Consider the following 144,179-nt stretch of genomic DNA (forward strand, 5'->3'; position numbering starts at 1 on the left):
TAGAGCTCGTTTATAGCTGACACCACATGTAGAGTTTAAGTTCACACAGAGACGATGACATTTTTCTACAACCAGCAAACAATAAACAAGAAATGTAACAAGAGTTTCAGAAGAAGCTGTTTTACAGAGAAATGATTCCCTGAAGACAAAATTATTATTATCATCTTTATTTCTCCAGGTGAAAATTTAATTGAGATTAAAAATGTTGTTTTCAAGAGAGACCTGGCATCATGGCAGCAAGAGTCAGAAATACATCATAATTCAAACAAATACAAAATAGGAAAAACATCCTACATAAACTTCATAAAGTTTCATTAACAGACTTTGAACAATGGACTTCAAACTTCCCCCCAAAACAACAGAAACACATTTGAAGACAATGAATGACATTTATCCCTCTAAAGAAGGACTTAGACTACGATTTAATATGAATGAGAACATGTTCATAAATGGATGCAACCAAAGATTTCATCAATCCCTGATTCAGAGACAACAGAACATTTGGTTTGATTTCACAAGATAAGAATGACGACTGAGTTGGAAGATTGTTTTATGTTTAGTCAAATCTTTCATACATAAAGTCGGATTACAAAATCATCCCCTAAGTTTGTTGTTTTATTCAAGGAATTGAAATTATAGAGAAAATCTGTGAAATGACTTAAAGAAAACAAACCACAAAAACTCTATGATGCTCTAAACCTCCTGGTTTAGGTCGGACACCTTTCTGATGATGAGTGCATCTAACATTTCCTCAGAAGTCAATGTGCCATATGATTGCATTAGCAATAAATTACACACTATATAGAACCACTTCATAGGATTATATTTGTGCGCAGATGTTTGCAGCTATCAACGAATATTTATCAGCTATTTTGAAACAAAGAAAGACTTTTTATCCATAACAGCAAATGAACTGTACAACAGAAAATACAAATGCTATTTATGGTCTCCTCACAACAATGATAAGAAAAATAAACTGGGCCAATATGTCATGTTTCTTAATACAGAGACACACATGTTAATGTGATCTCTGGTCTCCTCTGAGTGGGAGTTATTATAACTGACTGTAAAAAGTCAGCACAAGGAAAATAAACTGCACCTAAACTTGGTTTATATCTGACCCAGACAGACTGCAGGTCATAACTTCTTACCTGAAGTTCAGTTCACCTGACACTCGGACCGGCGGCCGCCTCGGGTCTCTGCTCCTCCTGCCTCCCCTTTCCCTCATCCACCTGCTGCCTCTGTGGAAGCTCCGCCAAAGCCACCACCAAACAACTGACTTATTTCTACACATCGACCAGCATCCAGCCAATCCACCATCTTTCATTGTTTATACCGTTACAAAAAAATAAAAAAACATCATCAGCCCATAAAAATGAAAAATCATCATCGGTATGCCCGATGGCCAGTCCAGCTATGGTCGTGCCATCAGTTAACCCTTCACGTGGCAGCTGTGACACGCGTGCCCAGGGTTGCCGACCCCTGCTCTAAAGCATCTGATTTGGATTCCTGAGATCAAATATATTTTCCTTTGTGTTTGTTTTCTTCTCATTTGTGGCTTTAATGTAGTGTTACATCCTGTTTGTTTGCTTCCATCTGTATACATGTCCAGATTCACTGTTATGTTTCTATTCTTACATTGCTGTGTGATCACAGGTCACATCTGCTGACTGATGTGACCTTTTGTATCTCACACTGATACTTGTCATATTTGTATCTGCGCCTAAAAGATAAAAAGTTTTCCATGCTGAAACACAGCTCCACCTCCTGCAGTTCTCCCTCTGAACCACTAGATGTCTCTTGAAGGAAACGGTTTCCAGGGCCTAATCCATGGATCGACTTCCTTCGAGGCGTGGACGTCTATCAGCAGAGAATGTACCTTCACCTATCAGCAGAGAATGTCCCTTAGTCTGTAACACAGTCAAATATATTCTCAAGCAACATTCAAGCATGCCATTCAGCATGTTAGTACGAGCTCGGGAGCAGCTTGGGAGAACAAGAAAACAGAGACTGCTTCAGGTTGTCTTCCCAAATTGACTCAACTTTATTCACAAGTACAACAGTTTATATAGAGGGTAAAATTCATGAGACAGCAGATTATCAGTTTAAACCAGTACAGACCAAGATAAGGGAGCGTCTTCCTGCCCTTGGGTGAAGAAGCATCCTTTGTGTAGTTTATCAGTTCAGCTACAATTGTGATTATCTCAGCGACATATTTTCAAGGCACAAAATAAAGAGTTCTTTCATTAGTGAATTCTGAAACAAACCATCTGGCCTTCAACAGGCGTCTCCTAAGAGATTTAGAAACGAATGTAGCTGAGGGAGTGATCTCTGTGGTATTTCAACCTTGTACCAGCCTGTGATTCTCACACATCAATTCTTGGGTCAAAGAGAAAAACACTGAAACAAAGGGGCCTTATTGAATGACAGAGTTTTCCTGCATAATGTCACTATAAAACAATATCCAGTAAATGCTCCCATGGTACTAAAATACCTAACATCTCTGTTATCTAAATGAAGACGTGCAGCACAGCAACCACAGCAGCGCTCAGATCACACGTGTCCTGTTATTATGTATAAAAGCATGAAACAGGTGAGACAGGTGGGATCAATATTAATGTTGTGGAAATATATGAAAAAGCAACAGAAGAGTGAAAACATTTCCTGTTTCTAGAAAGATCTTTCAGCTCACAGCTGCTCACAGACTGTATTTACAAGTGACAAACTGCAACTCTACAGTACATCTACAGTATATATCAAATATATTCTGTATTCAAATCTATTGAGTGATGTTTGAAAGTCTTTCCAGGTGAGTTTGATCCAGGAGGGTCTGAAGCCAGAGTCAGACAGAGACTGTGCAGAGACTGTAGAAGGACAGAGCAGCAGCAGAGCAGTCCAGATACACTGATGATCCTCTGTCAGATCCAGAGGGACACACAGGGATGATGCTGGACTCTACATTGTGTCTGACAGTGGAGCTGTTCTCAGAGCAGTTCACTCTGCAGCACTGACAGTCATCTGCACTTCTTCTCATTCCTCTGTCAGTCACTGCTGGATGAAGCTCTCCTCTCCACCTCCCAGTAACATGGCCCAGTCAGAGCGTCTCTACACACAAGCTGCTGCTGCTTCAACCTCTCTGGATCATCAGGACACAGCTCCTCCTCTCTCAGCACACACACCGTCCTGTTTACCATCATAGCCTCCACCTGCAGAGAGAAGAAGGAAGAGCAGAGGAGATAAACGAGTGTTTCCAGAGACTCTTCATCAGCTGTCAGTCAGTGATGCAGCACATCCAGTATAAAGAGCAGCAGGGACTTCAGTGCTGGGACTGTACTAGGACTCATTGTTGCTTCACTTTTTCTAATCTTTGGATTTTTATTGAAGTTGATGAAAATGTTTTTCCCTCCTAGTTTGAGTTTGGACTTTCATTCATTAGAAGAACCTTGGTGTGTCCACTCTGAGCTCTGTAGGAACCCCAACAACAAGCCCAACAATCCAGATGGACGGTTCCAGCTGTTAACTGGAGGAATTCCATCCAAACATCTGCTCTCACTAAATTCTTCCTCACCTACAGACTGTGTTCTTCACTGCTTTAAACTTGGAAATGAATGCAGTCATTGGTCTGCGTGCTGCTTTGTTCAGAGAGCTGATTGGCTGTTGACAGTGTTTGATCAGAGCGTGTCAGCCGTTACCATGGTGACCATAAAGGTCAGAAACAGGAAGTGTTTGTGTCCAATCCTGAAGCCTGTCACCATTCTCCTCTCACAGCTTCACTGAGAAGCTGCAGCTTTACAGGAAACACTGGATCTTTGTTTCATACTGACTGTGTTTAGTACAATACTGCTGACAGCACCACCCACTCACTCCATCACTCTACTGACCCCAGAGTCTCCAGTCTGTAGTCTGGACTCTGCTGAAGATCAGACAGCTGCTTCACATCTGGATCCTTCAGGTTGTTTCTCCACAGGTCCAGCTGTCTCAGATGGGAGGGGTTGGACTTCAGTGCTGCTGCCAGATAATCACAGCTGATCTTTGACAAACCACAGCTCATCAATCTGTATAAAGAATGAAAGATGTAAGTTTATTAGACAAAGTGTGAGCTTGAAATCATTCAGTGTTTCATCATCTGTTCAGAGCTGAAGAAGGTTCAGAATGTAGAAGTTTAGAAAATGGAAACTCCAAACAGCTGAAGCCAACAGGAAGCAGCTTCAAACAGGAAACTGTGCAGAGTTTCAGACTATATGTCCTGATGCAGCCAGTTGGATTTTGGAGATTTGAATCTCTGTTCTGTGACTAAGTCCTTGAATCATTTCTTCCAGTTGGTCCAACAAGACAGACTAAGTGTTGGACATGTGTTGTGGCTCCATTAGGGGAGCTTCTAAATGTGATGTGATGGCCCCTCTGGGTCTGTCAGGTCACAGGACTGAAGAGAGCTCAAACTGGGCACACAGTTGTTCCAGTCTGGACCAAAGACTCTATACTGGGACTGAGGGACTGCTTTGACTGCACCCACTGGGACTTTTTAAAGGCTCATGTTCTCACTTAGATCATCGATTTCTACTTACATTTCTTTCTGGGAAAAATGGGGATTACTTTGAAAACAGGAAGTATTTTCCCCAATAAGCAGCCCTGGATTAGTAAATCACTCCAACATGTTCTCAGGCAGAAGAAGCTGTCTTGTTATGAGGGAGAGAAGAAAAAGATGGAGGCACAGAAACTTGTTGAAAGAGAGATAAAGCAGCTAAAATCAGGTGTAAAAGTAAAGCAGAGGATGAGCTGAATAAAGGACACTCAAGGCTAGCTTGGACAGGAATGAAGTCCATGGTGGGGATGCAGAACAAGGAGCAAAGATGAATGTGATGCTGAATCAGCAGAAGACTTGGACTCATTTGATTCCAGCTTTGATATCATTGATTTCAATGAAGAGCTTTGTGATTGTAGCAAAGGGCTGGTAGCTCTGAGAGTCCCACTGATGAGGTGTTTGTGTGGAAATCTCTTAGTGGGACCAAAGAGAGAAAAAGCCCTGGTTCTGATGCTGTGGGAGGGAAATGATTGAAGTGTGCTGTGAGGAACTGACTGGGAGATTTTCACACATTTTCCAGTCCTCCTTGGAACAACAGGAAGTTCCCAGCATATGGAAACAAAGGTTAAGTGTCCTATGGCACTCAGTGATGATGGTGCTGTGGCCCCACCACCTCCACCTCTTTGTAAAGGAACTAACTGTCATCTGAAGCTTCAAATGGGACTAAGACTTCCTCCACTAGGTGGCAGTGTCTGATGAGAAAGTGTTAGTGGAGCTGGCCTGGAGTCAGAAACAGGAAGATGCAGGATTTGGGCTGAAATGGGGAAAAGTGGTTCGCACTAGTGCCTTAAAGCAAGAAGGTTGTAGGTTGAAGCTTGTTGGCCTTTCTGTGGAGGTTGGATGTTCTCCCACAGTCCAATGAAATGCTGCTTAGGTTCATTGGTGCTTCTAAATTGGCTGTAGGTGTGGATGTGAGAGAGTGCTTCTCTGTCTCTCTCTGTTGGCCCTGTGATGGACTGCTCACCTGTGCAGGTGGACCACGCCTCTTGCCCTATGACAGCTAGGGCACAGGCTGCAGCCCTGTGAGCCTAAGCTGAATAAACAGTTAGCAAAAATGATCCATAGATGGCCTGAAATCCCCCAGTTAGCAGTTTGGTAGATAGCTATGACATGCTAATCCCATCCAGCAGCTGTATTCTACCTGTAAGCTGATCCCTGCTGAGCCAAAGCACTTTTTCATATACAAATTACAACCTTTAATAGAAACCTATTGGTCAGCATCTTATTAGCCTGCTGTTAGCTTCATTCCACAGAAAACTGAGAGAAACTAACAGAGTTGATAAAGAATAAAGAGAAATGTGCTGATTTAAAGCCTTTGAAGTGCTTCAGATGATCTCTGTCCACTTCTGTCCACTCATTCATTCATGTAAGCTTTCTAATGCAGCTTTGATCTTCACAGTCTGCTTCATGAAACTCATTCTAACCCTGAATGTCAGAGTGTTCCTCCTTCTCTTTCCCATCATTCATGCTGGCAGTGGAGGAGATTTGGATGTTGGACTGTGTTTTGGATGATGTGTGTATGTTTGTGTTGGACTGCTGTCTGTAAAGCAAACGCACATTTTGCTTTGGATTTCAGTGTCAGACAGACTTTAAGGTGGAATGAAGAGTTGGAGAGTTTCACAGTGAATTATCCAGTGGAGGATTTTTCTTCTTCTTTGAAGGTTTGAAATGTGAACATTGTTCTGCTGCAGTCAATGGACTAAACCAGAGAAGAAGAAAACAGACTTTACCATGAAGATCCTCAGTGTGGATCAGTATAATATCAGCCTGATGTCTGCAGTTTAGTGTCAGCACAACTTTCACATCATATTCATCTCAGCACAACTAAAACATGCTGACTGACCTCAGAGTTTCAAGTCCACATCCTGGACTCTCCAGGAAACCACACAGATGCTTCACTCCTGAATCCTGCAGGTTGTAGTTGTCACTCAGCTCCAGCTGTCTCAGATGGGAGGGGTTGGACTTCAGTGCTGCTGCCAGATAATCACAGCTGATCTCTGACAAACCACAGTCCATCAATCTGTATAAAGAATGAAAGATGTAAGTTTATTAGACAAAGTGTGAGCTTGAAATCATTCAGTGTTTCATCATCTGTTCAGAGCTGAAGAAGGTTCAGAATGTAGAAGTTTAGAAAATGGAAACTCCAAACAGCTGACAGAGTTCATACGCCTTTGTCACGGTCAAATTCAAGCAAGACCATGTGAAAATTAAAACACATCATCCTAGGTGAACTTAAACACCTTTGTTCCCCTTTTGTTAAGACATAGAAAAGTACACCACACAAAAATACTGCAAAAGGAAACGGTCGCCTTATATACATAGTGTATAAACTCAAAATGCACATTTCACTTCAAATTAAGATTAAGGCTTTGAACAGATCACATAGTTCAGTTCAACATATAAGACTTTAAGAATGCACAAGCATCTACTTAAAATCTATTTAATTTATCATCCATGATATTATTTTGTACAATTCCAATGTATTTTGTTCATCTCCCTTAAATAAACAGGCAGTCTTAAAGTATGAAATATTCATATACAAACACATATAAATGTGTGTACTGTCTCAGTGGCTGATAGTACCCCACAGGCCTCAGTGTGAGCTTGAAGACATTTATAATGTTTAAGTAGTTTAATGTGCAGGTGCTGACGATAAACACATTTTGAATGAAAGCCGGGGAACTTTGGTAGCACAGAAACAAGTGGCTATTCTTTGTGACTATATGGATCACTCACAATACCATTATTTCACACAAAGGCACCAAATTAATACTCAAAAAAGCTGCAGCAATACACACAAATATAAACAGTACTTGGTGACAACTTTGCTTTTAGCCTTTAACCCTTCTTGACTACTTTTGATGTGGCCTCTATATTTTACCTTTAAAAACAGTTTATCTGTTATTTTCTCATTTTGACCAACTGTATCAGCACAATTTATCTAAATTCAGACAAAATTTAAAATACAAGTAGAAAGTGATATTTTGACTGTAAAAACCACACACATGTTTAACGAATCATCTTCATAACTTGAAATGCAAATAGAGATTGTACACTTTTAAAAATACGCACACGTTTTGCAAACAACAAAGTTATATGGTACTATTTACCAAAAAATGCAGCCAAGGCTCAGACGTTTTTCATATAATCATTTCAAACTATTTACAGAACAATCAGGTGTCAAACAATAGTTTGTGTCACTCTAACACATATGAGAACAGCACAGGGATAAACCTGCAGGTCTGACAGCAGGTGTGTCACTCAGCGTTTACACTGCAATCTGCCTTTGTTGGCTTTAAGGCAGCAACTGTGACGATCACTAGTAGAACTGACACACAAAACAAAACAACAGCAACACACTAAATACACAAGACAACAAACTAACTTGAGACCAAACACGGTAAACGTCACAAATCTCTCACGTATCAAAACTCTCTCTCTCTTTCGCTCACTCGCTCTCTCTTGCCGGTCACTCCTAAAACTTCCCCCTTTTGCTAAACATCCAAATGTCATGTTTCCATATCATTTTTGATTGGTCGACATGGTACATTTTCCCACCTATAGGGCTTTGGAGCGTGATGTCACGGGAGATGGGTCATGCCCCCTTCCGCCATGACAGTAGGCCAGCCAAAGGATACCATTTCAGCTATGGATCGTACGTGTTGTGTTGTCGGTTGCAACGTTAGATCACACGATCGTGAAGGCAAGAAGCTGGATAACGGGCTCTCTTTTCATCGTTTTCCATCCTGGAGGCAACGTGAGGGATCCCATGTATCCGATATTACTAAACAAAGACGTCAGGCTTGGATTGCAGCGGTGAGACGAGCGGATATCGAGTTCTCTGCAATCCCCAGCTTTTTGTTGGTTTGCTCACGGCATTTTCTTTCCGGTGAGTTCTAAATGAATTCATATCACTCTTGAAAGGCTTTTAGTGTTATTTTCAACGTGCTGAGGTCATAGATAATGAGATAAAACATGCTAATGTGTGATGCTGCAGAACCACATCATGTCGACTGAGTAGCTTATGATTTGGCATTATTGCAGGCAAACCAGCATATGAAATGGATGTAACAAATCCAGACTGGGCACCAACACTGCACATGGGGCATGACGACATACCTGTATCAGACTCGGACCGGCACTCAAGGCGTACGCAACGGAAGCGAAAAAGAGCACCCATCGGAGGTAAACAACCCCCCCCCCCCCCCTCTAAAAACATACTAAATTGCTATCACTGTACACTAATCCGCACATAACTTCCAGATGAATCACACACCTGTCATTGGAATATTGGTGTACATTTACCTTATGTCTAATTTTATCTTACAGGCTTTCGTTATGCAGCTGCAGAGTCTGAAGGTGTGCCCCGTGCAGAAGTGATTGATGAAGATCTGACAGAAGACCAACAGCAAAATCACAATGTCATGGAGGCAGTGGACAGCAGTTGTGTTGGACAAGTGGAGGTTGAGGTACCAGCTGCAAATGTGGATATACTGAAGAAATGTAAACCTTTTAAAATGATGACAGATTACAAACTCTCAGCTGTGTCTGTAATCAAACCTCTGTAACTTTGCTTCACTTCAGCAGCATCAGCTCATGTTCACATGTTGATTCATGGTTTGCTTCAGTTTTTGATGGACTGCAGAATATTTTGAAGGTTATCTGCTATAAAAAGCCATAACAGGAAAATCTGCTTCATGTGTTTCTGTTTGATCCTCAGTGACTTTGACACAAAGGCCTCTGCTGTGATGATCACACCTCTGATCAAGTCTCACAGTGTCAGCTTTGTTTTTATACATATGGATATGTGCTGATAAATGATCAGAGTTATAATATTTCCCACTGTCTGCTGTGTGCCGTGACCTTTGACCTGCTAAAGACAGTCAGCTGTGGATTATTCATTGTTGTGTCTGATACTTAGAACTGTGAGGAAGAACACTACACAGTAAATCACGGTCCCCTCTCTCTGAATCAGGAAAGGTGGGCAGGCCGCGTGTGGGCCGCGGGCCATACGTTGAGTCTCACTGTTTGAAATGTGAACATTGTTCTGCTGCAGTCAATGGACTAAACCAGAGAAGAAGAAAACAGACTTTACCATGAAGATCCTCAGTGTGGATCAGTATAATATCAGCCTGATGTCTGCAGTTTAGTGTCAGCACAACTTTCACATCATATTCATCTCAGCACAACTAAAACATGCTGACTGACCTCAGAGTTTCAAGTCCACATCCTGGACTCTCCAGGAAACCACACAGATGCTTCACTCCTGAATCCTGCAGCTTGGTGTTGTCACTCAGGTCCAGCTGTCTCAGATGGGAGGGGTTGGACTTCAGTGCTGCTGCCAGATAATCACAGCTGATCTCTGACAAACCACAGCCCCACAATCTGTATAAAGAATGAAAGATGTAAGTTTATTAGACAAAGTGTGAGCTTGAAATCATTCAGTGTTTCATCATCTGTTCAGAGCTGAAGAAGGTTCAGAATGTAGAAGTTTAGAAAATGGAAACTCCAAACAGCTGACAGAGTTCATACGCCTTTGTCAGGGTCAAATTCAAGCAAGACCATGTGAAAATTAAAACACATCATCCTAGGTGAACTTAAACACCTTTGTTCCCCTTTTGTTAAGACATAGAAAAGTACACCACACAAAAATACTGCAAAAGGAAACGGTCGCCTTATATACATAGTGTATAAACTCAAAATGCACATTTCACTTCAAATTAAGATTAAGGCTTTGAACAGATCACATAGTTCAGTTCAACATATAAGACTTTAAGAATGCACAAGCATCTACTTAAAATCTATTTAATTTATCATCCATGATATTATTTTGTACAATTCCAATGTATTTTGTTCATCTCCCTTAAATAAACAGGCAGTCTTAAAGTATGAAATATTCATATACAAACACATATAAATGTGTGTACTGTCTCAGTGGCTGATAGTACCCCACAGGCCTCAGTGTGAGCTTGAAGACATTTATAATGTTTAAGTAGTTTAATGTGCAGGTGCTGACGATAAACACATTTTGAATGAAAGCCGGGGAACTTTGGTAGCACAGAAACAAGTGGCTATTCTTTGTGACTATATGGATCACTCACAATACCATTATTTCACACAAAGGCACCAAATTAATACTCAAAAAAGCTGCAGCAATACACACAAATATAAACAGTACTTGGTGACAACTTTGCTTTTAGCCTTTAACTCTTCTTGACTACTTTTGATGTGGCCTCTATATTTTACCTTTAAAAACAGTTTATCTTGCCAATCTGTTATTTTCTCATTTTGACCAACTGTATCAGCACAATTTATCTAAATTCAGACAAAATTTAAAATACAAGTAGAAAGTGATATTTTGACTGTAAAAACCACACACATGTTTAACGAATCATCTTCATAACTTGAAATGCAAATAGAGATTGTACATTTTTAAAAATACGCACACGTTTTGCAAACAACAAAGTTATATGGTACTATTTACCAAAAAATGCAGCCAAGGCTCAGACGTTTTTCATATAATCATTTCAAACTATTTACAGAACAATCAGGTGTCAAACAATAGTTTGTGTCACTCTAACACATATGAGAACAGCACAGGGATAAACCTGCAGGTCTGACAGCAGGTGTGTCACTCAGCGTTTACACTGCAATCTGCCTTTGTTGGCTTTAAGGCAGCAACTGTGACGATCACTAGTAGAACTGACACACAAAACAAAACAACAGCTACACACTAAATACACAAGACAACAAACTAACTTGAGACCAAACACGGTAAACGTCACAAATCTCTCACGTATCAAAACTCTCTCTCTCTTTCGCTCACTCGCTCTCTCTTGCCGGTCACTCCTAAAACTTCCCCCTTTTGCTAAACAACCAAATGTCATGTTTCCATATCATTTTTGATTGGTCGACATGGTACATTTTCCCACCTATAGGGCTTTGGAGCGTGATGTCACGGGAGATGGGCCATGCCCCCTTCCGCCATGACAGTAGGCCAGCCAAAGGATACCATTTCAGCTATGGATCGTACGTGTTGTGTTGTCGGTTGCAACGTTAGATCACACGATCGTGAAGGCAAGAAGCTGGATAACGGGCTCTCTTTTCATCGTTTTCCATCCTGGAGGCAACGTGAGGGATCCCATGTATCCGATATTACTAAACAAAGACGTCAGGCTTGGATTGCAGCGGTGAGACGAGCGGATATCGAGTTCTCTGCAATCCCCAGCTTTTTGTTGGTTTGCTCACGGCATTTTCTTTCCGGTGAGTTCTAAATTAATTCATATCACTCTTGAAAGGCTTTTAGTGTGATTTTCAACGTGCTGAGGTCATAGATAATGAGATAAAACATGCTAATGTGTGATGCTGCAGAACCACATCATGTCGACTGAGTAGCTTATGATTTGGCATTATTGCAGGCAAACCAGCATATGAAATGGATGTAACAAATCCAGACTGGGAACCAACACTGCACATGGGGCATGACGACATACAGTGGGGCAAAAAAGTATTTAGTCAGCCACCGATTGTGCAAGTTCCCCCACTTAAAATAATGACAGAGGTCAGTAATTTGCACCAGAGGTACACTTCAACTGTGAGAGACAGAATGTGAAAAAAAAATCCATGAATCCACATGGTAGGATTTGTAAAGAATTTATTCGTAAATCAGGGTGGAAAATAAGTATTTGGTCAGCTCAAACAAGGAAAATCTCTGGCTCTCACAGACCTGTAACGTCTTCTGTAAGAAGCTTTTCTGTCCCCCACTCGTTACCTGTATGAATGGCACCTGTTTGAACTCATCATCTGTATAAAAGACACCTGTCCACAGCCTCAAACAGTCAGACTCCAAACTCCGCCATGGCCAAGGCCAAAGAGCTTTCGAAGGACACCAGGAAAAGTATTGTAGACCTGCACCAGACTGGGAAGAGTGAATCTACAATAGGCAAGCAGCTTGGTGTGAAAAAATCAACTGTGGGAGCAATCATCAGAAAATGGAAGACATACAAGACCACTGATAATCTCCCTCGATCTGGGGCTCCACGCAAGATCTCATCCCGTGGGGTCAAAATGATCATGAGAACGGTGAGCAAAGATCCCAGAACCACACGGGGGGACCTGGTGAATGACCTGCAGAGAGCTGGGACCAAAGTAACAAAGGTCACCATCAGTAACACACTACAACGGCAGGGAATCAAATCCCGCAGTGCCAGACGTGTTCCGCTGCTGAAGCCAGTGCATGTCCAGGCCCGTCTGAAGTTTGCCAGAGAGCACATGGATGATACAGCAGAGGATTGGGAGAATGTCATGTGGTCAGATGAAACCAAAGTAGAACTTTTTGGTATAAACTCAACTCGTCGTGTTTGGAGGAAGAAGAATACTGAGTTGCATCCCAAGAACACCATACCTACTGTGAAGCATGGGGGTGGAAACATCATGCTATGGGGCTGTTTTTCTGCCAAGGGGACAGGACGACTGATCCGTGTTAAGGACAGAATGAATGGGGCCATGTATCGTGAGATTTTGAGCCAAAACCTCCTTCCATCAGTGAGAACTTTGAAGATGAAACGAGGCTGGGTCTTCCAACATGACAATGATCCAAAACACACCGCCCGGGCAACAAAGGAGTGGCTCCGTAAGAAGCATTTGAAAGTCCTGGAGTGGCCTAGCCAGTCTCCAGACCTCAACCCCATAGAAAATCTGTGGCGGGAGTTGAAAGTCCGTGTTGCTCGGCGACAGCCCCAAAACATCACTGCTCTCGAGAAGATCTGCATGGAGGAATGGGCCAAAATACCAGCTACTGTGTGTGCAAACCTGGTAAAGACCTATAGTAAACGTTTGACCTCTGTTATTGCCAACAAAGGTTATGTTACAAAGTATTGAGTTGTATTTTTGTTATTGACCAAATACTTATTTTCCACCCTGATTTACGAATAAATTCTTTACAAATCCTACCATGTGGATTCATGGATTTATTTTTCACATTCTGTCTCTCACAGTTGAAGTGTACCTCTGGTGCAAATTACTGACCTCTGTCATCATTTTAGGTGGGGGAACTTGCACAATCGGTGGCTGACTAAATACTTTTTTGCCCCACTGTACCTGTATCAGACTCGGACCGGCACTCAAGGCGTACGCAACGGAAGCAAAAAAGAGCACCCATCGGAGGTAAACAACCCCCCCCCCCCTCTAAAAACATACTAAATTGCTATCACTGTACACTAATCCGCACATAACTTCCAGATGAATCACACACCTGTCATTGGAATATTGGTGTACATTTACCTTATGTCTAATTTTATCTTACAGGCTTTCGTTATGCAGCTGCAGAGTCTGAAGGTGTGCCCCGTGCAGAAGTGATTGATGAAGATCTGACAGAAGACCAACAGCAAAATCACAATGTCATGGAGGCAGTGGACAGCAGTTGTGTTGGACAAGTGGAGGTTGAGGTAGCAGCTGCAAATGTGGATATACTGAAGAAATGTAAACCTTTTAAAATGATGACAGATTACAAACTCTCAGCTGTGTCTGTAATCAAACCTCTGTAACTTTGCTTCACTTCAGCAGCATCAGCTCATGTTCACATGTTGATTCATGGTTTGCTTCAGTTTTTGATGGACTGCAGAATATTTTGAAGGTTATCTGCTATAAAAAGCCAGAACAGGAAAATCTGCTTCATGTGTTTCTGTTTGATCCTCAGTGACTTTGACACAAAGGCTTCTGCTGTGATGATCACACCTCTGATCAAGTCTCACAGTGTCAGCTTTGTTTTTATACAGATGGATATGTGCTGATAAATGATCAGAGTTATAATATTTCCCACTGTCTGCTGTGTGCCGTGACCTTTGACCTGCTAAAGACAGTCAGCTGTGGATTATTCATTGTTGTGTCTGATACTTAGAACTGTGAGGAAGAACACTACACAGTTAATCAGGGTCCCCTCTCTCTGAATCAGGAAAGGTGGGCAGGCCGCGTGTGGGCCGCGGGCCATACGTTGAGTCTCACTGTTTGAAATGTGAACATTGTTCTGCTGCAGTCAATGGACTAAACCAGAGAAGAAGAAAACAGACTTTACCATGAAGATCCTCAGTGTGGATCAGTATAATATCAGCCTGATGTCTGCAGTTTAGTGTCAGCACAACTTTCACATCATATTCATCTCAGCACAACTAAAACATGCTGACTGACCTCAGAGTTTCAAGTCCACATCCTGGACTCTCCAGGAAACCACACAGATGCTTCACTCCTGAATCCTGCAGCTTGGTGTTGGAGCTCAGGTTCAGCTCTCTCAGATGGGAGGGGTTGGACTTCAGTGCTGCTGCCAGATAATCACAGCTGATCTCTGACAAACCACAGCCCCACAATCTGTATAAAGAATGAAAGATGTAAGTTTATTAGACAAAGTGTGAGCTTGAAATCATTCAGTGTTTCATCATCTGTTCAGAGCTGAAGAAGGTTCAGAATGTAGAAGTTTAGAAAATGGAAACTCCAAACAGCTGACAGAGTTCATACGCCTTTGTCAGGGTCAAATTCAAGCAAGACCATGTGAAAATTAAAACACATCATCCTAGGTGAACTTAAACACCTTTGTTCCCCTTTTGTTAAGACATAGAAAAGTACACCACACAAAAATACTGCAAAAGGAAACGGTCGCCTTATATACATAGTGTATAAACTCAAAATGCACATTTCACTTCAAATTAAGATTAAGGCTTTGAACAGATCACATAGTTCAGTTCAACATATAAGACTTTAAGAATGCACAAGCATCTACTTAAAATCTATTTAATTTATCATCCATGATATTATTTTGTACAATTCCAATGTATTTTGTTCATCTCCCTTAAATAAACAGGCAGTCTTAAAGTATGAAATATTCATATACAAACACATATAAATGTGTGTACTGTCTCAGTGGCTGATAGTACCCCACAGGCCTCAGTGTGAGCTTGAAGACATTTATAATGTTTAAGTAGTTTAATGTGCAGGTGCTGACGATAAACACATTTTGAATGAAAGCCGGGGAACTTTGGTAGCACAGAAACAAGTGGCTATTCTTTGTGACTATATGGATCACTCACAATACCATTATTTCACACAAAGGCACCAAATTAATACTCAAAAAAGCTGCAGCAATACACACAAATATAAACAGTACTTGGTGACTGTTAAGTCTAATTGTTGAATGTTGCCATTGTGTTTCTTAAATTTGTACAGTCTTAGTTTAAGCAGTAGGATCAAAGCCATTCCTTTGATCCTGGCCACCTCTCCAACCACTCTGTGCTGGGGGAGGTTTTATTGTAGATACATCCTATCTGGAAGATCTGTTTCTTTTGATGTAAACTTCCTGGGTTTACTACCCTTTGGTCAGCAGGAGGTCTGACACACACACACACACACACACACACACACACACACACACACACACACACACACACACACACACTCTTACAGAAGTTCACACATATACATAAAATGCTTTGTCTTAGAACAAAGGGGGCGTGGCTTTGTTCTGACGTGTTTTGTGTGAACTGTCTCCCAATAAAAGGTAGCAGGAGGAGGTCAGATCTGTGGTCATTTTCGTGGTGGACACAGACGAGGCCTCCCTTTCGCAAATAATCGATCGATCGACTGTCTTGTTTTCTTCATGATGAATAAGTCTCTAGAATTAGCGGGGCTTGTGGAAACACAGACCCAACAGTGACAACTTTGCTTTTAGCCTTTAACCCTTCTTGACTACTTTTGATGTGGCCTCTATATTTTACCTTTAAAAACAGTTTATCTTGCCAATCTGTTATTTTCTCATTTTGACCAACTGTATCAGCACAATTTATCTAAATTCAGACAAAATTTAAAATACAAGTAGAAAGTGATATTTTGACTGTAAAAACCACACACATGTTTAACGAATCATCTTCATAACTTGAAATGCAAATAGAGATTGTACACTTTTAAAAATACGCACACGTTTTGCAAACAACAAAGTTATATGGTACTATTTACCAAAAAATGCAGCCAAGGCTCAGACGTTTTTCATATAATCATTTCAAACTATTTACAGAACAATCAGGTGTCAAACAATAGTTTGTGTCACTCTAACACATATGAGAACAGCACAGGGATAAACCTGCAGGTCTGACAGCAGGTGTGTCACTCAGCGTTTACACTGCAATCTGCCTTTGTTGGCTTTAAGGCAGCAACTGTGACGATCACTAGTAGAACTGACACACAAAACAAAACAACAGCTACACACTAAATACACAAGACAACAAACTAACTTGAGACCAAACACGGTAAACGTCACAAATCTCTCACGTATCAAAACTCTCTCTCTCTTTCGCTCACTCGCTCTCTCTTGCCGGTCACTCCTAAAACTTCCCCCTTTTGCTAAACAACCAAATGTCATGTTTCCATATCATTTTTGATTGGTCGACATGGTACATTTTCCCACCTATAGGGCTTTGGAGCGTGATGTCACGGGAGATGGGCCACGCCCCCTTCTGCCATGACAGTAGGCCAGCCAAAGGATACCATTTCAGCTATGGATCGTACGTGTTGTGTTGTCGGTTGCAACGTTAGATCACACGATCGTGAAGGCAAGAAGCTGGATAACGGGCTCTCTTTTCATCGTTTTCCATCCTGGAGGCAACGTGAGGGATCCCATGTATCCGATATTACTAAACAAAGACGTCAGGCTTGGATTGCAGCGGTGAGACGAGCGGATATCGAGTTCTCTGCAATCCCCAGCTTTTTGTTGGTTTGCTCACGGCATTTTCTTTCCGGTGAGTTCTAAATTAATTCATATCACTCTTGAAAGGCTTTTAGTGTTATTTTCAACGTGCTGAGGTCATAGATAATGAGATAAAACATGCTAATGTGTGATGCTGCAGAACCACATCATGTCGACTGAGTAGCTTATGATTTGGCATTATTGCAGGCAAACCAGCATATGAAATGGATGTAACAAATCCAGACTGGGCACCAACACTGCACATGGGGCATGTCGACATACCTGTATCAGACTCGGACCGGCACTCAAGGCGTACGCAACGGAAGCGAAAAAGAGCACCCATCGGAGGTAAACAACCCCCCCCCCCCTCTAAAAACATACTAAATTGCTATCACTGTACACTAATCCGCACATAACTTCCAGATGAATCACACACCTGTCATTGGAATATTGGTGTACATTTACCTTATGTCTAATTTTATCTTACAGGCTTTCGTTATGCAGCTGCAGAGTCTGAAGGTGTGCCCTGTGCAGAAGTGATTGATGAAGATCTGACAGAAGACCAACAGCAAAATCACAATGTCATGGAGACAGTGGACAGCAGTTGTGTTGGACAAGTGGAGGTTGAGGTAGCAGCTGCAAATGTGGATATACTGAAGAAATGTAAACCTTTTAAAATGATGACAGATTACAAACTCTCAGCTGTGTCTGTAATCAAACCTCTGTAACTTTGCTTCACTTCAGCAGCATCAGCTCATGTTCACATGTTGATTCATGGTTTGCTTCAGTTTTTGATGGACTGCAGAATATTTTGAAGGTTATCTGCTATAAAAAGCCAGAACAGGAAAATCTGCTTCATGTGTTTCTGTTTGATCCTCAGTGACTTTGACACAAAGGCCTCTGCTGTGATGATCACACCTCTGATCAAGTCTCACAGTGTCAGCTTTGTTTTTATACATATGGATATGTGCTGATAAATGATCAGAGTTATAATATTTCCCACTGTCTGCTGTGTGCCGTGACCTTTGACCTGCTAAAGACAGTCAGCTGTGGATTATTCATTGTTGTGTCTGATACTTAGAACTGTGAGGAAGAACACTACACAGTTAATCAGGGTCCCCTCTCTCTGAATCAGGAAAGGTGGGCAGGCCGCGTGTGGGCCACGGGCCATACGTTGAGTCTCACTGTTTGAAATGTGAACATTGTTCTGCTGCAGTCAATGGACTAAACCAGAGAAGAAGAAAACAGACTTTACCATGAAGATCCTCAGTGTGGATCAGTATAATATCAGCCTGATGTCTGCAGTTTAGTGTCAGCACAACTTTCACATCATATTCATCTCAGCACAACTAAAACATGCTGACTGACCTCAGAGTTTCAAGTCCACATCCTGGACTCTCCAGGAAACCACACAGATGCTTCACTCCTGAATCCTGCAGCTTGTTGTTCCTGCTCAGGTCCAGCTGTCTCAGATGGGAGGGGTTGGACTTCAGTGCTGCTGCCAGATAATCACAGCTGATCTCTGACAAACCACAGTTGATCAATCTGTATAAAGAATGAAAGATGTAAGTTTATTAGACAAAGTGTGAGCTTGAAATCATTCAGTGTTTCATCATCTGTTCAGAGCTGAAGAAGGTTCAGAATGTAGAAGTTTAGAAAATGGAAACTCCAAACAGCTGACAGAGTTCATACGCCTTTGTCAGGGTCAAATTCAAGCAAGACCATGTGAAAATTAAAACACATCATCCTAGGTGAACTTAAACACCTTTGTTCCCCTTTTGTTAAGACATAGAAAAGTACACCACACAAAAATACTGCAAAAGGAAACGGTCGCCTTATATACATAGTGTATAAACTCAAAATGCACATTTCACTTCAAATTAAGATTAAGGCTTTGAACAGATCACATAGTTCAGTTCAACATATAAGACTTTAAGAATGCACAAGCATCTACTTAAAATCTATTTAATTTATCATCCATGATATTATTTTGTACAATTCCAATGTATTTTGTTCATCTCCCTTAAATAAACAGGCAGTCTTAAAGTATGAAATATTCATATACAAACACATATAAATGTGTGTACTGTCTCAGTGGCTGATAGTACCCCACAGGCCTCAGTGTGAGCTTGAAGACATTTATAATGTTTAAGTAGTTTAATGTGCAGGTGCTGACGATAAACACATTTTGAATGAAAGCCGGGGAACTTTGGTAGCACAGAAACAAGTGGCTATTCTTTGTGACTATATGGATCACTCACAATACCATTATTTCACACAAAGGCACCAAATTAATACTCAAAAAAGCTGCAGCAATACACACAAATATAAACAGTACTTGGTGACAACTTTGCTTTTAGCCTTTAACCCTTCTTGACTACTTTTGATGTGGCCTCTATATTTTACCTTTAAAAACAGTTTATCTTGCCAATCTGTTATTTTCTCATTTTGACCAACTGTATCAGCACAATTTATCTAAATTCAGACAAAATTTAAAATACAAGTAGAAAGTGATATTTTGACTGTAAAAACCACACACATGTTTAACGAATCATCTTCATAACTTGAAATGCAAATAGAGATTGTACATTTTTAAAAATACGCACACGTTTTGCAAACAACAAAGTTATATGGTACTATTTACCAAAAAATGCAGCCAAGGCTCAGACGTTTTTCATATAATCATTTCAAACTATTTACAGAACAATCAGGTGTCAAACAATAGTTTGTGTCACTCTAACACATATGAGAACAGCACAGGGATAAACCTGCAGGTCTGACAGCAGGTGTGTCACTCAGCGTTTACACTGCAATCTGCCTTTGTTGGCTTTAAGGCAGCAACTGTGACGATCACTAGTAGAACTGACACACAAAACAAAACAACAGCTACACACTAAATACACAAGACAACAAACTAACTTGAGACCAAACACGGTAAACGTCACAAATCTCTCACGTATCAAAACTCTCTCTCTCTTTCGCTCACTCGCTCTCTCTTGCCGGTCACTCCTAAAACTTCCCCCTTTTGCTAAACAACCAAATGTCATGTTTCCATATCATTTTTGATTGGTCGACATGGTACATTTTCCCACCTATAGGGCTTTGGAGCGTGATGTCACGGGAGATGGGCCATGCCCCCTTCCGCCATGACAGTAGGCCAGCCAAAGGATACCATTTCAGCTATGGATCGTACGTGTTGTGTTGTCGGTTGCAACGTTAGATCACACGATCGTGAAGGCAAGAAGCTGGATAACGGGCTCTCTTTTCATCGTTTTCCATCCTGGAGGCAACGTGAGGGATCCCATGTATCCGATATTACTAAACAAAGACGTCAGGCTTGGATTGCAGCGGTGAGACGAGCGGATATCGAGTTCTCTGCAATCCCCAGCTTTTTGTTGGTTTGCTCACGGCATTTTCTTTCCGGTGAGTTCTAAATTAATTCATATCACTCTTGAAAGGCTTTTAGTGTGATTTTCAATGTGCTGAGGTCATAGATAATGAGATAAAACATGCTAATGTGTGATGCTGCAGAACCACATCATGTCGACTGAGTAGCTTATGATTTGGCATTATTGCAGGCAAACCAGCATATGAAATGGATGTAACAAATCCAGACTGGGCACCAACACTGCACATGGGGCATGACGACATACCTGTATCAGACTCGGACCGGCACTCAAGGCGTACGCAACGGAAGCGAAAAAGAGCACCCATCGGAGGTAAACAACCCCCCCCCCCCTCTAAAAACATACTAAATTGCTATCACTGTACACTAATCCGCACATAACTTCCAGATGAATCACACACCTGTCATTGGAATATTGGTGTACATTTACCTTATGTCTAATTTTATCTTACAGGCTTTCGTTATGCAGCTGCAGAGTCTGAAGGTGTGCCCCGTGCAGAAGTGATTGATGAAGATCTGACAGAAGACCAACAGCAAAATCACAATGTCATGGAGGCAGTGGACAGCAGTTGTGTTGGACAGGTGGAGGTTGAGGTACCAGCTGCAAATGTGGATATACTGAAGAAATGTAAACCTTTTAAAATGATGACAGATTACAAACTCTCAGCTGTGTCTGTAATCAAACCTCTGTAACTTTGCTTCACTTCAGCAGCATCAGCTCATGTTCACATGTTGATTCATGGTTTGCTTCAGTTTTTGATGGACTGCAGAATATTTTGAAGGTTATCTGCTATAAAAAGCCAGAACAGGAAAATCTGCTTCATGTGTTTCTGTTTGATCCTCAGTGACTTTGACACAAAGGCCTCTGCTGTGATGATCATACCTCTGATCAAGTCTCACAGTGTCAGCTTTGTTTTTATACATATGGATATGTGCTGATAAATGATCAGAGTTATAATATTTCCCACTGTCTGCTGTGTGCCGTGACCTTTGACCTGCTAAAGACAGTCAGCTGTGGATTATTCATTGTTGTGTCTGATACTTAGAACTGTGAGGAAGAACACTACACAGTTAATCAGGGTCCCCTCTCTCTGAATCAGGGAAGGTGGGCAGGCCGCGTGTGGGCCGCGGGCCATACGTTGAGTCTCACTGTTTGAAATGTGGTTTTTTTGGATCTTTTAGTAGAATAGGCGCTTATAATGATTTTCTTGTGAAAGGAGATTCTAGGTCAGAGTGGAGGCCTTGCAGCAGCGAGAGTTCTGTGTACAGGATGTTGATGATTAGATAAGGCAAGCGACAGGAAACGCATGCAGGGACGTGAAAGCAGCGTTTTAAGAGTTTTAAAATGATGAGTAACGTTGAAGAATATATATAAATACAAGACAATAAGTCAAGAAGATAATTAGGATCAGGCTTTTGATTAAAGAGTCCCAAAGATTATAAGTTAGGGAGGTGCAGGAAAAGGTGTTTTGTTTGCTTTACAGAAGATCTCGGCGACCACAGGGGGGTGAGGATCCTGGAGGCCCGAGGCATGATGGACCACAAGAGAGGGACGCAGAAAAAACCTAATCTTACGCATGGAGTGTTCTCGAGGGGGAGCTGGTGTTTATTACTGGACCACTTAGATGACATGAGGTTGTCTGATTTGCTGAGCCAGAGGACAGCTAGAGAGGGTCAGAGCGGGAGTGGTGACCCCGATGTCCATGATGCCATGGATGGACATGGAAGCAGCTGAGTGGGCCGAGGATTGACCCAACACAATGTATTGCGACCTCTGGTGTTCCAGAGGTCGAGAGAGGGAGTATTGAGATTGGAGAGATATTTTGCTGCTATTGTTAATAATCATCATCATTACCATTGCATTAATAATATAATCTACAGAATTGATATTGCATTCAGATGTTTAAACAGTGTGTGTCTTTCAGAAAGACTAAGTTGCAGGCTGACAGGAAGTTGCAGGTTTGAAGAGTGTGTCTTTTGCAGAACTGAAACCGAAAGCAGAGTCTAAGTACAGGTTATTTTGAGGAGCCTTTAAGGATGAGGCACACACTTAGTTAAAGAGAATCATTTATAGGTGGAAGTTTAATCATGTTTTGCTCGGGGTTGCAAAAGAGCAGTTTGTCGCAGAACTGCTGCTGATGTGTCAAGATGATAAGCGAGCATCCGGCAGTGACAGGAAGTACCTGCCATGAAGATAGGAGATAATGTTCTTTTAAACTGTGTTAAAAGTCATTGTGGTTTTGATTTGACGTATGCATATATTCTGTTTGTGACGTATGAGGGGGCGTCATTAAATTCAAGCCCTGATGGTATAAAATATCTGTTTATGCTTTGATTAAGTCGGAGATCAGCCCGGTCTGCGAACGGAGCTGGTCTTCCCACGCGTGTATTTCATTAAAATCAATTGTTTGACCAAGTTCTGGACCATGGTTGTTTGTACTCTCCTTCCCCAATATTTGAACCTTAACATTAGTTTACTCAAAATAATTTTAAGACATTAATATTAAAGGTTAAATTATGATAATGAATACATGCAACTATAACTGATGACATAAGAATTTGGATATTTTAAGCTAAAGCGAAGGTGCTGACTCACTTGGCATGTTACTCTCAAATCCTCCCTAATAACAAGAACATAATTACACTTTAGCCACAAGAGGGCAGCAGCATTAATACAAGTCACGTGTATATAAAGGTACAGTGATTATATTACAGTGATTTTGACAAAAACAAAACAGAAGTTCATGGCAGTGTGTTTTTCATAACATACCAACCAAATTAAATAATAAAAACTTTATAACTTACAGAGCTTTTTTAGAGGCTTTGACCACTGGCAGCAGCCTCAGAAGAGCCTCCTCTGAAGCAAAGTATTTCTTCAGGTCAAACACATCCAGATCTTTTTCTGATGACAGTAAGATGAAGACCAGAGCTGACCACTGAGCAGGAGACAGTTTATCTGTGGAGAGACTTCCTGATCTCAGGGACTGTTGGATCTCCTCCACTAGAGAACGATCATTCAGTTCATTCAGACAGTGAAACAGATTGATGCTTTTCTCTGCAGACAGATTCTCACTGAGCTTCTCCTTGATGTACTGAACTGCTTCTTGATTGGTCTGTGAGCTACTTCCTGTCTGTGTCATGAGGCCTTGCAAACGAGTTTGATTAGTCTTCAGACCCAAGAGAAAACGAAGGAACAAGTCCAGGTGTCCATTGGGGCTCTGTAAGGCCTTGTCCACAGCACACTGGTAGAAGTATTTCTCTGTCTGAGAGCTTGTTTGTTGTTCTTCCAGCAGATTGAGTCCAGAGTTGATGAAGGTCAGGTGGACATGAAGAGCAGCCAGAAACTCCTGAACACTGAGATGAACAAAGCAGAACACCTTGTTCTGGTACAGTTGTTTCTCCTCTTTAAAGATCTGTGTGAACACTCCTGAGCACACTGAGGCTGCTCTGATATCGATGCCACACTCTGTCAGGTCTGGTTCATAGAAGATCAGGTTTCCTTTCTGCAGCTGATCAAAAGCCAGTTTTCCCAGTGACTCAATCATCTTCCTGCTCTCTGGACTCCAGTGTGGATCTGTCTCAGCTCCTCCATCATATTTGATCCTCTTGACTTTGGCCTGAACCACCAGGAAGTGGATGTACATCTCAGTCAGGGTGTTGGGCAGCTCTCCTCCCTCTCTGGTTTCCAGCACATCCTCCAGAACTGTAGCAGTGATCCAGCAGAAGACTGGGATGTGACACATGATGTGGAGGCTTCGAGCTTTCTTGATGTGGGAGATGATCCTGCTGGCCTGCTCCTCATCTCTGAATCTCTTCCTGAAGTACTCCTCCTTCTGTGGGTCAGTGAACCCTCTGACCTCTGTCACCATGTCGACACACCAAGGAGGGATCTGATTGGCTGCTGCAGGTCGTGTTGTTATCCAAAGGCGAGCAGAAGGGAGCAGGTTCCCTCTGATGAGGTTTGTCAGCAGCTCATCCAATGAGGTGGACTTTCTGGTTTCTGTCAGGATTTTAGTTTTGTTGAAGTCCAAATTAAGTCGACACTCATCCAGACCATCAAGTATGAACACAACCTGGAAGTCTTCAAGCCTGCAGATTCCTGATTCGTTAGTTTGATTAAAGAAGTGATGAACAAGCTCCACCAAGCTGAACTTTTCCTCTTTCAGCACATTCAGCTCTCTGAAAGTGAATGGAAATATGAACTGGATGTCCTGGTTGGCTTTGTCTTCAGCCCAGTCCAGGCTGTATTTCTGTGTTAAGACTGTTTTCCCAATGCCAGCCACTCCCTTTGTCAGCACTGTTCTGATTGGTTCGACTCTTCCTGGTGAGGCTTTAAAGATGTCTTCTTGTCTGATTGTTGTTTCTGGTCTGTCTGGTTTCCTGGATGCTGTTTCAATCTGTCTGACCTCATGTTCCTCATTGACCTCTGCAGTCCCTCCCTCTGTGATGTAGAGCTCTGTGTAGATCTGATTCAGGAGGGTTGGGCTTCCTGCTTTAGCGATGCCCTCAAACACACACTGGAACTTCTTCTTCAGTTGGGCTTTAAGTTCACGTTTACAGAGTGGAGCAAATATTTCTGAAGGTAAGAATTTCAGAAAAAAATATTATATAATAAATATCATAGCCTTTCAGTACCCTGAAAGGATGAATGTCTATTGGTCCATTTCTTGAGCTATTAGGAAAGATCAATATTCAGTCTTTAGAGAAATTCTCTTACTGCTCTGCAGATGGTCAGCCATCTCATGCTGCTTAAGTCTCCTCAAGAAGTGGAGTGTGATCTTCAGAAATGCTTCTCTGCAGCTCTTTCTTTCATCTTCATCCTCTCCTTCAAACATCTCCTCATCCTCCATCTGGCTCTTTAAAGTTTCTGGGTGATCTGGACTCAGAAGCTTCTGGATCTTCTTCAGCTCGTTCTTCACAAACATGGTGATGTTGTCCTCCAGCCGCTGGAAAAGAAGACTATATGAATTACCCAGTGGTAAATGGACTGGTTCTTATATAGCTCTCTTTGATACTCTGTGCACACAAAGCATTTATACAACATGCCTCATTCAACCAAGCACATTGTTCTATGCTTAAATACTTTCTTTCACACTCTGATGGATGCATCAGAGGGCAGCTTGGGTTTAGTACGTTACCCAGTACATTTGCCAGCCAGGGTTTGATTCACAAACCTAACTAGTAGCTGACCTGCTCCCCTCCTGAGCTACAGTCACCCCAATCTGACTGAAATCATGGAGCCCAAACTCTGATTTATGTTGGACACACTGACAATCCTCTGGTCCACAAAGTGCAGCATAGAGGTGACTGAAAAGAACAAATGTAAACGTAGTACTACAAACCATAACCACAGAGTCCAGGTGTGTTTGATGTTGCTGTGCAGACTGACCAGTGGAAACCTCTGCTCTCTGCTGGTCCACTCTGTGGAGGAGTAATGTATAATTAGCTCATGTTATGTCTGTCCACACACAGACACAAGCTAAAGGTCCATGAAGTGATGTTTGGATGGGTTCAGTCAATCAGATGACTGTCATGGTGAAGCTTTGCTAGTCCTGCTGATCCCACTGAGAATTAACAACTCAGTTTCCAGGTGTCTGTAGTTTTCTGCTCAGTTTCTTTAGTCCCAACAGCTCTTACCATCTCCTGCATAAAGCTTTCCCTCCATGCTCAGATGCCCTGGAACAAGGTGCTCTCTTTATATCAGTGACTGGTTTAAAGGGACAACTTGCAGTGCTCGCCAAACTTTGTGTCAGCAAAAGTAGTTCTAATGTTTCTTACATTTATTACATTTTTACATTTTTACACACACAAATCAATGAACGCAAAAACATAAACTTTCCAGATATTTTGTTTCACAATGTTACAAAACTCAGTTCACAACTACACAGTCTGATTTACAAGTACAAAATATTTATGACCACAGTTTGAGCCGATGTATGTCCCGAGTCTGTGGACTCAGTAGTTTTGTTTTGATTGTTATTGTCTTTTGTTACAATTTCATTCTGATTAAGATTTTCTAGTTCTGAGGTTTTGGTTTCTGTGTTCCCTCTGTACTGTGTTAGTATTGTGTCTCTGTGTTCACTTCCTGTTTTATTTTGACAGTGCCATGTCCTACGTTAGTGTGTCTACTTTTGCTTCCCCTTGTCTGGTTATGTCCAATGAATCCTGCTGTGTCTCCCTTTTCTCATTCCCTGATGGCTCTTTTGTGTATATGAGCCCTTTGTTTTCTCCTGCTTGTTGCTGGTTCGTCTGTGTTGTCTCCCCGTGTCTCCGTTTAAGGTTTCAGGTTAGTTTTGTAGTTTTTTCAGTAGAGGTTATCTTAGCTTCTGCACAGGCCATCTCCACTGCACTTCACCGTTTCAATAAAGCTCACTCACTTCACAGCAGTGTTGGCATCTTGGGTCCTTTATTAAATTCAACATGGCTCGCCCCGCTAGCCGTGACATAAGATGTGAAAACAATATCCAAAAAACATGAGGGACAAACAGGGAATAGTTTTAAGGTGCAGGGCCAACAAACTGAGTCTAGCCATGAACTCAGAGTTGATTGAATTAGCATTTTGAATTGGCTGACCTGAGCAATCAAGTCTATGTTCACTTTGAGTTAAGATTATACGTGATTGATGGAAAAGAAAAAAGCCGTCATCAGCAACTGATTCTGATTTAGCAGGTTTTCAAATCTAAACGGTACCCATCCCTAGCTGGCTGTAGTTAAACCTTTACTTAAAAAGCATCCCTAGACCCAGCTGTCTTAGCTAATTATAGGCCGATCTCCAACCTGACAATCCTTGAAAGAGTAGTTGGGGGGCGACAATCAGAGGGGCAGTGTGATGATCTTAGGTTACAAACTACCGCAGTCAAGTCATTAAGGGAGACGGGATCAAACTGCTCTAAGACAGCTGAGCACACAGGAGAAAGACTCGGATCTGAGGCAGCAGTCGGCGAGACAAGAGCCCTAATAGATAGAAGCTTGTTGTTAAAAAATGCTAAAAAGAGTGACGCTGAAAAACTAGTTCATGCATTTATTACTTCCAGGCTGGACGACTGTAATTCATTATTATCAGGATGTCCTAAAAACTCAGTGAAAAGCCTTCAGCTAATCCAAAATGCTGCAGCAAGAGTCCTGACAGGGACTAGAAAGAGAGCAGATTTCTCCTGTTTTGGCTTCCCTTCATTGGCTGCTCCTCACATACAAGGTCTTAAATAATCAGGCCCCATCTTATCTTAATGCTGCACCACAACACCTGATCTCTGGTTTCCTCACCTCTTCAATCCCACTTTAATACTTGACTAAACTCATTTTCCTGTTTAGGTGTTGAGGCAAAGCCGCCCATCTACAATGCAGGCAACAGCAAACGGAGCTATTTTTGATTCCCTTTGAGTTTTTTCTACTTTTGTGCTACAAAATGTTCAAGCTGATTAAATTCATTAGAATAAAAGTTCAGATAATTTTCTCATATTAATGTTGGAGGTAGAAATTCAGGTAACTTTGCACAAAAACTGGCAGAAATTTCCTTCAAAAATGGAGTTTTTACTTTAATACTGTGAGTACATTTCAGAGCCTGGACTCTTTTACCTTTACTTGAGTAAAGAAGTTGAATCAGTATTTCAGCTTTAAGAGGGTATTTTAACACAAACATCAGTCCTTCTACTTAAGTATGTTTGACACTTTGTTTACGCCTAAATTAACTTTACTGTTAACGAGTTTTCATGTTTCTGTAATCCACCAGTGTGCTCATGCTTTTTTAAGTGAAAACATATTTTTAATGATCAAATATAATTATGTTTGTTATTTGTGGATTTTAAATGTCCTTGACAGAGACAGATGATGATCATTATCCTGCACTGTGCTCTCAGGTTTGGTCGAGCTAGCACAAAGAATGGCTATGTTGAACTTCCTCCTGGGATCTACACTAAGAAGTGAGTCCAACATTAGCAGGGTCTCTTTCCTTTATCTGATTCACTTTAGCATTCACAGTCACGTGAAGCTTGTTATTAACTCGATAAGTCAACCCAGGGTTTCAGCTGAGCGCTCACATGAAACACATGGTGTTGGCAGCATCTGATCAATCATATTCATGGAGACGTGTATCAGCAACAGAGCAGCTGAGTTTGCAGAAGGAAGTCAAACTAAACCACAGGAACAATATGAGGAGATTACACACATAATAAAATACTAGCAGTAACACAGCTGCTGCAGACAAATCAGTCGTGTGATCGTGTGTGAGAGGAGAAGGACTGTAAAGGAGTTTGGTGTTAAAAGCTCTGTATGAATGTGGGAGACTTTGAAGGGCTTTAAAAAGGCCAATATAAAATAAAAGGCAGCAAAATTGCTGAGTGTGAAAGTCACCAGACTTATCAGACCTCTGTGATTAAGACCTGTAAGAACACCTGTTTGTACTTGTTGGCATTATATCAAACACACACGTATATTAAGCCTTTGTTTGAACTCTGGTTGAATTTGTTACTTTCAGACTGTGAAACATCACAGAGGCTGCAGCTGCAGATCTTTTATTCACCTGGAAATTTACTTTAAATGTTAGATGGAAAATGTATTGCTCAGTTTAACCAAAGTAAGAACAAGAATCCATAAACCTTCATAAAGACAAACATCTCCCAGAACATTGAGCTGCTGAAGTGTCACTGAAGGGAAAAACTATTTGTCCTCCTCCATCCAGCAACACCTGAAACACCTGAGTGGAAGCTCCTCCCTACACTGTGTTTGAAGCAAAGCACAAAGGAGACACCTGCTGGAGCAGCTGGAGTCCTACAGACACTCAGCCTCTTCACTACACAAACACCTCCTACAACATCCACTCTTTCCACTCTGACTGCTGTGTTTGTGGAAACACTCCAACACACACCGCTTCACACACCAACATAGAAATGTGTGAAAAAGAGCTGAGCTGATATTAAACATGAGGATTTATTCAGAAACACAGAGTCAGGAACAACATCTAGACACACATTACCTCTCAGCAGCAGAAGAACAGCCTTTAAAGTTTATATCAGCACCCATCGACACGTTGCTCTTTAAGGAAACACAGCTGGGTTCAGGTCCAGGAGATTCTGGCCTCTTATTGATCCTAAAAGAAAAACAATAAATGTCACAGCTTCATGAGACAGGAAGGAAAAACTGGAAATATTAAATTAAAGACATGATGAACAATCTCATAAAAATAATGTACTTACTCTTTGTCACATAACAGTCTTTTGTTAAAGTCTACACCAACACCCTTCGACCTGTTGCTCTTTAAGGAAACACAGCTGGGTTCAGGTCCAGGCTCTGGATTAGTTTCAGGGTTATGTCCAGCTGAGCCTGGTACGCCCCACAGCTCTGGGCTTTAAAACAACACACACAGAGGTATGAGTGTGAATAATGATGGAGCAGTGATGTGAGTGCTGAGCTGTGACATGGAGAAGAGTCATGGACAGTTAGAGATGGTCATCTCACCTCTGAGCTTTGGTCTGGCTCTCATGTTCCCCACACAGAGTGCTTTTAGAGGGAGGGACTCCCTCCTCTCTGTCCTCACACTGATCCATGCTGCTCAATTCACATCAGCTCACACACACTTTCTACCTTCACCTGCAGAGGAAACACAAATCATTCATGTGCACATCAACTGAGAGCTGCAGAGGTCGTGTCTGATGTGTTGGACTAACATCCATCTGAGACGCAGCTTTCATCAGTTCACTACAAAAAGTGTCACAGAGCCCAGTTCAGCCTCCAAATCCTCCATTACTGTAGTCCTACAAAGCAGCAGGTCAAACATGGCTGCAGAGAGCAGCTTTATGTCAGTAACCATGTCCAGGACCGAGCTGACTGCTTACAGAGTTCATACTCTAACTGCTAGCTGCCCTGCTAGCTAAGCTAACTCAGTAACAGTGACTCTGACAGCAGTTACTGTGGAACAGCGGCCGAGCTCAGGACACATTCAGTGTGTTTAGTCTGAGTCCTGGACTCTGATTCAATGGATTCAATCCAGCTCAGAGTTTCATGTCTTCATCAGAATAAAATACATGTACTAATATAACAGAAGTAATGCTCTGAATGCAGGACTGTAATGGAGGATAAATAAGGTTTTTACAGCCTGAAAGAAACATTCAGTTCATATATTTGTAGACAGTGAAGCAGTTTTTAATACTGCAGCTGTTTCCTTCACCTGTGTGTGTGTGAGCCACACCTTCATGTGCTGCTTTAGAAATATGTGGTCTGACTGCTCAGACTGAGTCTAGGAGGAAAGTTCACACGCTGGAGAAAGTTTTGTTCCTAACTTTGTCAGAGTTCGGCTCCAAAGACAAAGAAGACGGAGCTCACAGTCTGTAGATGGTCCTCAGTGTGTGTGTGAAGCCAAGAGAGCACACAGGAGTGTGTTTATGTCAGCAAATCAGTGTGTGAAGAGTCTGAGGGAGTGTGTGAATGAGACTAAACACTGAAACCAACAGTCCAAGAAAAGCGTCTGGATTTCTTTAAGTTTAACTTAAAGAAGTCCAGACGCTTTTCTTTTTGTCTCCATAATGTCTCCATAATGCTGCAATGTTATCTGCCCCAGAAACACTGTGCAGAAGCTCTGATGGTGACACAGAAAAGTCACAGTGGAGATACTTCTGTCCACCTTTGATTAGACTCATTATAAAAAGGAAACAAAGTTTGAACACAGTCATGTTTCCAGTTCATTGACTTACATTTATTCCATGGACACTCACTCTAACCTGAAGCACAGCTACAACCCAACATTGTTGAGGCCTCATCTCCTCCTTTCCTGACTGTAGAGGTTAAATATGCAACAACCAACAATTAAAAGAATTTGGTTCATTTCCAAGAAATTCACATGGTGACCAAGTAAAGTAACCGTAGTAAAGGAGACAACATCCCGTTGATGGTGGGATTATTTGAAAGATTTGCTTTGGTCACGTCACCAAATGCAGTTGAACCACCCGTGGATCCATGTTTGACCATTCTACCACTCTGAGCTCTGCTTTTGAATCATTTTATTATTATCATCATTCATTTATTCATTCTTTGGAGGGGGGCTATTTCCTAATGCCGCCCTAATAAGCTGATGTTCAAGGGGAAATATAACAGAAACTCTTTCAGTGTTATTCATTAATAAATTAACAGATAAACTGTGAAGAAGAAAAAACTGAGATTTAAAGGAGAGAGTGAGAAACTTGATCATCCATCCTCATAATACATGTTCATCAGTATCTGCTGTGACCATACTGCAGTAATAACTACAAGTCTACATTTCTGTGACTGTTGATCAATCACAGCAGGAATCTGAGCTCATCTCTGCACACAGAGCAGCTTCAGCTCTGGGATAAACTGCTCGCTTCACGTCCTTCTCAGCTCACAGACACTCATCCTGATATTTTCCTTTAACATTTGATGGTATAATTCATCTGAGTTTACACTTTATCTGCATAAATACAGAAAAACAGACCCAAACACCAGAAACCATCAGTTTCACGTTCAACGGGAAGTGGCTCAAACGTCACAGTTTCATAACGTCACCCTGAACTCCACTCACGGAGTTTCTGTCGCCATTGTAGTTTTTAAAGTCCCGTGATAAAGGCGGGTCTTTCTGTGAATCCGCACGCTCATTGGCTAATAGCTCGAGATTGACACATCGTTATCCAATGAGCGTGCGGGAACTTCCGACATAAAGTTGTTTCCTTTGAAAAACCAAAGTCTGATTATTTTTGCCTCCACTGACGGAGCCTGTTGTTCCCGCCACAGAGACACAGTAATGTCAGAGCGGTGTTAACACTCACCCTGCCTCAGCACAGCTCTCACTCTCCTCCTGCTCTCTCACACTAAACGGAGGCTCAGCTAAACTCACTTCCTCTCTACTTACAGGAAACCAGCGCTCAGAGGAGCCGACCGGCCTCACATTTCACCCACAGACACGAACAGCGTGGAATTATTTTATGTCATAAGAAGAAACATATTCATGTTAACACTCACCTGCCTCAGCTCCACCTTCCTCCTCCTGCTTTCACTTTCACTGCTGCTCCCTAAACACAGAGGATGCTGGGACTTGTAGTTGTTTCCTTCCGGTGCGGTCTTCCTCTTTGTTTGTTTGTGTTTGTGTTCAAGTTATTTCGATCATGTAAACATCAACAGAACACGTGAAGCCACACAGAGTTTGTATGTCGAGGTGGGTAGGAGGGTTTGAGGGTTTGAGGGTTTGGGGAGGGGTCAGAGGGAAGAGGTCTCTCAGTCTTGACAATCCACATTGATGGCATTGCATCTTTCAGCGTGTTTGTGGGTCGATTTGGATGCTCCAGGTGTGAGAGCAGCCACTCAGCCTCTACTGCAGATGTGTGTCAGAAGTTCATCTAGTAGTGAGACGGTGGCGCAAGATGGCGAGTTGAGCAGTCGCACGAATTAGGAGCTCGTTGAACTTGTCCCAGAATTTACTTTGTGTTCGTTATTGTTTCCACTCGAAAGTAGTAAAATGACTGCCCCAAGTATAGTTAAACCTGCTAAATTCAAACTCGACCTCAAAAAACAAGAAACAACATCGCCATGTGATGGAAAGGAAGACAGCAGAGAAGGAACGGATCATGACTACGTAGAAAAAACCTTGAAAAAAGAGTGGACGAGCAGCTAGCTGACCTGAGTGTGCAATGCAAGCAAGCTAGTACGATGCTAGCCAGCCTAGCCAAAGCGGTTCAGTTCAACTCGGAGGAGGTGAAAGAATGTAAACAAAAGGTTAAAGAGTTGGAGAGACGAAACGAGCAGTTGACCAAAGATAACTACGATCTCAAGGAGAGAGTGTGAGAGCAAGAAAGGTACAAAATGAGGTGGTGCCTCCGGATTAAAGGATTAGAAGAGAAAAGAGATGAAGGTGTCAGATCGCTGGTTATTGGAATTCTTGGCAAGATCGCACCTGATATGATATCAAAGCTTGAAGAATCTGTGGATGTGGTGCATAGAGTTGGGAAGAAGATTGAGAACAAGGTCCGACATATCATCATTCTGTTTGCTCTGAGACACGTGAAAGAGGAGATTTGGCGTCGCACCAAAGATTCGGCTGTCTGTAAGAACGGGGGTTTCCACTTCGCTGAGGTACTGCCGCGGGAGGACTGGGAAGAGAGGAGGCGGCTGTGGCCGCAAATTGAACAAGCCAGACGGGCTGGGAAACGGGCCTTTTTCCGGGGTCCTCATGGATACATCGAAGGACGGAGGATCATCGACGTTGAATGAAAGACTTGATGTAAGACTGTATACAGTGGAATATTATTAATGGGACAAAAGAGTTCTACTTAAAGTTAAAGGTTATTAGTCACTGAGTTGGTGACAAGTGTTACAATTTAAACTCATGTTTATATATTTTTCTTTTCTTTTTTTTTAAAAAAAGTTATTTTCTTAGCATACTCTTATTATGGTTCACTCAAAAATTTCTTTTGGTTCATTAAACGTTCGGGGTTTGAAGGAAATTGTTAAGAGAAAGGCACTTTTTTTATTTTGCAAGGGGCAAAAATGTCACTGTCTGTTTTTACAAGAGACTCACTCTGTGGATGCCGATGTTACCTTTTGGGCTAATCAGTGGGGAGACAAGATTCTTTTCAGTCGTGGATCTAACAGATCTGGAGGTGTGGCGATTTGTTTTAATAAGTTCCCAGGGGAGATTATAACATATAAAGCTGATAGTGAGGGTCATTGGTCAACTGCAGCTTGAAGAGCGAAGGTATATTTCTAATTGTTACAAATCTTTATGGACATAATAACGAAGGTCAAAATAAACGTCTATTGGAAAATCTAACAAATGTTATTTCAGAGTTTAAAGTTATGTACCCCACAGATTACATCCTAATAGGAGGAGACTGGAACATGACCTCAGATGAATGGATGGACAGATGGCCTCCTCGCTTAGGAAGGAGGCAACAGAATAACATTATTGAGAACTTTTCTAGTGATAATAATTTTACAGACATTTGGAGAAGTTTGAATCCTGGAGTTAAGAATTATTCATGGTTTAAACCTAATGGAGAAAGCAGGTCAAGAATTGATTATTGGTTAGTGAGCGATGACATTTTGAGGTGTACTTCACCATCTAAAATCTCCAAAGCACCCCTATCTGATCACTGTTTCATTGATCTTGTCTTAGAACCAACAAGGATGAAACGTAGTAGCAGGGGATATTGGAAATTTAATGCCAGCCTTTTAAATAAGGACAAGTATTGTGATAAAATTAGACATAAAATTACAGATATAAAAAATGATGACTCAGTAGTGGGTAATATACAGAAATGGGAACTTATTAAATTCAAAATCAGAGAATTCACTATAAAATTCTGCAAAGAACTGAACAGGGAAAAACGGGAATATGAAAGTAATTTACTTCGTGAAATAACTCAGTGCTGTAGTAAAGAAAAACTAAACGTGCAAGAGAAGAATAAATTGATGGAGTTACAAACTAAATTAGACGATCTTTACCTAGAGAAAGCCCAGGGTGCCTTTATAAGATCGAGAGCCAAGTGGATTGAGGCAGGTGAAAAGAACTCATCATATTTTAGTAAGCTGGAAAAGTGCAGACAGCAGAGAAATCTAATCTCAAGCTTGTTGATAAATGGGACTGAATGTAAAGATTTCAGAAAGATTGAAAAGGAAGTCTTCACTTTTTATTCCAAATTGTACTCCTCAGAATATTCAGCAGCTGATTCTGATAGTTTCTTTGATAAGATTCATAATCTCATCCCATGTATTGACAAGCCGTTCAAAGATCTGTGTGATTCAGAGCTTAAAATTGAGGAACTGGATTTGGTGGTCATGAAAATGGCATTAAACAAGTCCCCAGGGACAGATGGACTCACTACAAATTTTTATCAATTCTTCTGGAAGGACCTAAGAGCTTTATTGTTTGATGCATTAAAGGAATCGATAGAGAAAAAAGAAGTGATGCCGAGCATGAAACAAGGGCTGATAACCCTGATCCCTAAATCGGGTAAGGATAAAAGAATTTTAGACAATTTAAGACCCATCACCTTACTAAACACTGACTATAAGATCCTGTCTGGAGCTGTAGCTGAGAGGCTAAAGAAAGGCATCTCAAACATTATCAGTGAAACACAATCAGGTTTTTTGAAAGGAAGACTAATTCATAACAATATTAGGCTGGTTTTGGATCTCCTTGAATACAGTGAATTAATCCAAGAGAGAGGGTACATCCTGTTCTTGGATTTTTACAAAGCATTTGACTCAGTTGAACATACGTTCATATTAAAAACTCTGCAGTCTTTTGGTTTTGGAGAGGAATTTATCAATGTTATAGAGATGCTATATAATGACATTAACAGCTCTGTTTTGCTAGAACATGGTACATGTTCAAGGTTTGAGGTTAATAGAGGGATAAGGCAGGGATGTAGCAGCTCACCACTTCTGTTCATCATGGTTGCTGAGCTGTTGTCTATTTTCATCATCATCATCATCAACTTTATTTATAAAGCACTTTAAAACAACCACAGCTGACACAAAGTGCTGTACATTGGAACTGTAAAATAAAATTACATGAGATATAAATAAAAAACAAATAAAAGAAGAGTGAAATCATTAATTAAATAACTACTGCATTAAAAAAGAAACTAAGTCTCACTGAGGTTAAAAGCCAAGGAATAAAAGTGGGTTTTAAGACGTGATTTAAAAGTGGACAGTGAAGGGGCCTCTCTAACATGCATGGGCAAATTATTCCATAATTTTGGAGCCACAATAGAGAAGGCCCTGTCCCCTCTGAGCTTCCTCCTGGATCTCGGTACCTCCAGGAGCAGCTGGTCAGCTGACCTGAGAGACCGACAGGGTATGTGGGGATGAAGAAGCTCAGAGAGGTAAGGCGGGGCAAGACTGTGTAGACATTTAAAAACAAACATAAGAATTTTAAAATTAACTCTAAAAGACACAGGCAGCCAGTGCAGAGAGGCCAGCACGGGGGTTATATGCTCTCTTTTTCGAGTTCCTGTTAGGAGTCGTGCAGCCGCATTTTGAACCAGCTGCAGACGTGAGAGCAATGACTGACTGACCCCCACATAAAGTGAGTTACAGTAGTCCAGGCGGGAAGAAATAAAAGCATGGATCACTGTTTCAAGGTGCTGCCTCGAAAGAAAAGATTTTAGTCTTGCCAGTCGCCTTAAATGATAAAAACTGGACTTCACCACTGCTCTGATTTGGTTGTCCAATTTAAAATCACTGTCCATCCAACTTAAAACCAAGGTCAGTAACAACAGATTTAAAATAGACTTCCAGGGATCCTAAAACAACAGAGGAGGACTCACAGGGACCACTGGGTCCAAACACCAACACTTCTGTTTTCTTTTTATTAAAATTTAAAAAGTTTCGAGCCAACCAAGCTTTAATGTCATCTAGACATGTCAAGAGAGGTTTTATGGAGATGGCATCCTTGCGTTTTAGTGTCAAATAAATTTGGCAGTCATCGGCATAACAGTGAAATGAGATCCCATGCCTTCTAAGGATAGAACCCAGAGGCAGTAGATACAGAGAAAAGAGCAGTGGCCCTAAAATTGAGCCCTGTGGGACACCACATGACAGAGGAGCAGAAGACGATTCGTAACCGAGAAGGCTGACAGAGAAAGTTCTATCTGACAAATAAGACCTAAACCAATTGAGTGCAGTGCCACCAATACCCACTACATCATGTAATCGAGAAATTAAAATATTGTGGTCTACTGTGTCAAAGGCAGCAGTTAGGTCAAGCAAGACAAGAACAACATGGTTACCAGAATCACATGCCAGAAGGATGTCATTAAAAACCCTTAGTAATGCAGATTCTGTGCTGTGAAGGGTTTTAAAACCTGACTGAAAAACCTCAAAGATTCCATTTTCATCTAGAAAATCTTTCAGTTGACTAAAAACAATTTTCTCTAAAACCTTGGAGACTAAAGGCAGCTTGGAAATAGGCCTATAGTTCGCTAAAACTGTGTGATCAAGGCCAGGTTTCTTAAGCAGTGGCTGTACTACTGCATGTTTGAAATTTGCAGGAACCACACCAGAAGACAGACTGCTGTTAATAATGTCAAGGACATACTGTTGTATACTAGGAAAAATTTCTTGAAAGAATTGTGGAGGGACAGGATCCCGTGGGGAACCTGTGGGCTTAATATGGCGAACCACATCCTCTAAAGAGGAGAGCGTCACAAGCTCAAACTGAGTGAAAACAGCAGCGCAAGGGACAGAGACAGAGGGGTCAGAGTCAGGAGCTGTGATAAGAGCCCTGATGGTGACAACCTTTTCAATAAAAAAGTTCAGAAAATCATTGCAAATCTCAGGAGAAACTTCCAAACAGACATTCAAAGGAGTATTAAGAACAGTGTCAATGGTCCTAAATGACACACGTGGGTTATGACAGTTGGAAGAAATAATATTTGCAAAATATTCCCTTTTTGCCTCTTTAACAGTGTTCTGGTAGCGATGCCAGCAGTCTTTGAGAATTTGAAATGATACATGCAGTTTATCCTTTTTCCACCTCCGTTCTGCTCGACGACATTCCCTCTTAACAGCACGACTGCTCTCATTAAACCAAGGCTCAGGTTTAGCCTTAAGCTGCCTGGTTTTTAAAGGAGCCACAGAGTCCATGATTTTTTGACAGCAAGAATTAAACCAGGAATGTAGGTCTTCTGTGTCAGAGGAATTATTTTGATTAAAAACAGTCACATTAAGGGGTTAACTGTGATGGGTGAACAGATAATAATCAGTCAGCTGGCAGATGATACCACCCTGTTTCTAAAAAATGAGGACCAGATTCCTTTAGCCTTGCAGGTGATCAACCATTTCTCCAAAGCTTCTGGCCTACAGCTGAATATTAATAAATGCAAAATTCTAGCTCTGCATGAGTGTCCCCTGCAAGCAATAAATAATATGCAGATCAAAAAAGAGGTGAAGTATCTGGGCATTGTAATTTGCAAGGATAAGACATCAACAGAAAATAAGAATATCTGTACCAATATAGAAAAGTGTAAGTCAATTTTAAACATGTGGCTGCAAAGGGACATAACTCTGTTTGGGAGAATCTTGCTAACCAACATGGACAGTCTGTCCAGACTCATCTATCCAGCCTTTTCTCTGCCCATACCTCCAAAACTAATTAAATCTATAAATACTCTTAATTTTAGGTTCATATGGAGGAACAAATGTCATTATATAAAGAAAAATGATGTGATTAAGAATTATGAAGAGGGTGGGGCTAATGCCACTGACTTTGATGTTATGAATGGTGTACTAAAATTGAAATGGTTAAGATCTTTCATTAGGAACAAAAATTCCTTTTGGAACATTATTCCCAATGTGATTTTTGGCAAAATGGGTGGAATAGACTTTTTGTTACGTTGTGACTTTGATTGCAGTTCGTTACCTGTTAAACTCTCAGCTTTCCATCAGCAGGTCCGTCTCTACTGGAAATTAATCTATAAACATAGCTTTACTCCTCACAACACCCCTATATGGAACAACAGGTATATCCGTTTGTGTAGGAAATCTGTGTACGTGGATGAATGGAGATCTAAAGGGATTTGGGCTGTAGCTCATTTTATGGATGATAATGGGGTCTTACTAAAACATGAGACGTTTTGTGAGAAATTTGATGTAAGATGTACTGCTAAGAGATATAAATCCCCAGTGAAAGCCATCCCAGTCCCTTTGAGATCAATGATAAAAGAAGATATTGTGCACTCTAAAATTTCTCCTGGACTGAGGCAGCTCTGCATAGCTGGAGTTGAATTTGGTGACAGCAGGTTTACAAACAAAGTGATCAGGAATATTTTGATAAATGAAATTTGCCGTAATCCGGTTAAAAGAAATTATATCCTTAAAGAATTTGAGACCATGGAGGTTAAGGCGATAAGACAAAAGTCTACAGGGAGAGCAGAATTATTAGGCAAATGAGTATTTTGTCCACATCATCCTCTTCATGCATGTTGTCTTACTCCAAGCTGTATAGGCTGGAAAGCCTACTACCAATTAAGCATATTAGGTGATGTGCATCTCTGTAATGAGAAGGGGTGTGGTCTAATGACATCAACACCCTATATCAGGTGTGCATAATTATTAGGCAACGTCCTTTCCTTTGGCAAAATGGGTCAAAAGAAGGACTTGACAGGCTCAGAAAAGTCAAAAATAGTGAGATATCTTGCAGAGGGATGCAGCAGTCTCAAAATTGCAAAGCTTCTGAAGCGTGATCATCGAACAATCAAGCGTTTCATTCAAAATAGTCAACAGGGTCGCAAGAAGCGTGTGGAAAAACCAAGGCGCAAAATAACTGCCCATGAACTGAGAAAAGTCAAGCGTGCAGCTGCCAGGATGCCAGCATAGGAAAATTGGGTTGAACAGTGAGACTGCATTTGTGGGGTTTAGAAACATCCAGAGCATCGCAACAGAAAGGTAAATAAAAAAAGTAAGAGAGAGAGAGAGATAAAGAAATAAATGAACTAATAATACATAAATGAATAGAAAAATAGAAAACACACATGTAGAAATTGTCACATGTGAAATTGTTTTTGGAGAGAATCAGAAGTGAGACAGTTTGAATCCACAGTTCAGCGCAAAGATGCAGGAATTAAATCTGATTATAAAAACACATCGAGGCAACGAAGACCAGCTTACACTCAATATTAATATGAACACACAACATACACGCAATGAAGACATGCTTACACTCATGAATGTGAATACATGACATAAATGCTGAATGGTGTAGATTTAACACACTTAAAGGCTGAAGCTGAGGAATAACTCAGGAAGTTGCAGGACAATAGAGCGACTTTTGTGACAAGGAAAAAGAGACTGGGAGGACCAACCAGGGATTAGAAGCTTAAAGCAGGTTTAAAATAGTGAATTAGAAGTGGTTTCCAGCTGATTGAGCAAAAGAAGTGACGACTGTAGAAATAAAAATAAAATAATAATAATTGAATTATGCAGCAATGTTTTGAATATGCATTTCTGTTGTCAGGGCAACTTCTCGAGATGTGACTCAATATGCAAATTAGTTGAATGAGTGGGGACAGAAAAAAAAGAAAAACTCAAGTTTCCTGTCTGAGACATGAGTGAAGTTTGCATTGAGAGAAATATATCTGTGACTGTGTGAGAAGAACTGTTTGGTAAAATATATGATAGCAGCCGCAGGACAATTAAATAAAGTCTGTGACTAAGTGCAGTCGTGCAGATCTGGAGAAGAAGTTTATAATTTAGTGATGACACATTGTTATAAAGTGTTTAGAAAGGGCTTAATGGGAATATTACTGTTGGGCAAACTGTGCGGCTTTAACAAGATTTTCTGTGTATTTAGCAGGTGAAACTCTGTCAGCTGACTTCAGACTGTCAGGAAGCTGAAGAACCTGAGGCCAACCACTGAAACATGATGTGGGCAAAATGAACAGAGGGAGGGATTTTAAAGGTGAACATTTAGGACTTACTGCAAATGTTACTATGTCAAAGTTACTGTGACTCAAACAGAGGAAACTTTGATTTTTTTATTTCCACACCCAGCATGTTTTGGGTGTTATATGCTATTAAATACTTTTAAATAAATTAAAAAGTATTTAATAGCATATAACACCCAAAATATGCTTCGGTTCACATTTAACTCCAGAAAATCATCAATCAAAACATGGATATTACCTGACCACAGATTCGTGGTGACGTCACTGCTCTTTTAACTGTTCGGTGTCTTTGTTTGTTTGCTGGTTGTAGAAATGGTTTATATGAGCTTTGAGCTGAGAGTCAGAGGTTTCTGTGGACACTGCTCATGTCGGCACTTATATTTCTGACCTTTTCTTATAACCGATTAAACATGATCTCCTCCCTTTTGCCCCCATTTTTGGTGGTGTAGGTACAAATGATCAGGCATGACATTCTCATAATAAATAAGATACTGCAAATAATTATTTCTGCATTTGTGCGATTGAAGTGAATTGAAAATGTGTATGAAATGACACTGTTTTAAAGATTTGGCCTAAATAATTTTGGAGTGAATGAGTCTAAACATGATGACCTAACTAGTGATACCCTGTCACACACACACACACACACACACACACACACACACACACACACACACACACACACACACACACACACACACACACACACACACAGCATGTTATGCCAGTTTCAGCTGAAACTATGTTTCAAACCATGTTCCGGGTTTTTAGTTCACCATTTATGAGGCTTCAAGAAGAAAATAAAAGACAGATCTGAATGTTTGAAAATGTTTTGGAAAGATTCTGTAAAGATGAGATGAAAAATACTCAAAGGATAAATTTAATTGGCTTATTATTTAGATAAGTTGAAAAAAGTTAAACAAGCAAGTAAATGAAGAAACAAGGCAGAGGAGAGAAAAGCCCAACAATCCCTTCTGAGCAAGCAGTTGGCGACAGTGGGGAGGAAAAACTGCCTTTAAACGGGCAGGAACCTCCGGCAGAACCAGGCTCAGGAGGGGACAGTCAACGGCCGGGACTGGTTTGGGGGGTTAACAGAGGTGGAGCAAGACGAGGCTACATCAGGTGAGGAAGCAGTAGCGTCTCTCCTCCGGAACAAGTGGAACCATTTTTTCTTTTTTTTCATGCACTTTTCCACGAGCGCTTTTTTCTCCAGGATGAGATTTCTCAGCTCATCGATGGTTTCTGCGTTTTGTTCTTCAAGTTTCTCACATCTTTGTTCCACCTCTTCCAATGTTGCTTGTTGTTCTTCAAGCTTGTCTTTGAGTTGTTTGGATGTTGCCTCCTGTATCAGCTTGTCCTTGTGCATGTCTGCATTTCTCTGTTGGACCTCTTTGTGCTTGTCTTCTAACTGCTCGTTTCTTTTCTGGATTTCTTGGAGCGTGAGCTGCAGGTCTTCATGTATTTTGTCTTCTTGTTGTTTTTGCGCCTGCATTTGAGTGTTTTCACGCTTCAAGTTATTGAATTCCACCAAAATCCCCTTAACGAGCTCGGAGTTGTTTCTCGCTATCTGATCGATCCTTCTCTGCATCTGTGAGCAGCGTTTCTCCAGTTTGTCCTTTTCTTCTTCCACTTTAGTTGCTTTGTCCTCCAGCTGATTACAAAACTCTTGCAGTTTTAGATTTTTAGACTCAAAGTCCTGGACGATACGTTTTCCTTCTTTCAGTCTTTCTTGCTGTTGCTCTTTCTGTTGAAGAAGGTCTTTATTTTGGCGCAGTGTTTCATCCAGGCTTTCTTTCAGCATGCGGTATTTTTCCTGCATGCTCTTCAGTTCGTGCTGCATGTCTCGTTGCTTTTTGTCCTGCTCTTCCTTCTGTTGGAGGAATTCTTTCTTTTCTTCCACAGCTTCATGGAGCTGTCTTTGGAGGAGCCGATTTTTTCGGTCCATGTATTGGAGATCCCGTTGTATCTTATCAGTCATCGTTTTCTTGTCTTGGAGCTGGTTGGTCATTTCTTTTAGTTCTGCACTCTTTTGCCTGTTTTCTTTAATGAGGTGCACAATCTGCTCTCGGCTCTGAGCAAACTTGATTCCCCAGCCCTCATTAATAATGTTTATGTCCGGCTGGCGCTGTTGGCTTTCTTCCAGCTCTTTATTTTGGGCTTCCATTCGTCTACATTTGTCCTCCAGTTGAAGTTTCTCTTCTTCAATTTGTTGCATTTTTTTCTGGAGAAGGTAGTTTTCCTTCCTACTCTCCTCTAACGCCCTTTGGAAGGATGAGGAGCCATTTGGGGAAATTGGCCGGCCACGCCAGGAAGGAGAGGCGGCGTAATCTTTTTGAATTGGTTGTTTTTTTCTTGGAAACATGTTGGAGTTTCTATACGATGACTTTGAAGAGCTTGTGGTGAACGTTTTGTAGGCTGCAAACACAGATGCTGCTGAAACGAACTAAAACTTGCTGTTTCTCACCCCTACTTAAGGAAAAACATCAAAGGACTTAAGATTCTTAAGATCTATGACATCATCACTCCCTAAGCCAATGAGATTGTCACAAGACATTTTGGAATGGGGTATTTTTTTTTAAACTGTTTTCAAACTTAACTTAAAATTTCAGTGTTTCCTGGTTGTGGACTATTGGTTAGTCCAGCCGATTAAGAAATTAATTGTCACAAACATCACTAATATTATATAACACACGACAGAAAACACGAGTTTTTTTTCTACTCAATAGAGGTATAATAAAAGTTTTTTTTAATTATCCTACTTTTTATAAAAGAGAACATTTATTAAAGATTATGTATTTAATTAAAAAACTCTGTTCATCTAAAGCAGGGGTCAGCAACCTTTAAGACCCAAAGAGCCAAAGAGCCATAATTGGCCTATCTGGGGTTGAAAGGCTCGATAAATGCACGGCGTTTCGCCGGGTACACCGGCTTCCGCGAGTGTGACGCTTATTTTGAGCGATGAAAAAATAAGAAAATATAATTTTATTTGTATATTGCAAAATCACAATAATCTTCCAATTTAGAACTACAAGTTAAAAAAAGAACTAACATAAATAAAATACACTTCAGCTAATTTATTTTCACAAACCACGCGGAGCCGCACTATAAGGACTAAAGAGCCGCAGGTTGCCGACCCCTGATCTAAAGGGTTTAACAAAAAGGGGGAGCTTCCTGCTGGAAATTGAAATGTCCCCATGTCCCCACTGGGCGATCGTGGCTCAAGAGTTAGGAGTTCGCCTTGTAATCGAGCCCCGGCTTGGACAGTCTCGGTCGTTGTGTCCTTGGGCAAGACACTTCACCCGGCAAGACACTTCACCCGTTGCCTACTGGTGGTGGTCAGAGGGCCTGGTGGCGCCCCAGGGTGGCTGTAGCTACATCACCAGTGTGTGAATGTGTGCGTGAATGGGTGGATGACTGAACGTGGGTGCTTAACTAGTTAAAAAAACAAACAAACATCTGTCTCTTATTTTTTATGTCACACAGGAAAGAAGCTTCAATGTCTGATGAGAAGACATTAATTTGTTGGTGTTTGTGGTGTTTGGTGCAGTTTTCTTGTTCTCTGGCTTGTTGTTTATTTACAGTGGAGATGAAGATCTCTAACAAGTTGATTTGTTCACATTTGCACATCTTAATTTTTAAGAGGAATGTGTTTTTTTGAGTTTGTACACTATATGCATGTAAGGCAACCGTTTCCTTTTTCTGTATTTTTGTGTGCTGCTCTTTTAACAAAAGGGAAACAAAAGACATTTAAATCGACCTCAGATGATTTGTTTAAATTTTTACAAGGTCTTACTGAGGTGATGCAAAGTGAAACATGCTTCTTTTTTGGTAATGTGCTGGAAAAGCTTGAAAATTGACCTTGAATGTGCTTAAAAAGTGCTTGAATTTGACCCTAAAAATGTGTATGAACCCTGCATATATTGCAGTATTTACATTTTATAGTAGGAATTTCATGGCAACAGCTAATCTTTATTTTGTTTACTGGGAAATGAAATGCTGCCAATTCACAAAGCTGTGCTTCAGCTGCACTTCCTGTTGTAGACTTGTGATGCACACAGGCTCTGTTCCAGCACTCAGCATGTTCTTCCTTATTTGCTCCACCAGGGGGAGCTCCTAAACTATGACATCTTGATAGGAGTGAACCAGGGAGAGGGGCTGAAGTTTGTGGACGACAGTGAGGACAACGACGGCATCTCAGCTGCGGCGTTCGACTACACCATCTCCAACTTTGTTGACAACCTCTACGGCTACCCAGAGGGTGAGGACGCCACCTCTGTACACTGCCACTTTTTCAGTTATTCCATTTTACAGCCTCCTCTCACTTAACTGCATTTTGCAGCATCATCAGGTTTTGTCTCATTAGGAGCCGCGTTTGTTGATTTATTCGTTTTTTTCTGTTTGCTGTATTCATTAAAATAAACGGATAATCGTCAAAATGACAAATGTGGACAATTATCAAAGCTTACATTACAATTCTGACAGCTTGAGTTCACATGAATTTTCAAAAGAATATAAAAAGCTGTGAAAGTGCTTTAAGCGTTTAAAACATGCGAGTAAAGAATGGAATCAGTAACATGTGAGCCCAGTGAAGTGCATCAAACAAGACAAGCGTGCTAAAGAGAGCCACTCATCCACATCACGGCGTGTCTGCGCCTTAACCTTTGAGGCTCTGTGGGCAGTAATGCTATCATCCCCCAGGTAGTGGGCTCCCAATCTCAGTGTCGGTGTTTCTGACAGATCGGCCTGCGAACCCCTCACAGCCGGACCACAGTCACAGTACAGACATGTTTGGATAATGCAGTCATGCTTCCTCTCTGCTGCCTGTCACTCCTTCTGTTATCAGAAAGAGTTTTTTTTCCTCTCTAGATTTCTCACATACTTCCTGTTTACGGACCACCAGTGGGTGGCACCAGCTGTGGCCACTGCCAAACTCCATGCTGAGTTTCAGTCCCCAGTTTACTTTTACACGTTCTACCACCACTGCCAAACCGAGACGCGGCCCGAGTGGGCCGACGCCGCGCACGGAGACGAGATACCTTACGTGTTCGGCGTACCGATGATCGGTGCCACGGACCTGTTCCCGTGCAACTTCTCCAAGAACGATGTGATGCTGAGCGCTGTGGTCATGACTTACTGGACTAACTTCGCAAAGACTGGGTAGGCCTCATGTCACAGTAGTGTAAACTGTACACGTTACTGTATGTTCTCTGACAGCCTTCTAGTCATCTTGAATACTTGAATCTGGGTTGCTAGTTTAATTCCCGTGTGGCTTTGAAGAATTGAACATACTGGTTCACCAAAAGCATCCAGATCCCAGAGCAGCCGGTTGGTCTTAGATAGTTTAAAGGTTGCACAGAGAATGGGCCTCCTGTCTGTATTCAGTGTATTGATGCCACATGTTACTTATAATGGAGACTGAATATAACTTTGAACTGAAACGTTTAACCTTTATGCTCCACCAGGGACCCCAACCTGCCCGTCCCTCAGGACACCAAGTTCATTCATACCAAGCCCAACCGCTTCGAGGAGGTCATCTGGACCAAGTTCAACTGGAAGGACAAGCAGTACCTTCACATCGGTTTGAAACCTCGTGTCAGAGACAACTACAGAGCTAACAAAGTGGCCTTTTGGCTGGAATTAGTCCCTCATCTTCACAGCCTGCACGACGTGCTCTTTCCCACCACTACGCGCTCCCCCGCAGGCCGTGACCCCGGCACCACGAGGCCCAGAAACAACGTTCCTCGAACCACTCGTCATCCTTACCCTACCTTCCCATCAGATCCTGAGCCCGAGGGCTCAGAGCGCCCGCCCCAGGACCTCTTTCCCAGACACACCTGCGACTACTCCACCGAACTGAGCGTGACAGTTGCAGTTGGAGCGTTGCTCTTCTTCCTCAACATCCTGGCCTTCGCCGCCCTTTACTACAAGCGTGACAAGCGGCACGAGATGCGCCGGCACCGGCTGTCCCCTCAGCGGGGCGGCCCCGCCAACGACCTGGCTCACAGCCAGGAGGAGGAGATCATGTCCCTGCAGATGAAGGACTGGGAGCACGACGCTCACCACGACATGGAGCCCCTGCGACCCCACGACATCCTGCGGCCCGCCTGCCCTCCCGACTACACCCTGGCGCTGCGCCGCGCCCCCGACAACGTGCCGCTGATGACGCCATACACCATCACCGTGATCCCCAGCACCATCACCAGCATGCAGCCTCTTCACGCCTTCAACACATTCCCCTCCACCGGCCACAACAACACCCTGCCCCACCCCCACTCCACCACCAGGGTATAGTAGGGACAGGCCCGACACAGCGCCACCTAGGGACCAGGAACACTGGCTCTGCTTCCGCTCTGGAAGGGAGGCCTCTAGACGTGGGCCTTCGTTCTGTCCTCTTATTCTCTTCTTTCTCCAAAAGCAACTACACCTGCTGCGTCATGTGCTGTGAAACTTGGCAGCTCCCTCCACTGGTGGCATGTGGAGGTGCAACTGAAGTGTCCAGCAGCAGATGAGCAGTTTGGGGTGGGTGACTCAGATCTTTCAAAGATACTGTTTTCAAAGACGGTCTGCTGTTTCCAGGCTCAAGACCTCCAACATTTGTCAAAGGGACGAATGCTCTCTCGCTCCTCGCTGTTTTCTCTTTTTTACGTTGGCGTCATCTCTTTTTCCATCTCCTGTGTGTTATGTGCACATTATGCTTCTCTTTTCTACATCCGTGTTTTATTACTGCTCTCTTCCTCTCATTTGACACGCCTCCCTCCTGCTCTTCTCTAAAAATTCCCGATCTGCTGAGCAGTCTGGAGGCGGGAGGCGTACACTAAACATATAACTATGAAAACACTGATATCTTTCATTCGACCAGCATTTTTAGGTGCCAAGTAAGTACTGCTGTGTTTCATTTCTCATCGAGGGAGAAGAAAAACCAAAGAAAAATAGAGTTTCGCTATTTACCGTCAACTAACAGAGTTCTGTCATGTTCTCATGACAAAGTGCCAAACTGGCCTCAGTCGTGATTTTCTTTCTTCCATCTTCTCTCTTTTTGTTGTTTTGTTTGAAGCATTTGTTAAATTGTTGTTTTTTATTGTGTGGAAAGAATTTTTCTGAAAATATAGATATAGAGAAATGATATTATATATAGTTCTATATAAAATGTGTACAAAGGAGAAAGTATATAAAAGGGTTTTCTCAGTGGGGGATCTATGCATGAATTATTTTTAAAGACGCGGGGAAAAGGACACTGTACCTGTCGATGCACGTTTCCCAAAATCTAAACGAGTCATATCGCTCCATGTTTGCTACTTTTGGTTTTTGGTTTTCTCCCGCAGAGTAAGAGCATCGCAGGAGCATCGCAGGAGCATCGCAGGAGCATCGCAGGAGCATCGCAGGAGCATCGCAGGAGCTCCTGAAGTCAAACGACGCCTCCCAGCACTCATTTATTAAAACGGAGTCGATGCCAAAAGTCTTAAACGTTAGAATCAAAGCAACAGCTGTGAACTCAGTCATGGTGTCATGTGCAGCCTCCATCTTACTGTCACTACTTTTTCATTTTAGGGTACGTGAGGTAAAGCGTCCGTCGATGTAGCTTGATTGTACAAAATTATTTTTCTACGTTATTAACAAAACAGAGCAGAGACTGATGCTGCTCCTGTCTGACCCCCTTATGTCTGCCACATGTGTATTCTGACTTCATATCATCACTGCTCCCTCCCTCCTCCTCTCTCCATCCTACACCGCCTTTGTTATTTAACACCGACCCCCCCCAAACTGATAATCAGACAAATTCCCAAACAGCTGACTTCACTGTGTCGACACCGTTCCTGACTATTTCTGACCTCAGCTCAGCTCTGCTATTATCCTCACATTAAGGGTTCGTTCACCTGCCTGCAGATGATCTGTGAGCTCGTCGGTTGTAAATTAAACTCTAAGCACACTGAGGGTAACCGGGAGGCGTTCAGGGCCTGCAGTGCAGAGCTGCAACATGAAAAAAAGGGATGGGGGCTCAGATCTCCTGAACAGGGTGGAAACAACACGGTGGGTTTGTGCTGTTTGTGATTCCTGCTCCGTCACTCTGGTGGAGACCACTGCAGCTCAGCAGCGCTCCCTGCTGATCCTCTGATGAAGATGTCAACAGTATGTAAACTGAGCTGATGTGCTGCTGTTTGAGCCCACGTGGTAGCGTACGTCCAGTATGGGAGAACTTAGTCACCGGTGCTGTCTTTGCTTGTGCTCTAGCTTTAGCCTGTTTGATTGTTTGTTTTCTATTTTATTACTGCCTAAAAGGGGAGGTGGGGGAAACACATGCCTGACTTCTCCTGTCAGAGGTTTTGTAAGCTCAGTGGAAGGGAAACGTGCACAAAGTAAATCATAAAACAACTGAGTGGGGCTGTGCTGCAGGTGGATCAGTGCTGTGGACAGTAGCTGTGGAAAAGAGACTGGACAAAGACTCTCAGCCTTAAATACAGGACAGAGGATGATCCGATCATCTTTCAGCTAACAGTGTCGAGCAGAAGGACGGCCGGCTGATGCGTCCGTACGAACCCTTTTGTACTCACTCCTGTGTATAAGGAGGTGGCGAGGGGTTGTGTAGTTAACCTCAGCACCACACAGCTACAGCAGAGGAGAGAACACAAACGAGTCCTTTCATTCGGCTCTGTTCTTTCTCCTTGTCTGTTTTATAAGCTAACACTAGAGGGCGCCATTGTGGCACATTCAGCGCTCACTCTGAGGTCACTGGACAGAGAAGAAAATACCAAACTGGGAGACGGATGGAGTCGAAACATCTGGAAGAAGATCAGAGCTGTACATTTTTAAGTGTAAGAAAAAAAACAGACAAAATATTTGTAAATATTAAGTTTCTTGTTTATTTTGTTTTGTTTTGGGTTTTTTTTGGAGTGAATGAATGATATGCTTATTTTGTGATGACAAAAGACAACAGGTGCAGTTTGTAATGAGAAGAAAAAATGGCCGTTAGCTTGAGGTTTCAAATGAGTTCATCCTTACCACCGATCAGTTTTGTCTTTGTTTTTTCGACATTTATTTGATTTTTGTCATAACGTTGATCGTTATCATGTGACCATCAGGTAGCAGGAAGGTCGCTGTAGCAGAAGTCATCTCCACTGAAGCCCCCTCACAGCAGAGGGCCAGTCATGCTGTTTATTAGGATTTGCTAGTTTTCAGTGAGAGAAAACATTTTCATCAAGTTTTAAATCGTTTCGTTGCTCTTTTCTCTGCGATTGTCATAAAGTCGTCGTCCTCTTTTCAAGCCTTAGCTCGCTTTTATTTTGAAACATGAGTCTTGTGATCAGAGATGAATCTGTGCTGCATGATGTGCGTAACATCAGAGCGATAAAAGCCAGCTTTGCCTTTCAGTGATTCGCAGTAAGGACATAAATGACCTAAACTGAGACTGAAAAAAAGTGCAGTCAGTTAAATGTTAGCTCACCTAACATGTAGCAGTGTTTACATGTAGCCATGTTTGACAGACTCCAGGGCTTTGATACCATAAGATGCCTCATATCCTCACAGACTCATGAGATCACACAGGTGGTCTGACCTGCTCATGTCACACTGTGCTGTCTGTCTGTCCGTTGTTTTTCTCCTGCAGTGATGTTATGTAGCAGAAAAACAGTTGGATGCTCGAAAAGTGCAGAGCGATGGGTGACGTGTGGAGAACATCACAGTCTGTGTGCGTTCAACAGCTGTTAGAGCCACACTTTGTCCTTTCTGTTGTATAATAGGATCCAGTCCGTCGCAGTACGCCAGCATTTACTGCTGTATCGCACCAGAAGCTCAGGAGGGATTAATCCAACAAAACATCGGCTTAGCTTTATACGGGCTAGCGCCGCCCTGCAATCAATGTGCAGGTGGGTTCCCAATTAACCCAATCACCTGATACAAGGAGCGAGTGCAGCGGAAAGAGAGCGAGGGTGGTAGAGCGAGCGAGAGAGAATGAGAGAAGAAAAAACGGAAGGCGAGTAGCCCATCTGGCTACATCGGCATGTTGGGTTCTTGTTCCGTCTCCTTTTCAGATTCTTCTGAGGAGGTATCAGTGGCCTGCTGGACAAATGAAACCTCTCCTCCATCAGAATCTGCTTCGTCCATTTTCTGAAGCAAAGCCAAAGCCTGTTGCGCGGAGAGGTTCTTCCTGCGTGGCAGTGATACGGAGGCCATCCTGATGTGCGTTCTCAGAAATGCGAACAAGAAATGATTCTCCCGTCTGGGTCGGTCTGCTTTTATGCACAGCACTGTGCTGTAGTCAAGCAATGCCACTCCCTCACATACACAGTGACAATGGAACAATGGAAGATCTGTGCTGAGACTCAAGGAAGGTGTGAATGTGTGTCTTTTATATTTGCAGGTCAGTCAATGTGTGGGATATTTTGTATAGATACGGCAGGCATTTCTGAAAGTCGTAACACAGAGGTTTGGCCTGACTTGGATCTGAGCAACTCTGAGTGAGCAAATGCAAATGTGCCAGGCCTCAAGGATAATGGGTGGTTTGCACAACAAAAGCTGGAGGAGAAATGAGCTGACGACCTGTGGAAATCTCAGCAGGGGTGATTAACACCTCGGGACTTGCACCAGAAAATAAAAAAGCCAGTAATTCTAGGGGGTGTTGGGTTTAGGGAAGTTACGCAAATTTGTGCAGGTTTAGTAAATCTAGTGATAAATACGTGGTAGAAATCCCAAAAGGGTGATTCTGTTCACCTGGACGTAGCATTTTCAACGGGAGAAACGCCTCCTGAACTGAATTGTCTCAGTTGATGGCCATGCGGTTGGCCTCCTGAACTGTTTCTTTGGACTGTTTTTCCTCCTCTTCTGAGTTTTCCTTCCTGGAGCTCCAGCACCCACCCAGGTTTGGTGGAAATGTTCTAATTTTAAGAGTTTGATTGCAAAAGAATAAACTGCTGATGTCCGCAGAAGTTTTTAACTTTGGTTGAAAGGACAAACTATGAAAAATAATAGACCTTTGAGGATTTGAGCATATGGCAAACATTATGCAAAGTTCCTCTTAATTGTAAAACACAAATCTGAGGATGTTGGAAGACATGTGTGGTTCTCATCAGCTTTGTGGCATGTAGATGCTCCTTTTATTAATATTCCTAAGTCTGGAAGAATACTCATAAACACTGAGGTCCTGCTATGTGCCAATGTGTATCTGGGCCATTACTAAACAAAGATGTGAAGCAATGTTAATAATTGTTGGTAACTTTTTTTTCATTTCCAGGTTTCAGTTACTGCTGTTGATATGTTAAGAGTAAGAATAAGTTCAGATTCTCTTAAAGATAACAACACTAATATGTTAACAATTGTTGGACTTGTGGAGGTATTTTGAGAACCCTTATAAACATCTGAAGGAAAAATATTCTTTAATCATAGATGCAGACTCATGGAAAAAATATTGATTAATCATTTTATTTGATTTTGTAGAGTTAGAACAAACAGATTGGATTCTCAAAATCAGTCAGTTTCTTGGGGTCTGAAGCAACAACAGAACAGGGCTCTGAATTTTTGGCAGAAGCCCTTTTTTTTCTTCTTTTTCTCCTTTTTCTCCTTGATTTTAATGTTGTCAGACTTCTCTGAATTATTAGTAAAAGAGACAACTGGCTCAGACATGGATAGACATACAGAAGGGAGTTCCTCACTAGGAAGATCATCAGACGTTGCCAGACTTTCAGAAGCAGGCTCTTTAGTAGGAAGAACATCAGCCTTTGATGAACTTTCAATGAGAGGTTCTTTAGTAGGATGAACATCTGGAACATCTGACTTTGGCAGACTTCCACGAGCGGGTTCTCCAGTGGGAAGAATATCAGCCATTGATGAACTTTCAAAAAGAGGTTCGGAAGTAGGAAGAACATCTGACTTCAGAACACTTTCCCAAGCAGGTTCTTGAGGTTCTTTAGGAGGAACAACATCTGGCTTCAGCAGATTTTTACAAGCAGGCTCTTTAGTCGGAAGAACATCAGCCTTTGTTGAACTTTCAAAAGGAGGTTCGGAAGTAAGAAGAACATCTGACTTTAGAACACGTTCAGGAGCAGGTTCGTGTGGTTCTTTAGTAGGGAGAACACCTGACTTCAGAACACTTTCACAAGCAGGTTCTTGTGGTTCTTTAGTAGGGAGAATATCTGACTTCAGAACACGTTCACGATCAGATCCTTTTGGTTCTTTAGTAGGAACAACATCTGACTTCAGCAGATTTTCATGAGCAGGTTCTTTAGCTGGAAGAACATTGGCCTTTGTGGAACTTTCAAAAAAAGGTTCGGAAGTAGGAAGAACATCTGACTTCAGAACACGTTCACGATCAGGTCCTTTTGGTTCTTTAGTAGGAACAACATCTGACTTCAGCAGATTTTCATGAGCAGGTTCTTTAGCTGGAAGAACATTGGCCTTTGTGGAACTTTCAAAAAGAGGTTCGGAAGTAGGAAGAACATCTGACTTCAGAACACGTTCACGATCAGGTCCTTTTGGTTCTTTAGTAGGAACAACATCTGACTTCAGCAGATTTTCATGAGCAGATTCTTTAGCTGGAAGAACATCAGCCTTTGTTGAACTTTTGGAAGGAGGTTCGTGAGTGGAAAAAATATCAGCAATTCGTGAACTTTCAACTGGAAGTTGGGAAGTGGGAAGAACATCTGACTTCAGCAGACCTTCAGGATGAGGTTCTTTAGTTGGAAGAACATCAGACACTACTGGACTTTCACAAGGGGGCTGGAAGATCTGGCATATGCTCGTCTTTGCTACATCAGAAATTGCCCTGAGTAGTCCTGGTGCAAAGTTTGCAATGTGGCTCAGCAGAATCTTTTCTGAATATTTCTCTCTGACTTCAGACAGGATACTTTGCACCATGTCATCTCTGATGGACCTTGAGAAGATGGCCTGGTTTTCCGTTGTTAGGAGAGATTTGGACACTCGATCCAAAGTGGCCTTTGTCACACTGGTGGAGAGGATGCTCAATTTTTGGGAGGACATGTTCAGTAGGGGGTAAGAAGGAAGCTTCCAGAAGCCATGCAGGACACGGGGAACCACCTCTATCACCACGTCTGTTGCAGTGAACAGTTTGGAGGTTTGTGCGTCCTGCTGCCTCTCTTTAAGGAGGTCAATGTACTTCCTGACATTGCTGAGGAGCTTAGGTGTTCTGCAGAATAAAGTTATAAGAATGATCTTTTACACCTATTTAAAAAAATAACAGAAATTTTGAAATACTGTAGCTGGACTGTTAATGATTTTATGTCAGAGGTGACTCACTGAAATTTAGGAGGTATGGCCTCTGGAAATTCCAGCAGCATCCGGGCTTGAAACTCGATGTCCCTCATTTTATTTATTGTGTTCACTGCCCACACCTGAAACAGAAAGCATGTTTACATTGCAGTTTTGTTGAGAGGTTATGTGATTGTAGTAAAAAAAAAAAAAAGATCTCCAAATGACTAAAACTCTTGTGAGTTTTCTAGTCTTACCAGTTTCAGAAGAGGTTTGGCTTCTGTTTCTTCCAAACCCTCCAATTCAAACTCCCAAAGTCTTCAAAAGAAAACAAAAGAGAGGTTTTCTCTCAGCATTTACACTTCAGCACAAACAGTTTCAGGTGTGAGGTGGATGGTCTGTAGGTGTCACAGTAACTCACTGCTCTCTGACTGTCTCTTTGCTCCTCTCCACCAAAAGATCTCCCATATCTTCTGCAGTGAGGCTTGATGGTATTTGGTTTTCCTTCTGAAGTCTGAGGAATTCCATCATCATTGCAATCTAAAAATAAAAGGAGACATTTAATCAGCATCAGTCCCAGGTCTTCAGAAATCACCTGACATTTTATCTCAGTTTTGGTTTGGATGGATCTGGGTCTTACCTGAGCCCTGTAACCTGGTAGATACCAGCAGATCTCCACAGCTGTGTTATATATGGGTGTGTTGAACAGCACCTGTCAAAGAAATAAGAAATTACTCATTGTAACTTAAATTGATTCTCAGTTTGTCAGCTTATTAAAACTACATCAAATTCTTCAAAAATGCAGTAAAAACAAAAAGTGTCACATACCCTGATGGGTTTGTAGATCCCTTTACTGGCTTCCATTAAAACGCTGCTGTTCTATCACAGTTGGGGAAGAGAAACTTTCCAAAACTCTTCAAAACTTGTGTAAGATCAAATGTAGATATGAAAATACTCCTGACTTGATGGTTTTTCTTGCACAGATGAGCTCTTTTTCAAGTCTGATGCAGATTTAAAAATACACAATTCTAAAACAGTCACCATGGAAACATTTGATCCCTGCTTTATGTCATTAAATTAAAAGAAAACACTCTATTTTACACCACATTACACTATATGTTGTTCATTATATAAGTAAATAAGGGTAGGCTACAGCCGTCCTTAGGTCACTCCTGTGAAAAGATGCATACAAACTGGTGAATCAGAAAAGAAAGAAAGCCAACCTGCAGCATTATGTCCTTTTATGTTATTTCAATTCACTTCAGTTTTATTGATACAGCACCAAATCACAACAACAGTCGGCTCAAGGTGCTTTACTTTGTAAGGTAGACTCTAAAATAATATACACAAGGAGAAAAACCCAACAATCATATGACCCCCTATGAGCAAGCACATTGGCGACAGTGGAAAAAAACTCCCTTTTAACAGGGAGGAAGCGCCGGCAGTAACAGGCTCAGTGAGGGGCGGCCATCTGCCAGGAGTGGTTGGGGTGAGAGAACGAAGATGGGACAAGAGGCATGCTGTGGAAGAGAGACAGAGATTAATAACAAGTGTGATTCAATGCAGAGAGGTCTATTAACACATAGTGAGGGAGAAAGGTGACTGAAGAAGAAATACTCAATGCATCATGGGAATCCCCAGCAGCCTACACCCATTGCAGCATAACTAAGGGAGGATTCAGGGTCACCTGGTCCAGCCCTAACTATATGCTTTAGCAAAAATTAAAGTTTGAACCCTTATCTTAAAAGTAGAGATAGTGTATGTAAATATCTGGTTTCAACTGTGAATATACTGCTGTGTGTTGAAGTTCCTCTTGTTTTGCATAGAAATATACTGAACAACATCCAAGGCATAATATATAAAATAACATCTACCAGAGTTTTTTCTTTGAAAGAAGCTCCTTATGTCCATTCTTGTATATCAGTGCATTACTGAAACCGATTTATTTAGCCGTGGAGGGAAACAACTGAAATATGAAATAAACACACATGTAAGCTAAGACTCTCTAAAGAAACAGCATTGTTGTTGTTCGGCTTTTCATTTCGCCATTTGTTGATTCACTCTAAGAAAGAGAAACGTAATATGGGCCAAGTGATCAGTTTGATATCAATCTTTTGTGATAAACCGTCGTATTTACATTATTTGTACAGTACCAATGATTTGCTTTGGTACCTCCAGTTCTCCTCTGTCTGCCTGGATGCGCTTCTCCGACAGCGCACTCACAGGCAGCAGCTGCCCCGCCCCCTCGCTCAGTCGCTTAGTGCCTGAGCTCGGATCATACCAATATTAGGGGGGATTTATGCACAGTCGTAAATTCCCACAGTGTGCACTATGTGCTTCGAATATTGTGTGTAGTTTTTGTTTTATAAAGTTGTCAGCCAGGCATCTAACTATGAAAAAATTACACTCCAAAAGACCCCGGGCTTCTGACAAAACAACCCGGGCTTAAGCCCAGTAAGTCACCCCCCCGCTCCGCCACTGATCTACACACAGGGTAGACTCTTGATGGAGTGATGAAGATCGGATATCTGCAGACATACCTAGGGGGTCAGAGGTAGTGATGTGCGATACCACTGATTTTCTTTCCGATCCGATACCAAGTAATATTCAGGGTGGTATCGACGATACTGATCTGATACCAATACTTTGTACAAAAACTTATTTTATTTATTGTATCTCAAATTATAGCGTCATAATGATTACAGGACATCAGATTTCTTGTTCTTATCACTTAATAATGCAGAGTTCATCATATAGAAATAAAAAAACTGAAGTTGTGCGCTGTTTGAACACCTTGCCTGCCTGCAGCACTAAAGGACTCCGTGAGAGACGTCTGTCTCGCCCTAGCAGCGTCGTCCCTGTCCCTGTCCTCCTCTTCAGTTCGCCTCAACATACGCTCGTTATATTCTGTGATATGATTTACTCTGAGGTGTTTGCAAGGTTAGTGATGTTGCCACAACCATACATGCCAACCCTCCCGATTTTTCCGGGAGAATCCCGAATTCCAGTGCCCCTCCCGAAAATCTCCCGGAGCCACCATTCTCCCGAATTTCTCCCACCCAGACAACAAAATTGAAAAACCATATCGCAGAATTTATAGCGTGGCCCAGCCAATTCCAGTTTCCAACAATGGCGGCAGTTTTAATATTACTCATATTTCTCTTTCTGGGTCGCAAAAAACTTTTAGCATGTTTTCAGGTGAGAATGTAGCTGTGTAAACGTCAAATATCTGAGCCGACCGACACATCATTTTCAAACCCCCGCGGTCTTTCGCTACTCGGGTTAAACATCATATATAAGTCACTTTGATAACTTAAAAATGTTATTGTTTGGCTTTTTCAGTGTTTTATTTGTTCGTGAGTAAATCGGTTTGGCTGAGATTAAAGTTATTAGATTAGATTAAATTAAATTTTATTAATCCCTCGGGACGGTTCCTCCGGGGTTTTCACACAGCTGAATAAACGTCAAACAGAAAACTGATTAACTCATTCACTGCCAGCCATTTTCAAATCAGGTAACTCCCCACTGCCGGGGTTTTTGAGCATTTTTACTCATTTTTGAAGAGCCACAGAAAACTGTGTGTTATGATCGCTGAACGCTGAACCTACCAAAATGAAGAACAGACTCTCTTCTTTCATCCAAAAAAAAAGCTTGTTTCTACCATTTTCCATTCTTTAGTAATCAGCTGTAGAAGAGAGGTGGGTTCCACCAAAAATGCCTGTTTTGACCAAATAAAAGGGAGAAAACGAGCTTTTTGTCAAAAATACATTTCAAGCAGAAATGTATTTTTGACACTAATATTTCTTGCTTTGTGACACCTCTAACATATAAAATAGTTTTTCACTTCTATAAAACAGAAATAACACTGAGAAAGGTTATGTTTTATCAAAACAATTTATTTACAAATATATGAAAAAATAAAATTCACTGACAAGCTGCCCGAGGTTGTATTCTGGCCCCTCCCATTGAAAAACGTAATTGACGTCTATAGACGTCAATGGCAGTGAATGAGTTAAACAGAAGAGTTTCAGTCAGCGCCCGGTTATATTTTAGATAGCAAGGAGCAGACGGCAGTTTCACTCCACCGAGGGAGCTCGTGACGTACTACCCGGCTTTCTTTAGACCGCGAAGGCCGGGTCCTCAGGTGGAAGCAGCCTCTGAATTTGGACACCCCCGCTGTTTCCGGCCAGCCAATAATAACGGTGACATTTAATGTATTTTACCCGATAAATAAACCCTGTAAAATGTATTTATCACCCCCCCAACAGCCCTTTTGAATGTCTCCCTTATTCTGAAGTTTCAAGGTTGGCAAGTATGGCCACAACACCTCACTTTTTTGCCACATGTATTGCTGCACAGTAGTTCTTTGCATCCAGCGCTTCATAGACGTCTTTGAGAACTTTTATCGAAGTTCCAGTACTGTGCAGTTTCCTAAAACCAGACTGGAAGGGAGATAAAATCCTATTTTCATCCAGATAACTTTGAAGTTGATTATTTACCAGCCTTTGAAGAACCTTAGATAAGACACAGAGTTTGGAAATTGGCCTGTAATTACTAACTGTTGAAGAATCACCAGCTTTCAGTGGGGGAGTACAGAGGCACACTTCCACATCTGTGGTAAAGCCTTCTGTTGTAGAGAAAGATTAAAAATATAAGACACTGGCTCAGCTATGATATTTGCAGCCAAGTGCAAGAAGGAAGGAGAACGATTGTGAGGACGAGTTTCTGGTGTTGGGGCTATTCAAAGCCTTACAAACCTCTTCTACTGTGACAGGTGTGAAGGAAAAGGTATCAGTAAGCAGGAACTACGAGCAGAGTTGTGTGCAAGAGGTTTACCATCAGATACTGTGCTGAACAAAGAGCAAGAAGCAACAAAGTGTTTGTTAAAGCAACATTTCAGTTTTGTGTGACACAGGAGTGGAGTCGATATTTAAGTGAGGAGGAAGCTCTGAGGAGTCACAGCTGGCAGAGACACTTTATAGTTTGCCAAAACCTCCTACGGTCGTTTGGACTGTCAGTCGTTAAAGTAAAAAATAGTTACATCTTGATGATGGAGGCAGTAATCCGATTACACAGCTAATGAAAACGTAGCCAATCAGCATCAGAGCCAGACTTCCTGCCCAGGCCTGGTTTCTCTCATGTAGGAGATCGGCCGGTACTGAACCAAACCAGGCCTGTCCCGACCTTTCACCCTGACCTGGCAAAAAGGGGCGTGTCTGTCCACAAAGTAGACACAACTCTCCTGTAAATGTTCCCAAACTGACATTGTCAGCCTGTTTAATACGACCCCAGTTCAAACTGATGCGGGCTCGGAGCGTGAGATTTTAGTGTTTCTCACAGCACCAACTATGCAGTGATCACTCAGGTCGTTGGCAAAAACTGCAGACGTGGAAAACTTACGCAGCATATTAGTTAAAAAAGGTCAATAAGAGCAGATTTATCTGGGTGTTTAGGATCAAGGCGTGTGAGGCTTTAAATAATTTGAGTCAGTTTTAAAAACAAGCAGCGTGCCTTAAAATCATCAGACACAGAAGAAAGCCAGTCCCAATGAAAATCATCCATCTGAAAGACGTCATTAAAATGCAGCTCAGATAAAAGTTGAACCAGAGACGGTGATGTGCTGGGGGAAGCAGGTGGAGGCTGATAGCAGCCAACAACAGTCGGATTTCCAAACAGATCAATAGTTAAGGCCAAGATTTCAAATGGCTGAGGTGCAGATGGAGAGAACAAGACTTGAGCAGCAAGACAGAGCTTCACATAAACTTCCAGACCTCCGCCTTTTCTGGGACAGTCTGAGAGCTAAATGTTAAATCCATCAGTTGCTACGTTTTTATCTAGTAAAGATTTGGAAAGTCTCAGAAACAACAACGATACCAGCACCGCTTGAACAGGCCCAGATTCCAATCATATCCATGTTAGGAAGCACACGACGTGATGCACGTGTAACCCAGACAGTTTTTAACATCTGCTGGTGTTTCACATTCAGCCAGAGGCCCAGGGTTAGGTTGGATACCAGACAATAATAAAAGCATCGTTATTAGACTCTAGAGCTCGTTTATAGCTGACACCACATGTAGAGTTTAAGTTCACACAGAGACGATGACATTTTTCTAAAACCAGCAAACAATAAACAAGAAATGTAACAAGAGTTTCAGAAGAAGCTGTTTTACAGAGAAATGATTCCCTGAAGACAAAATTATTATTATCATCTTTATTTCTCCAGGTGAAAATTTAATTGAGATTAAAAATGTTGTTTTCAAGAGAGACCTGGCATCATGGCAGCAAGAGTCAGAAATACATCATAATTCAAACAAATACAAAATAGGAAAAACATCCTACATAAACTTCATAAAGTTTCATTAACAGACTTTGAACAATGGACTTCAAACTTCCCCCCAAAACAACAGAAACACATTTGAAGATAATGAATGACATTTATCCCTCTAAAGAAGGACTTAGACTACGATTTAATATGAATGAGAACATGTTCATAAATGGATGCAATCAAAGATTTCATCAATCCCTGATTTAGAGACAACAGAACGTTTGGTTTGATTTCACAAGATAAGAATGACGACTGAGTTGGAAGATTGTTTTACGTTTAGTCAAATCTTTCATACATAAAGTCGGACTACAAAATCATCCCCTAAGTTTGTTGTTTTATTCAAGGAATTGAAATTATAGAGAAAATCTGTGAAATGACTTAAAGAAAACAAACCACAAAAACTCTATGATACTCTAAACCCCCTGGTTTAGGTCGGACACCTTTCTGATGATGAGTGCATCTAAAACTTCCTCAGAAGTCAATGTGCCATATGATTGCATTAGCAATAAATTACACACTATATAGAACCACTTCATAGGATTATATTTGTGCGCAGATGTTTGCAGCTATCAGCGAATATTTATCAGCTATTTTGAAACAAAGAAAGACTTTTTATCCATAACAGCAAATGAACTGTACAACAGAAAATACAAATGCTATTTATGGTCTCCTCACAACAATGATAAGAAAAATAAACTGGGCCAATATGTCATGTTTCTTAATACAGAGACACACATGTTAATGTGATCTCTGGTCTCCTCTGAGTGGGAGTTATTATAACTGACTGTAAAAAGTCAGCACAAGGAAAATAAACTCCACCTAAACTTGGTTTATATCTGACCCAGACAGACTGCAGGTCATAACTTCTTACCTGAAGTTCAGTTCACCTGACACTCGGACCGGCGGCCGCCTCGGGTCTCTGCTCCTCCTGCCTCCCCTTTCACACATCCACCTGCTGCCTCTGTGGAAGCTCCGCCATAGCCACCACCAAACAACTGACTTATTTTTACACATCGACCAGCATCCGGCCAATCCGCCATCTTTCATTGTTTATACCGTTACAAAAAAATAAAAAAAACATCATCGGCCCATTAAAAACGAAAAATCATCATCGGTATGCCCGATGGCCAGTCCAGCTATGGTCGTGCCATCAGTTAACCCTTCACGTGGCAGCTGTGACACGCGTGCCCAGGGTTGCCGACCCCTGCTCTAAAGCATCTGATTTGGATTCCTGAGATCAAATATATTTTCCTTTGTGTTTGTTTTCTTCCCATTTGTGGCTTTAATGTAGTGTTACATCCTGTTTGTTTGCTTCCCTCTGTATACATGTCCAGATTCACTGTTATGTTTCTATTCTTACATTGCTGTGTGATCACTGTTCCCTCTGCTGACTGATGTGACCTTTTGTATCTCACACTGATACTTGTCATATTTGTATCTGCGCCTAAAAGATAAAAAGTTTTCCATGCTAAAACACAGCTCCACCTCCTGCAGTTCTCCCTCTGAACCACTAGATGTCTCTGTTATCTAAATGAAGACGTGCAGCACAGCAACCACAGCAGCGCTCAGATCACACGTGTCCTGTTATTATGTATAAAAGCATGAAACAGGTGAGACAGGTGGGATCAATATTAATGTTGTGGAAATATATGAAAAAGCAACAGAAGAGTGAAAACATTTCGTGTTTCTAGAAAGATCTTTCAGCTCACAGCTGCTCACAGACTGTATTTACAAGTGACAAACTGCAACTCTACAGTACATCTACAGTATATATCAAATATATTCTGTATTCAAATCTATTGAGTGATGTTTGAAAGTCTTTCCAGGTGAGTTTGATCCAGGAGGGTCTGAAGCCAGAGTCAGACAGAGACTGTGCAGAGACTGTAGAAGGACAGAGCAGCAGCAGAGCAGTCCAGATACACTGATGATCCTCTGTCAGATCCAGAGGGACACACAAGGATGATGCTGGACTCTACATTGTGTCTGACAGTGGAGCTGTTCTCAGAGCAGTTCACTCTGCAGCACTGACAGTCATCTGCACTTCTTCTCATTCCTCTGTCAGTCACTGCTGGATGAAGCTCTCCTCTCCACCTCCCAGTAACATGGCCCAGTCAGAGTGTCTCTACACACAAGCTGCTGCTGCTTCAACCTCTCTGGATCATCAGGACACAGCTCCTCCTCTCTCAGCACACACACCGTCCTGTTTACCATCATCACCTCCACCTGCAGAGAGAAGAAGGAAGAGCAGAGGAGATAAACGAGTGTTTCCAGAGACTCTTCATCAGCTGTCAGTCAGTGATGCAGCACATCCAGTATAAAGAGCAGCAGGGACTTCAGTGCTGGGACTGTACTAGGACTCATTGTTGCTTCACTTTTTCTAATCTTTGGATTTTTATTGAAGTTGATGAAAATGTTTTTCCCTCCTAGTTTGAGTTTGGACTTTCATTCATTAGAAGAACCTTGGTGTGTCCACTCTGAGCTCTGTAGGAACCCCAACAACAAGCCCAACAATCCAGATGGACGGTTCCAGCTGTTAACTGGAGGAATTCCATCCAAACATCTGCTCTCACTAAATTCTTCCTCACCTACAGACTGTGTTCTTCACTGCTTTAAACTTGGAAATGAATGCAGTCATTGGTCTGCGTGCTGCTTTGTTCAGAGAGCTGATTGGCTGTTGACAGTGTTTGATCAGAGCGTGTCAGCCGTTACCATGGTGACCATAAAGGTCAGAAACAGGAAGTGTTTGTGTCCAATCCTGAAGCCTGTCACCATTCTCCTCTCACAGCTTCACTGAGAAGCTGCAGCTTTACAGGAAACACTGGATCTTTGTTTCATACTGACTGTGTTTAGTACAATACTGCTGACAGCACCACCCACTCACTCCATCACTCTACTGACCCCAGAGTCTCCAGTCTGTAGTCTGGACTCTGCTGAAGATCAGACAGCTGCTTCACATCTGGATCCTTCAGATTGTTTCCGTACAGGTGCAGCTGTCTCAGATGGGAGGGGTTGGACTTCAGTGCTGCTGCCAGATAATCACAGCTGATCTTTGACAAACCACAGCGACTCAATCTGTATAAAGAATGAAAGATGTAAGTTTATTAGACAAAGTGTGAGCTTGAAATCATTCAGTGTTTCATCATCTGTTCAGAGCTGAAGAAGGTTCAGAATGTAGAAGTTTAGAAAATGGAAACTCCAAACAGCTGAAGCCAACAGGAAGCAGCTTCAAACAGGAAACTGTGCAGAGTTTCAGACTATATGTCCTGATGCAGCCAGTTGGATTTTGGAGATTTGAATCTCTGTTCTGTGACTAAGTCCTTGAATCATTTCTTCCAGTTGGTCCAACAAGACAGACTAAGTGTTGGACATGTGTTGTGGCTCCATTAGGGGAGCTTCTAAATGTGATGTGATGGCCCCTCTGGGTCTGTCAGGTCACAGCACTGAAGAGAGCTCAAACTGGGCACACAGTTGTTCCAGTCTGGACCAAAGACTCTATACTGGGACTGAGGGACTGCTTTGACTGCACCCACTGGGACTTTTTAAAGGCTCATGTTCTCACTTAGATCATCGATTTCTACTTACATTTCTTTCTGGGAAAAATGGGGATTACTTTGGAAACAGGAAGTATTTTCCCCAATAAGCAGCCCTGGATTAGTAAATCACTCCAACATGTTCTCAGGCAGAAGAAGCTGTCTTGTTATGAGGGAGAGAAGAAAAAGATTGAGGCACAGAAACTTGTTGAAAGAGAGATAAAGCAGCTAAAATCAGGTGTAAAAGTAAAGCAGAGGATGAGCTGAATAAAGGACACTCAAGGCTGGCTTGGAAAGGAATGAAGTCCATGGTGGGGATGCAGAACAAGGAGCAAAGATGAATGTGATGCTGAATCAGCAGAAGACTTGGACTCATTTGATTCCAGCTTTGATATCATTGATTTCAATGAAGAGCTTTGTGATTGTAGCAAAGGGCTGGTAGCTCTGAGAGTCCCACTGATGAGGTGTTTGTGTGGAAATCTCTTAGTGGGACCAAAGAGAGAAAAAGCCCTGGTCCTGATGCTGTGGGAGGGAAATGGTTGAAGTGTGCTGTGAGGAACAGACTGGGAGATTTTCACACATTTTCCAGTCCTCCTTGGAACAACAGGAAGTTCCCAGCATATGGAAACAAAGGTTAAGTGTCCTATGGCACTCAGTGATGATGGTGATGGTGGCCCCACCACCTCCACCTCTTTGTAAAGGAACTAACTGTCATCTGAAGCTTCAAATGGAACTAAGACTTCCTCCACTAGGTGGCAGTGTCTGATGAGAAAGTGTTAGTGGAGCTGGCCTGGAGTCAGAAACAGGAAGATGCAGGATTTGGGCTGAAATGGGGAAAAGTGGTTCGCACTAGTGCCTTAAAGCAAGAAGGTTGTAGGTTGAAGCTTGTTGGCCTTTCTGTGGAGGTTGGATGTTCTCCCACAGTCCAATGAAATGCTGCTTAGGTTCATTGGTGCTTCTAAATTGGCTGTAGGTGTGGATGTGAGAGAGTGCTTCTCTGTCTCTCTTTGTTGGCCCTGTGATGGACTGCTCACCTGTGCAGGTGGACCACGCCTCTTGCCCTATGACAGCTAGGGCACAGGCTGCAGCCCTGTGAGCCTAAGCTGAATAAACAGTTAGCAAAAATGATCCATAGATGGCCTGAAATCCCCCAGTTAGCAGTTTGGTAGATAGCTATGACATGCTAATCCCATCCAGCAGCTGTATTCTACCTGTAAGCTGATCCCTGCTGAGCCAAAGCACTTTTTCATATACAAATTACAACCTTTAATAGAAACCTATTGGTCAGCATCTTATTAGCCTGCTGTTAGCTTCATTCCACAGAAAACTGAGAGAAACTAACAGAGTTGATAAAGAATAAAGAGAAATGTGCTGATTTAAAGCCTTTGAAGTGCTTCAGATGATCTCTGTCCACTTCTGTCCACTCATTCATTCATGTAAGCTTTCTAATGCAGCTTTGATCTTCACAGTCTGCTTCATGAAACTCATTCTAACCCTGAATGTCAGAGTGTTCCTCCTTCTCTTTCCCATCATTCATGCTGGCAGTGGAGGAGATTTGGATGTTGGACTGTGTTTTGGATGATGTGTGTATGTTTGTGTTGGACTGCTGTCTGTAAAGCAAACGCACATTTTGCTTTGGATTTCAGTGTCAGACAGACTTTAAGGTGGAATGAAGAGTTGGAGAGTTTCACAGTGAATTATCCAGTGGAGGATTTTTCTTCTTCTTTGAAGGTTTGAAATGTGAACATTGTTCTGCTGCAGTCAATGGACTAAACCAGAGAAGAAGAAAACAGACTTTACCATGAAGATCCTCAGTGTGGATCAGTATAATATCAGCCTGATGTCTGCAGTTTAGTGTCAGCACAACTTTCACATCATATTCATCTCAGCACAACTAAAACATGCTGACTGACCCCAGAGTTTCAAGTCCACATCCTGGACTCTCCAGGAAACCACACAGATGCTTCACTCCTGAATCCTGCAGGTTGTCGTTGTATCTCAGGTCCAGCTGTCTCAGATGGGAGGGGTTGGACTTCAGTGCTGCTGCCAGATAATCACAGCTGATCTCTGACAAACCACAGTCCCACAATCTGTATAAAGAATGAAAGATGTAAGTTTATTAGACAAAGTGTGAGCTTGAAATCATTCAGTGTTTCATCATCTGTTCAGAGCTGAAGAAGGTTCAGAATGTAGAAGTTTAGAAAATGGAAACTCCAAACAGCTGACAGAGTTCATACGCCTTTGTCAGGGTCAAATTCAAGCAAGACCATGTGAAAATTAAAACACATCATCCTAGGTGAACTTAAACACCTTTGTTCCCCTTTTGTTAAGACATAGAAAAGTACACCACACAAAAATACTGCAAAAGGAAACGGTCGCCTTATATACATAGTGTATAAACTCAAAATGCACATTTCACTTCAAATTAAGATTAAGGCTTTGAACAGATCACATAGTTCAGTTCAACATATAAGACTTTAAGAATGCACAAGCATCTACTTAAAATCTATTTAATTTATCATCCATGATATTATTTTGTACAATTCCAATGTATTTTGTTCATCTCCCTTAAATAAACAGGCAGTCTTAAAGTATGAAATATTCATATACAAACACATATAAATGTGTGTACTGTCTCAGTGGCTGATAGTACCCCACAGGCCTCAGTGTGAGCTTGAAGACATTTATAATGTTTAAGTAGTTTAATGTGCAGGTGCTGACGATAAACACATTTTGAATGAAAGCCGGGGAACTTTGGTAGCACAGAAACAAGTGGCTATTCTTTGTGACTATATGGATCACTCACAATACCATTATTTCACACAAAGGCACCAAATTAATACTCAAAAAAGCTGCAGCAATACACACAAATATAAACAGTACTTGGTGACAACTTTGCTTTTAGCCTTTAACCCTTTTTGACTACTTTTGATGTGGCCTCTATATTTTACCTTTAAAAACAGTTTATCTTGCCAATCTGTTATTTTCTCATTTTGACCAACTGTATCAGCACAATTTATCTAAATTCAGACAAAATTTAAAATACACGTAGAAAGTGATATTTTGACTGTAAAAACCACACACATGTTTAACGAATCATCTTCATAACTTGAAATGCAAATAGAGATTGTACATTTTTAAAAATACGCACACGTTTTGCAAACAACAAAGTTATATGGTACTATTTACCAAAAAATGCAGCCAAGGCTCAGACGTTTTTCATATAATCATTTCAAACTATTTACAGAACAATCAGGTGTCAAACAATAGTTTGTGTCACTCTAACACATATGAGAACAGCACAGGGATAAACCTGCAGGTCTGACAGCAGGTGTGTCACTCAGCGTTTACACTGCAATCTGCCTTTGTTGGCTTTAAGGCAGCAACTGTGACGATCACTAGTAGAACTGACACACAAAACAAAACAACAGCTACACACTAAATACACAAGACAACAAACTAACTTGAGACCAAACACGGTAAACGTCACAAATCTCTCACGTATCAAAACTCTCTCTCTCTTTCGCTCACTCGCTCTCTCTTGCCGGTCACTCCTAAAACTTCCCCCTTTTGCTAAACAACCAAATGTCATGTTTCCATATCATTTTTGATTGGTCGACATGGTACATTTTCCCACCTATAGGGCTTTGGAGCGTGATGTCACGGGAGATGGGCCATGCCCCCTTCCGCCATGACAGTAGGCCAGCCAAAGGATACCATTTCAGCTATGGATCGTACGTGTTGTGTTGTCGGTTGCAACGTTAGATCACACGATCGTGAAGGCAAGAAGCTGGATAACGGGCTCTCTTTTCATCGTTTTCCATCCTGGAGGCAACGTGAGGGATCCCATGTATCCGATATTACTAAACAAAGACGTCAGGCTTGGATTGCAGCGGTGAGACGAGCGGATATCGAGTTCTCTGCAATCCCCAGCTTTTTGTTGGTTTGCTCACGGCATTTTCTTTCCGGTGAGTTCTAAATTAATTCATATCACTCTTGAAAGGCTTTTAGTGTGATTTTCAATGTGCTGAGGTCATAGATAATGAGATAAAACATGCTAATGTGTGATGCTGCAGAACCACATCATGTCGACTGAGTAGCTTATGATTTGGCATTATTGCAGGCAAACCAGCATATGAAATGGATGTAACAAATCCAGACTGGGCACCAACACTGCACATGGGGCATGACGACATACCTGTATCAGACTCGGACCGGCACTCAAGGCGTACGCAACGGAAGCGAAAAAGAGCACCCATCGGAGGTAAACAACCCCCGCCCCCCCCTCTAAAAACATACTAAATTGCTATCACTGTACACTAATCCGCACATAACTTCCAGATGAATCACACACCTGTCATTGGAATATTGGTGTACATTTACCTTATGTCTAATTTTATCTTACAGGCTTTCGTTATGCAGCTGCAGAGTCTGAAGGTGTGCCCCGTGCAGAAGTGATTGATGAAGATCTGACAGAAGACCAACAGCAAAATCACAATGTCATGGAGGCAGTGGACAGCAGTTGTGTTGGACAAGTGGAGGTTGAGGTACCAGCTGCAAATGTGGATATACTGAAGAAATGTAAACCTTTTAAAATGATGACAGATTACAAACTCTCAGCTGTGTCTGTAATCAAACCTCTGTAACTTTGCTTCACTTCAGCAGCATCAGCTCATGTTCACATGTTGATTCATGGTTTGCTTCAGTTTTTGATGGACTGCAGAATATTTTGAAGGTTATCTGCTATAAAAAGCCAGAACAGGAAAATCTGCTTCATGTGTTTCTGTTTGATCCTCAGTGACTTTGACACAAAGGCCTCTGCTGTGATGATCACACCTCTGATCAAGTCTCACAGTGTCAGCTTTGTTTTTATACATATGGATATGTGCTGATAAATGATCAGAGTTATAATATTTCCCACTGCCTGCTGTGTGCCGTGACCTTTGACCTGCTAAAGACAGTCAGCTGTGGATTATTCATTGTTGTGTCTGATACTTAGAACTGTGAGGAAGAACACTACACAGTTAATCAGGGTCCCCTCTCTCTGAATCAGGAAAGGTGGGCAGGCCGCGTGTGGGCCGCGGGCCATACGTTGAGTCTCACTGTTTGAAATGTGAACATTGTTCTGCTGCAGTCAATGGACTAAACCAGAGAAGAAGAAAACAGACTTTACCATGAAGATCCTCAGTGTGGATCAGTATAATATCAGCCTGATGTCTGCAGTTTAGTGTCAGCACAACTTTCACATCATATTCATCTCAGCACAACTAAAACATGCTGACTGACCCCAGAGTTTCAAGTCCACATCCTGGACTCTCCAGGAAACCACACAGATGCTTCACTCCTGAATCCTGCAGCTTGTTGTTGTAGCTCAGCTCCAGCTCTCTCAGATGGGAGGGGTTGGACTTCAGTGCTGCTGCCAGATAATCACAGCTGATCTCTGACAAACCACAGTCCCACAATCTGTATAAAGAATGAAAGATGTAAGTTTATTAGACAAAGTGTGAGCTTGAAATCATTCAGTGTTTCATCATCTGTTCAGAGCTGAAGAAGGTTCAGAATGTAGAAGTTTAGAAAATGGAAACTCCAAACAGCTGACAGAGTTCATACGCCTTTGTCAGGGTCAAATTCAAGCAAGACCATGTGAAAATTAAAACACATCATCCTAGGTGAACTTAAACACCTTTGTTCCCCTTTTGTTAAGACATAGAAAAGTACACCACACAAAAATACTGCAAAAGGAAACGGTCGCCTTATATACATAGTGTATAAACTCAAAATGCACATTTCACTTCAAATTAAGATTAAGGCTTTGAACAGATCACATAGTTCAGTTCAACATATAAGACTTTAAGAATGCACAAGCATCTACTTAAAATCTATTTAATTTATCATCCATGATATTATTTTGTACAATTCCAATGTATTTTGTTCATCTCCCTTAAATAAACAGGCAGTCTTAAAGTATGAAATATTCATATACAAACACATATAAATGTGTGTACTGTCTCAGTGGCTGATAGTACCCCACAGGCCTCAGTGTGAGCTTGAAGACATTTATAATGTTTAAGTAGTTTAATGTGCAGGTGCTGACGATAAACACATTTTGAATGAAAGCCGGGGAACTTTGGTAGCACAGAAACAAGTGGCTATTCTTTGTGACTATATGGATCACTCACAATACCATTATTTCACACAAAGGCACCAAATTAATACTCAAAAAAGCTGCAGCAATACACACAAATATAAACAGTACTTGGTGACAACTTTGCTTTTAGCCTTTAACCCTTCTTGACTACTTTTGATGTGGCCTCTATATTTTACCTTTAAAAACAGTTTATCTTGCCAATCTGTTATTTTCTCATTTTGACCAACTGTATCAGCACAATTTATCTAAATTCAGACAAAATTTAAAATACACGTAGAAAGTGATATTTTGACTGTAAAAACCACACACATGTTTAACGAATCATCTTCATAACTTGAAATGCAAATAGAGATTGTACATTTTTAAAAATACGCACACGTTTTGCAAACAACAAAGTTATATGGTACTATTTACCAAAAAATGCAGCCAAGGCTCAGACGTTTTTCATATAATCATTTCAAACTATTTACAGAACAATCAGGTGTCAAACAATAGTTTGTGTCACTCTAACACATATGAGAACAGCACAGGGATAAACCTGCAGGTCTGACAGCAGGTGTGTCACTCAGCGTTTACACTGCAATCTGCCTTTGTTGGCTTTAAGGCAGCAACTGTGACGATCACTAGTAGAACTGACACACAAAACAAAACAACAGCTACACACTAAATACACAAGACAACAAACTAACTTGAGACCAAACACGGTAAACGTCACAAATCTCTCACGTATCAAAACTCTCTCTCTCTTTCGCTCACTCGCTCTCTCTTGCCGGTCACTCCTAAAACTTCCCCCTTTTGCTAAACAACCAAATGTCATGTTTCCATATCATTTTTGATTGGTCGACATGGTACATTTTCCCACCTATAGGGCTTTGGAGCGTGATGTCACGGGAGATGGGCCATGCCCCCTTCCGCCATGACAGTAGGCCAGCCAAAGGATACCATTTCAGCTATGGATCGTACGTGTTGTGTTGTCGGTTGCAACGTTAGATCACACGATCGTGAAGGCAAGAAGCTGGATAACGGGCTCTCTTTTCATCGTTTTCCATCCTGGAGGCAACGTGAGGGATCCCATGTATCCGATATTACTAAACAAAGACGTCAGGCTTGGATTGCAGCGGTGAGACGAGCGGATATCGAGTTCTCTGCAATCCCCAGCTTTTTGTTGGTTTGCTCACGGCATTTTCTTTCCGGTGAGTTCTAAATTAATTCATATCACTCTTGAAAGGCTTTTAGTGTTATTTTCAATGTGCTGAGGTCATAGATAATGAGATAAAACATGCTAATGTGTGATGCTGCAGAACCACATCATGTCGACTGAGTAGCTTATGATTTGGCATTATTGCAGGCAAACCAGCATATGAAATGGATGTAACAAATCCAGACTGGGCACCAACACTGCACATGGGGCATGACGACATACCTGTATCAGACTCGGACCGGCACTCAAGGCGTACGCAACGGAAGCGAAAAAGAGCACCCATCGGAGGTAAACCCCCCCCCCCCCCCCCCCTCTAAAAACATACTAAATTGCTATCACTGTACACTAATCCGCACATAACTTCCAGATGAATCACACACCTGTCATTGGAATATTGGTGTACATTTACCTTATGTCTAATTTTATCTTACAGGCTTTCGTTATGCAGCTGCAGAGTCTGAAGGTGTGCCCCGTGCAGAAGTGATTGATGAAGATCTGACAGAAGACCAACAGCAAAATCACAATGTCATGGAGGCAGTGGACAGCAGTTGTGTTGGACAAGTGGAGGTTGAGGTACCAGCTGCAAATGTGGATATACTGAAGAAATGTAAACCTTTTAAAATGATGACAGATTACAAACTCTCAGCTGTGTCTGTAATCAAACCTCTGTAACTTTGCTTCACTTCAGCAGCATCAGCTCATGTTCACATGTTGATTCATGGTTTGCTTCAGTTTTTGATGGACTGCAGAATATTTTGAAGGTTATCTGCTATAAAAAGCCAGAACAGGAAAATCTGCTTCATGTGTTTCTGTTTGATCCTCAGTGACTTTGACACAAAGGCCTCTGCTGTGATGATCACACCTCTGATCAAGTCTCACAGTGTCAGCTTTGTTTTTATACATATGGATATGTGCTGATAAATGATCAGAGTTATAATATTTCCCACTGTCTGCTGTGTGCCGTGACCTTTGACCTGCTAAAGACAGTCAGCGGTGGATTATTCATTGTTGTGTCTGATACTTAGAACTGTGAGGAAGAACACTACACAGTTAATCAGGGTCCCCTCTCTCTGAATCAGGGAAGGTGGGCAGGCCGCGTGTGGGCCGCGGGCCATACGTTGAGTCTCACTGTTTGAAATGTGAACATTGTTCTGCTGCAGTCAATGGACTAAACCAGAGAAGAAGAAAACAGACTTTACCATGAAGATCCTCAGTGTGGATCAGTATAATATCAGCCTGATGTCTGCAGTTTAGTGTCAGCACAACTTTCACATCATATTCATCTCAGCACAACTAAAACATGCTGACTGACCCCAGAGTTTCAAGTCCACATCCTGGACTCTCCAGGAAACCACACAGATGCTTCACTCCTGAATCGTGCAGCTTGTTGTTGGAGCTCAGGTGCAGCTGTCTCAGATGGGAGGGGTTGGACTTCAGTGCTGCTGCCAGATAATCACAGCTGATCTTTGACAAACCACAGCGACTCAATCTGTATAAAGAATGAAAGATGTAAGTTTATTAGACAAAGTGTGAGCTTGAAATCATTCAGTGTTTCATCATCTGTTCAGAGCTGAAGAAGGTTCAGAATGTAGAAGTTTAGAAAATGGAAACTCCAAACAGCTTAAGCCAACAGGAAGCAGCTTCAAACAGGAAACTGTGCAGAGTTTCAGACTATATGTCCTGATGCAGCCAGTTGGATTTTTGGAGATTTGAATCTCTGTTCTGTGACTAAGTCCTTGAATCATTTCTTCCAGTTGGTCCAACAAGACAGACTAAGTGTTGGACATGTGTTGTGGCTCCATTAGGGGAGCTTCTAAATGTGATGTGATGGCCCCTCTGGGTCTGTCAGGTCACAGCACTGAAGAGAGCTCAAACTGGGCACACAGTTGTTCCAGTCTGGACCAAAGACTCTATACTGGGACTGAGGGACTGCTTTGACTACACCCACTGGAACTTTTTGAAAGCTCATGTTCTCACTTAGATCATCGATTTCTACTTACATTTCTTTCTGGGGAAAATGGGGATTACTTTGAAAACAGGAAGTATTTTCCCAATAAGCAGCCCTGGATTAGTAAATCACTCCAACATGTTCTCAGGCAGAAGAAGCTGTCTTGTTATGAGGGAGAGAAGAAAAAGATTGAGGCACAGAAACTTGTTGAAAGAGAGATAAAGCAGCTAAAATCAGGTGTAAAAGTAAAGCAGAGGATGAGCTGAATAAAGGACACTCAAGGCTAGCTTGGACAGGAATGAAGTCCATGGTGGGGATGCAGAACAAGGAGCAAAGATGAATGTGATGCTGAATCAGCAGAAGACTTGGACTCATTTGATTCCAGCTTTGATATCATTGATTTCAATGAAGAGCTTTGTGATTGTAGCAAAGGGCTGGTAGCTCTGAGAGTCCCACTGATGAGGTGTTTGTGTGGAAATCTCTTAGTGGGACCAAAGAGAGAAAAAGCCCTGGTCCTGATGCTGTGGGAGGGAAATGATTGAAGTGTGCTGTGAGGAACTGACTGGGAGATTTTCACACATTTTCCAGTCCTCCTTGGAACAACAGGAAGTTCCCAGCATATGGAAACAAAGGTTAAGTGCCCTATGGCACTCAGGGATGATGCTGCTGTGGCCCCACCACCTCCACCTCTTTGTAAAGGAACTAACTGTAATCTGAAGCTTCAAGTGGAACTAAGACTTCCTCCACTAGGTGGCAGTGTCTGATGAGAAAGTGTTAGTGGAGCTGGCCTGGAGTCAGAAACAGGAAGATGCAGGATTTGGGCTGAAATGGGGAAAAGTGGTTCGCACTAGTGCCTTAAAGCAAGAAGGTTGTAGGTTGAAGCTTGTTGGCCTTTCTGTGGAGGTTGGATGTTCTCCCACAGTCCAATGAAATGCTGCTTAGGTTCATTGGTGCTTCTAAATTGGCTGTAGGTGTGGATGTGAGAGAGTGCTTCTCTGTCTCTCTCTGTTGGCCCTGTGATGGACTGCTCACCTGTGCAGGTGGACCACGCCTCTTGCCCTATGACAGCTAGGGCACAGGCTGCAGCCCTGTGAGCCTAAGCTGAATAAACAGTTAGCAAAAATGATCCATAGATGGCCTGAAATCCCCCAGTTAGCAGTTTGGTAGATAGCTATGACATGCTAATCCCATCCAGCAGCTGTATTCTACCTGTAAGCTGATCCCTGCTGAGCCAAAGCACTTTTTCATATACAAATTACAACCTTTAATAGAAACCTATTGGTCAGCATCTTATTAGCCTGCTGTTAGCTTCATTCCACAGAAAACTGAGAGAAACTAACAGAGTTGATAAAGAATAAAGAGAAATGTGCTGATTTAAAGCCTTTGAAGTGCTTCAGATGATCTCTGTCCACTTCTGTCCACTCATTCATTCATGTAAGCTTTCTAATGCAGCTTTGATCTTCACAGTCTGCTTCATGAAACTCATTCTAACCCTGAATGTCAGAGTGTTCCTCCTTCTCTTTCCCATCATTCATGCTGGCAGTGGAGGAGATTTGGATGTTGGACTGTGTTTTGGATGATGTGTGTATGTTTGTGTTGGACTGCTGTCTGTAAAGCAAACGCACATTTTGCTTTGGATTTCAGTGTCAGACAGACTTTAAGGTGGAATGAAGAGTTGGAGAGTTTCACAGTGAATTATCCAGTGGAGGATTTTTCTTCTTCTTTGAAGGTTTGAAATGTGAACATTGTTCTGCTGCAGTCAATGGACTAAACCAGAGAAGAAGAAAACAGACTTTACCATGAAGATCCTCAGTGTGGATCAGTATAATATCAGCCTGATGTCTGCAGTTTAGTGTCAGCACAACTTTCACATCATATTCATCTCAGCACAACTAAAACATGCTGACTGACCCCAGAGTTTCAAGTCCACATCCTGGACTCTCCAGGAAACCACACAGATGCTTCACTCCTGAATCCTGCAGGTTGTCGTTGTATCTCAGGTCCAGCTGTCTCAGATGGGAGGGGTTGGACTTCAGTGCTGCTGCCAGATAATCACAGCTGATCTCTGACAAACCACAGTCCCACAATCTGTATAAAGAATGAAAGATGTAAGTTTATTAGACAAAGTGTGAGCTTGAAATCATTCAGTGTTTCATCATCTGTTCAGAGCTGAAGAAGGTTCAGAATGTAGAAGTTTAGAAAATGGAAACTCCAAACAGCTGACAGAGTTCATACGCCTTTGTCAGGGTCAAATTCAAGCAAGACCATGTGAAAATTAAAACACATCATCCTAGGTGAACTTAAACACCTTTGTTCCCCTTTTGTTAAGACATAGAAAAGTACACCACACAAAAATACTGCAAAAGGAAACGGTCGCCTTATATACATAGTGTATAAACTCAAAATGCACATTTCACTTCAAATTAAGATTAAGGCTTTGAACAGATCACATAGTTCAGTTCAACATATAAGACTTTAAGAATGCACAAGCATCTACTTAAAATCTATTTAATTTATCATCCATGATATTATTTTGTACAATTCCAATGTATTTTGTTCATCTCCCTTAAATAAACAGGCAGTCTTAAAGTATGAAATATTCATATACAAACACATATAAATGTGTGTACTGTCTCAGTGGCTGATAGTACCCCACAGGCCTCAGTGTGAGCTTGAAGACATTTATAATGTTTAAGTAGTTTAATGTGCAGGTGCTGACGATAAACACATTTTGAATGAAAGCCGGGGAACTTTGGTAGCACAGAAACAAGTGGCTATTCTTTGTGACTATATGGATCACTCACAATACCATTATTTCACACAAAGGCACCAAATTAATACTCAAAAAAGCTGCAGCAATACACACAAATATAAACAGTACTTGGTGACAACTTTGCTTTTAGCCTTTAACCCTTTTTGACTACTTTTGATGTGGCCTCTATATTTTACCTTTAAAAACAGTTTATCTTGCCAATCTGTTATTTTCTCATTTTGACCAACTGTATCAGCACAATTTATCTAAATTCAGACAAAATTTAAAATACAAGTAGAAAGTGATATTTTGACTGTAAAAACCACACACATGTTTAACGAATCATCTTCATAACTTGAAATGCAAATAGAGATTGTACATTTTTAAAAATACGCACACGTTTTGCAAACAACAAAGTTATATGGTACTATTTACCAAAAAATGCAGCCAAGGCTCAGACGTTTTTCATATAATCATTTCAAACTATTTACAGAACAATCAGGTGTCAAACAATAGTTTGTGTCACTCTAACACATATGAGAACAGCACAGGGATAAACCTGCAGGTCTGACAGCAGGTGTGTCACTCAGCGTTTACACTGCAATCTGCCTTTGTTGGCTTTAAGGCAGCAACTGTGACGATCACTAGTAGAACTGACACACAAAACAAAACAACAGCTACACACTAAATACACAAGACAACAAACTAACTTGAGACCAAACACGGTAAACGTCACAAATCTCTCACGTATCAAAACTCTCTCTCTCTTTCGCTCACTCTCTCTCTCTTGCCGGTCACTCCTAAAACTTCCCCCTTTTGCTAAACAACCAAATGTCATGTTTCCATATCATTTTTGATTGGTCGACATGGTACATTTTCCCACCTATAGGGCTTTGGAGCGTGATGTCACGGGAGATGGGCCATGCCCCCTTCCGCCATGACAGTAGGCCAGCCAAAGGATACCATTTCAGCTATGGATCGTACGTGTTGTGTTGTCGGTTGCAACGTTAGATCACACGATCGTGAAGGCAAGAAGCTGGATAACGGGCTCTCTTTTCATCGTTTTCCATCCTGGAGGCAACGTGAGGGATCCCATGTATCCGATATTACTAAACAAAGACGTCAGGCTTGGATTGCAGCGGTGAGACGAGCGGATATCGAGTTCTCTGCAATCCCCAGCTTTTTGTTGGTTTGCTCACGGCATTTTCTTTCCGGTGAGTTCTAAATTAATTCATATCACTCTTGAAAGGCTTTTAGTGTGATTTTCAATGTGCTGAGGTCATAGATAATGAGATAAAACATGCTAATGTGTGATGCTGCAGAACCACATCATGTCGACTGAGTAGCTTATGATTTGGCATTATTGCAGGCAAACCAGCATATGAAATGGATGTAACAAATCCAGACTGGGCACCAACACTGCACATGGGGCATGACGACATACCTGTATCAGACTCGGACCGGCACTCAAGGCGTACGCAACGGAAGCGAAAAAGAGCACCCATCGGAGGTAAACAACCCCCCCCCCTCTAAAAACATACTAAATTGCTATCACTGTACACTAATCCGCACATAACTTCCAGATGAATCACACACCTGTCATTGGAATATTGGTGTACATTTACCTTATGTCTAATTTTATCTTACAGGCTTTCGTTATGCAGCTGCAGAGTCTGAAGGTGTGCCCCGTGCAGAAGTGATTGATGAAGATCTGACAGAAGACCAACAGCAAAATCACAATGTCATGGAGGCAGTGGACAGCAGTTGTGTTGGACAAGTGGAGGTTGAGGTAGCAGCTGCAAATGTGGATATACTGAAGAAATGTAAACCTTTTAAAATGATGACAGATTACAAACTCTCAGCTGTGTCTGTAATCAAACCTCTGTAACTTTGCTTCACTTCAGCAGCATCAGCTCATGTTCACATGTTGATTCATGGTTTGCTTCAGTTTTTGATGGACTGCAGAATATTTTGAAGGTTATCTGCTATAAAAAGCCAGAACAGGAAAATCTGCTTCATGTGTTTCTGTTTGATCCTCAGTGACTTTGACACAAAGGCCTCTGCTGTGATGATCACACCTCTGATCAAGTCTCACAGTGTCAGCTTTGTTTTTATACATATGGATATGTGCTGATAAATGATCAGAGTTATAATATTTCCCACTGTCTGCTGTGTGCCGTGACCTTTGACCTGCTAAAGACAGTCAGCGGTGGATTATTCATTGTTGTGTCTGATACTTAGAACTGTGAGGAAGAACACTACACAGTTAATCAGGGTCCCCTCTCTCTGAATCAGGGAAGGTGGGCAGGCCGCGTGTGGGCCGCGGGCCATACGTTGAGTCTCACTGTTTGAAATGTGAACATTGTTCTGCTGCAGTCAATGGACTAAACCAGAGAAGAAGAAAACAGACTTTACCATGAAGATCCTCAGTGTGGATCAGTATAATATCAGCCTGATGTCTGCAGTTTAGTGTCAGCACAACTTTCACATCATATTCATCTCAGCACAACTAAAACATGCTGACTGACCCCAGAGTTTCAAGTCCACATCCTGGACTCTCCAGGAAACCACACAGATGCTTCACTCCTGAATCGTGCAGCTTGTTGTTGGAGCTCAGGTGCAGCTGTCTCAGATGGGAGGGGTTGGACTTCAGTGCTGCTGCCAGATAATCACAGCTGATCTTTGACAAACCACAGCGACTCAATCTGTATAAAGAATGAAAGATGTAAGTTTATTAGACAAAGTGTGAGCTTGAAATCATTCAGTGTTTCATCATCTGTTCAGAGCTGAAGAAGGTTCAGAATGTAGAAGTTTAGAAAATGGAAACTCCAAACAGCTGAAGCCAACAGGAAGCAGCTTCAAACAGGAAACTGTGCAGAGTTTCAGACTATATGTCCTGATGCAGCCAGTTGGATTTTTGGAGATTTGAATCTCTGTTCTGTGACTAAGTCCTTGAATCATTTCTTCCAGTTGGTCCAACAAGACAGACTAAGTGTTGGACATGTGTTGTGGCTCCATTAGGGGAGCTTCTAAATGTGATGTGATGGCCCCTCTGGGTCTGTCAGGTCACAGCACTGAAGAGAGCTCAAACTGGGCACACAGTTGTTCCAGTCTGGACCAAAGACTCTATACTGGGACTGAGGGACTGCTTTGACTACACCCACTGGAACTTTTTGAAAGCTCATGTTCTCACTTAGATCATCGATTTCTACTTACATTTCTTTCTGGGGAAAATGGGGATTACTTTGAAAACAGGAAGTATTTTCCCAATAAGCAGCCCTGGATTAGTAAATCACTCCAACATGTTCTCAGGCAGAAGAAGCTGTCTTGTTATGAGGGAGAGAAGAAAAAGATTGAGGCACAGAAACTTGTTGAAAGAGAGATAAAGCAGCTAAAATCAGGTGTAAAAGTAAAGCAGAGGATGAGCTGAATAAAGGACACTCAAGGCTAGCTTGGACAGGAATGAAGTCCATGGTGGGGATGCAGAACAAGGAGCAAAGATGAATGTGATGCTGAATCAGCAGAAGACTTGGACTCATTTGATTCCAGCTTTGATATCATTGATTTCAATGAAGAGCTTTGTGATTGTAGCAAAGGGCTGGTAGCTCTGAGAGTCCCACTGATGAGGTGTTTGTGTGGAAATCTCTTAGTGGGACCAAAGAGAGAAAAAGCCCTGGTCCTGATGCTGTGGGAGGGAAATGATTGAAGTGTGCTGTGAGGAACTGACTGGGAGATTTTCACACATTTTCCAGTCCTCCTTGGAACAACAGGAAGTTCCCAGCATATGGAAACAAAGGTTAAGTGCCCTATGGCACTCAGGGATGATGCTGCTGTGGCCCCACCACCTCCACCTCTTTGTAAAGGAACTAACTGTAATCTGAAGCTTCAAGTGGAACTAAGACTTCCTCCACTAGGTGGCAGTGTCTGATGAGAAAGTGTTAGTGGAGCTGGCCTGGAGTCAGAAACAGGAAGATGCAGGATTTGGGCTGAAATGGGGAAAAGTGGTTCGCACTAGTGCCTTAAAGCAAGAAGGTTGTAGGTTGAAGCTTGTTGGCCTTTCTGTGGAGGTTGGATGTTCTCCCACAGTCCAATGAAATGCTGCTTAGGTTCATTGGTGCTTCTAAATTGGCTGTAGGTGTGGATGTGAGAGAGTGCTTCTCTGTCTCTCTCTGTTGGCCCTGTGATGGACTGCTCACCTGTGCAGGTGGACCACGCCTCTTGCCCTATGACAGCTAGGGCACAGGCTGCAGCCCTGTGAGCCTAAGCTGAATAAACAGTTAGCAAAAATGATCCATAGATGGCCTGAAATCCCCCAGTTAGCAGTTTGGTAGATAGCTATGACATGCTAATCCCATCCAGCAGCTGTATTCTACCTGTAAGCTGATCCCTGCTGAGCCAAAGCACTTTTTCATATACAAATTACAACCTTTAATAGAAACCTATTGGTCAGCATCTTATTAGCCTGCTGTTAGCTTCATTCCACAGAAAACTGAGAGAAACTAACAGAGTTGATAAAGAATAAAGAGAAATGTGCTGATTTAAAGCCTTTGAAGTGCTTCAGATGATCTCTGTCCACTTCTGTCCACTCATTCATTCATGTAAGCTTTCTAATGCAGCTTTGATCTTCACAGTCTGCTTCATGAAACTCATTCTAACCCTGAATGTCAGAGTGTTCCTCCTTCTCTTTCCCATCATTCATGCTGGCAGTGGAGGAGATTTGGATGTTGGACTGTGTTTTGGATGATGTGTGTATGTTTGTGTTGGACTGCTGTCTGTAAAGCAAACGCACATTTTGCTTTGGATTTCAGTGTCAGACAGACTTTAAGGTGGAATGAAGAGTTGGAGAGTTTCACAGTGAATTATCCAGTGGAGGATTTTTCTTCTTCTTTGAAGGTTTGAAATGTGAACATTGTTCTGCTGCAGTCAATGGACTAAACCAGAGAAGAAGAAAACAGACTTTACCATGAAGATCCTCAGTGTGGATCAGTATAATATCAGCCTGATGTCTGCAGTTTAGTGTCAGCACAACTTTCACATCATATTCATCTCAGCACAACTAAAACATGCTGACTGACCCCAGAGTTTCAAGTCCACATCCTGGACTCTCCAGGAAACCACACAGATGCTTCACTCCTGAATCCTGCAGGTTGTCGTTGTATCTCAGGTCCAGCTGTCTCAGATGGGAGGGGTTGGACTTCAGTGCTGCTGCCAGATAATCACAGCTGATCTCTGACAAACCACAGTCCCACAATCTGTATAAAGAATGAAAGATGTAAGTTTATTAGACAAAGTGTGAGCTTGAAATCATTCAGTGTTTCATCATCTGTTCAGAGCTGAAGAAGGTTCAGAATGTAGAAGTTTAGAAAATGGAAACTCCAAACAGCTGACAGAGTTCATACGCCTTTGTCAGGGTCAAATTCAAGCAAGACCATGTGAAAATTAAAACACATCATCCTAGGTGAACTTAAACACCTTTGTTCCCCTTTTGTTAAGACATAGAAAAGTACACCACACAAAAATACTGCAAAAGGAAACGGTCGCCTTATATACATAGTGTATAAACTCAAAATGCACATTTCACTTCAAATTAAGATTAAGGCTTTGAACAGATCACATAGTTCAGTTCAACATATAAGACTTTAAGAATGCACAAGCATCTACTTAAAATCTATTTAATTTATCATCCATGATATTATTTTGTACAATTCCAATGTATTTTGTTCATCTCCCTTAAATAAACAGGCAGTCTTAAAGTATGAAATATTCATATACAAACACATATAAATGTGTGTACTGTCTCAGTGGCTGATAGTACCCCACAGGCCTCAGTGTGAGCTTGAAGACATTTATAATGTTTAAGTAGTTTAATGTGCAGGTGCTGACGATAAACACATTTTGAATGAAAGCCGGGGAACTTTGGTAGCACAGAAACAAGTGGCTATTCTTTGTGACTATATGGATCACTCACAATACCATTATTTCACACAAAGGCACCAAATTAATACTCAAAAAAGCTGCAGCAATACACACAAATATAAACAGTACTTGGTGACAACTTTGCTTTTAGCCTTTAACCCTTTTTGACTACTTTTGATGTGGCCTCTATATTTTACCTTTAAAAACAGTTTATCTTGCCAATCTGTTATTTTCTCATTTTGACCAACTGTATCAGCACAATTTATCTAAATTCAGACAAAATTTAAAATACAAGTAGAAAGTGATATTTTGACTGTAAAAACCACACACATGTTTAACGAATCATCTTCATAACTTGAAATGCAAATAGAGATTGTACATTTTTAAAAATACGCACACGTTTTGCAAACAACAAAGTTATATGGTACTATTTACCAAAAAATGCAGCCAAGGCTCAGACGTTTTTCATATAATCATTTCAAACTATTTACAGAACAATCAGGTGTCAAACAATAGTTTGTGTCACTCTAACACATATGAGAACAGCACAGGGATAAACCTGCAGGTCTGACAGCAGGTGTGTCACTCAGCGTTTACACTGCAATCTGCCTTTGTTGGCTTTAAGGCAGCAACTGTGACGATCACTAGTAGAACTGACACACAAAACAAAACAACAGCTACACACTAAATACACAAGACAACAAACTAACTTGAGACCAAACACGGTAAACGTCACAAATCTCTCACGTATCAAAACTCTCTCTCTCTTTCGCTCACTCGCTCTCTCTTGCCGGTCACTCCTAAAACTTCCCCCTTTTGCTAAACAACCAAATGTCATGTTTCCATATCATTTTTGATTGGTCGACATGGTACATTTTCCCACCTATAGGGCTTTGGAGCGTGATGTCACGGGAGATGGGCCATGCCCCCTTCCGCCATGACAGTAGGCCAGCCAAAGGATACCATTTCAGCTATGGATCGTACGTGTTGTGTTGTCGGTTGCAACGTTAGATCACACGATCGTGAAGGCAAGAAGCTGGATAACGGGCTCTCTTTTCATCGTTTTCCATCCTGGAGGCAACGTGAGGGATCCCATGTATCCGATATTACTAAACAAAGACGTCAGGCTTGGATTGCAGCGGTGAGACGAGCGGATATCGAGTTCTCTGCAATCCCCAGCTTTTTGTTGGTTTGCTCACGGCATTTTCTTTCCGGTGAGTTCTAAATTAATTCATATCACTCTTGAAAGGCTTTTAGTGTGATTTTCAATGTGCTGAGGTCATAGATAATGAGATAAAACATGCTAATGTGTGATGCTGCAGAACCACATCATGTCGACTGAGTAGCTTATGATTTGGCATTATTGCAGGCAAACCAGCATATGAAATGGATGTAACAAATCCAGACTGGGCACCAACACTGCACATGGGGCATGACGACATACCTGTATCAGACTCGGACCGGCACTCAAGGCGTACGCAACGGAAGCGAAAAAGAGCACCCATCGGAGGTAAACAACCCCCCCCCTCTAAAAACATACTAAATTGCTATCACTGTACACTAATCCGCACATAACTTCCAGATGAATCACACACCTGTCATTGGAATATTGGTGTACATTTACCTTATGTCTAATTTTATCTTACAGGCTTTCGTTATGCAGCTGCAGAGTCTGAAGGTGTGCCCCGTGCAGAAGTGATTGATGAAGATCTGACAGAAGACCAACAGCAAAATCACAATGTCATGGAGGCAGTGGACAGCAGTTGTGTTGGACAAGTGGAGGTTGAGGTACCAGCTGCAAATGTGGATATACTGAAGAAATGTAAACCTTTTAAAATGATGACAGATTACAAACTCTCAGCTGTGTCTGTAATCAAACCTCTGTAACTTTGCTTCACTTCAGCAGCATCAGCTCATGTTCACATGTTGATTCATGGTTTGCTTCAGTTTTTGATGGACTGCAGAATATTTTGAAGGTTATCTGCTATAAAAAGCCAGAACAGGAAAATCTGCTTCATGTGTTTCTGTTTGATCCTCAGTGACTTTGACACAAAGGCCTCTGCTGTGATGATCACACCTCTGATCAAGTCTCACAGTGTCAGCTTTGTTTTTATACATATGGATATGTGCTGATAAATGATCAGAGTTATAATATTTCCCACTGCCTGCTGTGTGCCGTGACCTTTGACCTGCTAAAGACAGTCAGCTGTGGATTATTCATTGTTGTGTCTGATACTTAGAACTGTGAGGAAGAACACTACACAGTTAATCAGGGTCCCCTCTCTCTGAATCAGGAAAGGTGGGCAGGCCGCGTGTGGGCCGCGGGCCATACGTTGAGTCTCACTGTTTGAAATGTGAACATTGTTCTGCTGCAGTCAATGGACTAAACCAGAGAAGAAGAAAACAGACTTTACCATGAAGATCCTCAGTGTGGATCAGTATAATATCAGCCTGATGTCTGCAGTTTAGTGTCAGCACAACTTTCACATCATATTCATCTCAGCACAACTAAAACATGCTGACTGACCCCAGAGTTTCAAGTCCACATCCTGGACTCTCCAGGAAACCACACAGATGCTTCACTCCTGAATCCTGCAGCTTGTTGTTGTAGCTCAGCTCCAGCTCTCTCAGATGGGAGGGGTTGGACTTCAGTGCTGCTGCCAGATAATCACAGCTGATCTCTGACAAACCACAGTCCCACAATCTGTATAAAGAATGAAAGATGTAAGTTTATTAGACAAAGTGTGAGCTTGAAATCATTCAGTGTTTCATCATCTGTTCAGAGCTGAAGAAGGTTCAGAATGTAGAAGTTTAGAAAATGGAAACTCCAAACAGCTGACAGAGTTCATACGCCTTTGTCAGGGTCAAATTCAAGCAAGACCATGTGAAAATTAAAACACATCATCCTAGGTGAACTTAAACACCTTTGTTCCCCTTTTGTTAAGACATAGAAAAGTACACCACACAAAAATACTGCAAAAGGAAACGGTCGCCTTATATACATAGTGTATAAACTCAAAATGCACATTTCACTTCAAATTAAGATTAAGGCTTTGAACAGATCACATAGTTCAGTTCAACATATAAGACTTTAAGAATGCACAAGCATCTACTTAAAATCTATTTAATTTATCATCCATGATATTATTTTGTACAATTCCAATGTATTTTGTTCATCTCCCTTAAATAAACAGGCAGTCTTAAAGTATGAAATATTCATATACAAACACATATAAATGTGTGTACTGTCTCAGTGGCTGATAGTACCCCACAGGCCTCAGTGTGAGCTTGAAGACATTTATAATGTTTAAGTAGTTTAATGTGCAGGTGCTGACGATAAACACATTTTGAATGAAAGCCGGGGAACTTTGGTAGCACAGAAACAAGTGGCTATTCTTTGTGACTATATGGATCACTCACAATACCATTATTTCACACAAAGGCACCAAATTAATACTCAAAAAAGCTGCAGCAATACACACAAATATAAACAGTACTTGGTGACAACTTTGCTTTTAGCCTTTAACCCTTCTTGACTACTTTTGATGTGGCCTCTATATTTTACCTTTAAAAACAGTTTATCTTGCCAATCTGTTATTTTCTCATTTTGACCAACTGTATCAGCACAATTTATCTAAATTCAGACAAAATTTAAAATACACGTAGAAAGTGATATTTTGACTGTAAAAACCACACACATGTTTAACGAATCATCTTCATAACTTGAAATGCAAATAGAGATTGTACATTTTTAAAAATACGCACACGTTTTGCAAACAACAAAGTTATATGGTACTATTTACCAAAAAATGCAGCCAAGGCTCAGACGTTTTTCATATAATCATTTCAAACTATTTACAGAACAATCAGGTGTCAAACAATAGTTTGTGTCACTCTAACACATATGAGAACAGCACAGGGATAAACCTGCAGGTCTGACAGCAGGTGTGTCACTCAGCGTTTACACTGCAATCTGCCTTTGTTGGCTTTAAGGCAGCAACTGTGACGATCACTAGTAGAACTGACACACAAAACAAAACAACAGCTACACACTAAATACACAAGACAACAAACTAACTTGAGACCAAACACGGTAAACGTCACAAATCTCTCACGTATCAAAACTCTCTCTCTCTTTCGCTCACTCGCTCTCTCTTGCCGGTCACTCCTAAAACTTCCCCCTTTTGCTAAACAACCAAATGTCATGTTTCCATATCATTTTTGATTGGTCGACATGGTACATTTTCCCACCTATAGGGCTTTGGAGCGTGATGTCACGGGAGATGGGCCATGCCCCCTTCCGCCATGACAGTAGGCCAGCCAAAGGATACCATTTCAGCTATGGATCGTACGTGTTGTGTTGTCGGTTGCAACGTTAGATCACACGATCGTGAAGGCAAGAAGCTGGATAACGGGCTCTCTTTTCATCGTTTTCCATCCTGGAGGCAACGTGAGGGATCCCATGTATCCGATATTACTAAACAAAGACGTCAGGCTTGGATTGCAGCGGTGAGACGAGCGGATATCGAGTTCTCTGCAATCCCCAGCTTTTTGTTGGTTTGCTCACGGCATTTTCTTTCCGGTGAGTTCTAAATTAATTCATATCACTCTTGAAAGGCTTTTAGTGTGATTTTCAATGTGCTGAGGTCATAGATAATGAGATAAAACATGCTAATGTGTGATGCTGCAGAACCACATCATGTCGACTGAGTAGCTTATGATTTGGCATTATTGCAGGCAAACCAGCATATGAAATGGATGTAACAAATCCAGACTGGGCACCAACACTGCACATGGGGCATGACGACATACCTGTATCAGACTCGGACCGGCACTCAAGGCGTACGCAACGGAAGCGAAAAAGAGCACCCATCGGAGGTAAACAACCCCCGCCCCCCCCTCTAAAAACATACTAAATTGCTATCACTGTACACTAATCCGCACATAACTTCCAGATGAATCACACACCTGTCATTGGAATATTGGTGTACATTTACCTTATGTCTAATTTTATCTTACAGGCTTTCGTTATGCAGCTGCAGAGTCTGAAGGTGTGCCCCGTGCAGAAGTGATTGATGAAGATCTGACAGAAGACCAACAGCAAAATCACAATGTCATGGAGGCAGTGGACAGCAGTTGTGTTGGACAAGTGGAGGTTGAGGTACCAGCTGCAAATGTGGATATACTGAAGAAATGTAAACCTTTTAAAATGATGACAGATTACAAACTCTCAGCTGTGTCTGTAATCAAACCTCTGTAACTTTGCTTCACTTCAGCAGCATCAGCTCATGTTCACATGTTGATTCATGGTTTGCTTCAGTTTTTGATGGACTGCAGAATATTTTGAAGGTTATCTGCTATAAAAAGCCAGAACAGGAAAATCTGCTTCATGTGTTTCTGTTTGATCCTCAGTGACTTTGACACAAAGGCCTCTGCTGTGATGATCACACCTCTGATCAAGTCTCACAGTGTCAGCTTTGTTTTTATACATATGGATATGTGCTGATAAATGATCAGAGTTATAATATTTCCCACTGCCTGCTGTGTGCCGTGACCTTTGACCTGCTAAAGACAGTCAGCTGTGGATTATTCATTGTTGTGTCTGATACTTAGAACTGTGAGGAAGAACACTACACAGTTAATCAGGGTCCCCTCTCTCTGAATCAGGAAAGGTGGGCAGGCCGCGTGTGGGCCGCGGGCCATACGTTGAGTCTCACTGTTTGAAATGTGAACATTGTTCTGCTGCAGTCAATGGACTAAACCAGAGAAGAAGAAAACAGACTTTACCATGAAGATCCTCAGTGTGGATCAGTATAATATCAGCCTGATGTCTGCAGTTTAGTGTCAGCACAACTTTCACATCATATTCATCTCAGCACAACTAAAACATGCTGACTGACCCCAGAGTTTCAAGTCCACATCCTGGACTCTCCAGGAAACCACACAGATGCTTCACTCCTGAATCCTGCAGCTTGTTGTTGTAGCTCAGCTCCAGCTCTCTCAGATGGGAGGGGTTGGACTTCAGTGCTGCTGCCAGATAATCACAGCTGATCTCTGACAAACCACAGTCCCACAATCTGTATAAAGAATGAAAGATGTAAGTTTATTAGACAAAGTGTGAGCTTGAAATCATTCAGTGTTTCATCATCTGTTCAGAGCTGAAGAAGGTTCAGAATGTAGAAGTTTAGAAAATGGAAACTCCAAACAGCTGACAGAGTTCATACGCCTTTGTCAGGGTCAAATTCAAGCAAGACCATGTGAAAATTAAAACACATCATCCTAGGTGAACTTAAACACCTTTGTTCCCCTTTTGTTAAGACATAGAAAAGTACACCACACAAAAATACTGCAAAAGGAAACGGTCGCCTTATATACATAGTGTATAAACTCAAAATGCACATTTCACTTCAAATTAAGATTAAGGCTTTGAACAGATCACATAGTTCAGTTCAACATATAAGACTTTAAGAATGCACAAGCATCTACTTAAAATCTATTTAATTTATCATCCATGATATTATTTTGTACAATTCCAATGTATTTTGTTCATCTCCCTTAAATAAACAGGCAGTCTTAAAGTATGAAATATTCATATACAAACACATATAAATGTGTGTACTGTCTCAGTGGCTGATAGTACCCCACAGGCCTCAGTGTGAGCTTGAAGACATTTATAATGTTTAAGTAGTTTAATGTGCAGGTGCTGACGATAAACACATTTTGAATGAAAGCCGGGGAACTTTGGTAGCACAGAAACAAGTGGCTATTCTTTGTGACTATATGGATCACTCACAATACCATTATTTCACACAAAGGCACCAAATTAATACTCAAAAAAGCTGCAGCAATACACACAAATATAAACAGTACTTGGTGACAACTTTGCTTTTAGCCTTTAACCCTTCTTGACTACTTTTGATGTGGCCTCTATATTTTACCTTTAAAAACAGTTTATCTTGCCAATCTGTTATTTTCTCATTTTGACCAACTGTATCAGCACAATTTATCTAAATTCAGACAAAATTTAAAATACACGTAGAAAGTGATATTTTGACTGTAAAAACCACACACATGTTTAACGAATCATCTTCATAACTTGAAATGCAAATAGAGATTGTACATTTTTAAAAATACGCACACGTTTTGCAAACAACAAAGTTATATGGTACTATTTACCAAAAAATGCAGCCAAGGCTCAGACGTTTTTCATATAATCATTTCAAACTATTTACAGAACAATCAGGTGTCAAACAATAGTTTGTGTCACTCTAACACATATGAGAACAGCACAGGGATAAACCTGCAGGTCTGACAGCAGGTGTGTCACTCAGCGTTTACACTGCAATCTGCCTTTGTTGGCTTTAAGGCAGCAACTGTGACGATCACTAGTAGAACTGACACACAAAACAAAACAACAGCTACACACTAAATACACAAGACAACAAACTAACTTGAGACCAAACACGGTAAACGTCACAAATCTCTCACGTATCAAAACTCTCTCTCTCTTTCGCTCACTCGCTCTCTCTTGCCGGTCACTCCTAAAACTTCCCCCTTTTGCTAAACAACCAAATGTCATGTTTCCATATCATTTTTGATTGGTCGACATGGTACATTTTCCCACCTATAGGGCTTTGGAGCGTGATGTCACGGGAGATGGGCCATGCCCCCTTCCGCCATGACAGTAGGCCAGCCAAAGGATACCATTTCAGCTATGGATCGTACGTGTTGTGTTGTCGGTTGCAACGTTAGATCACACGATCGTGAAGGCAAGAAGCTGGATAACGGGCTCTCTTTTCATCGTTTTCCATCCTGGAGGCAACGTGAGGGATCCCATGTATCCGATATTACTAAACAAAGACGTCAGGCTTGGATTGCAGCGGTGAGACGAGCGGATATCGAGTTCTCTGCAATCCCCAGCTTTTTGTTGGTTTGCTCACGGCATTTTCTTTCCGGTGAGTTCTAAATTAATTCATATCACTCTTGAAAGGCTTTTAGTGTTATTTTCAATGTGCTGAGGTCATAGATAATGAGATAAAACATGCTAATGTGTGATGCTGCAGAACCACATCATGTCGACTGAGTAGCTTATGATTTGGCATTATTGCAGGCAAACCAGCATATGAAATGGATGTAACAAATCCAGACTGGGCACCAACACTGCACATGGGGCATGACGACATACCTGTATCAGACTCGGACCGGCACTCAAGGCGTACGCAACGGAAGCGAAAAAGAGCACCCATCGGAGGTAAACCCCCCCCCCCCCCCCCCCCCTCTAAAAACATACTAAATTGCTATCACTGTACACTAATCCGCACATAACTTCCAGATGAATCACACACCTGTCATTGGAATATTGGTGTACATTTACCTTATGTCTAATTTTATCTTACAGGCTTTCGTTATGCAGCTGCAGAGTCTGAAGGTGTGCCCCGTGCAGAAGTGATTGATGAAGATCTGACAGAAGACCAACAGCAAAATCACAATGTCATGGAGGCAGTGGACAGCAGTTGTGTTGGACAAGTGGAGGTTGAGGTAGCAGCTGCAAATGTGGATATACTGAAGAAATGTAAACCTTTTAAAATGATGACAGATTACAAACTCTCAGCTGTGTCTGTAATCAAACCTCTGTAACTTTGCTTCACTTCAGCAGCATCAGCTCATGTTCACATGTTGATTCATGGTTTGCTTCAGTTTTTGATGGACTGCAGAATATTTTGAAGGTTATCTGCTATAAAAAGCCAGAACAGGAAAATCTGCTTCATGTGTTTCTGTTTGATCCTCAGTGACTTTGACACAAAGGCCTCTGCTGTGATGATCACACCTCTGATCAAGTCTCACAGTGTCAGCTTTGTTTTTATACATATGGATATGTGCTGATAAATGATCAGAGTTATAATATTTCCCACTGTCTGCTGTGTGCCGTGACCTTTGACCTGCTAAAGACAGTCAGCGGTGGATTATTCATTGTTGTGTCTGATACTTAGAACTGTGAGGAAGAACACTACACAGTTAATCAGGGTCCCCTCTCTCTGAATCAGGGAAGGTGGGCAGGCCGCGTGTGGGCCGCGGGCCATACGTTGAGTCTCACTGTTTGAAATGTGAACATTGTTCTGCTGCAGTCAATGGACTAAACCAGAGAAGAAGAAAACAGACTTTACCATGAAGATCCTCAGTGTGGATCAGTATAATATCAGCCTGATGTCTGCAGTTTAGTGTCAGCACAACTTTCACATCATATTCATCTCAGCACAACTAAAACATGCTGACTGACCCCAGAGTTTCAAGTCCACATCCTGGACTCTCCAGGAAACCACACAGATGCTTCACTCCTGAATCGTGCAGCTTGTTGTTGGAGCTCAGGTGCAGCTGTCTCAGATGGGAGGGGTTGGACTTCAGTGCTGCTGCCAGATAATCACAGCTGATCTTTGACAAACCACAGCGACTCAATCTGTATAAAGAATGAAAGATGTAAGTTTATTAGACAAAGTGTGAGCTTGAAATCATTCAGTGTTTCATCATCTGTTCAGAGCTGAAGAAGGTTCAGAATGTAGAAGTTTAGAAAATGGAAACTCCAAACAGCTTAAGCCAACAGGAAGCAGCTTCAAACAGGAAACTGTGCAGAGTTTCAGACTATATGTCCTGATGCAGCCAGTTGGATTTTTGGAGATTTGAATCTCTGTTCTGTGACTAAGTCCTTGAATCATTTCTTCCAGTTGGTCCAACAAGACAGACTAAGTGTTGGACATGTGTTGTGGCTCCATTAGGGGAGCTTCTAAATGTGATGTGATGGCCCCTCTGGGTCTGTCAGGTCACAGCACTGAAGAGAGCTCAAACTGGGCACACAGTTGTTCCAGTCTGGACCAAAGACTCTATACTGGGACTGAGGGACTGCTTTGACTACACCCACTGGAACTTTTTGAAAGCTCATGTTCTCACTTAGATCATCGATTTCTACTTACATTTCTTTCTGGGGAAAATGGGGATTACTTTGAAAACAGGAAGTATTTTCCCAATAAGCAGCCCTGGATTAGTAAATCACTCCAACATGTTCTCAGGCAGAAGAAGCTGTCTTGTTATGAGGGAGAGAAGAAAAAGATTGAGGCACAGAAACTTGTTGAAAGAGAGATAAAGCAGCTAAAATCAGGTGTAAAAGTAAAGCAGAGGATGAGCTGAATAAAGGACACTCAAGGCTGGCTTGGAAAGGAATGAAGTCCATGGTGGGGATGCAGAACAAGGAGCAAAGATGAATGTGATGCTGAATCAGCAGAAGACTTGGACTCATTTGATTCCAGCTTTGATATCATTGATTTCAATGAAGAGCTTTGTGATTGTAGCAAAGGGCTGGTAGCTCTGAGAGTCCCACTGATGAGGTGTTTGTGTGGAAATCTCTTAGTGGGACCAAAGAGAGAAAAAGCCCTGGTCCTGATGCTGTGGGAGGGAAATGATTGAAGTGTGCTGTGAGGAACTGACTGGGAGATTTTCACACATTTTCCAGTCCTCCTTGGAACAACAGGAAGTTCCCAGCATATGGAAACAAAGGTTAAGTGCCCTATGGCACTCAGGGATGATGCTGCTGTGGCCCCACCACCTCCACCTCTTTGTAAAGGAACTAACTGTAATCTGAAGCTTCAAGTGGAACTAAGACTTCCTCCACTAGGTGGCAGTGTCTGATGAGAAAGTGTTAGTGGAGCTGGCCTGGAGTCAGAAACAGGAAGATGCAGGATTTGGGCTGAAATGGGGAAAAGTGGTTCGCACTAGTGCCTTAAAGCAAGAAGGTTGTAGGTTGAAGCTTGTTGGCCTTTCTGTGGAGGTTGGATGTTCTCCCACAGTCCAATGAAATGCTGCTTAGGTTCATTGGTGCTTCTAAATTGGCTGTAGGTGTGGATGTGAGAGAGTGCTTCTCTGTCTCTCTCTGTTGGCCCTGTGATGGACTGCTCACCTGTGCAGGTGGACCACGCCTCTTGCCCTATGACAGCTAGGGCACAGGCTGCAGCCCTGTGAGCCTAAGCTGAATAAACAGTTAGCAAAAATGATCCATAGATGGCCTGAAATCCCCCAGTTAGCAGTTTGGTAGATAGCTATGACATGCTAATCCCATCCAGCAGCTGTATTCTACCTGTAAGCTGATCCCTGCTGAGCCAAAGCACTTTTTCATATACAAATTACAACCTTTAATAGAAACCTATTGGTCAGCATCTTATTAGCCTGCTGTTAGCTTCATTCCACAGAAAACTGAGAGAAACTAACAGAGTTGATAAAGAATAAAGAGAAATGTGCTGATTTAAAGCCTTTGAAGTGCTTCAGATGATCTCTGTCCACTTCTGTCCACTCATTCATTCATGTAAGCTTTCTAATGCAGCTTTGATCTTCACAGTCTGCTTCATGAAACTCATTCTAACCCTGAATGTCAGAGTGTTCCTCCTTCTCTTTCCCATCATTCATGCTGGCAGTGGAGGAGATTTGGATGTTGGACTGTGTTTTGGATGATGTGTGTATGTTTGTGTTGGACTGCTGTCTGTAAAGCAAACGCACATTTTGCTTTGGATTTCAGTGTCAGACAGACTTTAAGGTGGAATGAAGAGTTGGAGAGTTTCACAGTGAATTATCCAGTGGAGGATTTTTCTTCTTCTTTGAAGGTTTGAAATGTGAACATTGTTCTGCTGCAGTCAATGGACTAAACCAGAGAAGAAGAAAACAGACTTTACCATGAAGATCCTCAGTGTGGATCAGTATAATATCAGCCTGATGTCTGCAGTTTAGTGTCAGCACAACTTTCACATCATATTCATCTCAGCACAACTAAAACATGCTGACTGACCTCAGAGTTTCAAGTCCACATCCTGGACTCTCCAGGAAACCACACAGATGCTTCACTCCTGAATCCTGCAGCTTGTAGTTGGAGCTCAGGTCCAGCTGTCTCAGATGGGAGGGGTTGGACTTCAGTGCTGCTGCCAGATAATCACAGCTGATCTCTGACAAACCACAGTTGATCAATCTGTATAAAGAATGAAAGATGTAAGTTTATTAGACAAAGTGTGAGCTTGAAATCATTCAGTGTTTCATCATCTGTTCAGAGCTGAAGAAGGTTCAGAATGTAGAAGTTTAGAAAATGGAAACTCCAAACAGCTGAAGCCAACAGGAAGCAGCTTCAAACAAACACAACAAGAGAAAAAACTCTGAATGTTTCACATTAAAGTCGTACATTTCTCATAAAAACAGGACAAAGACTTGAAAAAGTCTTGTTTTTCCTTCCAGGAACCACAAGGCTTCACTTTTAAAGGTGAAGTGTGAAAGAAATGGACATATTTGAAGTCCAACACCTTTTTCCAGTCACATTATTAAAGCAGACAAACTACAAGCTCATTTTCATTCCAACAAGTCATCTTCTGACCTGGACTAACAACACTGGTCTCTATGTGCAGCTGGCTGTGAGACCAGTGCTCAGGGAGCGTCTACAAAGTGCAACACTGAAAGAACATCACACACTCATTTGCTTCCATCATCCAACCTGAAGAGGAAACAGAGACGGCTCCCCTTCAAAGTAAAAGCTGCTCCTTTTGGACACAGTATCAAAGAAAGTCTACAGTATAACATAGAAAAGACAGAACAAAGTTTTGGTTGTTTTTAAATTGTGCAGAAATGAAACTACACTAAGCTCAATTATGTGACAGACATTTCATCCCATGTCAGTTTGGCCTCATCCTGGGCCGGATTATCCAGCACACACTCTGACCACAGGCCCAGGGGCCACGCACAGCTGGGCTCCATCCAAGAGACAGCAAACAAACCAACACAATAATAAAAAGCACCATGTGATCTTCTTACATCTTCAAGACAAACATAGTAAAAACATGAGCATATTTGTTTCCTGATAAAATGATGTGACAGGTAGAACAGAGTAAAGTGGTGGTGTTACAGCCTTTCTCCCCTCTGCTGCCGAGGCTGTTAGTCTCTCCCAAACTCAGCTACAGGACTTCCAAATGAATGAAAGCAGCAGAAGTGGCTTTACAAATGAAAGAGGAAGAGGAGAAGAAGAGGAGAGGGAGGCCACCCTGACCATCACTCCAGCTGAAAACATCACACTTCCATTAAAGTTGGTGAGGAAATGTTGAGCAGGATGAGCTGCTGGCTAATCTGGAGGCTGTAGCAGCAGCTCACAGTCACAGTGGATTTCCACTCATGAAAAAGCTCTGGCTGCTTCATTTCTCATCTCATATCAGAGACTTTAATGCTTCACTGAAGCTGTACTGTGATGCTTCCATATCCCAGTGAGGCCTCCATAATGATTTCAGCTGTTCTGTACACACACTGTGTGCCCTGTATGGCTCAAAGTCTCTGCAGCCTGTTTTTATCTGCTATCATCAGATCTTCATCATCCTCATTCACATCCCTCACACACTCTACAGCCTCATCAGCACTGACTTCATCTTCACTGACTGATGGAGCACAACATGAACCTGTGGAGGCTGAAACACTGTCCTGTCAAACATCTCCCCGTCACCACTCCACTTCTGTCAGCCTTTAAATGAACCCTGCTCAAGTCTGTCACTTCTGTTTGGAGCCAAAAGGAAAAACTGTTGTTCAGTCGTTTGGAAAGACAACATTTCTGAAAGCACTCAAACTTCTTCACATTTGTCTTCAGACACATCCTGAACATTTAGGAACTAAAGAAAGTTTTAAACATCAAAGACCTGAAATATAGAAAAACAACAACAGCCGCAGTCAGTGAACTCACCTCAGAGTCTCCAGTCCACAGTTTGGACTCTCCAGTCCAGCACACAGAAGCTTCACACCTGAATCCTGCAGCTTGTTCCAAGTCATGTCCAGCTGTGTCAGATGGGAGGGGCTGGACTTCAGAGCTGAGGCCACAACTTCACAGTGAGACTCTGAGAGTCCACACTGAGTCAGTCTGTGATGATAGAAAATATAAAATGTGTTATTATAAAAGCAGAAAATCTGCATTATAAACACAGACTGAATGTATATGAAGACAAAACAGAGTGAGGTCATAATCTGATGAATCTGCTCTTCACATCTGTGCTTCAGCTCCTCTTACTGTGTTTGACATGACACAACGATTGAGTCTCTCTCAGACCTGCAGACTTTTAATGAGAATCTTTGTTTGGCTTTAATCTGCAGATGAAGGAGGAAGATGGTGTCACATTTAGGCTTCCATAATGTCCACAGTCTGTCACTGAGATCTGATCCAGAGTCAGAGTGAAGACACACATTTGGACTGTTTCCTGTTTTGACTCCAGAACATTTTGAATGAGTTCAGCTCAGTGAAGAGTTCCAGCTGGAAAGATGATCTCTGTTTGCTACCTGCTGTCAGGTACGACTGTTCACGTCCACACGCAGGAAAAACCTGCTGACTGTTACCAAACGGAGCAGAAATCTCATCACTGGACAATAATGATGAATGAACTCAGAGCTGCTGATATCAGATCTGATTTCAGGGGAACTAAACACAGAAATGATTGGCTCATTTTAGCTTTCTGAGCCATTATCTGCTGGTGTGTCGCTAGTTGGCAGAAAATGATTTGTATTCCTGTTCAGGGCTTCAGTGTTTATGAGTCCAGATCCAGGTGACAGCAAGTCAAAATGATGTTACCTGTCTGTGTCCAGCAGCAGCCTGTATTCACTTTGAATATTGTTATAACCTGACATGGATCAGTTTGTCTTTGATTGGTTTGTAAATGTCACTGTTTCCATTGGACCTGAGTGACGTACAAAGACAGAGAGGGAGAGAAAGGAGAGAGAGGATGGAGACAGCAAAGAGAGAGCAAACACAAACAGGTGAGAGTGGACAGGTGACCAAGGTCAGCAACCAATCAGAGAGCTTCTGTTTGACCCACAGTCACTGATGATGACTGCACATAACCAAGCAGTGTGTTACTCTGATATCAAATATGGATCCTGCTCTTATAATAATGATCATCAGATGATATTATTGTGTTATTTTGTAGCTGAATACGATGTTTGTGTGATTATCAGTGAAAGAAGCAGTGAGGAGGATGGAGAGAGAGAGAGGACAGAGGGTGAAGTTAGAAACACTAAAAGGATTTTTCATGGATTTCATGGATGATTTGAGTGATTTCCAGCAGGACACTTAAACATGTCAGTGGACGTCCTAAAGAACATATTCACTGATATGAAACGTGTCATTGAACAGGATTAATATCAGTGGAAACATGGTGGAAACAGCTGTGACTGCATGGATGTGACACACTTCAAATCTGTTCTCCACTCTTGGATTTGGGATCCATGGAGCTGCTGCTGAGTCTGTACAATAAAGGAATGGTGTGGAAGGTTGCAGCGTACGGACACAAACACTTTGTGGTTACAATCTGATTTCATTTTCAAAATTAAACTACTAACCTACACTGATCAATGATGTTAATGATCACATCTGGACTCACCCAGCCTTTCTGCAGTTCCTCACAGCTGGAATCAGTCTCTGTCGTCCCTGCTCTGATGTGTTGTACTTCTGCAGGTCCAACTCATCCAGAACCTCCTCTGACATCTGCAGCATGTAGGCCAGAGCTGAGCACTGGATCTCAGAGAGTAACTTCTCTGATCTGTTCTTTGACTTCAGGAACTCTTGGATCTCCTGAAATAATGTGAGGGCGTTCATCTCCATCAGACAGTGGAAGATGTTGATGCTTCTGTCAGGAGAGATTTCATCACTGTTCATCTCCTTCAGGTTGTTGATGACTCTCTGGATGGTTCCTGGACTGATCTCTGTCTGACCCAGCAGACCTACTAAGAGTCTCTGGTTGGACTCCAGACAGAGGCCATGAAGGAAGCGAACAAACAGGTCCAGGTGGCCATTTTTACTCTGGAGGGATTTATACATGCCTTTAGTCAAAAAGACATCCATTGATGGGAAGCTATAAGACTTGAACATGTTCTTAAAAAAAGATCTGTTTTTGTATTCTTCTCGGAAATTCCCTAGAAAACCTTCTACCACCTCTGTCTTCCTGTTGGTGTGACAGTGGAACATGTAGACAGCAGCCAGAAACTCCTGAATGCTCAGATGAACAAAGCAGTAGACTGGTTTCTGGAAGATCACACACTCTCTTTTGAAGATCTCTGTACAAACTCCTGAGTACACCGAGGCCTCTGTTACATCCAGACCACACTGCTCCAGGTCTTCTTGGTAGAACATGATGTTTCCTTTCTCCAGATGTTCAAATGCCAGCCTCCCCAGCTTCAGAAGAACTTCCCTGTCAGCCTCCGTCAGCTCCTGTGGACTCGTCTCACGTCCCTCATGGTACTTGTTCTTCTTCCTCTTTGTCTGAACCAGCAGGAAGTGTGAGTACATGTCAGTCAGGGTCTTGGGCAGCCCTCCTCTCTGCTCTGTAGTCAACATGTGCTCCAGAACTGTAGCAGTGATCCAGCAGAAGACTGGGATACTACACATGATGTGGAGGCTCCTGGATGTCTTCATGTGGGAGATGATTCTGCTGGACAGCTCTTCATCACTGAATCTCCTCCTGAAGTACTCCTCCTTCTGGGCGTCAGTGAAGCCTCGTACTTCTGTTAGCCTGTCAACACATGTAGGAGGGATCTGATTGGCTGCTGCAGGTCGGGAAGTTATCCAGACGAGAGCCGAGGGAAGCAGATTCCCCTGGATGAGGTTTGTCAGCAGCTGGCTGACTGATGACTTCTGTGTGACATCAGACAGCAGCTTCCTGTTGGTGAAATCCAATGAAAGTCTGCTTTCATCCAGGCCGTCAAAGATGAACAAAAGCTGAGAGACAGCCAGCTTCTCTGCTGTGACCTTCTGTAATGTTGGATGGAAAACATGGAGCAGCTCCAGAAGACTGTACTGCTCATCTCTGATCAGGTTCAGCTCCCTGAATGAAAGCAGAACCACCACACTGACATGTTGGTTCTCCAAGCCCTCTGCCCAGTCCAGATTGAACTTCTGCACTGAGAAGGTTTTTCCAACACCAGCCACGCCGTTGGTCAGAACCACTCTGATGGGTCTCTGTTGGTCAGGTAAGGCTTTAAAGATGTCCTGGCACCTGATTGGAGCGTCATGGAGGGCATCCATCTTGGAAGCTGTCTCCAGCTGCCTCACCTCATGTTGGGTATGAACCTCTTCACTCTGTCCCTCTGTGATGTAGAGCTCAGTGTAGATCCTGTTGAGGAGGGTTCTACTTCCTGTTTCATCACTTCCTTCAGTCACACGTTCACATCTCCTCCTCAGACTGATCTTATGTTCATCTAAAACCTCCTGCAGACCAACATCTGCTGAAAGAAAGAAAAACAATGAGACTAAAGAGAAAGAAAACTCTTCAATGTCTGAACAACACAAGAAGTCCAGTTTTCAGAAATGAGTCCATCAGCAGACAGATGTTCAGTCTTACTTTGTACACAGCTGCTCTGACTGGCTGTCTGCAGTCCAGCTCTGCTTCTGGATCTTTCTCCACACTGTGCAGAAGCTCTGATGGTGACACAGAAAAGTCACAGTGGAGATACTTCTGTCCACCTTTGATTAGACTCATTATAAAAAGGAAACAAAGTTTGAACACAGTCATGTTTCCAGTTCACTGACTTACATTTATTCCATGGACACTCACTCTAACCTGAAGCACAGCTACAACCCAACATTGTTGAGGCCTCATCTCCTCCTTTCCTGACTGTAGAGGTTAAATATGCAACAACCAACAAATAAAAGAATTTGGTTCATTTCAAAGAAACTCACACGGCGACCAAGTAAAGTAACCGTAGTAAAGGAGACAACATCCCGTTGATGGTGGGATTATTTGAAAGATTTGCTTTAGTCACGTCACCAAATGCAGTTGAACCACCCGTGGATCCATGTTTGACCATTCTACCACTCTGAGCTCTGCTTTTGAATCATTTTATTATTATCATCATTCATTTATTCATTCTTTGGAGGGGGGCTATTTCCTAATGCCGCCCTAATAAGCTGATGTTCAAGGGGAAATATAACAGAAACTCTTTCAGTGTTATTCATTAATAAATTAACAGATAAACTGTGAAGAAGAAAAAACTGAGATTTAAAGGAGAGAGTGAGAAACTTGATCATCCATCCTCATAATACATGTTTATCAGTATCTGCTGTGACCATACTGCAGTAATAACTACAAGTCTACATTTCTGTGACTGTTGATCAATCACAGCAGGAATCTGAGCTCATCTCTGCACACAGAGCAGCTTCAGCTCTGGGATAAACTGCTCGCTTCACGTCCTTCTCAGCTCACAGACACTCATCCTGATATTTTCCTTTAACATTTGATGGTATAATTCATCTGAGTTTACACTTTATCTGCATAAATACAGAAAAACAGACCCAAACACCATAAACCATCAGTTTCACCATGTAGAATATATTGTTGTTTCCTTGCTTTTAATTCAGAGAAAAACTCTGATTTGGATTTTCTCTGTTCTCTTTGCCACAGCCCATCCCAGCAGCAGCTGAAGCAGCTGACTGTCACAACACTGAATAACACTTTAGGAGGAATTTCAGAGGTCAGTAAAGCTCCAGGTTCAACATCAGTTAATTAATCATAGTTAATCATAAATGTGAACCTGGCTGGCACACATGTTAATGTTAGCCATTTAAATATTAGCAGTTAGCTGAGGCCACAAGAAGAAGAGGCCCTAGAAGAACAATGGATGATAAGATTCGATTTTCAAGACTAGGCAGAGACGTGTTTTCCTTTACTGTCTCTTACAGAGGAGGGAGCAGATACCAGACGAGGTCACGGAGGTACGGGGAGGATTCGCAGCAGACAGCAAGACTGCCACGTCCATGCGAGAGAGCGATGGCTACGATAATCTCTGTTTTTAAGATAAGATAAGAGATAAGATAAGATAGAACTTTATTAATCCCTCGGGTGGGTTCCTCTGGGAAATTCGACTTCCAAAAAGCACAGCAACGACCGAAGTTACAGTTACAGAATTGTTTTATTATATATATATATATATATATATATATATATATATATATATATATATATATATATATATATATATATATATATATATATACACACACACACACACACACACACACACACACACACACACATATATAAATACAGAGACAAATATAAATAAAATATACAAAGGGGATAAATAGAATAAATAGGAATAAAAAATAAAATAAAAATACAATGTCTCCCTATATAATGTTGTACAGCCCATGTGAGGGTTATCCTCTCTGCGAACCAGATGCTTGATTTCACACAGAGGTCCACCAACTGAATTTGATCAGTTATGGAACGATTTACCTCGACAGGCTCCTTCACTCGCTGCTTTTAAACCTCCTTTAAAACACACTTTTACTCCCTGACCTTTGACCCAGTGTGACATGTTGACTCACTACCTCAGACAGCTTAAAAATAGTCTTTTTGTTTTTTGGTGCTGCCTAAAAGAACCGTAAATATCTGTCCTATATACAGTTATGTTCATATATTTTTGTGCTACATCAGGAAACTCAAAAACATAGTTTTTAATATTTTAATCCTTATTTTTAAAACTTTTTTTGTCATTTTTCTGAATAACACTTTAGGAGGAACGTCTTGATGCATTCTCAATCATCCAGGAAAGTAAATCTCCAAAAGTTGATTCTCTTCATCTGGACGTAGCGTAAATGTGTCCCAGCTGGACTTTTGTCAAAGCTGGAAAGGCTCCTAAAGAAAGTTCCAGTCGATCCAGGAGAGAAGGACAACTGCTGCCTAAGAGAAAACCTGTAGCTATCCCATATGTGTCAGGAGTGTCGGAGCAGCTGAGTCGCATTTTTTCTAAACACTGGGTCTCTGTGGCTTTTAAACCCCAAAACACGCTGCGCCAAAAACTGGTCCACCCCAAGGATCGGGTCCCCCGACACAAACAGAGTAACATAGTGTACGCTGTTAAGTGCAGGACGATTGGCAGGATTTATACATCGGGGAAACCAAACAACCTCTGGCTACAACACAGAAGAGCCACCTCGTCAGGCCAGGACTCTGCAGTCTATTTACACCTACAGGCCAGTGGACACTCTTTCAATGATGAGGATGTAACATCCCGGACAGGGAGGAACGCTGGTTTGAGGGCGGAGTCAAGGAGGCCATTTACGTGAAAAGGGAAAGACCATCTCTGAATTGAGGAGGGGGCCTAAGGGTACATCTGTCACCATCTTACATGCTGTGATTGCAGCCGTTCCCCAACTCTCTGTGAATGGTACTCATGACCATTGATCAGTGGTTGTTGATCAATGGTCATGAGAATTGCATAATTAAGATTAAGGAACTGACCTCACAGCCCATTGTTCCTTCAGTGGGCAGGTTTCAGTCATCATGCAAATGTCCTGTTTATAAGATTGAATCCTGCAGTCAGCTGAGACTGAAGGAGTCACCTGGATGAGAGACGAAATGTTTCTCCCACAAAACGCTACGTCCAGATGAACTGAATCAACTTTTGGAGAAAGAAGTTGAATCAGTATTTCAGCTTTAAGAGGGTATTTTAACACAAACATCAGTCCTTCTACTTAAGTATGTTTGACACTTTGTTTACACCTAAATTAACTTTACTGTTAACGAGTTTTCATGTTTCTGTAATCCACCAGTGTGCTCATGCTTTTTTAAGTGAAAACATATTTTTAATGATCAAATATAATTATGTTTGTTATTTGTGGATTTTAAATGTCCTTGACAGAGACAGATGATGATCATTATCCTGCACTGTGGTCTCAGGTTTGGTCGAGCTAGCACAAAGAATGGCTATGTTGAACTTCCTCCTGGGATCTACACTAAGAAGTGAGTCCAACATTAGCAGGGTCTCTTTCCTTTATCTGGATTCACTTTAGCATTCACAGTCACGTGAAGCTTGTTATTAACTCGATAAGTCAACCCAGGGTTTCAGCTGAGCGTTCACATGAAACACATGGTGTTGGCAGCATCTGATCAATCATATTCATGGAGACGTGTATCAGCAACAGAGCAGCTGAGTTTGCAGAAGGAAGTCAAACTAAACCACAGGAACAATATTTGGAGATTACACACATAATAAAATACTAGCAGTAACACAGCTGCTGCAGACAAATCAGTCGTGTGATCGTGTGTGAGAGGAGAAGGACTGTAAAGGAGTTTGGTGTTAAAAGCTCTGTATGAATGTGGGAGACTTTGAAGGGCTTTAAAAAGGCCAATATAAAATAAAAGGCAGCAAAATTGCTGAGTGTGAAAGTCACCAGACTTATCAGACCTCTGTGATTAAGACCTGTAAGAACACCTATTTGTACTTGTTGGCATTATATCAAACACACACGTATATTAAGCCTTTGTTTGAACTCTGGTTGAATTTGTTACTTTCAGACTGTGAAACATCACAGAGGCTGCAGCTGCAGATCTTTTATTCACCTGGAAATTTACTTTAAATGTTAGATGGAAAATGTATTGCTCAGTTTAACCAAAGTAAGAACAAGAATCCATAAACCTTCATAAAGACAAACATCTCCCAGAACATTGAGCTGCTGAAGTGTCACTGAAGGGAAAAACTATTTGTCCTCCTCCATCCAGCAACACCTGAAAGACCTGAGTGGAAGCTCCTCCCTACACTGTGTTTGAAGCAAAGCACAAAGGAGACACCTGCTGGAGCAGCTGGAGTCCTACAGACACTCAGCCTCTTCACTACACAAACACCTCCTACAACATCCACTCTTTCCACTCTGACTGCTGTGTTTGTGGAAACACTCCAACACACACCGCTTCACATACCAACATAGAAATGTGTGAAAAAGAGCTGAGCTGATATTAAACATGAGGATTTATTCAAAAATACAGAGTCAGGAACAACATCTAGACACACATTACCTCTCAGCAGCAGAAGAACAGCCTTTAAAGTTTATATCAATATCCTTCGAGTCGTTGCTCTTTAAGGAAACACAGCTGGGTTCAGGTCCAGGAGATTCTGGCCTCTTATTGATCCTAAGAGAAAAATGTAACAGCTTCATGAGACAGGAAGGAAAAACTGGAAATATTAAATTAAAGACATGATGAACAATCTCATAAAAATAATGTACTTACTCTTTGTCACATAACAGTCTTTTGTTAAAGTTTACAATAACACCCTTGCTTAGTCTTTGCTCTGTACTGCAGTACTTGCACTGGTTTCACTGGACAAGTCTGCATGTGAATCTACAACTGATCTGACATTGTGGCACAAACACAGTAAACAAACACTACGAGCACCTTGTTTCATGTGCAGTGGCTTTCTTCTCATTCTGTTACTGAACACTGTATGAAAAGCCTCTCACTGCCAGCATCCTTCCAGCCCCACGACAACAAGACCAACTCACATCTTCACAACACCAAGAATTTTTCCCCTTTTCTTTGGAGAAACTGAGAAGCCAATAGGATTGTAGCTCAAACTTGCCCACAGTCCTGCTTCATCACTGCTCACTCCTACCTGTGTTGGTGCTGAGTGGACAGTCATAGCCTGCTGCTAGCATGAATGCTAAACGTACTGCTGTGGATGATCAGCAGAAAAACATGTGGTCAGTTTGACTGTTTGCTGTATTTAAAGTCTTTTTCTCAGTTCGTCTGTATTCAAAGTGCATTCGGGGCTTTAGCTGACAGCTCTTTGTGCTAACAAACTAAACTCTCTTAGTTTAAGCCAACAGACCAAACACAAAGCCTGCTGCTGCCTCCATGGGTTAGCTTGTGTGACTGGTGTTTACACCAATGAAATCTAAATCACACTACAGGGAGTGCAGAATTATTAGGCAAATGAGTATTTTGTCCACATCATCCTCTTCATGCATGTTGTATTACTCCAAGCTGTATAGGCTCGAAAGCCTACTACCAATTAAGCATATTAGGCGATGTGCATCTCTGTAATGAGAAGGGGTGTGGTCTAATGACATCAACACCCTATATCAGGTGTGCATAATTATTAGGCAACGTCCTTTCCTTTGGCAAAATGGGTCAAAAGAAGGACTTGACAGGCTCAGAAAAGTCAAAAATAGTGAGATATCTTGCAGAGGGATGCAGCAGTCTCAAAATTGCAAAGCTTCTGAAGCGTGATCATCGAACAATCAAGCGTTTCATTCAAAATAGTCAACAGGGTCGCAAGAAGCGTGTGGAAAAACCAAGGCGCAAAATAACTGCCCATGAACTGAGAAAAGTCAAGCGTGCAGCTGCCAAGATGCCACTTGCCACCAGTTTGGCCATATTTCAGAGCTGCAACATCACTGGAGTGCCCAAAAGCACAAGGTGTGCAATACTCAGAGACATGGCCAAGGTAAGAAAGGCTGAAAGACGACCACCACTGAACAAGACACACAAGCTGAAACGTCAAGACTGGGCCAAGAAATATCTCAAGACTGGTTTTTCTAAGGTTTTATGGACTGATGAAATGAGAGTGAGTCTTGATGGGCCAGATGGATGGGCCCGTGGCTGGATTGGTAAAGGGCAGAGAGCTCCAGTCCCACTCAGACGCCAGCAAGGTGGAGGTGGAGTACTGGTTTGGGCTGGTATCATCAAAGATGAGCTTGTGGGGCCTTTTCGGGTTGAGGATGGAGTCAAGCTCAACTCCCAGTCCTACTGCCAGTTTCTGGAAGACACCTTCTTCAAGCAGTGGTACAGGAAGAAGTCTGCATCCTTCAAGAAAAACATGATTTTCATGCAGGACAATGCTCCATCACACGCGTCCAAGTACTCCACAGCGTGGCTGGCAAGAAAGGGTATAAAAGAAGAAAAACTAATGACATGGCCTCCTTGTTCACCTGATCTGAACCCCATTGAGAACCTGTGGTCCATCATCAAATGTGAGATTTACAAGGAGGGAAAACAGTACACCTCTCTGAACAGTGTCTGGGAGGCTGTGGTTGCTGCTGCACGCAATGTTGATGGTGAACAGATCAAAACACTGACAGAATCCATGGATGGCAGGCTTTTGAGTGTCCTTGCAAAGAAAGGTGGCTATATTGGTCGCTGATTTGTTTTTGTTTTGTTTTTGAATGTCAGAAATGTATATTTGTGAATGTGGAGATGTTATATTGGTTTCACTGGTAAAAATAAATAATTGAAATGGGTATATATTTGTTTTTTGTTAAGTTGCCTAATAATTATGCACAGTAATAGTCACCTGCACACACAGATATCCCCCTAAAATAGCTCAAACTAAAAACAAACTAAAAACTACTTCCAAAAACATTCAGCTTTGACATTAATGAGTTTTTTGGGTTCATTGAGAACATGGTTGTTGTTCAATAATAAAATTATTCCTCAAAAATACAACTTGCCTAATAATTCTGCACTCCCTGTAATGTGTCCTCCAAGGTGTTTGGTGGGAGCACTGAGTGAAACATAAGAGCTCTGGTAAAATAACAAACAGGGCTGTGAGAGCAACTGAAGTGATAAAAATACTGTTTAAAGATAAAAAACACTTTGATGTTCTCTCGTCACCTAACAAAGTCCAAACCCTGTGAACTATTTTAGCTTTAATAATTGTGGATTCAGGTATCCTGAACCCATCTTTGGACATTTGTAATTAAATATTTTAAAACTCCATCAAAGACTCCTGATGTGGCTGTTTGGAGAAGGAAAAGAGGGACAAAGTGGAGCGTCGAGCTGAGGCTTCATTCACTGCAAACCTACAGTTATGTTTCCTTATTTCTGCTGTTTGCATGTTCACAGCTGAAATAAAGCTGCCTCTTTGACTTCATCCTGTTGTGTTTGGGTCCAATCCTGCCTGCCACACAGCGCTACAGGACAAAGTCTAATATTTTTATCTTTTTAATGAATCTTTGGTCATATTTATCCAGGAAAACACAAACATGTAAAGGAGTCATCACAGGTCTCTGACCTCATTGGTCCAGGTTCAGCACTGAAGTCTGGAGGGTTTCTTTGTTTGGACCAGTCACTCCTCACAGACGGACAGCTGGATCCTGCAGACTGTGACCTCTGACCTCTGCAGACACAAACATGTTTTATTCAATGATCAATTCTCTGATAAAGTGACTGAAGCAGCTGTGGTCACACAGACTGCAGATAATGCAGCTGTTTCCTGTCAGTAACAGTCCTCTTAGATTAGAGTTCAGCTTTTTACAGGAAAACAAATGTCCCTGAATGCAACAGTGAGACACAGTCTGTGTGGCTGTGATAGCTGCCGTTAGGAGCGCTCATGTGTTTGCAGTTAGACGAGGAGATGTTACCATCATGGACACGTTAACAAATCCTGCAGCATCACGTGGCACAAACACTTTGTGTTCCTGTCATCTGCAAGCAACAGGAAGTTCATTAATAAAGGCGGGATGGAGACGCGACTGTGATGGTTCTCCTTCATCCAGCTGTTACACACATCTGGGCTCACACGACGAGCCTTTGTCTAATACAGCAGCTGCTCTCTGAACACTTTTCTGAAGAGGAGCTGCACAAACCTTTGTTTGCTTTCTAGAGCAGCGTATCAAAGTCAAACTACCCACTGCTAGCAGCTGTTTCTATCATAGTTTAGGATCCAGATGTGTGAGGTCTAGATTTACACCTCTGATTAAAATACATAGTTAAAAACAGCCAATTGAGTCCAAATGTGTCTTAAACCAGATAAACTGACAGTTACAGCTGAGCCTGTGTGTCCTTGGAGACACTGCTCTGCTACAGAGATGCATTTTAGAAACCAGGAAACATCAAAATCATTTAAATCAGAGAGTTCTTGTTACTAACAGCTCACCTCTCTGCAGCGGACACAGGCTGGACTTTAAAATTAACGATGTGACCATTAGACGCGTCACTCTTACAGGACACAGAGCTGGGTGGAGGTCCAGGCTGGTTCCTGTGAATAATGATGGAGCAGTGATGTGAGTGCTGAGCTGTGACATGGAGAAGAGTCATGGACAGTTAGAGATGGTCATCTCACCTCTGAGCTTTGGTCTGGCTCTCATGTTCCCCACACAGAGTGCTTTTAGAGGGAGGGACTCCCTCCTCTCTGTCCTCACACTGATCCATGCTGCTCAATTCACATCAGCTCACACACACTTTCTACCTTCACCTGCAGAGGAAACACAAATCAGCCCAGCGACACACTGACTGACCCACTCAGCACCCACTGATTGATTCAGACACGTTTTAATCCCCAAAAGTTGATTCTGTTCATCTGGATGTTTTCAGTGGGAGAAACGTTTCATGACTCATCCAGGTGACTCCTTCAGTCTCAGCTGACTGCAGGTTTCCAACCTTATAAACAGGACATTTGCACAATGGCTGGGAGGTCATGACCATTGATCAACAACCACTGATCAATGGCCATGAGTCCCATTCACAGAGAGTTGGGGAATGTCTGCAATCACAGCATTACTAACCTAACCCTTACCTGGATGATTGAGCATCCAGACACTTTTTAATATTTTACTAATTTCTGAAGCTTTTTACCAACTTTGTTCAAATTGGTCTGCTGTCATTTTATTGTTGACAAAAAGAGATTTTGAGTTTGAGTGTTGACGTTTCCATGTGGGACTGTTGCTGCAACACCATAGATGTTACTACAGAATACACTTTATATTGTGAGCACTTGGATGTTAGTCCAGTGGTCCTAAACTGACACACCTGCACCTGGATTCATTCTGACCAGATTTTAGCCCAACAGTGTTTCATACTTAATACATCAGACACAAACTCTGCAGCTGTCATCGTGTGCAGTGTGTGTGCAGTGTGTGTGCAGTGTGTGTGCAGCGGGACACTGTGTCCTATGAGTGTTATACTACAATAAACAGAGCCTGACCGCGGGCATAAAGAGGGCAAAAACCCACTTATGCTCTAAAGATGAAGTTCTGTTTCTCTTCAAATGAGCCTCAGAGCATGTGGAGGGTCATTGAACGCATCACAGATGACCTCAAGAACAACAGGCTGAAGAACATAAAAACAAACGCAGAGTTTCTGTCTGACGGTTTGAACATGAAACAGGAATCATTGAGCAAAAACGGCCAGTTTACTAATTTATGATCAATCATCAACGCATTCACCTACAATACACGAATGAACATCACCAGTTAAACTGAAAATAACCTGCATACAAATACGACAGCAGACTATAGCGAACGAGCAGAGAAATGCATTTTATAGATGAAGTGTTGGCAGCGACTCTTAGGACAGCCTGTCTCACTGTCAGCAGTTAAACAACATCCACACACTGGAAGCCCGTTTGCGTCACTAAAAAAAAGAAGGATCCAGAACTCGAAATTTCGACTTATTTTATCGTAATTTCGACTTATTAACTTGGAATTTTGAAAAAACTAACTCAAAATTAAGAGTTAGTGCTGTCAATCAGTAATTTACGTGAATGACGTAATTTCCTTGTTACCCGGAAGCTGAAGCCCTCAGCTACAAATGCTACAGCTAAGATACCAGAATTACAGCCAGTCATAAATGCACAAGTCGCTGATTATTGTCTGTGTGGCTTCACAAATGATGAAGTCCTTCTGTTATTAGCTGAATCACATGGCGTTAATATCAGCTAACGTACTCTCGAAAGCGCCGGTTTGTTGCGATGCGGGTTTGAGTGCGCATTGTAGCTGGATTACTGATTGGCAGAACTAACTCGACATTTCGAGCTACTTTTCTCAACATTTTCGAGTTATAAGTCGAAATTTCGAGAATGGATCCTTTTTTGTGGCGGGAACGGGCTTCCATAACAGACTGATGGAGGCAGGAGAAGCTGCCTACAGACATCAGTCAGTGGATCCACAGTAACATCGAGTTCAGCTGCTGATCATCAACTGTTTCTGTCTCGTTCCCAGACTCTGATCTCACATAAAACGAAGCAGATTTATGCTGAAACTAAGCTGCACACAGCTGATGTCAGCCAGGAAAACAGTACAGACTGCTAACGTTACCTTAACATGGAGACGATCAACTGCGCCACAACATTCACGAAAGCGAAAGTAAAAGCCACGGACGGAAACGCCCAGAGAGGCGTTTGAGGGACGGTCAGAGTCAGGAACCTCAGAAACGCATCAGGCTGGAGTTTAATTCTGTTTTCATCTTTAGAAGCATCTGGAAATAGTTATAAAAACGCTGCGTAATAAAGAAAAATAGTGTAGATTAGTTTGAGTTGTGTTTAGCTGAGCTGTGTCTTTAATCTGAAGTTCATTTTGTGGAGGAGCAGCAAGACTTTCAGTGTTACTCTCAGAGAAAGCCTCCCAAATGTCTGTTGTCTTAATAGTGGAATTATCTGGAAAATGAACCAGTTCTTATGAGCTGCTTTTCAATATGAGCAGTCACAGCATTTTATACAGCGTGCTTCATTCACATAAGCACTTCTTTTTCTAACAATGACACTATGATGGATGCATCGGAGAGGAAGTCGGGGTTCCACATCTTGCCCAAGGATACCGTGGCGTGCAGACTGGACCAGCCAGGGATCAAACCTCCAACCTTCCAGTTAGTAATTCTACCTGCTGAGCTACAGTCTGTACTTCCTGAACAACACACCCTCCTTTTGTTTCTTTATTTCCACTAGCAACCAGGACCATAATGAACCCTGACTCCAACAGACACTCAGGATCCACCTGCCCAGTAAGTCACCCGCTAACTGCAACTATCAGAGCCCTGACCTTCTGCAGAGACGAGTCACACTGAACACAGCAAGTGTCCCTGCTCTCAGATACAAAACCTGCCTTTAAAAGTTCAGAGTAATGAAATCAGCAGTTCTGATTCTAGAATTTGTAGTCTCACACACATGTGCAGAGCACTTTTGTTGTTTTGGTTCACATCGGTTGATATTCTGCTGCAAACAACTAATGAGGACATTTTCTAAAAGCTTTGAGTGTCCATCAGGATCCTGTAGAAACAGCTTCTGGCTGCAGCTGCTGTGGAGCTCCACAGTAACCGGAAACACGTAACTTCAGTTAAATCGACTTTGACAGCGAAAACTAAATTGCGTTTTTGTTACTATTGATGCTGCTGAGAAATAAAAATGGTTTTAAGTTTTTTTTAACACTCTGGGTTTGTTCATAAAAATTCCCCTAAATTGTTCGTGGCCAAAAGTGACACTTGCTGTTTCGCTGATTCATTTATTTTTTTTACAGTACATCGCGTTGTGCGTTCTGATTGCTGTAGACCATTGTCAATCAATCTAGTCCAGTGTCTCCTGTACAGGAGCGGTCCCTAATAGGCCCACGGACCGGTCCGTGAGTCTTTTGGTACCGTTCCGCGAGAGTTGATCCTCCGGTGTGAAATGTATGGTTGTAGTTGTGTGTCTTATTTTGAAAGAACTATTTACGCGTTACCATAGCGACCAGAGAGCATTAAAAAGCAGAGAGGAGGATGTCACTGTCATTGTTGTTGGCGCACAGCTCAAGTCACGTTTATTATTATATTTACAAAACACCACAGTTTCTTTTTTTTATTCTTTTGTTGTATTTATCCGCGACACCTTAAAGGTCGTTCCCTGAAAATATTGTCTGACATTAAAGTGGTCTGTGGTGCAAAAAGGTTGGGGACTCCTGCTGTACAGTACAGAATGCGTTTAGCTGTTGAATTTACATAAATCTTCGATCGCTAGCAGTGTAACTCTGAAGTGCTGCACTGTGTGTTTGTACGTTTTCTCCCAAACAAACACAACAATGCCGACGAAACGTTTTGCACCCTCAAATGCACCTTCAGGTTTCATTCCATGATACTGGACTTATGTTTCTACGAAGGTTTGAACTCTAAGAGTGTTTAACATGATAGTGATTTATTGATTCTAACCCTAAATCTATCCAGTAATGTCTGCACATATTTTCAGTACTGATTTTAAAGTGTTTTAATCCTTCTGTCACTCAGGGAACCCAATAAGGATTCAAATACTTCAAAAGTCAACCAATGACATTGATGTGTAAGACTATTTAATAATTATTTATTGTTTATATTTCATTTATTCATTCATTCTTTGCACTGTGATTTAACCCATCTTTGTGTAAAGCAGGGGTGTCAAACTCCAGGCCTTGAGAGCCAGCGTCCTGAAGCTTTTAAATGTATCTCTGCTGCAACACACCTGAATAAAATTATTAGGTCATTAGCATGACTCTACCCTACTCAAGTAAATTTAAATAAATGTAAGTACATACCACCAGGTAGCTCCACTCGTACTCAGTGTAACGGGAAGTGAGAGGGTTAGGTTTTGGCGCTTTGAATGTTCAGTTGTGTGATGCAGCGATTAACGTTTGAGTAAAATATCGGGCTCCCTCGTGTCTTCCCTACATTCCTCCACAATGTCCGTTTTTGCAAAAATGTACTTCTAGAAGTACTTTTATTGCACGATGTTCATTCACTCATGAGCTGCTGCAACATGAATCAAATGGCTGAACTGCCACCTTGGCGTGCAGTCAAGTTCTACAGTCTGCTAATGATCTAATAATAAGTATTAATATTCCTCACTCACCTTACTAAATGTTTGTGAACACAGCCAGAAACATTTGCATCACAAACACAGACTAGTGTTTATTAGCAGAAGCTTTTGGGTGGTTGCTCTCAAACCTGTGTACAAGTTGAAGCATTAATGGTCCCTTCACTGATTTCCAGGTATCCAATGTCAGGGCTAACAGATGGATTCAGACGCAGGCAGCGTTCTGGCAAGCAAAGGGTTGACAATTTATTAACACAGAAGGGAAACCACAGTGATGTGTATATACAGTGCATGGGGCAGGGCTTCAGGGCTCCAGGGGAAGGAATCCACACTCGCTCCCCACTCGGCCCAAACTCCGCCACTCCTCTTCTTACGCACACTCGCTTCTCCACAGCCACTCTCGCTCCAATTTCCACTTATGTTGACACACACAGGGATCACAGGTCAGGGTCCGCCACCAGTTCCGGGGAGATCTAAACACAAAGAGTCCAATTAGATCAATACGCCACACAACACTGAGAGAGTTTGTCTTAGGAGAGCTGAGAGCACGAACATGGGAGGTTCAACGTTCCAGTGCCGAATACTCCGTGCCGCAGCGTTAAATAGGCAAGGGGGACGCCGCCTGATCAGCAACAGGTGTAGAAATCACCGCAGATACGTGGGCCAAGGGTGAGAGCCCACAATGAGCTCCACCCAGGGAAGCAGGAGAGAAAACAAAACAAACCTGTGGCCAACATGAGCGAGCCGGAGAGGCACAGGGACCATGACAGCCAATACCAAGTGCACAAGTTCACCCCAGATGGTTCCTCTTCTCTGTAACTTGGAGGATGTGGAGTAGGCTGTATTTTAATCAAAGACATATCAATCAATCAATCAATCAATCAATCAATCAATCAATCAATAACCATGTCTAAAAACAACACAGGTTGACCAAAGTGCTGTACACAGTAAAAGAAAAAGTAAAAAGTAGAAACAAATACACACAATGAACAAAACAAAAAATAATCCCAAATTTCGTTTTTTTTCTGAAGGGGTCAAACACTTTTATGCAAGAATGACAGCGAGGTGAAAAACCTTCACCCGCAAGAAAACTCGAGCTGTGACTCATAGTACGAACACACACCTCACAGTAACACACTTTGTTTAATGTGAACTTTTTGCCAAGCTAGCTAATCCTGACCAACACACCAGACACAGAAGATAAAGGAACGATGTTTTACTGTTAGAGACAGAAAGGTTAAAACATTTTGGCAGAGGGCTAAAAGGGGCTAAAATTACCCAAAAACAAATTCCATTTGACCAAAAACACTTAATTTTTAAAAAATTAAGTATATAGTTATGAATAATGAACAAATAATTAACAAACTGGGGTTTATAAATCGTGTAACACATCCTTATGGTAAGAAATTTTACCTTAATGCGTTACATGTGTTAGAAGTCAATGTATCTTTAACAATATACTCCTTATTTTATATCTCCTGATCCTTCACAGAGCTGCATGAACCTGTTGTTGATGTCAGAGAGTCAAACTCTGCTGAAGAGTGGGTTGTTTCCTGTTCAGCCACTGGTCGACCTGCTCCCACTGTAACACTCTCACAACAAGACCTCAGCTTCTCACAGTACAACACTGTCAGTGTGTCCAACACCAACGCTACATTCACTGTCACCACTACAGCTGTGCTCTCAGGTTCACGTAAACACAGCACACAGGTGGGATGTGCAGCACGAGTGCTCTCTGCTCCTCACAGAGAGGTGATGGAGACGATTCCTGAGGTCCAGCAGACGTCAGATTATCAGTGATGGTGAGAAACTGAGATGCAATAACAATGCATTGTGCTAGTATGCATTTTCTCTTTGATCAATAATTGATGTATTCATTTTGATCAGTGTCACATTTTTCCTGCTTTTTCAAGTTTCCTCCTGGATCATTGTATTAGCTGCAGTATTGGTGATGATGGTCTTTGTCAGTGTTGCTGCTCTGCAGTAGGCTACTCTTTAAAGAAAAAGACCAGATAACTTTCATTTTTCATTTCTTGTCATTTTTTTCTACACCAAAATCTATCCAATAATATCTGCATAACATTTTCTACTTGTGATTTAGTTATTAATTCTTTGCTTCATGATTCAATCGGTCTTTGTCTAGTATTACATTTTATGTTTCCCATTTAATCCCACTGGCTTTAAAGTGTTTCACCAGATTTTTACGAAGTATTTCCAGTCTTTTGTTGTCTCTGTCCCAAATGTTCTGAAATGTGTTGCATGTATTAAAAGAAGTTGGACCAAAAAATGTACTATGTACTTACAAACTTACATTTATGAAAGCTGAACAAACATTGATGTACTTGACTTTTGTAACAGTGAAAAGGCGATCTGTTTTTATTGATAAATATATATGTTTGCATTACTGTTATTTAGATTGCCATGTTAGAACGTAGCAAACAACATTGTTTGTTCCTCTATGGTTTCTTTATTTTTACAAATCTAAATGTTTTTGGTCAAAAGATTAATAATTTCATATTGCGGTCAGATGGTCAGCAGTTTTGATGTTTTTGCAGAGATTTTATTTTTTGCAAAATAGCACAAGTAAACATTAAAAGTAGTTCCTAAATCAAGGCATTTATTATTAAGGCGGCCATTATTATGGCCCTGTGTGGAAAAAGTGATTGCCCCCTAAACCTAATAACTGGTTGGGCCACCCTGAGTAGAAACATCTGCAATAAAGCGTTTGGGATAACTGGCAATGAGTCCTTTACGAGGTGCTGGAAGAATTTCTGCCCACTCATCTTTGCAAAATTGTTGTAATTCAGCCACACTGGAGGGTTTTTGAGTATGAACCACCTTTCCAAGGTCACAGCACCTCAATCAGATTCACGTATGAACTTTGGCTAAGCCATTCCAAAGTCTTTCTTTTGTTTTACTTAAGCTGCTTAGAGGTGGACTTGTTGGTGTGCTTTGGATCAAGTGCACTTCAGCTTGTGGTCGTGAACAGATGGCCAGACATTCTCCTTCAGGATCCCAGAAACTGGATTCTGTTCATCTTGACGTTGCATCTCCAGACTGAGAGATCTCAATTACTTTGTTTCTTATTTGCTTCTGAATTTCCTTGGATTGCGCCATGATGTGTAGTTTTTGAGGATCTTTTGGTCTACTCTACTTTGTCAGACAGGTCCTGTTTAAGTGATTGATTCAGCACAGGTTTGGCAGTAATCGGGCCTGGCTATGACTATGGAAAAATTGTATATTTTCTATTGATAAATGCAAATATTTTATGTCTGTTATGTGCATTGCCGTGTGGAGAATATAAGGAAAACAATTGTGTGGTTTACATTGTTTCTTCCTCTTAGATTTCTTGATTTTTTTTAAAAATTGCAATAACTTTATGTTAATTTCAGTGCACTTTCACATTTCTTTAAATTCAAACTACAGTCCTGTGAATAACTAGAAACACTTCTAGCAGCACAAATGTGAGCTAATTGTTTTCTGCTTGACTTTATCAGTCTCTCATATTGTTGTGGAGGAATGTTGGCCCACTCTTCATTACAACGTTGCTTCAGTTCTTTGAGCTTTGTGGGCATTTATTTAAGCACAGCTCTCTGAATGTCCCAGGTTGAGGTCTGGACTTTGCTTTTCAGCTATTCTGCTGTAGATTTGCTGCTGTGTTTGGGATCATTGTTCGACTGCAAGACCTAAACTTTACCTATTAAACAGTTAACTCTGTATTTTACACTTTATGTGAATATTGTTGCAGATTTCAATTATTAATGTTTTTATAACTTTGTTCTTTCTTATATTTAATATTATACAATATTTATACTTCATGTCTCTGTCTTCTTTTGAACACTCCAGCACAGCATCACTATAACTTTGTCCTCACTGACAATAAAGCTGTTTTATATATTTCATTGCAAATGTTTCAAGCAATTTGTAGCTGTATCTTAAGATATTTTGTTAATAATATAGTATTTTATATTGTTTTTTTCCCCATATTTGAGAAATATTTAACATGTAAAAGTCTGTTTATGTACAATTTGGTGATATTAGCCCTGATTATTGGAGGAACTTGTACATGAAGCAGATTTCTGAGACTTCAGATTTGAAGGTTGTTGTCATATAATCTAAATGATGGCAGATTAACGTTCCCTACCTCTGTCCTACAACCACAGGACTCCTTTGCATTCGACTGATAGAAATTTCAAGCTCAGTGTTAATGAAGATTTCAAAGGCCTTAGTGCAGGGGTAGGGAACGTCTAAAACCTGCAGGGACACCGGCCCTCGAGGCCTGGAGTTCCCTACCGCTGCCTTAGTGTGAAAGGAATGAAGCTGTAGCGCCTCCCAGTGGTTGAAAAGAGGTACACAAGAGGTTTTTGCAACCTGCTGTTTAATGAAGGTAATCAGCTGGGACAAAGGTACATTATGAGAATAATATCTCTGACAAACCTCTACCTCAATTAAAAGATGCATTTTGATTTACATGAATGCATTTCATCTTCTCTGCAAAGGCTACACAACCTTCTTTGCCATTTGAGTGTGTCCAGTCCAGCTGAAACCAGCTCATTACTGATGGCATGAAAACGATCTGTGAGGTAACATTTTTACTGTCATTCATTCCTGTTGAAAACTTGTCACGTGTTTGCTTAGGTTCTTCTCAATAATCCTCCCGTATCCTGTGTAAAAACTACCCGAGCTTAAAGTATACAGACTGCCGGGAGGGGCGAGTCGGGAATTTTCATTGCATATATATATATATATATATATTAAAATACAGATAGCAGCAGCCACGAAAACATAGGCAAGAGAGAGCATAGCAGTGTCGTAGATGTAGCCAAATAAGACAGATAAATTAAGATGGAAAATCCCCAAAACAAAACCCAATCTTTAGTGTGGGAGCATTTCCATGTCATTCCCAAAGGTGTAATTATTTTCAGCGACTGCAAACTGAACACAAACTTTTCATAACTGAGTTTGTTTCTTCAGTTGTATTTTGGTAATGCTGTTGTACAGCAGGGAAGCAAACACAAGTGCTAACGCTAACAACATCCAATCAGGATTTATTGGTTAGATCAAAGCTAACATCTGCATTACATGTGAGCACTACACATGTTATTTAACATATATAACGTATAAGATTTTTACATCTTTCTCTTTCCCTCGAGAAGAACTGCTAAAACTGTAGAAATAACATTACAGAAAAGCAGGACATGCTCAAGCAAAACATTATAGAAAGTCTGTCACGGTTCTGGGTCAGTTTGACCCAGTATTTTGAGTTGTCATGTTTTTGCAGGTTTAGTTTAGTTCCATGTGTCATTTTCTGTCTCTCTCTCTATGTCGAGTCTGCATCTTAGTGTGATGGTTTCTTGTTCCTGTTTTATTGTGAAGGTCTGCGTCTCATGTGAGTGTGTTCAGTTTGACCTCTGTCTCGTCTTGGTGATTATTCCCAGCTGTGTCCACCACCTGTGTGTAATTCCCCTGTGTTTCTCTGTGTATTTAAGTCGTGTCCTCTGTCATTGTAGTTGCTGGTCCGTCTGTGTATCCACCATGTCTCACCCGTGTGTTCTCCCTGCTGTCCAGCTCCTCTGCTCGTTCTTGTCCAGGTTTGTGCTCTGTAGTTTAGTTGTTTCCAGTCTAGTTTAGTTTGTGCTCCATTTGCTGTTGTCCATATTTATTTTTGTGTTCAATAAACCACCTTCACTTCTCCACTACTGCCTGCGATTGGATCCTCATTTATTATTTTCACACGGCTCTCCTCACCCGCCGTGACAGTACGGACCAGCCAGATAAGGATCCAGCGGCAGTCACCCCACCTAGGGAGCTTCAGGAGGCCGTTATCGACTCTGCTTCTAAATTGATTTACCAGCTGTTAGAGCATGAGGGAGAAGTGTCTCTTTACACTGTGGAAGCCAACCTACAACACCTTATTTCCAGTTACCCCTGGTTATTGGACTCACTGCGTCCGCTCGTACAGAATTTTGTTCTTCACGAGCTTCACCTACACCCCCCCCGCCGCTACCGCTCGCCTGCTCATGCAGTGATATCATCAGTGACAAGTCAGGTGATAGAGGCTAATGCAAAATGGTGTTTCAGTGAGGCAGAATTTATTATGACAATACATTTTTTTAAATACTCAGTATGAATTAAACAGGTTAAAGGTCAATGCTCTGTTGTAATATAAAGACAAAATGATTGACAGCAGCCCAGCAATATCAGTAAAACACAAATTAGCCACATGGTGCAATGTAAGGAGCTCTGTGATTGGTTAGGAAAGGACAGACTGGCCACCTCGATTTTTCTTCACTGCACATTGATCCATAGCTTTGCTCTGTAAAGGCTAACAAAGTGCTTTTGCTTTACAAAGACATTCAGCGTCGGTATTCACTCTTTTAAAATGCCACTGAACACTGGAGTGAAATGGAGCCCTGATCCTCAGAGTTTTATTGTTGCTAACATTTCTTATAGATAGCACAGATAGTGCCCCACTGCAGTAATCACTCATGTCTAGATATTCCTGTTAAAAAGGAGTTTTTCCTCCCCACTGTAACATGGCAAACATAGCAAACGGATAATCCAGCTGAAGCTTCAGACAGCCGTCAGACAGTGAAACACTGCCATCTGCTGGACGCGAGTAACACAGACGCTGAAGGAAAAGCACTCTGAAGGAAAAGCACGCACACTTGGAAGACTTGACCATTTGCACAAAATGAATGGCTGACACTGGACAGATGAGAGAATGTGGATGGTCACACCCTCGTGCATTAAAGAGGGCTTTCAGTTCATTGAAAACACAAAACCAAACACACAAAAGACACAATGAGACAGCTGATCAGTTTGCTTCACTAAATCATCGACACAAGCCGTGTTGTAGAGGGTACTGCAGCCGTGGCAGGTTATCATCTTAATGTGGCCCTGACACTCCATCGTACGCCACAAAGCTGTGAATAAATGAAAAGCAAAGAGGCATCATCACTAACATAATAACTGTAGAAGTTATCCCGCTGCATTACATTTATCAGGATATCGTAATAAATGTTCATCATATGTTGCTTTGACCCATCATTGTTGTCATTAATATCGGTACGTGACACTGGACACTTCCTGTCATTCATATGTCCTGACTTTGTGATCAGTGTAGCAGCTTGAAAATAACTGCTTGTTTAACAGCAGGTGCTCTGATCAAATAACATGTTTGGCTAAAGAAACAGAAAATAAAAATATGTAAATAGGAACACCCACATCTCTACTTCTTCTTCTATTTTCCATTTCACACTTACAAAAAAGTTCTCCTGCGTAGGTGTTGAGACAAATATATGTCAATTTAATACTTCAGACAGGCCCCAGAGCAGGTCTGAACAATTAGTCCACTTAAAATCAAAACTGCAATTTGAAACCATGCAATTAGCAATTTTGCAAAGAAAACTTGGCTAGGCTAAGCTAAGCTAACTGTTAGACAAAGTAGAGGAGTTGGAAGAGTAAAGGATTCTGGTTAACTCCAGTTCAACTTAACATTAAATTAAACTGACAAATATCATGTTTATATTCATATCTTAGTCTTTTGATGAGCTCTATCTTATAAATCTTTTAGACTCAGACGAGGTCGGCACAGGGACAGGCCTCGGGGGTCCAGGCCCACCCGGTGAAGTGCTTCTTCCCCAACATCTTCTGATGTACTTCATTTATACATTTTGGTAATGAAGTACTTAAACTACCACCTCACTGATTAGTTATTGCAGTGTGAGCTCAGTTCAATTAATCAGGTCACAGTAGTTTAGCACTTCTACAGCAATCATGCAACCAGCATGACTGAGGAGGACACTGGGTGGACGGGCTTTGCAGGTCAGACTTTGAAACTATCTTTTATTGTCATTACGCCAAAAGCAGTTAAATTATATGCTGTCCCATTCAGTGCAAATAAAGAATCTGTGTTTACTGACAGGACAAAGCATTGAACATGATTTCATCTGTTAACCTGGACAAATTCCAAAACAATTCCTTATTATTTCTTTTTCTTAAGTAAAACCAGTAAAAGCTTCTACTTCAAAAATATGGACTTAACACTGAGATCCTGATATTTTAGACCAGTTGAATTTAGATGATCTTTTTTAGTTCGTTCAGTTTGCTGGTTCTAACGACGACGGTCTTCATCAGTTTTAATGTCACTGTGACTCATATCTCTGCATGGCTGTTTTGTTCTGAGTGCACTGTGACAATGAAGTTAAGATCCGGTGATCAGCACAGCAGCCTGGGAGTGACTGCTTGGTTAACGACAAGGTTTACAAGACCTGATCAAATGTCACACTGGAAATATTTTGCAAGTGAAACAGCAAATGAAAAAATGTAAATATGTTAACTGGACCACCTACATTGTTTCGAGAGCAGGGGTGAACTAAAGAGTGCGACCCATCACTTCAGTTTCAGCATATAATTTCTATTTAACACTCAAAAAAATCTGTTGTACAAGTATTAAAAATATATTCACAAATGAAATTGACATGCCTGAGATGAAAACATTACTCATACAAGTTGTCAGGTAAAGTCTATAGCACTGTTACATCTAAATATGGACACTGAGCTGGGACGATGTCACAGATCTGAGCCTCTGCACCTTCACTATACGTTTGTGTATGTCAGGCCTGTCCTGTATCTCTCCACCACCTGATCCAACACACCACCAAATCCTGATCAGCTGATCATCTCTGCTCCTCTAATCACCTGAATATCCAAGTATCCGAAAGTGTCCATCGATCTGACAATACAATTGTAAAACCGATCACTGACCTGTGCCCTAATGTGTTCTGTGCACTTGTGAACACACTTCCTTATGGAGTACGTTTATTAAGGACACTCTTTCATTAGCACACAGGTTCAATAACACAACAAATAACCTCCAATAAACCTTTTAATAAACTGTCATTGGAGGCTGATGTGTTCTCTCTTGGCTTGTTTTCTTGTTGTGTGCCACACAGAAAATAAATGCATGGTGTCTTAACTCACTGATACGGGGATATCAATGAGCACAGAGTCCAGCCAACGATGGCACAAAGTCAAACCTCCTTCAAGGAAACTGGAGAGTCCAACACTGGCATTGAGGCTACCCCAACAATATCAATATGGTGTAACTTCCTGCTCTAACTCAGGCTCCTTCCCCACAAGAAAGATGATATTTTATGTACTCAAAGTCAGACCTGGAATCTGCGGGTCAGACTTCCTGGGCCCCCGACCCCTGACCTCTGAGATTTTCATGTCTTGTATTTTATAATATTTATCTTTTGTTCTCCTGCCAAAATTGCAAACACTGTCATCATGCCATATTGCACTGTTGTTCGATCAGCTTCATTAAATATACTTTTATATATACTTTTATCCTTTGTTTTGTTATACATCCATTTAAATCCTCATATGAAATTATTACAACCAACTGGTAGTAAAACAAAAATAAAAAGATTGTTCAACATTTTAACTGCAAATGGTCAAAACACTCACTTTATTTGCCAAAAATTATACTTAAAAAGGGGAAAAAAGAAGTGTTAATAGTTTATTTGAAAGGTCAAAATATACCAACACATCTTTTTTATTTTAAATCTATTTGTTTGTGCATTAATTTTTTTTCTAAAGCCAGATGTGGAAAAACAGGCTGCATCTACATGCAGGTTCTTGTGGTCAGTGGTCATCATATTTGCATTATCTTTCTGAGTCACAAGCAGGGAAGTGTTAAAGTTTCCTAGAAGTGGTGGGCCAGTGATGTAGGTGTGGATGCAAAGGATTATTTGAGGTGGTGCTGATCAGAAGTATAAAAATCAAAGTGTCCAGATCCAAACACACTTTGTTCCTCTGTGACAGAAGTGAACTAGAACTCACAGCAGCATCTGAACTGCAGAAGAGATCTCTGCTCATCTCCGTCTGCATTCCTCTTTTGGTAAGAACTTATTATGTATCATTTAAAATGATTTTCCTTTTAAAGCTGGGCAGCAGGCTCACGTTGAACATCTCCATAAACTGTCATAATTCTGCTGCTACACTAAACACTGCATTCGGTGAGCACACTAAACTTACGTAAGCTGTATATTTGCACGGTGAGAGACCTGTTTTTGCTGATTTGTGTTCAAATACAACAAGATCTTATTTAAACTGACTGTCAGATGTTGCCTATCCAGTTATGTAATGAACCCACTATATACATTAACCACAGACCCTTCACCACATCTTCATCACCTGCTGTTCCAGACAACCAACTTATACCTGAACCACTGCAGGTTAATCATCATCATTAGTAAAGGGAAAAAAAAGGTGAGTGTCTTAATTTGGAAAAGCTTGAAATAAAAAATCCTATAAATTACACAAACAGATACGAATTGGAGGAAAATCCATAGTGTCTTGAGTTCTGTTTTCTTTTTATTTTGCAGTGTGTCATTGTTACTACAGAGCACACTGAAACATGTGACAGGAAAGAATAACTGAGTGCAGAAAGGCTTTTATATTAAATCGGATTTAAACTTTGTTCTTAATGAACCGGATCTATTATGACCTGGACTTTTATCTATAAAATGGGCTTGTGAAACCCAGAGAAAAACTCTCTCAATATATCTGTAGATATAAATATATATTTATCCAAATCACATCAAGTAAAAAAGGCAAAATGACAAAATTGAAAAAAATAATAACAAAAAGTATAAATGAAAACACAAAATTTTAAGGCAAAAACAAATATCTTGATGTCTTAATACGATGAATATAAAATATAAAGTAATACAACAAGGTTAAATATCTAAACATTTAAACTACTTCAGCTTTTCAAAGCTTCTTTTTCCAGTTGAAAATGACATCATCACGCCTGAATCTGCTTCCAGGAGCCGTCCAGATCAGGCTTGTTCAGGATATTTAGAAATCGTCCTAACAGTTGAAAAATAAAAAATAAACAGAGAGCAAAGTAATATATATGATTAGAAATAAATAAAAAAGAAAACTATAAATAAAACGACTTCTTTCATTTAAAGAAAAAGGTCTATCAGTCCTCTTGTCGTGTGTGTTTGCAGCTCACAAAGACGACTTACTGAGCTTCAGGATCCAAAAGGATGTATCTGCCAAATTCTTAATGTGGAAAAACGTCCATGTGTTTTCTTCTCCAGGAGACGATGAAGACACTGTTTGTCTGCATGATGCTCGTGCTGCTCTTTGCTTCCGGATTTTCCAAAGTGAACAATTTTCAACCAAGCGAGCACCGACCTGAAGAAACACCTTATGAAAAGTTTAGAAGACAGCATGTAGATGCTAAGATGACTGAAAAGCTGTGTAACACAGAAATATCAAATAGGAATATCTACAAAATTGACAACAGTTGTAAGGAAACCAACACATTCATCCTCAGCATTCCAGCAAAGGTCAAATCCATTTGTAGAGGTGATGGGAGGTACGATGAAAATAGCGGCATGACGTATAGTACCGCAACGTTTCGCATAATTAAATGTAAGCTAAAGCATCAGGGAGCCAGGAAACCCAGCTGCCAGTATGAAGGCAGGCTTCTCACTAACAGGATCATTGTCGTGAAATGTGAAGGGAAGTTACCTGTGCACTTCGATCGGGACCTTCTACCCTCTGAGCGCAACGATGGCGAGCAACTGTGAGGAAAGAGTGGTGTGGAGGGGGGGCGTGGTCTGCGATGCTGCTGCAGGTCAGATGGATGTACCTGCGCTGCATTTGCTATCACGCCTCGCCAACTTAAAAGGCTTTGTGCTGTCTGAGTTGTTGGTGTTGTGGACGTGTTGGCTGGCAGTCCACAGACAGACTGATTTACACAACTGTGGAAAAAATAAAATTAATAAATAAAATAAATTGGAAAACATAGATGTGTCATTATTTCATATAGATTTCAAATAACATACCATTTGATGTCAACATGTTTTAGTTGCATTTGCAGTGCTCGTGCTGTTATATTCTTATGATTCTGTTCATTTTATGAGTGTATCCGTCAGCCTTGCTTCACATATTTACTGCTGCTTGATCAGCTTTAGTCCTGCTAGCATCAGCACAGGTAGAAACAGATCACACATCAGAGAATCGGCCGTGCATCTAAATGCAAATGGAAACTAAAAATGAAAACATAGATAACTGAGCTGAACTTCATAGATCTGAAAGTTGACCAATGCATACATAGTGCTAAAAATCAGGTATCGGGAAAACACATTATTTTATATTATGCTGAAGTCAATTGTTATCCTTTTTTAAAACTATATCATATAATAAAGTCTGTTTTGAAGTTTACTATGGTAAAAAAAATATTTTAAGGCTCTTCAGATATACTGTAACTTCATAGGTATGAACCATCAAAGCATTTTCATCATGAATATAAAACTTCATTAGGTAGATCTGTTCAAATACTCATTAATGCAAATATCTGATCAGCCAATCACATGGCAGCAACTCAATGCAGGTGTAAAAGGTGAGGTCTAAAAAGAACCTTTAAGAAAATATGAATCATCTTAATCAGTCTTTAATTATGAAGCAATGGCCTAACTCCCTCTGACAAACAGACCTGTGGCAAAATTTATAAACCACTTTTGACTTTTTCCAAGGTGAACATTGTCTGGCAGCAGGTGCCCTTCCCCTCCCAGATCACGGTTCATATCTGATTTTCAGCTCTAAAGTTTATTTTTCTCTTCATAACACTTGTGCAAAGGATGATTTCTGAGGATGATGACTCATTTAAAATGCTTGGATGCTGACAATTATGCAGAGTCAGGCATGGAAAGGCTGCTCTTTGTGACAGGTGGGTGCTGTCATACATGGGTGTAGCTGCCAGCTGTCCTCGAGGCTTCACCTCTGCTAAACGTGTGTCTCTGAACTTGACCTCGTCTCATAAACTCTCCTGTGATTTTTATTTTGCATCCTTGGTTATTCAAATGAATGATTAATATATTAATATAAATCTATACAGATTTGTCCACACTGGATATGACAGTAAGAGTTAGTAAAGCTCTGTTAACGTGTCCCTCTACAGCCTGTTGTTTCTTAGTTTCACCAGTGAAACTGAATTAAAAACAAAACATAGATGACATATTGTCGCCTAGGCAACCACCAAGCTCCCAGTGCCTACAGACATTCACTAAAACATGCTGGTCATTGGATCGTTTGAATAAATACCTTTAACTAAATATCAATGTTTTCGACATGTCTTAGTTTACATTATTACACAGTTATTATGAGAGAGCATGTCTAATATTTTTCCACTAAACAGTCGTCTTCTCCTTTGGTTTGTTTGTAACAACCATTTATAAAAACTTGTGTTTTGCTTTTGTTTTATTTTTAACTGCAATTCTGGTCGAGTAGCTTTTATAGTGTTAATTCAACATATACTACAAAATAAAATGACTTTTTTTAAAGTACATTTGTGGACATTTTATTTTCAAATTATCCAATCACAGAATCAAATGCACAAAGCCTGTGATGTCATCAAAGGCACAAAGCCTGTGATGTCATCAAAGGCACAAAGCTTGTGATGTCATCACATTCTGTCATTGGAAGGAGAAATTCAGTCAACTGTAGCAACTCTTTGGTGGCAGAACTACAAAACAACCTGTTTGTTAAAACCAAGATAAGGAAGACACAGAGACGCTGAAGCAGACGCAGAAGCAGACGCAGAAGCAGACGCTGAAGCAGACGCATATAAAATGGCAGAAGCACAGATGGAAGTGGTCGTGAGCCCAAATATAACAGTTTTGCAAAGATCGGAAAATGACCTCAAAAAAGCCCAAACACCAAATCCTGAAACACGTCCTCTGGCACAAGTTCAAACAGAAGTGGTCGTGAAAGGCAAGAAAAAAAGGGGGCAAAAACAGAAAAGAGTGGCTGAAGAACCCAGACGACCGATTACTCGGGCGTATGCTCGGGCTCTTCTAGAAGCCCAAAACAACGTGGCTGATGGAAGCAACCTGAGAAATGAAGAAGTGTCAGGAAACCCTGAAGGAACCTCTGAAAGGGAAAACCCTGAATCCCTCCCTATGTCAGAACCAAAGGACGACGTGAATATGGAGACAGAGGCAAACATGAATAACGCCAGTGGACAAAACCCTGGGCCAAATGGAGGGACGTGGCAACATCAGCCAAATCCCAGATTTATACCCCATCATGGCAGAGTCCAGTATGATTCATGTTGTGAGATTGCTGCTCTCAGGCATCAACTACAAGCTTCCCAAAACCACCAGAACGAGCTTTACTGGAAACTGGTAGCTGCTAATAAGAGGGCTTCTTATTACCAGTCTAAGGTGACCAAACTTCATGCACAGATGATCGCCGACAAAAAACAGCATGAAGAAACAATTAAAGAGCTCATAGAGCAACTGGAGGAGGCTAATGATAATAATAAGCCTGATAAGAGCAAAACAGAGGTTCAAGCAAAGGACAACCAAGCAGTTGTCATGCTGGATGACATGATCCGTGTCCTGCACAAAGACGTCAGCGACCCTACCACAGAGCAGTGTGTGGATTCTTCTACACAAACCACAGAGGCTTCACACACGGACTGTGTAGGTCTGAAGGAGGCTCAATTTGAAGTCCAATACAAGACTCAACAAGAGCAAATAGGAACACTCCAACAACAGCTCCTAGAAGCTCAACACCAACTCAAGGAACAGGAAGACAAACATAGGCAGGACCAGGAGACACTGAACATGGAAATCAGTGAGCTTAAATCCCAGCTCTGCTCCAACAAGGAGCTTCATGACATGAAAGTAGAGACTCTTTATCAAGAGTTGAAAGAAGTCAAAGCGTCCTACATTAAAATCACACAGGAGCAAAATGAACAAAATTCCAACACAGCAAATGGAAAATCTGAGCTTCTGGTGGAAAAAGACACCAAAGAACAGGACAAGGAAGAAGAAGAAGACTCCCTGACATCAACTGAGATGTCTCTGCATGACTCTCTACAACAAACAGAAGACAGAGAGAAAACGATAACTACCAATCCAGCTGAACTCAAAACTGAAGCTAAGACTGTGCCAGAGAAAAAACCCAAGAAGAAGAAGAGGAACTGGCTGCGTCGGCTTTTCAGCTGTACCAGTCCACAGACAGACTGATTTACACAACTGTGGAAAAAATAAATAAATACAAAAAAAAATAAAAATTGGAAAATATAGATGTGTCATTATTTCATATAGATTTCAAATAACATACCATTTGATGTCAACATGTTTTAGTTGCATTTGCAGTGCTCGTGCTGTTATATTCTTATGATTCTGTTCATTTTATGAGTGTATCCTTCAGCCTTGCTTCACATATTTACTGCTGCTTGATCAGCTTTAGTCCTGCTAGCATCAGCACAGGTAGAAACAGATCACACATCAGAGAATCGGCCGTGCATCTAAATGCAAATGGAAACTAAAAATGAAAACATAGATAACTGAGCTGAACTTCATAGATCTGAAAGTTGACCAATGCATACATAGTGCTAAAAATCAGGTATCGGGAAAACACATTATTTTATATTATGCTGATGTCAGGGCTCTGAGTGCGGGCAGGTGGAAATGTGGATCCAAATGCAGGACTCCGAGACGAAATGTAACTAAAACCACAGCTTTTATTGCTGGCATGAAACAAAAACAGAAACCAAACCATGAAACCAAGCAGGAACACACAGGCAGGGTCTGAGGGTACGACGCGACACCAAGCGTGGGAAAACACAGGGCTTAAATACACAGGGTAGTAATGAGGGAATGGGCCACAGAAGGGAGACACAGCTGGGGGAGCTGAACTTCATAGATCTGAAAGTTGACCAATGCATACATAGTGACAACACATTATTTTATATTATGCTGAAGTCAGTTTTTATCCAATTTTATAACTATATCATATAATAAAGTCTGTTTTGAAGTTTACTATGGTAACAATGCATCTTTTTAGGCTTTTCAGAAACACTGTAACTTTATAGGTATGAACCAACAAACCATTTTTCATCATGAAAATAAAAAATAAATCTAAAGGAGATAAACATCACAACTGTTCAACCAAGCATTAAGTCCATTTTGAAACAAAGAACGATGTACACTCAGCCAATCACATGGCAGCAACTCAATGCAGTGTAAAAGGTGAGATGTAAAATAAAACAATTAAAAATATTAATTAATCTTAATCAATCTTAAAATATGAAGCAATCTTCTAACTCCCCTTTACATACAAAGCTGTGGCCAACCTTACAAACCATTTTGAATTTTTTCCAGCCGAGGCGTTCAAAATAACCAAACTGCTGATAGTCACGGTTTAATTTGGGCAGCTGCCTGCCTAATATAATGTAAAATCATCACAATATTTTACACAAAGAGAGTAAATGTATCCTTGTACTCAGCTAAGACAGCTGGGCTGCTGTGGCTTGTGTTTATGTTCAGAGTGACATCTGATTTAAAAGCAGACTGTCATGGTTGCGGCTGTGTGCAGGCAGGATGAGGACCCAAACGCAAGCTCACGGAGGCAGGAATGAACTCAAAACACAGCTTTATTGCTGGAGAGAGAAACCATACAACCTAAACGAGGAAACTATAACGTAATACACAGAGAAACACACGGCCATGAATGAGGGAGAACGCGACACAGAACTGAGGGAGACGCAGACATAAATACACAGAGGGTTAACGAGGGAAGTGGGAGCACACGGGGAACACAGGTGACACTGATAATCATAACAAGACACGGCAGGAGTGAACGCAACACTGACGGGAGACTGTCAAAGTAAAACAGGAAGTACACGGAGGTTCAGAGAGGAGGAGAGACAGCACGGGGAGAGCACGGACATAACGGGCTGGGAAAACATGGAATAAAACACAAGGAGGGGAAACGAGGGCTCACAGATAAACAGAAGGGCACACAGGAGGTAATCAAATAAGGAACATCTTAACAGAAACCATGGCATAAATAAAGAACAACACACAAAACATACGAAAACTAAGAATCCTGGGCCAACATGGCCCAGGATCATGACAGACAGCAAAAGACACTGAGCAGCATATCAGTCAGCATGGGAAAAATGCCATAGATTTAAGGAACCAGGCTAAAATAATTGGTTTCTAGTGGGTTCTATTGTAAGTGCTCTATATTTCAGCATGACATACTGTATGCATCCTACACTGAGAACCCTTGAAGCTGATCATCAGGGTATGCTGTGTACTTCTTACACAGAAGATAAAATAACATGCAAAGATTTTAGATGGTTGTGGTTGGTCCTTACACACAGATGTAAGGTAAAAAAAAAAATCACCCACAATGGATCGTTCACAGACGCTGGTCCAGTGGAACCCACTTCCACAAAGGCTGCACCTGCTCTGGCAGAACAGGAAGCATCAACTACAGAGTAGCTATTTTCATAATTAAGACATCAACTATAGGTGTTCCCAAAATGTGCCATGTTGTCTGCACACCTGACAGCTCAATAAGTCCTGTGTTGATTACAGATGGTGGTTGTTTCCAGAAACAGCACTTGCATAAAACAAGTACAGAGCACTTTATGAGCCAACCTGCTTCTTTAATGAGCATTTAGGTTGTTTGTATTCAGTGTTCACAGATAATATGCTCATTAAAAGGGGGGATCCACTATGTCCTTCTTCACAATCCTGTCTGCCAACTTTAAGAAGAAATCAGAGTGACGCAGAAGCTTTAAAACAGTGTTCAGAATAATCAGTGATGCTTTTATCTGAACTGATGACAGATAAAGATGAACGTGAGTGTGGCAGAAGAGTAAGTTCTCCCTCTTTCTTGGAAGTATACAAAAGTCTGTTGTTTATAAAAAGTTCATAAACAAACAACAAGTTCTTACAGAATGAGACGTGAAGCCTGGAGACGAGCAGTTCAGACACGCTGTTATTAAATTCTACCTGAGCAGGTTATAGTTCACCTCAGTTACGGAAGAACAAATAACACTTGGCTCTGGGAGCTTCAGTTTTTATACACTGTCGTAGCACCACCCTAAGCCATCATTTGCATCAACACCTCCATCACTAGCCCAGCAGTTCTAAGAAACTTCTCTGTTTGTGGTTCAGAACCTAATGTGACACCAATGAGCACAACAGCATGCAGCTGCAGGTTGTTGTTCATACCTGGCTTTACAATAAAGAGCCATGTTTGCAGGCAGCTGTTTGAAGTTTTGTGTAAAATATCATTTTTATAGAAATAAACCAAATGTGTCTAAATATATTAAGTAAACAATCAGAATAAGAACATTTTGAAATAAAATCCAAAAACTGCATCTGGCTTAGTTTTTGTTGAATAAATAATGACTCTGTGTAATATGTCATGTGTTGTATATGTAAGTTGTATTTGTACAATGAAGCCAGGCTTTCTTTGTGTTAGCTGCCTGACAAAACCTAAAACTCTAGTCAGAGATTGCAGGTGTCACAACAGACATGATCAGCTTTCTCTGTCGATCCTATCTTTCTGTTTCACACTCTGTGCACTCATAGAAAAAAATCTTTAAAAAAAACAATCACATGACTCTTCTTCCACACAACATGATCCCTGAGTGCCGCCTGCTCCAACCAGACATGTTCTCACAGCGACGATGGTGATAATTAAAATCTACAAAGAACGTGATAAACATTATTAAAATGCAGCACTGTTAAAGCAACGTGATTAATGCTGCATTAAAATGAGCCTTTAGCACATAGAGATGATTCAACAGTTTCATTTGACTTCATTGTTTCTAAGGCAGATGCTACACCAGTGAAGGTGCACTTAGTTTTCACACACTGCTTCTGCATTGTGTCTTAGTTTTAGTGGATTAAATAATGACACAGTGTTTGTTTGTTTTTCTTTAGTAACAAATGACCTCAGACCAGCTTATAATATTTTATAAACAAATAAGCATAAATGCATAAACTCAGCCTGGAATCACATGGGATAAACATGGGATGTGCATTTTTTTATTTGTTTTGTGTTACTGAGTCTTGCAAGAATGCCAACCTTACCAGCAGCAGCTTGGTTTTTTTGTTTGTTGTTTTTTTAATTGAATGAGTGCTGAAAGTTGAGCAACAGCTGTGACAACGAGAGAAGATGGAGCCAATCAGAAACAACTGTGAAAATGTACAATATGCAAGCTAAGAAAGCAAAGTGTAGCAATGTTGCCATCGTTTTTGTTGTTGTGGGATTTTTTTCAACATTCACTGAAAATCACTTCTCTCATATTTCCTCTTTATTATTTTCATCACTGTTTAAGAAACGTAACAAAGTCTTATAAAGCATCTAAACCAGCATCATGAAGTGATGTTTAAAGATGGCAGCAAGCTCACAGCATCTCTCAACTCAAGAGCAACATTCAAAGTGCACAGGCTGAAGGAAAGTATTGATTTTATCACATGCAATTACAATACGCCTTTTCATCTGTATCTGGATGTACAATGGGTATCGTTGTTTGTCCCAGCAGTTTACAATACAGAATGTGCACGTCTGTGGGGCTTTTATAAAGATTTCTATTTGCATTGATACGATTGCTTGGATCACAAATTGTTCTAACTTGATTAAAGTCACCAATGATAAAGGTATTCTTGCGCTTACAGTTACCATTATTATCTCTGTTTGCTATCAGATCATCACATCCCCCTTGTGGGATCATGTTGATGATCTGCTGGTTTTCTGAACACGTCCGTTAGTCATGCAGAGCACAGTGCCAGAGAGCGCCACCAGCAGGAACATGGAAGTCTTCATTGTATTTCTATATCGAAAAAGTAAACAGAGTGAATATATAAATCAGTATTATTTCATTTCATTTATTAACTTGTTTATTTTTGTTTCCTAAATGTTAATCGTGCTTAACTATTAAAGTAAAAATACAGATAGATAGGAAACTCTCTGAAAAGTCAAACTGTTTTCAGTGAGTTTATATATTTGCCAGAGGAAAGGTCAGGATCTGCATATCTGACCACTTTGAATCAATTTATATCTAAACAGAAATCAGTAAAAGTTCAAATCAGTTTATCAATATCCTCACTTATGAGGATATTGATATCCGTATAACTGGAGTTATTATAGATTTTCATACATGACATTTGTGAAAAAGGCGAGGGTGTCAGGGTCCCTGTGTCTACCCGCTCGCCTCAGTGTGGCTACATGTGTTTTTTTGTTTTGATTTTGTCCCCGCTCTCTCCCTCCCTCCTTCTCTCACTGCCTGGGCGGAGCTCATCTGTGGGCTCCTGCCCTTGGCCCACGCACCTGGTGACACCTGTGGCTCATCACCCAACAGTGTTCCAGTCCCCTTATAAGATGGCAGCCCTGTATTTCTCATCGCTGGACCGTTGCCGACTCTCGTCAGTGTTAACCCCAGCTCAGTTCGTTCTCGTGTTTCCCTAGCGATCTTCTTACAGTAACCTTTTGCATCTCTGTGAATAGATTTCCCTGGACCTGCCCCTGTGTTACCTGAGCGATCAAGTGTGTGAGGATTGGAGCGAGCTTTTGTGTTTCTTGTGGAGTGTGAAGAGGAGCGTGGAGCGTGGATGGAGTGAGGACTTTGGAGCGTGTGTGGACTGCAAGTGTCTTTCCCCCCTCCTGTTCGTGTGTGGATTCCCGGAACCCGTCTTTTCCCCACTGTGTAAATAGATCACCTGGTGCTTCTGTAAATAAAAAACCTTTATTGTTCCCCACTCAGAGCCTACGCGTGAGTCCGTTCAGTCCCGTTGTGACAGAGGGTAAGGACGTAAATCGACTGGTAAAGAGGGACTGGTGAAGAGTCTGCAGCCGCAGCACCGATCCATCTGTCCATCTCCTGTTCCCTTCTCTGATCACTCGTGAACAAGACTGCGAGTTTTGTAACTTAATAAAAGCAGTAATTTGTTTGCCAGAGTGCCCCTTCCACGTCACACCCTGTTCTTTCCTTCTTGTCTTATATGAAAATTCACTTTGTGGAGCTTTTTGGGAAATTGTTAAACTTCAGGAAGATTCTGAACATGCCCCATCGTTTAGCCAGCTCTTTGGAGCTGAGCAGGTTCAGGCCTGTTGTTGTAAGTTTTATAAAACGATCTCATTTAAACGAATAATCCAGCTGAAGCTTCAGACAGCCGTCAGACAGTGAAACACTGCCATCTGCTGGACGCGAATAACAAAGACGCTGCTTTGACGGGTGAGGGAGTTTCAACAAGTCTGCAACGACTCAAGCATCAAACTACAGAACTATTCTAGCGGACATGGTGCTCTAATGACTGCTTCATTAACGCAGCTCAGAAAGGATCAAACATATCAATAAATTATGAAATAAAAAAATTACTGTTTCACTGCACACACAAACCTTCTCTCATTAGCACAACACTGCCCAGGCCTCAGAGTGTATTCCTTATAGACTATTAAACCTTAGCATGTTATTTTAAAGTCTTACAGGTGAAACAGCCAACCAGTGATCCTAACTGTCATTTAAAATATTCAGCTGCAAAAATGCTTTTAGCAAATAGTTTTTTATGACTGTGCTAAGATTCAATACTAGATTTTTGCTGGTCTGATTAAAAGGTTAAATGTAGAAGTTTTAGGATCATATATTAATACTTCCAAAACAATAAAGTTGTTGTAGAGAATCTATGTTCATTATTGTTGCTCATCATGGAAAGACAAAGACATCAGACTCTGCTGAAAAATTTTACACTCCTACTCTCTGCACACAGCGGTCTGAGGGACCTTCCAGGATCGGGGATTTTATTTATTTTGTTCTTTTTCGGTCTTACTGGTTAGTAGGTTGTGATTTTCTACCTGTTGAGCAGATTAGGTTCAAAGCATGAGTTGACCTGGCATTATGTCTTGGATTACAAAAAATCCCACATTAAACCTTGAAGTTAGCCGGATAAGACAGCGGTCTGTTTCACAGTAAAGGCCTCAGAGAGTTGTTGCTAACCAAAGTCTATCTTGTACAGCCATGCAGCATCTAATGACGTTTTGTAACCTGTCACTACAAAGGAGCAGTGAAATGATTGCTGTTTTAGCGCACACACACAGTGTGGTGATCAGTATAAGGACATTAAAGTGATGTTGCAGAAAGCTGCATCTGGTCAGAAGGAAAAAAAACACGCACACTTGGAAGACTTGGCCAGATTTGCACAAAATGAATGGCTGACAGTGGACAGATACAAGGATGTGGATGGTCACACCCTCGTGCATTAAAGAGGCCGTTCACAAAACCAAACACTCAACAGACACAATAAGACAGCTGATCAGTTTGCCTCACTAACTCATCTACACAAGGCGTGTTGTAGAAGTAGAGCAGGGCGATATGGCCAAAAATATTCATCACGATATAAATTTGAAAATGTGCGATAACGATATAACTGACACGAGACAAAATACTTTACAACTCCACTTCATTTGTGCAAAAAATAAACAAAACCAATCAATGTATTTTCACTTAAATAAGCAGCTGCTTTTCATGTGCATTAAACTTATATAAAAATGTAACAGTGCAAATGCAAATTCCTCCCTGACAGTTTAACCAAAAGGCATTTCCAGTGGAAACTGGCCGACATATCCTCAGCACAACCATGTATAATATCCACAAAACTTAAAAAGAGGTTAAACAAACACACAGTACAGTAATATTATGTTGAAGCACAGTACGTATCACTCCGCGGGGCTCCTGCCTACGATAGCCGTAATGCTCCAACAATCCATCAAGCGGTGCGGCTTCGTAGCTTAGCAAAGTCGTACTAAAACATTTGACAGATTTTCGAGCGCCGTGCACATAAAATCGTTTCCAAATCAGTAAACACAACCAGGATTCATACAGTGGCTTGCAAAAGTATTCGGCCCCCTTGAACTTTTCCCCATTTTGTCACATTACAGCCACAAACATGAATCAATTTTATTGGAATTCCACGTGAAAGACCAACACAAAGTGGTGCATATGTGAGAAGTGGAACGAAAATCAGACATGATTCCAAACATTTTTTACAAATAAATAACTGCAAAGTGGGGTGTGTGTTCAGCCCCCTTTGGTCTGAGTGCAGTCAGTTGCCCATAGACATTGCCTGATGAGTGCTAATGATTAAACAGAGTGCACCTGTGTGTAATCTAATGTCAGTACAAATACAGCTGCTCTGTGACGCCTCAGAGGTTGTCTAAGAGAATATTGGGAGCAACAACACCATGAAGTCCAAAGAACACAGCAGACAGGTCAGGGATAAAGTTACTGAGAAATTCAAAGCAGGCTTAGGCTACAAAAAGAAACAACGTCCCACGGAGCACTGTTCAAGCGATCATTCAGAAATGGAAGGAGTATGGCACAACTGTAAACCTACCAAGACAAGGCCGTCCACATAAACTCACAGGCCGAACAAGGAGAGCGCTGATCAGAAATGCAGCCAAGAGGCCCATGGTGACTCTGGACGAGCTGCAGAGATCCACAGCTCAGGTGGGGGAATCTGTCCATAGGACAACTATTAGTCGTGCACTGCACAAAGTTGGCCTTTATGGAAGAGTGGCAAGAAGAAAGCCATTGTTAACAGAAAACCATAAGAAGTCCCGTTTGCAGTTTGCCACAAGCCATGTGGGGGACACAGCAAACATGTGGAAGAAGCTGCTCTGGTCAGATGAGACCAAAATGCAAAATGCTCTGTGTGGAAAACTAACACTGCACATGACTCTGAACACACCAGCCCCACTGTCAAATATGGTGGTGGCAGCATCATGCTCTGGGGGTGCTTCTCTTCAGCAGGGACAGGGAAGCTGGTCAGAGTTGATGGGAAGATGGATGGAGCCAAATACAGGGCGATCTTGGAAGAAAACCTCTTGGAGTCTGCAAAAGACTTGAGACTGGGGCGGAGGTTCACCTTCCAGCAGGACAACGACCCTAAACATAAAGCCAGGGCAACAATGGAGTGGTTTAAAACAAAACATGTCCATGTGTTAGAATGGCCCAGTCAAAGTCCAGATCTAAATCCAATCAAGAATCTGTGGCAAAATCTGAAAACTGGTGTTCACAAACGCTGCCCATCTAATCTGACTGAGCTGGAGCTGTTTTGTGAAGAAGAATGGGCAAAGATTTCAGTCTGTAGATGTGCAAAGCTGGTAGAGACATAAGGCAAACCGGATTATAAGGAGCACTGTCAATTTCCAGAAAAATCAAAGGACTGATTTTTAGAGTGCCTTATTTTCCGAAAAGCACAGTAATAACATAATAACAACGGCCCGCTAGCATGCTCTTGGTTGCTGAGGGCTATGCTGTGGCTGAGCTGCAAGATTAACTCTGCAAAACCAACTTTCATCAAGTAACAGGGCTCTAGAGTGCAACCAATTTGGTCGCAAATGCGAATCCGTGTAAATGAGAGCAGGTACACTGATTCCACACAAAGACGTAAACACAGAACGGACCCGACGCATCAGAATCAGCTTTGTCTTTCTCGGCTTTCTCACCCGACGGCTCGTAGACGGACACGCTGTCGGAGCTTAGCGATCCTGATGCGTCCGGTCCGCGCTGCGATTACGTCTTCTTGCGCTGATTCTGAGCTGCAGGTTTTGTCTCTCCAACCAAAATTCAGAGCCAGCAGCAAAAGAAGCAGCAAACTGCACTTCACATTTGATCAATGTCATTAATTTTGCTGTTTTGCTTCCACGACTATTAAAATCACACTCCATGCACAGCTAGCTCTCTCTCTATCTCTCTCTGTACTTCAAGAACAGTTTCCCGTCTCCAATCTCTGTTTTCTGTATTATTCATTCGCTTATTACCCACCAGTCTACCGTTGTTTACAGCGCTGTGGCTGCTGTCTTTTTCTTTTTTTCACTTAAATGACCTCGGACAAGAAAGCCTATTTTTTCTGTTGTTCAATACTGAAGAAATTTAAACTTCATATGCAGAACATTGTAGAATATTTTTAAGGTTATCTGCTATAAAAAGCCAGACCAGGAAAATCTCCATGTTTTTCTGTGTTTTATTCTCAGTTACTTTCACACAAAGGCATCTGCTGTGATGTTCACAATTCTGATGAAGTCAGTACTGATAAATGATCAGAGTTATAATATTTCTGACTGTCTGAGGCTAAGTTGAATCGAATCGGGACTTTGAAAACCGGAATCGAATGGATTATAGAAATCAGTGATGATACCCAGCCCTAGTGAGCAGCCTAGGGACCACAGAAGTGGATGTAGCTGTAATAGGAAAAGAACTATTGCTAACTTTTCTGTTAAGTTAAGGCCTGATCCTTCTGAAATTCATAGCCAGTGCTCTGACACGGTGTCATCAATCTTTGAATGCTGAAAAAGCACAGTGTATCCAGAAAAACACATTATATTATATAAATTATTATAAAATTTGTGTGCGCCTAACTTTTTAAAGTTAGGCGTTGTAAAATTATGATATTATTTTATGCCATGTTATACCCCTAATTAAAGATTGTGAATTATTATGTAGTTTTAGTTTGCATTATTCTCCTGAATTAGAAGAAGCTGATAACTATTGCATTAGTTAAACTGATTTGCATTACATTAAATTGCTGACTTGTTGTGAATGAATGATATTGTTTTATGATGCATTATATTGCTGAGTTATAAGAAATACTGTTCGCAGAAGGTTATTGTCTAATTTGTCTGAGTAGAAGAGAACAGAGTGTGCTGGAGTTTTCTGCCCCATTTCAGCAGGAGCAGATAAACAGGGAGCCAAGGTCGTAGCTTAGGCGCTGTGTGAGAGAGAGCATGTGAATGTTTAGGCTTTTTATGATAAGGTGGAGGCACCAGAGGTTATAAAAGTTTGAGCAATGCTCCACCATTTTGAGATTTTGAGGCTGTCTGCATCAGTGTCCATCTCCCACGTGTGTGATCATTAAATCATCGTTTGACTCAACCCGGCCGGACCAGTGTTGTTATTGTGGTTTTTTCTCTTGTCTCCATCCCCAATATTTTGAACCTTAACAGCTTGGGGGCTCGTCCTGTGGTATTGGGGTGGAATTTAAAAGTTTGGACGGTCCGAGGTTGTCGAACGGACAGGCACGAGCCAGTGGTCTGATTTGAGTGGACAAAAGCCGGCTTATCTAAAGGTAAGGCACTACCTGTTGAATTATTTCCAAAATGTGCCAAATTGGATATGACTAAATTAAAGTCTACTCACTGAAATTACTGGTAGAGTGTCTGTTTTGATTTTGATGAGAATCACCGTGTGTTATGCAGTTAAAGTTGCTTAAGAGTATTTAATGAAGTTGAAGAAATATGAAACTGTTCCAGAAGTAACAGAGAATGTTGGGTTTGAGTCCCTGGATAGTGAGCGGAAGGCTCAGGTAGTTTAGTAGGGAAATTAGGACAGAAACTGTTCCAGAAGTAACAGAGACTGGTTAATAGTTTTATAAATTAGGTCAGAAACTGTTCCAGAAGTAACAGAGACTGTTTAATTGGTCGTAAAAAAGTTATCTTTCTTCGGTGAGACCCGTTATGGTAAAATTTTTCAAAATCGGTTAGGTTAAAATTATTATAGGACGGCACTGGAAGATGCTAAGAAGCACATAGCCCGGAGGTTACGCTCCCTCCTGGCCGTGGACGCGCGGTCTTGACCTGTCGGCGAACAGGGGTAGTTCAGTTTTGGTTTAACTGTGGGGTACAGGGCATCCCGAAATAAGCTAGGAGTTACCGAGACTCCTCATCGTTTAAAACGGTGTCATGTGCTTGTTTGGACAAAGTTAAATTGAGTTAGGGATTTAGAAGTTAGGTCAGAAACTGTTCCCAGAAGTAACAGATACTGTTTAATTGATTACAAAAAAGTGAAGCTTTCTTCGGTTGGACCCGTTAACTTAAATTTGTCGAAATTTGTTAGGTGCTGAATCTGTCAGGCCTGTCAGTAATTGTAAATATAAGACGTCTTTGTAATATAAAATAGAAGAGTTTTGTCTGAGCTTTGTGTGACCCTGTGTGTGACGACAGCGCACTGCAGCGCTGCGAGCTATTTTTAGACGGTGTGTGAACATGCAAATGAGCTGTGACGCGCACAGAGGACTTTGCTTCCTGTTTAGCGTGTTTTTGAGTTTTATAATTTTGATTTGCAAACAAAGATACATGCCTGTAAGTAAAACGCTGATTTTGCTGATTATGATACTACAAATAAGGTGTTGAATGACTAGGGTGTGAATGATGTTGGAGTTTAAAGCGGAAACTCAGAGAGGAGTGTGTTGGGAGACTGGCATGTAGTCTGCAGTGCAAAGGTGGGCGTCTTGCCTGCTAGTCTATTTAACAGTGATGAAAATGATATTAAATAAATCTCTCAGTGTGTTGATACAGGTGGCTATGGGGCTGGACCAACTGCCCCCACAAGCACGGCGGCCGAAGCAAAATTATAGTAATGGACACAAAATCAGCAAGAATCAGCAGCTGTGGAAAAGACAGCAGCTAGCAGAGAATTAAAGGAGAAATTAAGAGAAGTTTTACACATAAAATTGCGGCCAACACACTTGTGGAGGTTGGGAAGGCGCCTGGAGCATCACAACAAGAAGGTGAAACAAAAACACACACAAGCAGAGAAATGTGAGAGAGAGGCACGTGCTAGAGAAATGCCTCGTTTGAGAAAAAACGTTAAATTAGCCCATGTACAAACGCACATACACGCAATGAAGAAACAGCTTACACCCATGAACACGTGAAGATTTTCCAGCAAGTTTAAAGCAGTGAAACTTAACATACACCCGCCGTTACACAATAAAGTTTATCCACTACTAACAAATAAACCCTCTGGGTTGCAGGACAACAACTTAACTTCAAAAAAAAAAAAAAAAAAAAAAAATCACAACCAGTGATAACACGACAAATTTAGTGGTTAATAAAAGTCAAATTGTGACATGTTTTCTTCTGATTGATTAATACAAGTGATTACTGAATGAAAGAAAATTCCATTTTTGTGCTGTAAACATGATCTTAAGAATTTTAACATGTACCTGTGTTGTCCTGTCAGCTTGGTGAGTTATGAGAGGATTATATGGTGAAAAAAAAAAAAAAAAAAAAAAAAGGGGGAGCACACTCCCCCTCTTTGAAGAGCTCACCCACTTAACTCGCATCCCAAGAAAACAGCTAACCCCAGATAAGGCAGCGTGATGTATCCCGAGATAACAGGACTGGGACATCTAAATAAAGGTGTGAAACAATCGCCTTCAAAAGGTTATCAATTAACTTTAACCAAAATTAGGACCACTCGGTGCGGCAAGAGTTAATAGTCTCAATACCCAAGGATAATTAGAAGAGCATGACTGATATGATGCAACTGAGATTTTGTTACACTTAACTTTTGCAAAACACAAATAAAACTAAATTGAAACTAAGGATTTTCAGAAAATAAAAACTAGACTAAACTAGCAAAGAATTGGTAAAAACTAATTACAACTGGCAAAAAATTGAAAATCTGGAGTCGAAACTAAATAAAAGATAAAACCTAATGAAAATGGCGAAACGTTTAAAACTCTGGTGCAGAGATTGGCAAATCTGACCAGGAACGTTATAAAATGGATTGTCAGAACAGTCAGCGTTAAAGCCACTTTTGACAGTCCATACTAGGATGGCATTGGACATCTTGGGGGTGGAAAGGGGTTGGTGTGACCAAGGTGTGGTTTGGCTTGTTGTATGTATATTTGAGATCATATGGCTCTGGATGGACCAGTTACCAGGGCATGGAAGGAGGACAGACTCATTAAAGGAGGAGAAGGCATTTCCTGGGATTGGAGATCCTCTGGGTGAGTGGTTGATTAAAAGCATGCATAAAATAGAAGTTATCTGTTGTTATTGATTGGTAATAGATTGATAATTGGCCACATTTACAGCTGTATTGACTTGTTGTGGACGTAGTCGACTTCAGGTTAAAACACTCTCATAAACAGGTTGAAAATAGTGATATTAAAGGAAGAGTATACAGCGCCACCCTGTCAGACGCCAGTGATGGTGGAGCTCACTGATGAATCAGGTGAGCTGGATTCATGGCTGATTCAAAACTAAGATCCCCCTGCTGTGGTCAGTAAGGGGAGAAAAGGGGGAAATAAAATCAAGAATTAAAAGAGGCATTTATAAACGTTTAGGTGTCAAGTGAAACGGGAAAAAAGGGGGTGTTATACTGTTATTTTCAATGTCAGCATTATTATTGTATGAGAATCATGCAACAAGCATTGCATCGATGATCATTTATTGAAGTTTTTGACCTTATACTAACATCTGTGTTCCTGTGATTGTTATAACCTCTGATGAATCTTCTATTTACAGGTGTTAGGATAATGATATAATTTTTCATTGCAGGTGTAACCATGATCATTTTTATACATATTGCAACTTGTTGCTCATTGTAGAGTTGTGCTCAAGTTAATAAGGGTTAAAAGCTACAGTCAGCGCGAATGTCTGACTGATCTATTGAGGGGAAAGGCTTCGAGCATAGAAGGCCGCACGCGCTTACAAAACACTGATATCATGTTATTCTTTGTGATCTTTTCTTCAATTATGTCTTTAAGGTTAGTTTAAATAGTGGCAGTTAATTAAACGAGATTTATTAAAATATTAAATACCTGAGTCAGAACGTTACACGCGGATCACCTTAAGAGTCTGGGAAACTTTGTAGCTGCCTAACTTTTTTTTGAATGTTCTAGCTCCGTTGATTTGACACATTGGAATGTGTCAAAAAAGGGGGGGAAGGTTGAGCTTTAACATCAAACCAGGATTATTTGAACAATTTATAACTTCATTTGTGTCTTTAATAATTTAGGAATGGTAAAGCTTAAGCTAATAGCGGTCCGAGAAGACGGACCTTTTAGAGAATCAGTGAAAAAGCATAAACTATCACTTTCATGTTTAATCATTACTCATTGAAATGAACTGAATAGCGTTTAGAAGATTTGTTAATTTTTTGTCTTTTGTTAAAAGAGGGGTTTTAATAATTTTCAGACACACCTTGCAAATGTGCTTATAACGAGTTGGCACTCGGCCTTTTGAAGGTCAGAAGCTTCGTTCGGCGTGACTGTCCGGACTGATAAAGTGTAAGAAATGCCTTGAGTGCGGAGGGCTAAATGCAAACACTGCTTACACACACATAAGATATGATTAGAATAAGTCCCTGGGACATTCTGAATGTTTTAGACCAATTCTGAATCACTAGAAGGTCAGTAGATAATAACATTAGATTATTAGGGTTAGGAAGAGAGGTGTTTTGGTTTTCTGTCTCTTACAGAGCAAGGAACAGACACCAGACGAGGTCACAGAGATGCGAGGATCCTCCGTAGCAGAGTCAGACACAGTGACTGCCTATGTATCTAAAATAAGGGTTAATGGAATTGAAATTGAAAGAGTGTACGAAAATAAATTTCTTGGAGTGATAATTGATGATAAGCTGAGTTGGAAGTCTCATATAAACCACGTGAAAACAAAAATGTCAAAAACCATTGCTATTCTCTATAAAACAAAGCATGTCCTGAACAAAAAAACATTATACACACTTTATTGTACTCTGTTGCTTCCATATATGACTTACTGTCTGGAGATATGGGGTAATGCATATAAAACGAACACTCTTCCTATTTTCAAGTTACAAAAAAGAGCTATAAGAATTATAAACCAATCAAACTATATAGAACCAACTAACATTTTGTTTATTAATCTGAATACCCTGAAATTTTATGATTTAGTTGAATATAAAATGGCACAGATAATGTATAAAGCACAAAATAACTTGCTTTGCCCCAGTACTCAGAAGCTGTTCAAAGTCAGAGAGAGTCAATATGACTTAAGGGGAACAGATTTCTTTAAAAAAAAAGATAAGGACAAATATAAAGCAGAGATGTGTTTCTGTTAGAGGAGTTAACCTGTGGAATAGTTATGACAGTGATTTAAAAAGGTGTAGTTCATTTTCCTTGTTTAAAAATATGTTTAAAAATAGAGTATTAGAAAAATATATAAATCAAGAATGAAAAGAGCAAAAAGGAGAAAGAAAAAAAAAAAAAAACAACCTCTTGATTCTTTTGCTTTGATGTAGTTACTTATCTAAGGTGGAAAGTTTTTTTTTTCTTTGTTTTTTTTTTTGTTTGTTTGTTTGTTTGTTTGTTTGTTTGGTTTTTGCTTTGTTTTATTATTTTCTTCAAGCCCTGTGTACAGGAGCTGCATACAAAAAGATATTTTGTGAAAAGGGTTGGCGTAATAAGCAAATGCTTCAGCCAATACCTTTTGATTAGCCTTGTCTCATGCTTTCTTTCTTTATGGTAGATTTTTGTTCTGTTTTCACTGTTTGTTTGTTTGTTTTTTCACTGTTTTCACTGAGATTTGAATTTGAATGCTAATCAATAAAATCAAATCAAATCAAAATCAAACATCAACTGGGTCCAAGGGTCATGGCGTTTGGGCTCCAGCTAGTCACCACAAAAGGATGGATCCCATAAACACAGCAATAACCATGAAGGGGTTGGCGGAAATCCGGGAACACCAGACCAATGAGGTTCGAGAGGCTTTTGGGCAAAAAGGGGACACCTTCCTGTTCCTTTTTCTGGAGAATACACAGATCGTTGTTTGAAATCGAGACAGAATAATCCCCTGGTCTGTGTTACGACTGAAGGGTTGTCTAACCCCTAAGGTTGGAGAATTAAGAGCAGAGGATCACCCAACTGGACGACACTGGTAGCTGCAGCAATAAAATAAAGGTTAAGAGCTCTTCGGACAGAGGTTCTAGTCTACGTCTGAATGGTATAAGGGAACACCAAATAAAGCAGTGGGAGACAAGGACATTGTCATCTGGACCTGCTACTGTTGGAATCCTAGTTTTTCTTGCACCTGACTTGCGTAAACAC

The 144,179-nt window shown here is 41.3% G+C and overlaps 6 protein-coding genes and 1 pseudogene across 6 annotated transcripts; 1 reads left to right on the forward strand and 6 right to left on the reverse strand.

Moving 5' to 3' along the window:
- Positions 1-1,671: 1,671 nt before the first annotated feature.
- Positions 1,672-30,283, reverse strand: LOC146577791 (NACHT, LRR and PYD domains-containing protein 14-like). Its single transcript, XM_085268381.1, has 6 exons — positions 30,169-30,283; positions 29,907-30,056; positions 29,687-29,800; positions 18,678-18,854; positions 3,882-4,055; positions 1,672-3,206 (listed from the first exon to the last, which is right to left on the reverse strand). Exons 1-6 carry the CDS (start codon positions 30,255-30,257, stop codon positions 3,194-3,196), a joined length of 717 nt encoding a protein of 238 aa, XP_085124507.1. The 5' UTR covers positions 30,258-30,283; the 3' UTR covers positions 1,672-3,193.
- LOC146577792 (protein NLRC3-like) lies at positions 23,517-25,655 on the reverse strand. Its single transcript, XM_085268275.1, has 2 exons — positions 25,433-25,655; positions 23,517-25,291 (listed from the first exon to the last, which is right to left on the reverse strand). The coding sequence occupies exons 1-2, from the start codon at positions 25,638-25,640 to the stop codon at positions 23,517-23,519; spliced, it is 1,983 nt and encodes a 660-aa protein (XP_085124401.1). The 5' UTR covers positions 25,641-25,655.
- Positions 30,284-42,329: 12,046 nt separating the features above from the next.
- Positions 42,330-43,467, reverse strand: LOC146577793 (uncharacterized; annotated as a pseudogene).
- Positions 43,466-47,396, forward strand: LOC146577794 (neuroligin-2-like). Its single transcript, XM_085267715.1, has 4 exons — positions 43,466-43,504; positions 45,147-45,380; positions 45,949-46,262; positions 46,568-47,396. Exons 1-4 carry the CDS (start codon positions 43,466-43,468, stop codon positions 47,394-47,396), a joined length of 1,416 nt encoding a protein of 471 aa, XP_085123841.1.
- Positions 47,397-52,428: 5,032 nt separating this feature from the next.
- Positions 52,429-55,810, reverse strand: LOC146577795 (uncharacterized). The gene is made up of 6 exons (XM_085268317.1): positions 55,128-55,810; positions 54,940-55,011; positions 54,721-54,839; positions 54,557-54,617; positions 54,348-54,442; positions 52,429-54,237 (listed from the first exon to the last, which is right to left on the reverse strand). The coding sequence occupies exons 1-6, from the start codon at positions 55,161-55,163 to the stop codon at positions 52,563-52,565; spliced, it is 2,058 nt and encodes a 685-aa protein (XP_085124443.1). The 5' UTR covers positions 55,164-55,810; the 3' UTR covers positions 52,429-52,562.
- Positions 55,811-60,495: 4,685 nt separating this feature from the next.
- On the reverse strand, positions 60,496-92,053 carry LOC146577796 (ribonuclease inhibitor-like). The gene is made up of 9 exons (XM_085267716.1): positions 92,007-92,053; positions 81,279-81,455; positions 78,732-78,908; positions 75,363-75,539; positions 72,816-72,992; positions 69,441-69,617; positions 66,068-66,244; positions 63,523-63,696; positions 60,496-62,847 (listed from the first exon to the last, which is right to left on the reverse strand). Exons 1-9 carry the CDS (start codon positions 92,051-92,053, stop codon positions 62,838-62,840), a joined length of 1,293 nt encoding a protein of 430 aa, XP_085123842.1. The 3' UTR covers positions 60,496-62,837.
- Positions 92,054-93,924: 1,871 nt separating this feature from the next.
- Positions 93,925-110,022, reverse strand: LOC146577797 (protein NLRC3-like). Its single transcript, XM_085268255.1, has 8 exons — positions 109,973-110,022; positions 108,001-108,093; positions 107,815-107,916; positions 106,951-107,055; positions 99,501-99,577; positions 97,545-99,384; positions 95,861-96,034; positions 93,925-94,120 (listed from the first exon to the last, which is right to left on the reverse strand). Exons 1-8 carry the CDS (start codon positions 109,978-109,980, stop codon positions 93,925-93,927), a joined length of 2,595 nt encoding a protein of 864 aa, XP_085124381.1. The 5' UTR covers positions 109,981-110,022.
- Between the last annotated feature and the right edge of the window lie 34,157 nt (positions 110,023-144,179).

Source organism: Mchenga conophoros, linkage group LG3 (genome assembly GCF_057382185.1).
Source record: "Mchenga conophoros isolate Kocher_MC1m ecotype Shallow Benthic linkage group LG3, M_conophoros_male_GT1.1, whole genome shotgun sequence".
Classification (NCBI taxonomy): Eukaryota; Metazoa; Chordata; class Actinopteri; order Cichliformes; family Cichlidae; genus Mchenga; species Mchenga conophoros.

What these genes read in the sequence shown, in the direction of transcription:
- LOC146577791 (XM_085268381.1), bottom strand. Translation starts at nt 30,257, where the DNA reads ATGGATCAGTGTGAGGACAGAGAGGAGGGAGTCCCTCCCTCTAAAAGC. An exon ending in AGACTGTTATGTGACAAAGA is followed by an intron (nt 29,801 to 29,906) that starts GTAAGTACATTA and finishes TTTTTCTTTTAG; the next exon opens with GATCAATAAGAGGCCAGAAT. An exon ending in TGTTCTTCTGCTGCTGAGAG is followed by an intron (nt 18,855 to 29,686) that starts GTAATGTGTGTC and finishes TTCTTTATACAG; the next exon opens with ATTGATCAACTGTGGTTTGT.
- LOC146577797 (XM_085268255.1), bottom strand. An exon ending in TCAGAGCAGCTGTGTACAAA is followed by an intron (nt 99,385 to 99,500) that starts GTAAGACTGAAC and finishes TCTTTCTTTCAG; the next exon opens with CAGATGTTGGTCTGCAGGAG. An exon ending in AGGAACTGCAGAAAGGCTGG is followed by an intron (nt 96,035 to 97,544) that starts GTGAGTCCAGAT and finishes CTATCATCACAG; the next exon opens with ACTGACTCAGTGTGGACTCT.
- LOC146577794 (XM_085267715.1), top strand. Translation starts at nt 43,466, where the DNA reads ATGTTGGAGTTTCTATACGATGACTTTGAAGAGCTTGTG. An exon ending in AGGGTGAGGACGCCACCTCT is followed by an intron (nt 45,381 to 45,948) that starts GTACACTGCCAC and finishes TTCTGTTATCAG; the next exon opens with AAAGAGTTTTTTTTCCTCTC. An exon ending in ACTAACTTCGCAAAGACTGG is followed by an intron (nt 46,263 to 46,567) that starts GTAGGCCTCATG and finishes ATGCTCCACCAG; the next exon opens with GGACCCCAACCTGCCCGTCC.
- LOC146577796 (XM_085267716.1), bottom strand. Translation starts at nt 92,053, where the DNA reads ATGAGCTTTCAAAAAGTTCCAGTGGGTGTAGTCAAAGCAGTCCCTCA. An exon ending in TGTGGACTTGAAACTCTGGG is followed by an intron (nt 69,618 to 72,815) that starts GTCAGTCAGCAT and finishes TTCTTTATACAG; the next exon opens with ATTGTGGGACTGTGGTTTGT. An exon ending in TGTGGACTTGAAACTCTGGG is followed by an intron (nt 63,697 to 66,067) that starts GTCAGTCAGCAT and finishes TTCTTTATACAG; the next exon opens with ATTGAGTCGCTGTGGTTTGT.
- LOC146577795 (XM_085268317.1), bottom strand. Translation starts at nt 55,163, where the DNA reads ATGGAAGCCAGTAAAGGGATCTACAAACCCATCAGG. An exon ending in AAAGAGACAGTCAGAGAGCA is followed by an intron (nt 54,618 to 54,720) that starts GTGAGTTACTGT and finishes TTTCTTTTGAAG; the next exon opens with ACTTTGGGAGTTTGAATTGG. An exon ending in GCCATACCTCCTAAATTTCA is followed by an intron (nt 54,238 to 54,347) that starts GTGAGTCACCTC and finishes TTTATTCTGCAG; the next exon opens with AACACCTAAGCTCCTCAGCA.
- LOC146577792 (XM_085268275.1), bottom strand. Translation starts at nt 25,640, where the DNA reads ATGTTTGTGAAGAACGAGCTGAAGAAGATCCAGAAGCTTCTGAGTCCA. An exon ending in GGCTGACCATCTGCAGAGCA is followed by an intron (nt 25,292 to 25,432) that starts GTAAGAGAATTT and finishes TCTTACCTTCAG; the next exon opens with AAATATTTGCTCCACTCTGT.